The 144,179-nt window shown below is 45.1% G+C and overlaps 1 long non-coding RNA gene across 1 annotated transcript; it reads right to left on the bottom strand.

The window, feature by feature from the left end:
- Positions 1–20,102: 20,102 nt before the first annotated feature.
- LOC144823888 (uncharacterized) lies at positions 20,103–96,071 on the bottom strand. The gene is made up of 3 exons (XR_013608850.1): positions 95,898–96,071; positions 90,020–90,125; positions 20,103–21,037 (listed from the first exon to the last, which is right to left on the bottom strand). It is a non-coding gene; the product is annotated as an uncharacterized LOC144823888 (long non-coding RNA).
- Between the last annotated feature and the right edge of the window lie 48,108 nt (positions 96,072–144,179).

Raw genomic sequence — 144,179 nt, forward strand, 5'->3', positions numbered from 1 at the left:
ATATAGCCATGTCTGAACTGGGGTGGCAGAGTGGGCTAAAGAACGGTGATGGATTAAACCCAGATCTTTTGACTGGGTGTGATTGTTTGATTGATTCAAATAACCCGTCCATCACCACCCCCTTTTGTACCGGGAGTAGTGATACAGGCCTCCCACCCCCAAATTGTCCTCCAATACAAGATAGCTACCTACCTGTTAGGTGAGGGTGGACTGTGTAATGGCATGCTGGGAGTGGTAGTGATACAGGCCTCCCACCCCCAAACATGTTTCCCAGTGAGGATGGCTGCCTACCTGTTAGGTGAGGGTGAACCTTGCAATGGTGTTTGGGTTGTGCAAGGAAGTACTTACCAGTGTGCTGCTTGCCATTTGTTTGTACTTACCAGCCTCTGCTCCCCCAGCTACTCCTGTGAGACTCTCAGGATGCAGTATGGCAAGCACCTTCTCCTCCCATGGTGTGAATGTTTTCTGTGGGATGGGAGGGCCACTGCCAGTCACGTTCACCAGCTCCCAGTTCTTGCTCCTCTTCTGTTTGACAACCCTCTTGAGATCATGCCACCGCTTCATGATCTCCTTCTTGGATCACAGGGTGGTCCCTACTGCATTGACCCTTTGCACTATCCTTTCCCACATTTGTGTCCTTGTGGCTAATGGTGTCTGTTGGACCAGGCTACCAAACAGTTGTGGCTCTACTCTCACTAACTTATTGACCATGACTGTCAACTCACCCTCTGTGAATTTGGGCATTTTCTGTGATGTCATGTTGTGTGGTGGTTGAAGTGTTTGTGGGTGCAGGTGTGTGGGTGGCGGTTGTGGTGTTGGTGTGTGAGGTGTGTTGTGTGCTGTGGGAGTGTTGGTGCTGGTGTGATGGTGGTAGTGATGGTGGTGGTGGATGTGTGTGTGTGCTGTGCTCTTTTGCCTCTCCTCTCAGATGTGGTGTATGGCCTTCTCTTCTGGAGTGTTGCAAACGATTGTGGTCAGTGAAGGGGGTGGTTTTATACTCAGCTGTGTGGGTGTGTCCAAGTGGAATTTAGCAGTCAGGTGTGTTGTGGGAGTTCTCCTGTGCTTTTATATTTTATTTTGCATTATTTTATTTCATTTGTATGTGTTTTATGTATTTGGGGGGCATGGCTACTTTGATTTGTGCAATGTTTGGCATCACTGCGGTGTTTTTGCATCGTCCGCCATGTATTTCATGTACCGTCTGCTGCGGTGACTATGCCGCAGCTCTTCCGCTATCTCTCCCATTCACTCCTGTGTGCCACCGCGGCAGTCGGTAACAGCGGTTCCAACCGCGACACCCTCGGGGATATCCTAATTTCCCGTGCGGTGTCTCCGCTTTCCTTGCGGCGTGTTAATGCTTTTCCGCTGTTTTTCCCACTATCCTAATGGGGCCCTTAGTTTATTTCACTTTTTGTCCAAGTTAAACAATTGAATTATCCCAATTTTTCAACTTTTCTTTTTGTAATCCACAAGCATGATTTTTCTTGTGTTTTGAATGTTTCCCATATTCAAAATGTGCCCATCTGGGCCTCCTCAAGAATACGATCAGAACACAAGATTCTTGCAAAACAGCATTTCTTTATTAGCACCCAATGCATTTCGGGCTTCTGATAGTCCTTCGTCAGGGGTAACTGCAAGTGAATTATTTCAGACTAAACACATTATTACTATTTTATTCTTCGTAAAACATATACAATTCATTATATTTCCAATTCTTAAATTTGTGAAACATTGTGACCATGCAACACGTTCCCCATGCAAATCTCCAAAAAATAACAAAACAAAACCACCCTTAATGTAATTATTGACTGTTTCCTGAATGTGCCCAACAGCTTAACTTACCCCACACACTACCTTATATTTAAAACAATATCACCTCCTACCGAACATGTGTCCGCGAACGTAGTCGTCCCCATCACTCCCCTCTCTCTCCCCTCTACCTCCCTGCATCTAGCCCATGCTCACATTCCAAAACTAATTGATACATCAACCTAGCGTGTTTCCAAACACACACTCTCTGTCTCACCCTCTCACTCCCTGGCTAAACACTCTGTCGAACACATGCATTCACACTCACCCAATCCTTCACATCTCTAATTACACTTTCTACCTCTACTATCCTGCATTCACGCCTTCCTCATACTCCCTGGCTAAATGCTCTATCCGTCATATGCATTCATACCCACCCGATACTAACCAGCAGAAATTCACGCTCTCAATTATTCAACACGTACCTGTCAGGAAAAAAAAAAACACCCAGCCTTCACTTCCGTGCAAATTCAATCACTCCCTTGTTGCTATGTCATTTAAAGCAGACCCTCCTCCCCCGTGCAAAAAAACAATAAACAGCTGGTTCTAATCACCCCCTAAGCACATCTCTTCACTTCAAATCCCATAACACACTACAAAAACGACATCATGGGGCCGATTCTGATTAGGGAAACTAATCCGTACGACGATTTGAATCCGTGGCCGTTTCCGTACGAATTGTACAAATCCGTCCAAATCGCGTAGTACGATCCATAGGAAAAAAATACGTCTGAATCTTTGCGAACCGTACGAAAAGCAAGGGAAAATCCGTACAATACGGACCCTCACGGTGAATCGTAAACATGCTGTACGACCCGACAAGTACAATCCGGACCTGGGAATGAGAACGCGATTCATACGGATAACGTTGTTTGAGCAATTTCTAGGGAGAGCCACAAAATCACATACGCACCATACCCCTGCAATCATGGGGTGTACGCACCGTACCCCTATGCATCGTACCTCTACACACCGTACACCTATGCACCATTCCCCTATGCACCTTACCCCTATGCACCGAATGCCTATGCACCGTACCCCTACGCACCATACCCCTGCAATCATGGGGTGTACTCGCGTACCCGGGCGGGGGGGGGGGTCCAGTTTGTACGCGGTTCAAGTCGAAATCTGCTTTTACGGATGTTTTCAGCTCCCGTAGAAAAAGAGTCGTACGGAGTGTTGACGTGACAAATCTTACTTGCTGGGTTGGAAAAAGCGGCTTCAATCCGTACGGACGTCGCGTACTGCGTGTTCCGAATGCGATTCGTATGGATTTTTAAGTCGTTTGGTCTTTCGTACGATTCATATGGACATTTGCTTTGGGTTCGGATCGTACTTCATCGTACGTACGGGGACGTTTATGGGTACGATTCGTACGGGAAATATTCTCCGTACGGCTATTCGTAGGGGATTTTACCGAATCGGAATAGGCCCCCATGTGACACTGAAAATATATGAATATTTTACAAGTCTGAACAGTCTGCATGTGCCCAGGGCCTGTAAATTAAATGCTACTAATGGGCCTGCAGCACTGATTGTGCCACCCACTCAAGTAGCCTACCACAGCAGAGCCTCTGTGTAGTTTTAAACTCCCATTTCAACATACAAAAATAAACCTCACAGGCCCAAACCTTCTTTTATTAAACATATATCATCCCTAAGTTAGGCACTAGACAGCCCAGATGGCAGTGTGCAATGCATTTAAAAAGCAGGAGATACTTTTAAGTTTTAAATGTCCTGGTAGCGAAAAACTCTTACATTTGTTTTTAACTACTACAAGGCCCATATCTCCCATAGAATAACATTGGGATTACTATATTAAATGTTATAAATGCAATTTCCAAAAGGGAAGGTATAACTTAATTTAAATTCCTTCTAGACAGCTTATACACAATGTAAGCTTAGGTGTGACTAGATGGGCCATTACTAACAGCATCGGTGAGGGAAGCTGGGCCCAGATTCACTTGCACCTGAATAGGCTGTAACCTATCTCCACATAAAGAGCTGCATTCCGCCTGTAGGTATCCTGGAGCCAGGGCAGGAAGGCAGGGCATTTGTGCACTTCAAAGGCATGCCTCTAGAAGGTCCTCTTGACTTCTAAGGTGCACCTGTGTATGAAAGAAGGACTTCAAACACCACTTCTAGACCTGTGGAAACTCTTTCACGAGGACTAGTGTGCTACTCAAAGACTGCCACTCTGCTGATCTGAGTGCACAGTCTAAATATCGACTTTTATATATCGACCTACAAAAATATCGAGTTGGAAATATCGAAGGTATAGAATATCGAGGTCAAGAATATCGTTGGACAAATTATTGATATTGATTTCTTTTTAATATCGATCTAAGTAATATCGAAGTTACTAATATCGATATTTGTATTATTGTTATGTATTTTATTATGTGTGTGCAATATGTTTTTGTTAAGTATTTTAATATCTTTTAATTATATGTGTACTATTTTTATATATTAATAATATTATTTTTAAGTAAATGTTATGCTTTAGTACCGGAGCGGGTTGTGGGTTTACAGGGAAATAGGGTGGGAAGTATTTTTAAATATACTAAATTAATTATTAATTTTTAGAAATTATAAATTAATTTTAATAAATTTTTGTTTTTATTTCTGTAGCGGGTAGAGGGGTTATAGGGGAATTGGGTGGGAAGTACTTTAATTGTAATTAATTAATGATTTATATTTATTTATTGGTATGGATAATACTATTATTTATAATTATTTTTAATTGGCAATTAATTATTTTAATTGATAATTTCTTTTTTAAATTGGTAAATAATGTTTTTAATTGTTAATAACAAAATGTAATTGGTAATTAGTGTTTTAATTGTTAATTAATTATTTTAATTGGTAATTAATGTATGTACCGATGTATGTATCTAAGGTTTGTTAATTGTTATTATGACTTTAATGGTTTACTTGTTATAAAACCGAATAAAGTTTTATGAAATGAATGAAAAATTGGTAATTAATTTTTTAATTGGTAAACAATTTTGTTGATTGGCAATTAATATTTTAATTGGTAATTACATTTTATTAGTTGGAAATTATTTTTAATTAATTGGTAATCAATGTTTCATGAAAAGTATTATTTGGTATGAAAAATAATTGTATTGTTTAATGATTTTTTATTGTGAATTAATTTTATATAATTTTTTTGTAATTAAAAATATTTAACTGTTTAATATTTCTTATTTGTTGACTCATATTTATTAATTAATATTTATTGGTAATTTATTGTTAATTATTATTTTAATTGTAATTGCTTTTAATAATTATTAATTGTTTGTAAATGATGTAGATTTATTTAAAAATTAATTATTCATTATTTTAAATACAAAAATTATTTATAAGTATGTTATATTTAAATTCTGCGCTATTCAAAGTTTTCCTTACTGTTTCACTCCCTGGAGTTGGAATAGTAATTTTTACCCGTACGCTATCCAACGCTTTCCCTACTGTAGCCTACTCTGGATTTGGAATAGTAATTTTTACCACTACGCTATCCAACGCTTTCCCTACTGTTGCACCCTCTGAAGTTGGAATAGTAATGTTTACCCCTACGCTATCCAACGCTTTCCCTACTGTTCCACCCACTGGAGTTGGAATAGAAAGTTTTACCCCTACGCTATCCAACACTTTCTCTACTGTTACACCCTTTGGAGTTGGAATGGTAATTTTTACCCCTACGCTATCCAACGCTTTCCCTACTGTTGCCCCCTCTGGATTTGGAATAGTAATTTTTGACCTCTACGCTATTCAACGCTTTCCCTACTGTCACACCGTCTGGGGTTGAAATAGTAATTTTTACCCCTACGCTATCCAACGTTTTCTCTACTGTTACACCCTCTGGAGTTTGAATATTAATTTTTACCCCTACGCTATCCAACTCTTTCCCTACTGTTGCCCCCTTTGGAGTTGGAATAATACTTTTTAACTCTATGCTATCCAACGCTTTCCCTACTGTAGCACTCTTTGGAGTTAGAATAGTAATTTTTACCCCTACGCTATCCAACTTTTTCCCTACTGTACCACCCAATGTTATCATTACTGTAGTTTTTTGGGACTTTGAATAGTACTTTTATTTATTTAGCTATTTAATATTTTTATTGTTATTTTTGCTAATGTAGTATAATAATAATTTTTAAAATATTGAAAGTATATTTAATTTTTTTAATGTATTAGATGTATTTGTAATTAAAAAATTTATTAATTTATGAGTTATTAAAATAATTATTAAAACTTATTATTAAGTAAGTATATATTACATATTGTATGTATGTGTTTAATTAATGTTATATTATTGTATATGTATTATTTATTAATTTTAAACATTATTAAATATTTTTAACTATGTTTATTTGGTTTATAAGTATTATTTACTTTATTTTACACTTTTTTTAATTACCAAAAAAAACCGATATTTTTAATTACGATATTTTTAACATCGATTTTTTTTTCCAATATTTTTGTACTTACCATTTTGTAGACAGGATGTCAATATTCTTGCCTTCGATATTCCAGCGTCGATTTTTCTGTAGGTCGATATTTTGTCCGTCGATATTCTGTCAGTGATTCGCTGATCTGCTACTCTGCTGGACTCCTGCTTCGCTGACCTGTTGCCCTCTTGCCTAGGTGAGAAGGGCTGGACCTGCATCTCTTGAACCCAGAACCCAGATTGACTCCGAAGGCTAGTCAACAGGCCTCCTAATCTGAAGCCTCAGGGACATTACAGACTTCCAATAACCTGGACTTTGCCATGAGTCTAGTCTGGCTAGTGGAGCCACCCGAGTCCTGGACCCTTGCAAGTGGTTGACAGCAGAACAGATGCATCTCATCTGTTGAATAGTGCATTCTCAAATAGAACTAATGCACCAACACTGTTGCATGTATTGGACTCATTGCAAAGCCCCACATTGCCCCTTAGCCTTCAGAAAAGACACATCTCTGTTGGCATGGCACATCTCCAGCCCAGGTCCTCATATCTCTTTGTTAATGGTCTTAAGCAGGGTTGTTTGTTGGCCCCCATTCTCTTCTCTTTATATATTTCTAATCTTCCTTTGACACTTGCCTCCTGTGAAGGAATAGCTCCTATGTTAGGGGGCTCTGCGATTTCTAGTTTACTTTACGCCGATGATATCTTAATATTGGATCTAACCCCTAAGGGCTTAAATAACCGCTTACATGCCCTCCATTTATTTGCTGAATCTCATTTCCTTAAAATAAATATTTCTAAGACTAAAATAATGTGTATTGCTGGCAGGAAAAAAAAAACACCCAAAATTGGATGGACTGTTGGGGGACAAATGTTGGAAATTGTACATAGTTATGTATTTTTGGGGAAAATAATAACTAGTAATTCTAGTGAGAAACCCCATATTGATAATAATATGCGGAAGGCTGTGGCCCAAGGCAAAAGTTTACTATCCCTGTACACTGCCACTGGGAGGCGACATTTTTCCTACCTGCTGGAGGTATTTCGTGCAAAAATCCCGTCCTCCCTACTCTATGGACTGGAAACAGTGGATTTGGGGCAATGGGGTTTTTTGCAGCAGGCTGAGGGGAAGATTTTCCGATATCTAACTACTACTAATAACGCATGTACAGCAGCGGCCTTCAGACTTGAGTTTGGAGTACGTAGTAGTTGGGCCCAGGGCCTGGTGGGATTGGTGCGATGGGTTATCTGTTTGGCCAAGGGGGAAGTGGGGACCCTACGATGTCTTATGAAAAACGAATTATTGGGGTCTTTTAATGAATTCTCCCTTCTTGTAAAAAATTTTAGAAAGGCGGTGTCGCTTTTAAAATTAGATGAGACCACCCTTTTCTCACTATGCCAGGGCCAATTGAAATCAGTCCTGAAACGGGCCTCGTGGGAACTTAGTTTTTGTTTAGATAGGGAGTATATTGTGACAAGGAAAGGAGTCACTCCATTCATTTCATCTTGTGCAATCAAATACAGGCAACCCTATATATCATGGAACCTATCTCATGGTGTCCGGCGGTTCTGGTTCCTGCTAAGACAGGATCTCCTCCCTTTAAACATACTTTTGGCCAAATGGTACGGTACTTCCGCAACCTGTAATTTCTGCAATTTCTCTATGCAAGATTTGACACATGTATTATTTGTATGTCCCTCTCTGCTTCCTTCCCGACGTAAATGGTTGCGTCACATCTGTTTGAAATTGAGTATTTTAACCGTCAATGCTTTTGTACTTGCTCTTAATAACCCTCCCAATGAGATGTTCTGTTTTAACGTTTTCAACTTTTTAAAATGTTTTTTAGATATTTATTGACGGGTCTTTCTTTGCAATGTATGAATTAAGGTATTATGATTATGAAATCCGCATTGGTTTTTCTGCACAATTAAATGGTACTTTGTAATTATGTCCTTCTATTATATAACCTGTCATTTTGTGACTATGTACTTTCTTTTTGTGGATCTCTTCGGAGTTCCAAATCAAATAAAATAAACTTGATATCTCTTTGTCAAGGGTAGCCTTGCCTCTGCTAGACCACACATAGCAGCATCTAAGCTTCTCGGAACCTAAGCATTACCAGCTGCATGCCACATCCAAGATGACAGGACTTTGCAAGGCAGAACCCATCGATCGGATCCTTGGTGATGACACAACAGGACGTCGTGCCGTAGTCTTGCCACTTCACGAAACCGCTGCTTCACTTCGGCTGCATGCAACATCTTTGATGCAGTTCCATACAATGCTCCGCAACCAGGATTTAAGGTATTTTGTTCAGCAGGCCTAACTGGAACCATGAAGCCAGCCGATGCCCCGTTGCAGTCTGTCTAAACGTATGACTTTGTCCTGGTCTGGTGCGACCAGATGTTCCCAGACAGGACTTTGTGCTTTGTGGCTCTTTTTTTTTTACTTAAAACTTTAAAATGTATTATCTCCGGTTTTACTGATCAGATATTTTTTGTGGTTTTGGTCAGGTTTTATTTATTAAGGATTACTCTATCTTTCTAAACCTAGTGTGGGATCTTTTTGCGTTGTGTTCTCACAGTTTTACTGTTTGAAGTGTTGCACAAATACGTTACACATTGGGCATTATAACTTGGCAGTGCTGGAGCGGCACTGCCCCACTCTCTCACGGCCAAACCTATGGTTGAACCGCCCGCCCTATTTGGAGTTTTCTCCTGTCTGATGGGCAGTTCTTTGCCATTCCAACAGCCATGCCTATGGAAAAATAGCGATACAAAAGGGGATGATGGACGGAGCGTTTGAACAAATCAAACACTCACCCCCAGTCAACTGATCTGGGTTTAATCCATCACCATTCTTTAGTTCACTCAGCCACCCCAGTTCAGACATGGCCATCTGCAAATCAGTCTGACCCTGTGCCTTGTGGGAGCAGTCCAGCCCGAACTGCCAAACCATGTCTTCCCTGGACCAGAAACAAGCATCCTGGGACCAGTTTCGGATTCATAATCCTCATCAGCCAGGCTATCTTGAATCCAGTGGCCAAGTGAACAAAGGACTCACGTCTGAGCATACCCTGCCACACTTAGGGCGAACAAAGCGATACAAAAGGGGATGATGGACGGAGCGTTTGAACAAATCAAACACTCAGCCCCAGCCAACTGATCTGGGCTTAATCCATCACCATTCTTTAGTTCACTCAGCCACCCCAGTTCAGACATGGCCATATGCAAATCAGTCTGACCCTGTGCCTTGTGGGAACAGTCCAGCCCGAACTGCCAAGCCATGTCTTCCCTGGATCAGAAACAAGCATCCTGGGACCGGTTTCGGATTCATAATCCTCATCAGCCAGGCTATCTTGAATCCAGTGGCCAAGTGAACAAGAGACTCACGTCTGAGCATACCCTGCCACACTTAGGGCGAACAAAGTGATACAAAAGGGGATGATGGACGGAGCGTTTGAACAAATCAAACACTCACCCCCAGTCAACTGATCTGGGTTTAATCCATCACCATTCTTTAGTTCACTCAGCCACCCCAGTTCAGACATGGCCATATGCAAATCAGTCTGACCCTGTGCCTTGTGGGAACAGTCCAGCTCGAACTGCCAAGCCATGTCTTCCCTGAACCAGAAACAAGCATCCTGGGACCGGTTTCGGATTCATAATGCTGATCGGCCAGGCTATCTTGAATCCAGTGGCCAAGTGAACAAGGGACTCATGTCTGAGCATACCCTGCCACACTTAGGGCGAACAAAGCAATACAAAAGGGGATGATGGACGGAGCGTTTGAACAAATCAAACACTCACCCCCAGTCAACTGATCTGGGTTTAATCCATCACCATTCTTTAGTTCACTCAGCCACCCCAGTTCAGACATGGCCATATGCTAATCAGTCTGACCCAGTGCCTTGTGGGAACAGTCCAGCCCGGAAAAATAGGCACTTCAATTGGAACGTTAAAATCAGTACCTGCACAGCTGGGACTGCTGCAGTACATGCAGGGCAGTTACTGAGGTGCATGGGTCCGTCTTGTATGCCCCCCATGGCGCAGGGGCACAAGGAGGCTCTGTAGGGCCTCCTTTGTTTCCTCACTGCCACACTTGTCATGGCGGTCGCACCGCCATGAAAAGTGTAGCGGTGAGGAAACTGTAACATTCCTGGTGCGATAATGGCAGCGGCGGTTTTACCATTTGGGCGGTGGGGCGTTGCCCCACTAATAATTATAGGGCTATTTATTCGAGCGGCGCGTTAATAGAAGTTGTATAAATTAACGCGCCGCTCGAATAAATTAGCCGATAATTATTGCCCTGCACCTGCCTGAGGCCGTGGTGTCAAGCTGAAGCTTCACTCTGATGTTACATGCACTGTCTGACACTGGGTGGCGCTGGAGTGCTGGCACAGTGCCCACTGCGCATGTGGTGTTTGCCCGACTGCCTCCGTGCTGCGAGCAAACTAAATGGTTTTGAAAAAGCAAGCACTGCAGAGTACGGGGTTTGCTCATGCAACATACCCCAGTGCTTAAAAAATGAGCTGCGTTTTTTTCGTGCTCAGTCGAATCCTGATGCTGCTCTCTTTAGAGAGCAGTTCTCCTCTAAAGAGAGCAGCGTCAGGATTGGCTACTACTGTACTGTACTGTAGTGTCCTGTAACAGTAGTACTGTGTTCACGGTCTAGTGTCTCACCGCGGGGGTGGGAGCATCCAACACATGGTGGGCAAGCAATGCCCAATCACTGTAGTGGCTTAGTGTTAAGCCATTCAGTGATTGGGCATTTCTAGTTGCTGGGCAAATCGGGCCGGCCCACGGCCAGTCAGTGTCAGCCTAGACCTTCCCTTCCTCCTTGTGGTCTCCTCGTGTTCGACTCATGTGCATGAGGGACAGAGACAGTCTGGTCAGAGGCCTCGTCAATTGAACTTCACCTAGTCTCGCCGTCGAGTCTGTCTTTGGACTTCAGGTCAGGTGTGAAATTCTAATCCTACCAGACCTGTGTGCAGGTATGCACCTGAAAAATATTATATAAAAGTTAAACTTTTATATAATATTTAAGTTGACATCTATCACGCAGTTGAGTTCTGTCATAAAGACTGTGCGTGCGTTTTCCTTTAAGGCTATACAGAAATGTGTATTAGTAGACGATTCGGAAAGGGACAGGGGGGATTCACGGGCAAGCTAGTAAAACGGAAAGGCCATTAGTATTGGAAGACAGAGGTGAGGGCTGTAACTTCTTATCTGATGGCGATTCGGGATACACGTCAGAAGAGAGGTGGACTGGCCTTTGGAGAAATGGGGTGCAGCCAAGTCAGCCTCAGAGGCCATTAGGGGTGGAAGAGAGGGGTACATCGTATCTGACATTGGGACGGGAGTGTCTCACTAGTAAAGGTGACCTGGCCTCCCATGAAGGGGGTGGGTGGATGCTACAGCAGGGCACTGAGTGTGAAAGGCAGGTGTGGTGGAAGTCAGAGGTGGGATACAGCAACTTATCTGATCCTGGGCACATCTCCTCAATAGAGAAGGACTGGCCTAGAGGGGATGGCCTGTGTGTGTGTGCGATTGTGTGTGTGTGTTTGGGGGGTGGGGGTGGTTCTGTAGCAGCCTTTAAGCCTTAGAGGACGTAGGAGTGGAAGACAGACATAAGGGCGGCATGCGGCATCTTCTCTAGTTCAGGTGTATCTCCACTGCCATACAATGTGAAAGAGATTCTGTAATTGATCAGTGAGTTGTAGGTAGATGGGGCGGGAGACAGGCATCAGGTGCAGCGACCTCTCATCTGATCCTGGGCACTGTGACACTGCAAGAATCGACAGGCCTGCAGGGACAGGAGGGTGGGGGGGTCCGTGGATTCTTCAGCAGGCAGGTCCCACTGAGAGGCCGGTAGGGGTGAAGGTAGGTGTAAAGGGGGTCAGCATTGATCCCATCGCGGGAACAAGAAGGGGTGAACTGCAAAGACACAGGAGGATGTGTCAGTAGGACAGTTCAATACCGGAGTAACAGGGGGAGAGCCGGTTTCTCGCCAGGTGCGGGGATGTGACTCGCTCTGCCCCAACCCTGACTATGTTCATAGACACCTCCTCTTAACCCTCGGACTACATGTGTTGCATAAACATCAGGCAGAGGCAGGAACTAGTACTGGGGGTCCCTGGGGGGAAACGCCATGAAACCTGGGATTAGAAGGGGGCAGTACCAGCCGTGCCACCCGCTGTGCCTCCAACCAGGGGGCTAAGAGGCGAGGGGGTATTTAGACCCCACCCGCCCGGTATTAGTCACAGAACTACCTCAACCACCTCACATGTCACGGCCGGTCCCCGTCTGAGCAGGGTGCCCGCGCTCAGCTGGCAGCCCCTCGGGTCAAGAGTCCGAGGTGGAGGCAGCTAATGGAAAGCGCGCGTGCATAGCAGCAGCATAGCACTCAGTGAATGGCACAGGCAGCTCTCGCTCCATCAGTGCCCCTCGGCACATAGCGCATAAACCATCGCATGTATGAAAGCGCTTCTGCATTCTCTCACACTCTTTGGGGAGTGAGAGGGCGGTACCACTTTAAAACTGTATTTGATCACATTGACGTCAGAGACCCACCTATTTATAGCGCGCGTCTTCCAGGGCACAAAAGGAATGTTCATAACTGTAGTCCCTGGTTAAAAGGCAAGCATTGCAGTGTAATATTATTATTTTTTACCCAGTGATTTCACTTTTTTTAAAATTATTTGCGCATTCATGTTTCCTTATTATTTCACATAGTATTTCACAGTTCTCTTACAGTAGTAAACCCATTCCCGATACTAATTTTTAAAATAATGTTTGGCGCGAAAAAAAACAAGTTGAGAAGATGCATGGAACTGCAAAGAACATTCTGGAACACATGCACACAAGGATAACTTGGAGTTGAGAAGCAAAATGTGAAATGGCTACCTGCAGTGCAAAAGACAAGATACTTTTTTGGGCCAATTTTCGAAGGAAGCCCTCCATTGGGAGCATGGTGCTTGTAGTACAATACTAGTCGCCAGGGTTTTAACTTAAGAGAGCCACACTGAGCACATTTGATTGCAGAGGCATTACACTACAGGCGCTTCCCCATCACGCTCTCCGGTGCATGAGCATACTAAATGAGCTTCTTTCCATGTTGCTATATTTCACTTCCGCGAGGTTTAAGTTTACAAGCCTTGGCAGTTTTGCTGTGTAATATCCCTTAAGAAATTCCGCATGATCCAATTGATAGCTCCATATATTTAGCTTGCCTGGAATGAAATGAATAATATCCTGCCAAGCAGCCAAGGTGATCTTCAGACATCATGTGCCATGAACATGAAGCTTTACGGTACCAAATATCACAGGAAGTGATGTGATATAATATCCCTGGAAGTATTGTTTGTTTTTCAAGGTGAAAGCTATTTTTTGATTACATCAGACATTATCTTTATGTACCTTTTTCTTGACCCGATGTAAATTAGACAGTGACTCTCCGTGTCTTCTCACTGAAACAAATTCTGATTTTCGAGCTTAGTAAAAATGGTAGACCCAGATTTGTAGCTCACTTTAAATATTATCTGCCGATAATGGCCAGTGAAGTCTCAGTTGTCAGCAGGAAAGGCAAAGCATATGTGCAAAACACCCATGATTAGACGATAATAATTTTAATGATCGCATTCAAAAAGAGTAATATCATATACCTTCCCCCACCGTCATGCCAAGGAAAGCGTCTTCCCTCCTCCTCGGTAATGCCTTCTAATGTTTCACCCCCTCATTTCTCACGCTGCTCTTCTTTCCTTCCTGACTCTTTTGCCCTCTTGTTTAGTCCTTACCTCTCAGACCCCTTCTGTGACTTGTGGGACTGGCTGTTTTCACTGCTTACTCCATTCCTTTTCCACACTTGAAGTGTAAGACTAGCTTCTTCTAGAAATTGTAAAATAACCGTCACCAGGGCTTTATGTGGAAGCTTTTTCATTGTTTTATACAAGCCACAGTTGCTGCTTATTTTTCTTTTGCAACTAACAACCATCGACAAAGCCAGTAGTCCTGACTTCTTGTAAGTATGATGTTACTTGTTGTATCATATATCTGGATGCAATGACAAAAACAACAAAATACCAGTTTTCAGTCTTTCTTTGAATTTGTATTTGTTGCATATTTTCCATAGTGCATGTATTGTTTCAAAGGAAGAATAATTTTCACTGGAGAAGATTTTACCTCTATAATTTATAGATCAACCGCTAAATACGTGCTACAGGGGGGGCTCATTTTGCGTTACACCACTGTACATGCCTACCCATATTTTACAATTTGAATGCTTTTGTTAAAAGTCTGTGTGTTTGGTTGACACAACTACATTTTGTTGTATTTGCTTTTCAGCATTTGGTAAAGCCTCAGGCTGCCAAACAAATTTTTGGGCAAATCAAGCACAGAAGAAGAGACGCCAACCTCCTTTTCCACTACAACACAGCCAACAACCCCAGTGTTTAAGGTAAGGAAACTGCTGCTATATTTTACATTCTAGTAGTCAAGGGCTATGTAAGTTGTGTACATGGTGGGTGGCGTCAAATACCAGTTTTCAGTCTTCCTTTGAATTTGTATTTGTTGCATATTTTCAATAGTGCATGTATTGTTTCAAAGGAAGATTAATTTTCACTGGAGAAGATTTTACCTCTATAATTTATAGATCAACCGCTAACTACGTGCTACAGGGGGGGCTCATTTTGCGTTACACCACTGTACATGCCTACCCATATTTTACAATTTGAATGCTTTTGTTAAAAGTCTGTGTGTTTGGTTGACACAACTACATTTTGTTGTATTTGCTTTTCAGCATTTGGTAAAGCCTCAGGCTGCCGAACTAATTTTTGGGCAAATCAAGCAAAGAAGAAGAGACGCCAACCTCCTTTCCGCTACAACACAGCCAACAACCCCAGTGTTTAAGGTAAGGAAACTGCTGCTATATTTTACATTCTAGTAGTCAAGGGCTATGTAAGTTGTGTACATGGTGGGTGGCGTCAAATACCAGTTTTCAGTCTTCCTTTGAATTTGTATTTGTTGCATATTTTCAATAGTGCATGTATTGTTTCAAAGGAAGATTAATTTTCACTGGAGAAGATTTTACCTCTATAATTTATAGATCAACCGCTAACTACGTGCTACAGGGGGGGCTCATTATGCGTTACACCACTGTACATGCCTGCCCATATTTTACAGTTTGAATGCTTGTATTAAAAGTCTGTGTGTTTGGTTGACACAACTACATTTTGTTGTATTTGCTTTTCAGCATTTGGTAAAGCCTCAGGCTGCCAAACTAATTTTTGGGCAAATCAAGCAAAGAAGAAGAGACGCCAACCTCCTTTTCCGCTACAACACAGCCAACAACCCCAGTGTTTAAGGTAAGGAAACTGCTGCTATATTTAACATTCTAGTAGTCAAGGGCTATGTAAGTTGTGTACATGCTGGGTGGCGTCTAAATACATGCACCAAACCTCATACGTTGTTGTACTTTGATTATTGACAGGTAACACTAACATTGGTAACACCATGAATACAGTAGAACAACTACTTGCAAAGCCGTTCATTGGACTGAAACGTGAAGAGAAACTAATTGTAAAACAATTAGGACCTCACCGGCCAGACCTAAACCTACAACAAAGTTCCCTAGACAGAGGGAAGCTTTACACACGTGCTTTCACAAACACCTGGTACACAAAAGTTGATTGGCTTACAGGATGTGCTTCAACAAATACTCTGTTCTGCTTCCCCTGCCTGCTGTTTGGTGGTGAAACTCCTTGGACTAAAAAAGGAGTAAAAGACTTGAAGCATTTGTCAGATAAAGTAAAGAAGCATGCACACACGAAAATACATATGGAAAACCTGACAAGACTGGGAATGTTGGTAGATACACCGATTGAAGCCCACATAAGCGAGGCCTACCGAAAAACAATACGGAAGCGCAACGAAGCAGTTGATAGGAAAAGACACGTGCTATCAAAAATCATTGACTGCATTCGTTTCTGTGGTGATTTTGAAGTGGCTTTACGAGGGCATGATGAATCGGAAGGTTCTGCAAATCCTGGGATATTCAAAGGGCTTGTGGACTTAATAGCAAGCATAGACCATGTGATGGAAGCACATCTATCAAGTGCTACAGTCTTCAAGGGCACCTCTAAAATCATACAAAATGAACTGCTTGAGTGCATGCTAGAGATTGTAAGAAGCACTATCGTACAAGAGCTGAATAAAACAGAGTTTGTGGCCATTCAGGCTGATGACACCACTGATGTGGCCACGAAAACACAGTCAGTATTGGTCTTTCGATACATTGACAGTGACAACAAAGTTGTGGAACGATTCTATGGTTTCACCCATTTAAGAAACTCTTGTGCAGAAAGCATTTCTTCAGTTATTCTACAGGAACTAAACTTCATTTTTCCAGAGCAGCCTCAAAAACAAAAACTGATTGCACAAAGCTACGATGGTGCTGCAGTAATGAGTGGAACCTCCGGTGGAGTACAAAAAAAAATTAAAGATGTATACCCTAATGCCCATTAAGTGCACTGTTATGCCCACCAACTAAATCTGATTATGCAACAATCAGTAGGAAAGATCTCTGAGGCAAAGATATTCTTCTTGGATGTAGGAGGAATGGCAGCATTCTTCTCACGCTCCCCCAAAAGAACGGAGGTACTTCATACCATTGTTAACAGAAGGATTCCAAAGGGAGGCCCAACTCGTTGGAATTTTCACATCCGTACAATCTGCCTAATATACCAATATAGGCTTGATCTTGAGAAATGTTTCGACCATAGAAGCCAATCTAGAATTTGACTACAAAAGCCGGAATGAGGCCCGTGGCTTTGCTAGAACACTGCAAGACAGGGAGTTTCTGTTTTTGCTGTTTTTGTTTTTTAAAATAATGCCTCAAGTTGACACACTGTATGAAACGTTACAAAAACGTGAAATAGATACTATCCATGTGGAAACAGCTATCAACAATTTTGTCACAAGCATAACGGAAGTCAGAGAAGGGGTTGACAATTTAGACAGCACACTGCGAAATGATTATATTTTCTCTAACCGCAGAAAAGACATCAGCAGTCTAGTCCGAATTTCCAAAGAGATATGTGACACTATAATTATGCAGGCAAAGGAACGCTTTTCTTTTACAAAGCATTTGGTGAGTGCCACATTACTACGAAGTGATCTGTTTGCTAAACATGATATTTCCTTCCCTGAGCAAGCACTGAATACCGCTGTGGATGCTTACCCTATGCTCAACAAAGAGGATCTGAGAACAGAATTAACTGTACTGTATGGAATGCATGTATACCGGCAGGCCACTACTGCAATTTCTTTGCTTGTTTTAATTCTGAACCTTAACATGGAAAAGACACTAACAGAAACAGTGACTTTACTAAAAATACTCATCACCACACCGATGACAACAGCAGAGGCGGAACGTTGCTTTTCCTCTTTGAATAGAATTAAAACATTCCTGAGAAATACCATGATTCAGGAAAGGCTGAATGCCTTAGCGATCCTTTCAATAGAGAGTGACTTAGTTAAAAGAATACCAGACTTCAATGTTCAAGTCATTGAGAAGTTTGCTTCCATGAAAAACAGACATGCAGATTTTAATTGCAAAAAGTGAACACTCTATTTAAATGCTGCTAGTTTGCGTCCTGTTTATTTGTTTGTTATTAAAATACATCTGTGAGGTACTCAGCAATGCATTGTGTTTCAAAGTCTGTTATGAAGCTCTGTGGTTATGATGAAGATGAATAAGCAGCTACCTATGTTATATGACACCACTTTATTAATGTAATAACTGCACTTTCACAATTGCTTTATTAACCTTCCTGCTTTCACAAATTTGCTTGAAAATGCACCATTTGTCCACTCTTTTTTCTAAATTTTCTCGGGGGGAATTCCGCCCGAACCCTCCTTAGGGGGTTAGGGCTCGCTCGCTACGCTCGCTCGCTACGGTGCAGTGTGATTATCTTTTTAGGCACCACTTTCAAATGTCACCAGCCGCCACTGGATAACGGAAATCCCACCAAGCATATTGCGGACTCAAGACAGCTGCAGCACCACCAGGGATCTCTCATCTCTGGCGATTGCTGTGACCCCAAGGTGGCCCAACTGCACTGGTGGTAAAAGGACAGTAAGTAGACAGCCACCACTGGGCCACCCTCCCCCCAGTCTGGCAGTCAGTGGACCGCCAAAATCGTAATGAGGCCCATTGCCTTTAAATTAAGCCTGACTGTTCTGTGCCAAACTGCCAGTGGATTGAGCACAGGTTAATTTGGGGTTTACTTGTGCCTTATTCTGACTAGGATTTTGATTTCTGCCTGACCAGGGCTCAAACCCCAGTAAACTAGTAACCCAATTTCTAAAACGAATCAAAGAGTTTTCTGTGTCCATGGAAAGGCAACCAGGCATTTAGAGACACCTTCACTCTTATTATTATCATCAAATTGCTTCCATTGAATAATCTGTGACAAATCAACCCAATGTTGATTAAATATGGAAAGGGTTTATGAAAATTGTTCCTAAAGGAATGCAACACAATTTACATTTGTACAGAGGGTTCCTGTCCCTCTTCCATCTCTATAAAGATTCCACTATTTTTCCCATAGTTATGTGTCGCATAAGTACTATGGCTGCTATTTCTTGACTTTGTGAGTCTTTGTGGCTGTTGCAGAGGGTAACAGGTAATTTGTTTGCTGGAAAGGTAACAGAGAGTTGTTGATGATTGACTGCCTGTGAAATATTGGACTGTTTGCCCCCTTCCTTTGTTAGAAAGTGAGGAGTGTGATGTGCTGTGTATGCATGTACCTGTAATCTGGTTCTAGGACTGGTTAGAGTGAATGACGATGTAATAGAAGGTTGGTGGTGGTGCGTTGAATGAAATCCTATGGTTGCTCACAGTCAGAACGAGGATGTAGGCCTAACTAACCTACACATATGGCACTGTACCTGAGGGCATAAGATGGAAATTAAAAGATTCCATCTTCTACCTTATTGCCTCCTGTCCCCTCTGTGAAAAACCTTTGTCCTGGCTGAACATGATGACAACTATTGTATAATCATTTTGAAATCACCTTTACATGGCAGCAATCGTTGTCTAGGAAAATCAACACTGTCAACTCCAGTTCATCCTTAATAAAGCCAAAGAAGACCTAAAAACAGCAGTCACTGTGATCGGCTGGGCAGCCACGGCCGGTTGTAGGTGTAACTGCATTGCGGTGACGTGTGGAGGGGAGGAGCAGGTTGGGGGGTAGTAATGTATGGATTACGGACTTTAACAGGTAAGTAAACATATAAATAAATAAAACGAATTTCGTTGCGCGCACTGCATGGCATTTGGTGATGCAGTACACACAACGAAATTCGTTTTATTTATTTATATGTTTACTTACCTGTTAAAGTCCGTAATCCATACATTACTACCCCCCACCCTGCCCCTCCCCCTCCCCACGTCACCGCCCTGCAGTTACACCTACCACCGGACGTGGCAGCGGCTGGGAGCTATCAGCGTGGGCAGACGTAGTAGTTCAGTTCTGAATATAAAGTACCATAACAAAAGCAGTTGATGTATGAGAGAGGAAGATATTTGAGAAAAGAGACATCTGTTCAGATGGCCATAGTGGGAATCCACCCAAAATTAACTTGGGGGTTGACTCAGCAACAAAAGATCTAACCATATGATATCTAAAAAGAAACATATTTTATGGCGTGCTTGGAAGCACACTTAAGAATACATACTGCAATGGTGAGCATTTGACCCATGAACAGCTGCAGAAAATATATAAAATGTGATTAATCCATTAGATCCCATAACATTGCATGGACAGAAGACTGACAAAAAATATATTGACACTCAAGTTTATTACTTTGATACATTTTGTGTGACAAGTAAATTGCAACAAATGATTAACCATTCTCCTTCACCGATTATATTTCCACCATATTCATTAGCAAATAATATTATGTCTGGAATAAACAGCATTTGTTCCACATAGGCTTTAATACAAAAACACAGTATCTATGTCAGTTGCGCTGCTTTAGGCGGCAGTAAAATTTGACATTCCAAGTCCGGTGCATAACTTTTTTTTACTTGCAATTACATTACATAACATAATTGTCACCTTTTGAAGAAATTAGATTGAAACATATTGGGAGAGATGGTAAACATTCCAACGTTACAATTGGCCTTCTCAGTTTATGCATGATTTCTCAACCAGGATCCAATGCAGTTGTAACCAAAAACAGCCACCACGAGACTAGCCCTTAAGGGAATATTACGATTTTTCAAAAACTTGGTGGAAAGTGAAAGCTGAATTGCTAGTAGAGTCAGTCACATCATTACAAGAGCACCTGATTTCCCTTTATACTAGTTTTATTCTGGCACAAGCCCAAAGTTGCTGAAAATAATACATACAGAGTTTCATTTTGACAAAGATCTGAGAAATTTGAGACAAGTTTAACTGATTGCATTACATTTCCCCTTTATTGCTCGTCTATGTCTCTTCCTACTTGTCTATCTTGTCTTCTATGCAGCATTTTGTATTTGAGACTTAAACGGCTTCTGAGACTTCAGCAGTTTCCAGTGGAGGTAGTTCAGACAATTGGAAAATAGGAGCACTACATTTGGCGCTTACACAGTCGCATGCAGTAATAGTATAGTACTTATAAACAATGAATTTAAGTTTTGAACACCACAGTTTCGCCGCCTTCGCCGCCATTGTTGTTTCCGTGCAGCAAGGACAGCTGCGTGTCACTTTCAATAACGAATCAGCCGAGTACCTGTCAAGTCAAAACACAAGAACATATTTCAATATTATCAGTAGAAATTATTAATATAATAAAAATTCAAAGATAGTTCTTTTAGGTACAGTTTAAACTGAAACTTCACAATGGTGGAAGATTTTATTGAGGATATCTAACAGTGGTACACTTCTCTCTTTTCAAAATCAAACACACAAAAGGTGACAGGAGGAATGCTTGCAAATCATCTAAATCTCTGGCGGCCGTTCTCAGTAGCAGTTACCATGGTTTTTCACTCCCTGTGCCTCTACCTACAGAGGCCCCCCTTATGCAAATAAGTGCCGACCCTGCTCCCTGTGCAAAGAGTGCATTATTTGGGAGCTGCCAAGCGAGACTCCCTTCAGAAGAGAAGATGCATATCCGCAGTCCATTTTCGGCCTTGCTTAACACTTTGGCCTATCAGAACCCACCTGAACTAATGGCCATTTCCAAAAGAAAACTTTACCGTCCTTGAAATTCTTACATCTGGTATTGGTGACCAAAGAAGGTAAAAGGAATTACCCCTGACCTATTTCTCGTTGAGGGTGATTTCGAAAACCACCAGCTAGTTAGGGAGGCCTGCATTGTGTCCAACAATCCTTTCATGAGTTGGAGAAGCTGGTCAGGGACAGGGAACGACACTTCCAGGGATAGAAGACATGGAACATGCATTCTGTCTTCTGCACGCCCACTCAGATAATTAGTTCTTGCTGGGCTCTGCAGCTGGCGTACAGTATTACTTCGATAAGGTTTGCCCATGGGCTGTGCACGTTCATGCCCAGACTCTGAGCAGTTCAGTCCTTTTCTTAAAAGGCGCTGTATGACAGAGCGTAGCCTCCAGGGCATAGCACATTGTTTTCTTGATGATGTGGTTGTGGGCAAGAAATCATCACTAACTCAGTTAAGGAGAAATTGGTGTTGCTCATGGAGGAGGCGCTGAGTGCCATCATTTGAAAATCAATATGTCTAAAAGCAAGGTAATGTGCATTACAGGGAAGAAAAAAACGAAATCTGGAAATTTCAGTTGGTTTTTAGGTAGTGAGAAACTGGAAATTGTAAAATCTTATGGCTTTCTAGGGAAAATAGTATGTGGCAACTTGAGTGTCAAGGCTCACATAGATAGCAACATTAGGAAAGCCAAGACTCAGGGAAATGGTCTGAGTGCTCTCTATAAAGCCACCGGCAGAAGACCTTTTGTCCATCTGCTAGAGGCCTTTCGAGCAAAAATTCCAGCTTCCCTGCTTTACGGCATTGAGTTAATAGATTTGAGACAATGGGGTTTCCTAGATACTATCGAGGGTAGACTCTTGCGACATTTATTGTCGGTCAATAACGCCTGCACAGTGGAATCCCTTAGACTGGAATTGGGCATACGAAGTAGTTGGGTTCAGGCCCTGGCAGGGCCTGAACCCAACTACTCTCACTTAGCCAAGGGCAAATCGGCTACTTTAAGATTTCTGATTAAAAAAGAATTACTGGGTCCTATGAAAGAACATTCTTTACTTATAAAGAATTTCAGAAGGGCTGTTACGTTACTAGAATTGGAGGAATCAGCCCTTTTCTTATTATCTCCACATCAGCTAAAGTTGTTATTAAAACGGGCAACATGGGAGTTAAGTTTTAGGAGGGATAGAGATGTCCTCATTACAAAGAAAGGTGCTACTGAGGTTATCAATTCTTCCTTGTTTAAACATATACAACCCTATGCATCCTGGACCCTCCCCCACGGCCTACGCCGCTTTTGGTTCCTTCTGAGACATGATCTTCTCCCTTTAAATAAATTATTAGCTAGATGGCATGGTTGTTCCGATAAATGTAATCTATGTAGCAATGACAACTCAATTCAGGATATTACTCATATAATTTTCACATGCCCTGCCCTAATGGTCCATCGTCGAAAGTGGGTGAGACCAATATGTTTAAAGTTAAGCATTTCTTCTGCTATATATTTACTCGATGCCATTTTCAACCCTCCCAATGAAATGTTCTGTTACAGAATTTTTAACTTTTTTAAATGTTTCTTAGAATTATATTAATAGATATGATTCACACTTTTCAGTTTCTGTATAAATGGACTGTATTTTGAGGATTTTATGCTTTGTAATTTCTGTTGTTATTTATGTTTTGTTTATATGTGGATCTCAATCGAGTTCCAAATCATATTCAAATAAATTGAATTGAATTGGAGGAGGCGCTGGCATCTGCTAGGTGTTGCTGTTATGTAAATAGGTCGATGTCACATGGAGTACAGAAACATATGGTAATGCCAGTGTACTATCCAGGATTTCTTTAATTTGTTCTGGCCTTTATCGATTAGTATGCATAGAGTGTGTATCACACTGATTCAGCTGTGGAGCTGCAAGTCTTTGTTGAAGTTTCAGTTCTCGAAGGCTGCATCCTCATAAAATGCCAGATCATTGTGGCGGCGAAAAAGAGGACCTGTCACCCTTGGATCCTTCCAGGCTGCTTCTCCCTCTTCCCACACACCATCCCAGGGCTAACAAAGCCACCCTTCTTCTACAGGAACACCTGCCTGTGGAAACAAAAGAGGGGCCTTCACCCTTGGTTCCTTTCAGTATTCTTCTCTCACTGACTTCCCCTTTCCTTCTCTTCCTACCAGCCCTCACCTTCAAACCATATCTCCCTAACCGACTATACCAACCCCCTGCCTGCCTACCCCACTTACCTCCCATACTTCCCTACACACAATGCCTACCTACACTACTTATCATCCTTAGAATACCTTGCCTCATCCACAATGTCTTAACTGCTATACCTTACTTACAACAACTACCCAGATACCACACATACCATATCTACCACAACTATCTTAGCTGCATACCATACTTACTTGTAATACCTGTCCTCTCTATCTAGCATATCTAGCCTACTATATACACCGATTATCCATACCTAAGCTGCAGTATTGGACCTGGCTAGGTCTCCGCTTCTGCAATGCTTTCATCTTACACATGCCTTGGGCAGGGGTGGGTTGTGAAAAAGTGTAGGGCGGAGGATTTAAGAGACATGAGGTGGAATCAAAATTATTGATACCTGATATTTTGCAACCCCATAATTCGACAGTGCAGATGTCAAACTCATAAAGAAAACCTTTGGATACCTGCACCAATTTATACATACTTGAAATTAACTTTATTCCTAAACTAGAGCAAGTCAGAATAGTATTCTGCAGCTCCCCTCCCCATTACATTTCTCTCTGCCACTCTCTCTCCACATATCACTGTGTCACATTGGTATTTTCCCCCTCGGGGTCACATGTAGGACCTTCCCCATATTTTTCATCTCTGCCATTGCGTTGATCTTACAACAGAAGAAGGGCTTGCACTCGCCCATGATAGCAAGGCTTAGTTGGCCTGAACTCGTGGTGTAAACTGTAAGCCAGCTGCTACCGGATTCTGCAGAGGATACACTTTAGTTCAGGGGTGGCTTGTCCGCTTAGGCAAAAACAAGTTGCCCCACAACTATTTCAGCAGTGCAAATTGAATAATAAAATGATAATAACAGGAGGTTATTATCATTAGATTTTTCTACGCGGGAGTCGGGGCGAAGCTGGGCTTTGTGAAGACAGAGCAGGAGAGGAGTGATTTGTACTCCGCTAAGTGCAAATGACGGTTTGGCCGGCCCTCTAGGGCCGGTAAAACCGTCATGCGTACATGGCGTGCTCTCCATTGGGCTGTTTTACACATCCCCGTGGAGAACATGACCAGGCACTGCATGAGCATCCCATCAGGACACTCAGACCAATCACACCGCTGCTCCGGGCAGCATCTTGATTTGCTGGGAGACTCCAGAAGCCTGGGTGCCTCCAGCAGACTTAGGACAGAGGAGTGGTGTGCAGTGGCAACAAGGTCGAGGAGGGAAGTTTATTTATTTATTTTTTAATCCATACTCCCCCCACCCGCCACCCCCATTCCGAGGCAACCACCACTGCTTTTGTTAACTGTAGTAAGCAACGGCAGAGTTAAAATGGGCCAAAACCTCAGCCTAGCATTCCACTGCACCAAATGCGGCATTTGGACTGAGAGAGTGATGATTTTCTAAATCATTTAAAGAGGCATGCTTTAATAAATGAAATAGCAGTGATGAGGGCACATGATGCAGAGTTAACATTATCCCAGTAACCCGAAATTAAATGGATAGTGCACCCCACGTTTATTCATTGAATTAGTATCCCAGGATGGTTACCATACCTTCATGTGCTTAACCATGGCTAAATGTCTACCACAGTGAAAAGGTTGATGCTTCAAGGTAACCATGCAAACTGGCAACCCGGCAAACTGGTCTACATTGAAATTCAAGATTGAGGCTCCCAAAAGAAATGGCTCACAAGTTGAAGAATGTGCCCCTCTTCATCACAATGATCTCTTCTTCACTGCTGTTGGCTCTGAATGACAAAACCTCAGCCTATCCTCAGCAGTAATGATACCAGATTGGCATCCTATATAGTAAATCCTTCTAACAAGAACCAAGCTATAACATTGCCTCTGTGTAGAATCGAGAAAAAAGAAGAAACTCTTTTAATTTTCCTCCACCTTCAACTTCGTCAATTCTGGCTGCTAGAAAGGCAATACCTACCTCCGTTTGCACCTGTGATCTCAACTTTGCTCAGCAAAGATGTCTCTTAGCTATTTACACATCAGTCCATTTCCAACAATCGCCATAAAATGGCCTACCACTGTAGGTATAAAGACGTGATCTAGCTGCTACATCCATGCGGCCCACCCATCCTTCACCCCTATCCATCAACCTTTTACTGGCAAGGCACATTTGTTAACCACAATATGTGTCATCCAGCATTCATAAAGTAATGCATAAAACTCTTTCACTAGTTAGCATCTCAATGCCACATCCGCTGTCCAAAACTATTCCCAAGTTCATAATGTTTTTAATGAGCTCTCTTCCAATCTCCTGGCCCTTATGGAAATTGGGGTCTCAGAGGCAGACATGTAGTTTCTAATCACCATGGCACTCACCTGCAGGGAAATCAAAAGGCCAAAGTTTAACTCACTTGACTCGCTCCTCACAAATGCCTCCTTAGCTCAACTTCATCTGCTGCATGGACCTGACTATACCACTATTCAAAAGTAATATGACCTTCTTCCAAGGAGACCCCTACACATCCTTGTGACTGTAAGTGATCTTTTCTCCAGAATAAGCTCAACATTTTAACAGATGATTTTACTGATACCCTTAGTCAAGGATTAATCATGAGCAAGAGCAATCAATCTGAAAGTTCATGTTCTTACACACTCAAAAGGGGACACAGCCTCAAACTCATGTTCTTTTTACACCCCATCGGATCTGATTCAATCAAATACTAGTAAGCTTCACAAGAAGGATGGATTAGGATCATCCAAACTAAAACATGAATTTACAACAACCCCAAACCAATTACCGGGATTGTTTTTGCAAGTCTTGTGACCATTGAAGTTCAGTCATTAAAAATCTCCACAAAGATCTTCATTTCTGTGAAAAACAGGGTTGTCAGCCTCCAGTAAAATCTTACAAATCTACTATCAATAGCAAAAAGTAAAGCTTTTGGTAGAACGACTGCCCGGTAGTAGATTGTATGTTTTGAAACACTTGTATGAGGTACAAGTGGGGTGGTGTCAACAATCACTGAAGTTTCAAACTTAAAGTTACTTCAACGCTTTCACTGCATCCTGCTTCCACACCCTGAAGTACTGAGGAAGATTTTCAAAGGGCTTCCAAGTAACACCAAAAGACCACCACCCACACCCTGGTCTCCATAAATTGGACTACAGAAGCAACTGCTACTCTGGTATCATGAAGCAACTCAGCTGAAGGCTACAAACCATCCAGAACTCAGGAGCCAGACTCTTCCTCAACCTCCGACACATAAATCCCATCACACCGCACCACAACAAACTCCACTGGCTCCTGATACTAAAAATGTGCCCATTTAAAATTCCTCACACACAAGTTCAAGCTTAGAACCATAACATGCCCTATGTGGGTCTAGGCAGGCACACATTTCTGGTCCCAGAATACTGTTGCTGGTGATAGTGCACTTTATAACTGCTTATAACATAACAAGTAACATTATGACCCAATTCTATGCTTTTGCCTGTAGGCAGAGTTCTCTGCGGCAGAGGCAGAGATCTCCACCTCTTCTTTATAAGACTCTAAATGGAAGAGTGAAGTGAAACAGCATTCACCTGAGTTAATTTACATTCGAACTGACACAAATTAAACCTACACTTGTTTCCTCTTCCACTTGAACTTTGTGAATGTACAGATACTAGAAATAAGCTCTAGCCTCTAGTATACAACACCAAACATTCAAGAGGAAAAATAGCGTCACTGAGGAGGAGGCAAATTATAGTAACTTTATTGTAAATCACTACAGAGAACTACATGGTCGGCCTTCACACACCCTAGTGATAGAGAGTAGACAGCCATATGGAAGAAGGCTACCAGCTCTTTGAATGCATTGGGAGGTATACACTAATGGAACTAAAAAATGTCAGGATGAGAGGAAGTAGGCGAAGAAGAGGTTTTGTAGGATATTAGGTTATTTCTGGAAGCAGGCTACGATCTTTCCTTTGTCTCAACAGCACCCCCTTATATGAACGTATTATCTCTACCATGCACCCTGGCCTGCTGGATAAAAACAAAGCACCTCAATCTTTCTATTACATCAGTACTCCAAAATCATATTAAACTCTCCTAACAGCACACATCCCTCAGAGATAAGCACACACGGCAGAATATCAGGTACACAAATATCATGGCACAAATATTGTGTCAAAAATGTAAGTGACATAAAAATCGTTCTTCTATACGTATGAAAGTAAGTACAAAAATATTTAATAAAAACTATTTACACAATTATAGTTAGAAATATGACAAAAATATTGTTTTTGCATATGCAGTTTAAAATAGTAAAACTTAAACCTTTTAAAACATAACGGTACTGTTATGTGTATTATACAAAATTAAGTAACATTTAGGGGTCAATTCCGATTCGTGAAAAAGTGCTCCAAACAGCTGTACGGAGCGTTTTTCACGTGCAAAGCACAACCCTTCAACGTACCCATACGTACGAGCAAGTACGATCCAAACCCAAAGCACTCCTCCGTACGACCCGTACCAAACACCGTACTACAAAAAAATACATACAGATTGTATCCGGGTCATGCTGTACGCGCCGTCTGTACGTAAACAGGCAGCAGTTTCCGGACCAGGAAGTACGATCCGTCCCTGCGACACTCCGTACGACCCTTCTCCTATAGGACCCGAAAACAGCCGTAAAAGCAAAGTCCGGGCTGAACAGCCCCTCGGTACGCGACATACACGACATGAACCCCATCGTCCGTGTCATCCCAGTCCTGTACGCCTACGACCTGGTACATAGAAACCGACGACGGCGCAGACGGTGAGTACAATGTACCGCAACAACGGAAGTGTACCTGTACGGTGCGCCACACGCGCATATCTGCATTGCAATAGTGATACAAGCCTCACAAATGCCATCAATGTTGGGGTACGGTGCGCCACATGCTCGCATATATCACCATTGCAATAGTGATACGAGCTGCACAGACGCCATCAATGCTGTGGTACGGTGCACCACACGCTCGCGTATATCACCATTGCAATAGTGATACGGGGCGTACATACGCCATCAATGTTAGAGTACAGTGCGCCACACGCTCGCACATATCACCATTGCAATAGTGACACAGGCCGCACATACGCCATCAATGTTGGGGTATGGTGCTCCACACACTCGCACATATCACCATTGCAATAGTGATACAGGCCGCACATACGCCATCAATGTTGGGGTATGGTGCGCCACACTCTCGCGTATATCACCATTGCAATAGTGATACGAGCCGCACATAGGCCATAAATGTTGGGGTACGGTGCGCAACATCTGAGTGGTTGGTGGAAATGACTCCCAGCAGTGCCCAACAATATGGGGGTGGGTGCAGAGGACTCTCAGCAGTGCCTAACAGTATGGGGGTGGGTGGGTATGACTCCCAGCAGTGCTTAACAGTATGGGGGTGGGTGGCTAAGACTCCCAGCAGTGCCCAGACATAGGAGGGGTGGGTGGCTAAGACACCCAGCAGTGCCCAGACATAGGAGGGGTGGGTGGCTATGACTCCCAGCAGTGCCTAACAGTATGGGGGTGGGTGGATATGACACCCAGTAGTGCCCAGACAGTGTGAGGGGTGGGTGGATAGGACTCCCAGCAGTGCCCAGACAGTATGGCGGTGGGTGCAGAGGACTCCCAGCAGTGCCTAACAGTATGGGGGTAGGTGGCTAAGACTCCCAGCAGTGCCCAGACATAGGAGGGGTGGGTGGCTATGACTCCCAGCAGTGCCCAACAGTATGGGGGTGGGTGGATATGACACCCAGCAGTGCCCAGACATAGGAGGGGTGGGTGGCTAAGACTCCCAGCAGTGCCTAACAGTATGGGGGTGGGTGGATATGACACCCAGCAGTGCCCAGACATAGGAGGGGTGGGTAGCTATGACTCCCAGCAGTGCCTAACAGTATGGGGGTGGGTGGATATGACACCCAGCAGTGCCCAGACAGTATGGGGTGGGTGGATAGGACTCCCAGCAGTGCCCAGACAGTATGGGGGTGGGTGCAGAGGACTCCCAGCAGTGCCTAACAGTAAGAGGGTGGGTGGCTAAGACTCCCAGCAGTGCCCAGACATAGGAGGGGTGGGTGGCTAAGACTCCCAGCAGTGCCCAGACATAGCAGGGGTGGGTGGCTATGACTCCCAGCAGTGCCTAACAGTATGGGGTGGGTGGCTAAGACTCTCAGCAGTGCACAGACATAGGAGGAGTGGGTGGCTATGACTCCCAGCAGTGCCTAACAGTATGAGGGTGGTCGATATGACTCCCAGCAGCGCCCAGACATAGGAGGGGTGGGTGGCTATGACTCCCAGCAGTGCCTAACAGTATGGGGGTAGGTGGATATGACACCCAGCAGTGCCCAGACATAGGAGGGTGGGTGGCTAAGACTCCCAGCAGTGCCTAACAGTATGGGGTGGGAGGATATGACATCCAGCAGTGCCTAGACAGTAATGGGTGGGTGCAGAGGACTCCCAGCAGTGCCCAGACAGTATGGGGGTGGGTGCAGAGGACTCCCAGCAGTGCCTAACAGTATGGGGGTGGGTGGCTAAGACTCCCAGCAGTGCCCAGACATAGGAGGGGTGGGTGGCTAAGACTCCCAGCAGTGCCCAGACATAGGAGGGTGGGTGGCTATGACTCCCAGTAGTGCCTAATAGTATGGGGGTGGGTGGCTATGACTCCCAGCAGTGCCCAAACAGTATGGGATTGGTGGATATGACACCCAGCAGTCCCCAGACATAAGAGGGGTGTGTGGCTAAGACTCCCAGCAGTGCTCAGTCATAGGGTGTGCATTTCCACTATCATACAAGAACTACTTGCCTGTATGTGTACATCCCTAACCTGTAACACTCCTGCTATTTTCATATCAGCACATCACTCACAGCAGTGACCTAATCCACAGAGGATGGTATCTTGTCACACACTGTGTGACACACCACATGTGTGTGTTTTGTCAGATCCCACATGCATATCCACCCATGGAGGTTGCAGGCACCCACACACCCCTCCATCATGACTCAATAGGGTCTAGTCATGTAACAGCCCAACAAACAAATAAAGCACAAATGGACTAATGAAGTGTCATGTACATCCCAGCCATGATGTGAATGTCCAGGTGGTGAAACATGTACTCCCTCACGGAAGGAACAAGTTGGAAAACCCCTAGATACAAAGCACCGAAATGTGAGTCGTGGGCACAAATTCCCGGCATTACAATTAGAAACATAAGGTCAAGGCTGATAACATTTTCAAGCACAGTGAGTAGCATGGATGGCACAGACCAATGATCAGAACTCATTTGTGAGCAGGCATGCCATTGCTGAAGGGAATGTACAAATCAATAGGAAATCTACACAAAAGTCACCACAACAATTGTGCAACTGTCTATAGCGAAGATCTCATGTGTCACTGAGGAAGGGACACTCTTTGGGACTATGTCTGTATGCAAACTGAACACACACAAACAAAGAGTAATTGCTGCAACATTGTGATGGCACATAGATACCATGGTCCAACTCATCACCATCATGAAATAGACATCTTTCACAATCCCTAAACATTACCATGACAACTCCTAGACACCCAGCACCTACAGAAAGTACCTGAAATGCAAATGTTTGGAAAGAAAAATAAAATGCTTTATTCAGCTCCAAAGGAAAAAGATGATGGAAATTAGTCCAGGATATAACAAGGCTAATGGCCAGTCCACAAAATAAATCTTTTTTGGGGACAAAGTGGAGTATCACAACCCCAAACTTGTCCTCGGTCAGCACGGCTCTTCAGCCCTTCTTCTTTCTTCCTTGAATCTGAGGAGGCAAGGCTCAGGGTGGCCACTAAATACTAGATTTAGGGGAGTTAAAAGGGGTGTGTAGGCTGGGACCAATTACTTCATTCTTTGGGGTGGGGCCACCCCTTATCATTCTATCCTCCAGTGGGAGGAGGCATGAGCCTGGCTGGGACCCTCATCTCCAAGATGGCAGGCACTGAAGAGTGGGTTTCACCTCATCTCCCCACCTGAGAGGTGGGTTGTCAAAGGTGGGCATACCTCTCTTCCTAGCTTGCTGCTGGGGGTAGAAAAAGGCTGGCACAGCTTACAAAGGCGACAGGCCTTGGAAGCTTCCCCTTCGTTAACCCAACCCATACTAAGGGATGAGGCGTGACAACTCTGCCCAGGATAGGCTTTTGTTTCTGGACCCAGAGAGTGAAGGCTCTCCACCCAGGGGTCCGGAATCCTGTCTGGTGGTTGCAAATGATAGATAGCCATTTAGGAACCACACCAGGGCTGGTCATTTTTCAGGTGGCATCTCTAACTCCTTCCATGCTTATGACGAGCCCAGCTCGTCATGAGGCACAGTGGAGCTGTGTTCATGATGAGCTGGGCTCGTCATAACGGTCCCGGTCCGCCCACGTGTAATTGATTCCCTGCCTGTGCGGGAGAATCAATCAGTGGGCGGAGTCATGACGAGCTCATCATGAGCACATCTCCACTGTGCCTCATGACAAGCTGGGCTCGCCACGGGCACTGCGGCGCGGCGCCCCCCTCCCCCACGCCATAGGGGAATTACCCCCGCAGCGAAGGGGCTAAGATGCCCTCTGAGTGCTTCTTACATTAAATCCCATACAGGCATCAGAGTGGGTTTAGTTTACTAAAAGGTTTGCTACCAAATATCCCAGGTTTTAGTAAAGCCATGATGGAGCTGTTGAGTTTGTATTGACCAACTCCCAGACCATATACTCTTTATGGTGGTACTACCTTTAAAATGTCTAAGAATGGACTTAGACATTGTAGGGGTATGGGGCACATGCCACTGTACCCTCATCTGCTAGAGGGGTGACTTACCTAGACCTCAGGCAGTGTATTGTGGGCATGGCACACGGGGATGTGTGCCATGTCAATTCTTCACCAAAACATGCAGCCTGCAATGACAGTTTGTGGGTGTTAAGGTTCAGGATCTTTAAGGGTGGCACACTAGGTGATGCAACCCTTAGAGGGAGGCTTTCTCTGGTCATAGTGCCCCTGGTACCCATGGCACCTTTTACAAGGGGCTTACCTGTAGCCAGAGATGTGCCAATTGAGGGTACAAAGGTAGAGTTTTGGGGAAAGAACACAGGCCCTGGGAACCTGATTGGCAGGGACCCAGGGCACCTCAAGTCAGGTTCCATCAGATGTCAGGCAAAAAGTGGGAGGTAACCATGCAAAAAGGGGCATTTTCCTACAGACTGGTACACCAAATTATGTGGCAGGGTTGACTAAATTATGCAGTAGGAAGGGGAAATTATGCAGCATAGTGCAGCACACTTATTGATAGTATTACTTCATTATTTTGTCATTTTACGTATGGTAACCATGCCTGTGTAAAGATTTTGCCCTGTTAGGACCAGTTTAACAACCAACTACGGAAAGCTGCAACTGAAAGATGACCAGTTAATCTCAGTCAAACATATTACCACATTGTTACTAACTTTTGATCTCTCTGACCTAGCTAGTTAAAATCTGCAGATTATGCAGCAGATGACAGAATATGTGGCAAATTCAGGACTATGTGAAAAAAGACTCAGCTGCAGAATTGCATAATTCTAGTTGCCCTGGTTATAAGGCATTTCTGTGCTTAGATGTTTGGATATGCTATGCGGTGCCATTTCCAATGGATACAATACCATGAAAGGGGCAGCTGTCCTAAAGTGATTGTAAAGTCTGAATAAAGGCAAGAAAATCATGTTCACAAATATATCAGCCATCCTGAGAAGTGATGGTATTGTCTTTCTGATTCTCTTCCCAGCATTCTCTGTCTCTGGCGTTCCATGTATGTCCATGTCTTTCTCTTTGTCTCTCCTTTTGTCTTTGTATGTCCCTCCCTTTCTTTTTATTCTTTTCTGTCTCTCTCCTTCCCCCTGAATTTTCTCTCTGCCACTTGCTGTCTCTCTCTGCATCCCCTCTCTTTTTCTCTGACTTTGTATGTATCTCAATGTCTTTTTTCTCTTTCTGTTTCCCTCTCTCCATGTCTCTGTCTTTCTCTTTCACCCCATCTCTCCCTGCCATAGGCCGCTTCGTAATAGCTTGGATAAATTCCAAATGTTGCATACTCTGAAGGTTATTTTTGCAGCCTGCTTTGCAAATTGAAAGGTTCCAGCTGTGAAATTATTTGATAGGTTTGTCCGAATATTGTCTGCTGTGCAGGTGTCTTTTTTCATTACTGCCTGTTGACTTTGCATCCATGGGGACAGCAGACACTTCACCCTCTTAAATCTCTACTATGCTTTTCTCTGTGTGAAAATGTTGGGTGCAAGTCATTAAATTCCCTCCCATATCACCCTAGATTTCATCATTTCTACCTCATCGCATATTTCATATACCAGACCTCCAATTACCGTCAATGTGAGAATCCTTTGAAAACGCTACAAAATATGTGTTCGGATTTTGAAGGGATCTGAAAAATATTTGTCCCTTTTATTGGGTAAAAAACGCCTGAGACAACTGTAACCATAGGAGGTATTCCTTGTGAATTTACAACTAGAACTAGAAAACATGGATATCTTTACATATGCTATACACACTTTCAAATCGCACAGGTTGTCTTATTGCTTTTAATGTAAACTCGCTCAGAGGTGGGGGCTACGATCAGTGTGCCTCTTCCTGGACACCTTAACCCTGTGGTTCCCAAACTGTGCGCCGCGGCACCCCAGTGCGCCGTAATGAGGTGCCAGGGGCGCCATGCCGCGCACAGTCTAGGGTGACCAACCGTCCGTAAATTCCACGGACCATCCCTATGCCTTTTATCTGTAATTGTGGCCATCACAGGGAGCAGCGCTGCTCCCCTGTGAGAGGCCTCACCCCCACTGCTGGAGCCGCCTAGCACGACTCCAAGAGCACAAGAGCAGCCCCTCCCGCCCATTGAAATTCTGTATGGGGCTGATTGCCACATACTGAATGACAATGGGGCAGTCAGGGGTGTTCAAGCATGTGGTGGCGGCCTCCTGCCTCAGTGTACAGAAGGGCAATCTGTAAGAAAAAAAGGTACAACGCCCAGGCTGCAACGTTAGAGAACACTTCATTTAAAGAAGCCTGTGAAATAAGTTTAAAAGAACAGGTTATCGTTCTTTCACTGTCTCATCATTTTTTAATTGAAGTATTTTCAATATTATATTCAACAAAGCCATGGTTGCTGGTTTTTTATTTTAAGGAACTAGCAACCATTGACAAAGCCATTAGTCCTGGCTTGTTGTTGATGCAATGATGCTTGCTGTATTATATATCTGGATGCAATGACATAAACAACATAATACCAGTCGGGCGCAACACTATGCTAAGCGCAGATTTTTAGCCTAGGTGTTTTAAACTGTGCTCTTAATTACATCCAACACCCACTTTGAAGAGACCCCCCAGTTTTTTTTGGACCGCTTAAAGCCCTGGAAACAACACCATGTCACAGTCATCTCACATCCTGGCACTGTGCATCATGTGTGACTCATGACTTCTACGTTTTCAGTCTGGCTATGTGCAGGGGCATAGTGAACTCTCCCCCACCGCACCCCACCCCTTGCGGTAGTTCGTTCTTGATAGGACTCCTCTGCCTGCAACTCTGCAGACAAAGGCTCAGCTCATAATGTGGAAAGGTGGGTGAGTAAATAAGTGAAGGAATGTCTGAATGGCTGGATGGATTACTGAAAGGATGAATGCATGAATGAAAGGGGGAATGGATAGATAATGAAAGAAAGGATGGATGGATGAGTGAATGAGTGTAAGTATGGATGAGAGAAAAGGTAAATAGATGGATGTATAGGTGGAAAGGTAGATGGATGGGTAAAAGTGTGGATGGGTGTGTGAAAGGATGGATGGATGAGTGAAAGGGCAGCTGATGGGTGAGTGAATTTGTGGATGGGTGTGTGAAAGGATGGATGGATGGATGAATGAAAGGGTAGATGATGGGCAAGTGAATGGGTGGATGGATGAATTGATAAGTGAAATGGTGAATGGAAGGATGAGTGAAAGGGTGGATGTAAGGATTGATGAGTTAGTGAAAGGGGGTGATGGACAAAAGGATGGATAGATGAGTGAAGTGAAAGGTTGGATGGATGAGAGAACGGATGGCTGGATGAGTGAACGGATGGTTGGATGAGTGAAAGAATGCGTCCCAATTACTTTAAGTAAGATAATAGGAGGTACATACCACCCACCCACCGGGAAAAAAATGGTGGGGAGCCACGGCCAACTGCCGATTAGGTCAAGGGAGCCACAGGTCAAAAAAGTTTGGGAACCACTGCCTTAACCCCATCCTTGCTGCACTCAGGGTCTCAGATCTGAGGCACCTGATGCTCGTTTCTCAAAGGTGTTTTCAGGCTAAGGGGCCCATCCCCCAGTCTGCAGCGTAAACTGACTTCATGAGTTTCCGGCGGCGCACTGGTCTCTTGACATGCTAATGGCCCTTTTGTTATGCGCAGGTGGGTATTTGCACGTAGTTAGCTACCCATCCCAAGTCCTGCCTTCAGCTTCCTCTCAAGGCAGATAATCTTAACATCTCCAATAGTGGACTGTGGAACGGGCTTTGTCTATACTCTATGGAGCAAAAAACTAACAAAAAAGGCTTACATGCTTTAAAAGTAAATATTGTGAATTGCACAGGCCCCTAATCATCACGCATAACTTCTGAAGGAAGCACAAGTTTAAAACGCTCCTAGCATGCACGTTCATCAACATTTCATATATTTTTCGTCTAAATTAAAAAAAAAAAATCCATTCAGTCACTTGATGGTTTGGGTGTACCTTGACATGTGCATTATTTATCTATTGCTTACCCCTGATTTCTGATCTAGCCTTTATTTGACACGATCTATTTTCCAATATTAATACTTTCCCCCTTTCCTGAGGCCCACGTTTGTTTTATCTGTACATTTTTATGTGTTATCATTTAATGTTTTACCATTATTTTCATTCTACCTTTTTCAAAAGATTGGGATTCTAAGTGCCTTTTGTGCTGTATCCAACATTTCCAGACGATAGTTTTCATACTGAGAGGCAGATTTACAAGCCCCCTGCGCCACCACTACGTCACTTGTCGTGTGCCGTAGGGGGCTTCTCCATATTTACAAGGAGAGGAAAAGCCACCCTGCATGACTTTTCCTCTCCTTTTAAATATGGCCCCTTCACACGCAGCACAGTGCGTGGAAGGGGCGTTCCACAGGTGTTGCTGTGGGTGTTCCCACGCAACACCCATGGAACAAGACATATCTCCAGATTTATGAGAAATCGTAAATCTGGAGATGCGTGTGAATGCTACGCCACCCTAGAAGTGGCGTAGCGAGGCGCAATCAGGAGAAATGTTTTCATTTGTCCTCATTTTCTTCTCTTTCAATGTGTGCTGCATTCTACAGCACGCATTGAAAGAGGAACAAGCCTCTTTTGATTTTTTTTGTGCAGGAAGGTGCTCCTTCCTGCACAAAAACAATCTCCCCACGACGCAGGCATCCTTGCACCATGGTGCAAGGGTGCCTGCGCCGGCACATGGCTGCAGTTTATGCGCCAGTGCAGGGGAAAGCACAGAGATGCAACATATTCTTGTAAATATGTTGCATCTCTGTGCTTTCCAAACTTTTGCAGCAAAATGACTTGCTGCACCGTGCTGTGTTACTTTGTTGTAAATCTGCCCCTGAGTGCACATCTCCTGCAAAACAGAAGTTTCAAGCAATGCCATAGCAAACACCATAATGTGATTTCTGTGGATTGTTTGCATTTTTCAACTTATGGTATAAACTGTTGTGCTAAGATATGTCTTCCTCAAAATTACTGCATGTCGTCACTGTTAAAGACAGTTTTAACTATTACCTTTCTCTCCTCCGGAACATAGGTTTTGCTTCCATTGAACACACAATGTTTATTGTATTTAATAACCTGCCCTGGCTCCAAAGGTTCTGAGGTGACAATAGGCTAGTGTGAAGTTCTTTGTGAGTAGGATGAGGCAGCCCTTTTCATGTGCATTTGTGGTAGGTGACAACTCCATCTCCACCTATCCTGCCAGGATGATCCATCCTGCCCACAGCTAGTCCCCTCTTGTAATACTCTCTGGGAGGAATACATAAAGGCCAGCTACCAGCCAACTACACCTAGTCATGTGACAGCTGCAGGCATCATGGGGAGAGAACAAGAAAATGCCTTTCTAAAATTAGCATTTTCAAAATTGTGCCTTAAAATCTGACTTTACCATTAAAGAGGATTTTAAATTACAATTAGTTTGAGATGAAACATGACATTTCAATCTGTTCTCAATCAGAAATGAGCACTTATTAAAAGTAATAAGATATCCCAATGTAATCCTATGGGAGAGGTAGACCCTGAAGTAGTGAAAATGGAATTTAAGAGTTTTTCACAACCAGGACATGTAAAACCTAAAAGTACTTGTCCAGCTTTTTACATACACTGCACCCTGCCCAAAGGGCTGTTTGGGGCATACCTTTAAGGGTGACATATGTAATAAAATAAGGAACATTTAGATTTGGCAAGGGTCTATTTTTCCAAGTTGAATTGGCAGTTCAAAGCTGTTCACAGGCTGCAATGGCAAGCCCCCTGCGCCACCACTACGTCACTTTTCGTGTGACGTGGGGGGCTTCTCCATATTTACAAGGAGAGGAAAAGCCATCCTGCATGACTTTTCCTCTCCTTGTAAATATGGCCCCTTCACACGCAGCACAGTGCGTGGAAGGGGCGTTCCACGGGTGTTGCTGTGGGTGTTCCCACGCAACACCCATGGAACAAGACACATCTCCAGATTTATGAGAAATTGTGAATCTGGAGATGCGTGTGAATGCTACGCCACCCTAGAGGTGGCGTAGCCAGGCGCAATGAGGAGAAATGTTTTCATTTGTCCTCATTTTTGTCTCTTTCAATGCGTGCTGCATTCTACAGCACGCATTGAAAGAGGAACAAGACTCTTGTGATTTTTTTTGTGCAGGAAGGTGCTCCTTCCTGCACAAAAACAATCTCCCCGCGACGCAGGCATCCTTGTACCATGGTGCAAGGGTGACTGCGCCGGCACATGGCTGCAGTTTGTGCGCCAGTGCAGGGGAAAGCACAGAGATGCAACATATTCTTGTAAATATGTTGCATCTCTGTGCTTTCCAAACTTATGCAGCAAAATTACTTGCTGCACCGTACTGTGTTACTTTGTTGGAAATCTGCCCCTGAGTGCACATCTCCTGCAAAACAGAAGTTTCAAGCAATGCCATAGCAAACACCATAATGTGATTTCTGTGGATTGTTTTCAATTTTCAACTTATGGTATAAACTGTTGTGCAAAGATATGTCTTCCTCAAAATTAATGCATGTCGTCACTGTTAAAGACAGTTTTAACTATTACCTTTCTCTCCTCCGGAACATAGGTTTTGCTTCCATTGAACACACAATGTTTATTGTATTTAATAACCTGCCCTGGCTCCAAAGGTTCTGAGGTGACAATAGGCTAGTGTGAAGTTCTTTGTGAGTAGGATGAGGCAACCCTTTTCATGTGCATGTGTGGTAGATGACAATTCCATCTCCACCTATCCTGCCAGGATGATCCATCCTGCCCACAGCTAGTCCCCTCTTGTAATACTGTCTGGGAGGAATACATAAAGGCCAGCTACCAGCCAACTATACCCAGTCATGTGACAGCTGCAGGCATCATGTGGAGAGAACAAGATAATATCTTTCTAAAATTAGCATTTTCAAAAATGTGCCTTAAAATCTGACTTTACCATTAAAGAGGATTTTAAATTACAATTAGTTTGAGATGAAACGTGACATTTCAATTTGTTCTCAATCAAAAATGAGCACTTATTAAAAGTAATAAGATATCCCAATGTAATCCTATGGGAGAGGTAGGCCATGAAGTAGTGAAAATGGAATTTAAGAGTTTTTCACAACCAGGACATGTAAAACCTAAAAGTACTTGTCCAACTTTTTACATACACTGCACCCTGCCCCAAGGGCTGTTTGGGGCATACCTTTAAGGGTGACATATGTAATAAAATAAGGAACGTTTAGATTTGGCAAGGGGCTATTTTTCCAAGTTGAATGGGCAGTTCAAAGCTGTTCACAGGCTGCAATGACAAGCCTGACACATGTTTTAGGGGCTACCTAAGTGAGTGGAACAACAAATGCCGTAGGCCCATTAGTAGCATTTAGTTTACAGGCCCTGGGTACATCTATTACTACTTCACTAATGAATGGCAAGTAAAATAAATGTGCCAGTTGAGTGTAAGTCAATTTTACCATGTTTAAAGGAATGAGCACAGGCATTTTAGCCCTGGTTAGAAAGGGTAAAGTGCACAGAGTCCTAAAACCCCCAAAACACAGGTTCAGGAAACACAGGGAGATTCTCAGCAAGCTGGAATATTCTACGCTTGTAAAATGTAATTCAAACGTGCATCAGCAATTTTTATTTGTAAATAAACCATTATGCCTGCATCATCAATAAATATCGGAATGCTCCCTCCAAATCCCTAGTCGGGATATATTTTTGATCTTGTCTTTAACAAATTAAAATGTTTTAAACTTAGAACCAAATAAATACATTGTCATAGTTCCTCATCAGAAGCAAACAATCCACAATTCCAACCCAAACTCTGAACTTCAAATGCAGCGAATCCATCCACCATAATATAATTATTATAATCCTGTATTTGTAAAGCGCATAGCTACCCGTAGTAGGTTTCCCGGCGCTGGGGGCCGCCAGGAAGATTAAGCAAGCTATTGCCCAGAGTCACATGGTGCTGGGCAGACCCCTGCCGCCGGTGCCGGGGATCGAACCATGATCCCCAGTATTCGGTGTCAGTCGCCCTAGCCGCTGCGCCACACCTCTTCCAACATACAGATGAGTTCTCCCGAGTTATAGCGGACACAGCTGCGATGCTGCTCATTCTAAGAATCCTACCTGGAGTTGAGGCTCCGGTCAGACTCCCATTTCTCCAGAGGTCTGCATATTCCGCACTTCTCTCCTTAGCCGTAAATATTTACAGACTCATCAGAGCAATATTTGTTTTGCAGTATGCTTATATATCTAAACGCACTACATTTCTCCATTACTCAACATGTTGCCTAATCTTGTTCTTCACACTACATGCACCTCCCCTTAACCATATTATATCCTGACAGCCAGTACTCACTTTCAAAAGCTTCAGTTTACAGCCTGACAAACCTCACCACAGCTCCAGGTTGTTTTCAATACCTTCTTAACCATATCACCTTAACCCTCCACAGCTCTCTCATAACCTTCATAGATTTACAGCCCAACCATATTTCCATAGCTCATTTATGCTGTAATATCGTCACAGTTTTCCACAGGTATAGCATCTCTTAACAGACACCATCACTCAACTAAGGCAATACTTGAGAACATACTCTAACATCAAGAGAGTGGCCAGCGCTTGACGACAACAATCAGTCAATCAATCAATCAGTGAACTTGTAAAGCGGGCTACTTACCCGTGAGGGTCTCAAGGCACTGGGGGTGGGGAGGGGAGTGCTGCTACTGCTCGTAGGGCCAGGTCTTGAGGAGCCGTCTGAAGGTGGGAAGGTCTTGGGTCTGCCGCAGATGGGTGGGGAGGGTGTTCCAGGTCTTGGCGGCAAGGAAGGAGAAGGATCTGCCACCGGCGGTTGTTCATCGGATGCGCGGGATGGTGGCAAGTGCGAGGCTGGTAGAGCGGAGCTGGCGGGCAGGGGTGTAGAAATTGAGTCTGTTGTTCAGGTAGGCTGGTCCGGTGTTGTGGAGTGCTTTGTGTGCGTGGGTGAGGAGTTTGAAGGTGATCCTCTTGGTGATGGGGAGCCAGTGCAGGTCTCTCAGGTGGGAGGTGATGTGGCTGCAGCGGGGGACATTGAGGATCAGTTGGGCGGAGGCGTTTTGGATGCGTTGTAGTCGTCGCAAGTGTTTGGCCAGGATTCCTGCATAGAGTGCATTGCCGAAGTCCAGCCTGCTACTGACGAGGGCTTGGGTAACCGTTCTTCTGGTTTCGGTCGGATCCACTTGTAGATCCTGCGAAGCATGCGGAGGGTGTTGTAGCAGGAGGAGGAGATGGCGTTGACCTGCTTTGACATGGAGAGGGAGGAGTCGAGGATGAATCCTAGGTTGCGTGCATGGTCCGTGGGTGTTGGGGCTGTTCCCAGTGTGGTCATCCACCAGGAGTCATCCCACGCAGAGGGGGTGGGGCCGAGGATGAGGACAATCATTGACAAAGCCAGAATATCTCGTCTTTTGGGCCTACTGGCTTTGCCAATTGCTTTTAGCAGTGCTGTACACCATTGGGATGCTGTGCAGCATCATCAAAATAACAAATAAAGAAAGACACGATAGAGGTAACATCTTTTCACAGATGCATAAATGCATCATAAAGCATATGCTCACCAGTGGAAGGACACAGCTGACTTTTATTTTATGAGCAGATCCAAGATGAAAGATGTCATTTGGCTCAGAAAAGACAAAAATATGTTTTTTTAGTACAAAAGTGGCAATTAAAAAAGGACTGCAGGTTTTGGTGGTGGAGGTGCCTGGTAATGCAGGAGCGGGGGAAGGGGAAAATCAGTGCATGATAGCCGGGGAAGCCCAAGAGGCAGAGAACATCAAAGAAGTATACAGGGGATAAAGAGTGTGTGGAGTGGAAGGATGGAAGCATGCGGACGAGAGATGGCTGCATGGGGAGAGAAGCACACGAGGGAGACAGCTAGAAAACACATGCATGTGTGGAGTGCTTAAACAAAACAAAACAAAAGTTAGCAGTAAGGAGTGAGAAAAGTAGACAGGAGAGAAAGAAGAACAAGAAAAGGGAGTAGTAGAGACACACATAGACAAGACAGCTGGAACACACATGCACTCTTGTAGACTGCTTAAAGAAAACACGAAATGACTTCTCTTAAAGTGAGGAGTGTAAGGACACAACTAAAGAGGTTATTCTCCACAGGAGGGATACACATAAGATAAGACAAGCAATCTAAACAGAAGTAGAAAAATGAGAAAAAAAATAAAGCCCAAAAAATGCAAGCAATGGTTGGGCTTTTATCCCAATGTAAGATCTTGATAAGCTGATAATAGAGGCCCCCTTTACAAAGTTTTGGCACAGGGCAGAGTTGCAAGGCTTCGTGCTGCACTCATCTGCATCACAAGAAAAGGGCAGGAATGCACAGTATCTCTGAGATATGGTGCATTCTTGTCCTATTTCACAGCACTTGCACACAAATGGATTTCATGTGCCAATGCAGGCACCCTTACACCATGGTAGAAATCAGGTTGTTTTGTGGAGGAAGGGCAACCTTTCTTCACAGAAACAACCCTCATGCAACCCCTGGGGAGGTGCAGGACTTTTGATGCATTCCCAGATTTATGCTTTGTTGTAAATCTGGAAATGTGTCAAAAACCAGGGGCTTTGAGTCGGAACACCTACAGCAAAACACATGGCACGTCTCCCCGAGGAAGTGTGAGGCAACACCATATCTACGAGGCCATGAAAAGCCATGCAAGGTAGCTTTCTGTGGCCTTGTGGATATGATTAACAGGCCTGCGGCAACAGAGCATCAATAACATTGACGCAAGGCAGGCCTCTTGTAAATGGGGTGCTTGGTCTTATGCAAACAGGCAGCTTGCTCTGTCTGGGAGCTTCCATCTAAAATTGCTTGCTCACAACAAGAAAAACTGAAGTATACAGCAAAGTGAAGGAAGATAAACTCTAATTAATCTCAGCAGCTGGTAAACACTCAACGTCCCATCCTGGTCCATTGTTATTTTGTATACCATCTCACCTAAGTTTGGATCCAGATATTGCAAATCAGGCTGGACCCTGTTTCAATGGGAACAGCCCAGCCTGAACTGCAACAACAGGTCCACCATGAACTCGAACACAAGCAACCCAGGATGGGTGTTGCCCTAGTAGGACTCCTCAGCTGGGTATAACTTGGTTCCAGCGCCTCAGTGGGCAAGGAGCCACTTCTGAGCATATCCATGCCTTTTACAACATCACACTGAGGTATGCAAAAAAATTATGGCTAGAATGCTTGAACTAATACCATCCACTGGTAATTACACTGGCCACACTGTAGCCCATTGCTATTTTGCAAACCATGCTACCTCAATTTGGACCCAGACATTTGAAAATTTGTCTTGACCCTGCTCCAAGGGGAACAGTCCAGCCCGAACTGCCAAACCACGTCCTCGCTGAACCGGAATACAAGGAATCCAAGACTGGTTTTGAAAGTTTTAGGTCTCTTTAGTCTGGCATAGCTTGGTTTCAGTAAAACTAGGGAGGACCTGCCTTGGCAGTTCAGGCTGGACGTTTCCCACTGGAGCAGGGTCATGGTTTCACTCATTGGTAGTCCTACCTCACTTTTATGCTACTGCATGAAGTTTAGCCTCTGGCTAAAATGACTTTTTATCACAAATGCGTGAGGGCGTCAGTGTTTGACTCCTTCTACACATGGTACTGCATAATTTTTTGCCATTCATCAATGCAGTACTGTTGATTATTACACAGCTTTGCGATACATGACATTTTGTGAATCTGGTTCATACTACTCTTCTTAAGAAATAAGGTAGTACCCTTTCTTATTTTGTTTAAATATTACAAGAAAAAGAAAAAATCAACCAAAACTGCAAATGTAAAAACTGTACCTTCAAACTAGCAATTCAGCCTAAGCCTTATCTTTTCATTAGACGAGTAGCTCTTCATATATCACAAACCAACAGGCTGTGCTCATCATGGTTGTATGAGGATTCCACATGAATTCTAATGCACTTTTCATATGTTTGGTACCATTTCCAACATTGTGCATTACATTTCTAACATAGCATATTCTGCTGTTTTAGTTGTAGATGGCATAAAATCAAAATATTGGCGTATCAAGTAAGAGAGAGAGGACTAGAAAGCTAGTCCGTATCCCCAGGGATTTATATGTAATCAAACAGGACTAACTGTATGTGACCATATTTATAAAACTCTGAACTGTATTGTCAGCAGACACCCATTAGGTGTTTTCAGGAAGCCCTCACCCACCAACCTGGTTGGTGGCATGCTTCATCATCGGGCCCACCCAGTGACACCGAGTGTGTCCCGGTGTGCTTTGACGCCTGATTACAGCGGAGCAGGTATTTTACTGAGACACACTTTTCCCAGCAGCAGTGGCGTCACTAGGGGGGTGCGGGGGGTGCGGACCGCACCCGGTGTCACCCCATCATGGGGTGACACCAATCTGGTTATGCTGCTGGCTCGCTGTGTGTGTAACACAAACACAGCTCTGCACTGTAGCAGCCTCAAGTCTGCTCTGTTGCTTTACTATAGTGCAAGCGCACTGTGCGCAGCGCACGCACCTACTTACAAATTAAAATGCTGCAGTCAGTACAGTGCACGCCGCCACGCACGCAGGCACCTCCTACTATAGAAGTGGTGATGACAGTGCACGTCGCCACGCACGCAAGCACGCATCAGGGAGAAATGCATTTTGTGGCATGTCCTGGCTCGAAAGTTCAACATTTTCATTTAGAGTTTTATTTTTTCACTGTTATGATCCCTGTGCCATGCCATGTTAGAAAAGCGTCTAGCTCCTCAGCACATTAGAAAATACTGAAGTCCTCTCTGATCGCACTCGCAATCGCATTAGACTCCCAGTCCCCAAGCTTTAAAGACGTGTCAACTGCTTCCTAAGCAGCTCACAGCAGGATGCAGAAGTAGGCATACTTAACTCTGTTTAAGTAGTTTACCACCCTGCTATCATTGTTTTTTTTTTTTTACTCAATTATTGTTCTGCCTTCAAAAAAGGGAGAGGGGGTGGCCTAGGCCAGAGCCGTTGATCTTGGAACTAGGAATCCAAGTTCGAGTCTCGGCATCGGCTCGCCGCTCGACATCCTGTTATTCTGGGAAAATCACTTAATCCCCCTGTGCCTACAAAAACAAATTTGTCCTTCTGTAATGTAACTGCTGCTTGCCTTTGGTCGAGTTCGCTCTGTTTAAAAATGGCAAAAAAAGGCAATAACGCCTATTCTTGGTAACCCCTTTAAAAAAGCCTCATAAATCCAGATTCGGCCTGTGACTGCGGTAATACAGTGGATTGGACATTCAGAAATGCCCAATGCTTTTATGAGGCCATAATCAACAGTTAATATTTTTGGGAAATTCGGGATTCCTATGTAAATAGATGTGGTAACACAAATTCCCAAATGTTATTCCATATCCTGTTGCCAAAATTTACAGTTTATAGGAAATGGTGTGTGACCATTCCACAGCATTGGTAACACCAGGGGAGGTACTACTGAAGCAGGAGTACCGCAATTCTCATAAATGGGGCCTACAAATCTGACCACCCACTTTTGTGATTTCTCAAAATCCATCAGTTTCCGTTTCGATTGAACATCTCTGGATTTTCGCACACGGCACAGACCCTGCACCGAGTTAATAATCCTTGCTTTTTCCTGGTGCAGGACCTGTTCAACAGTGCACATTTGTGTTTTTTTTAGTAGTAAATACATTTATTTCGGCATACATGGCATAAAAGTTTTCAAATCTTCGTCAACAATACAAAAATAAAAGCACATGTAAATTGAAAAGGTAACAATGCATGACCTGATTAAGAGTTCTACAATTACACAACATTAAAAACATATCCTAAGGTACTGCTCTATGATTGCTTTGTTATAGCGCCTCAAACCTCATTGTGAAGCTCTTAAGCACATTTTTGAATGAGTATCATGCTACACTGTGCATAGTGCCTAGTTGGAAGGCTGTTGTACTTGCTGTGACTGTCTTGCGTGTTTTTTTTTATTTATAAACAGAGTTTTATATAGCGCTAACTGGAACCGAATCGGGTATCAGATCGCTTTACATAGCACCAGTTGCATTATATGAAGACACATTCATTTTTTGTTAGGCACAGGGAGTTTAAGTTATTTGCGTAGAATCACAGGATGTTCAGCGTCATTGCCGAGACTCAAGCCCATGCGGTAAGTCCTGAGGGGGTGACACCATGAGTTACCCACACCGGGTGACACCAACCCTAGTGACGCCACTGCCCAGCAGTCGAATGCCCTTGGCAAAGGTTCTCTGGTCTTCTTTTCTGTTGCATATTGCTGCATTTGGGGTTTAAACTGGTACTAATGAGATGAAACATTTGCCCAAACAGTGTTAACCTGTTTGAAAAGCATGACAAAATGAGGAAGTATACTATCACAAGTGTGCCCGCGTTATGCTGTTTAATTTGCCTTTTCTCATCAACCCTCCAACATTATATGATACAATGTGATAGAAATGATTTTGAAATGTTCAAAGAAAAATAAAATGGAGACGCCCAAAATGTAAATCTAAAAGTTTTTTTCTTTATCATCTGTAGGAAATGTTGCCATTAAACTTTCTACATTTGTGCAGGTGAATTTGGTGTGCAGCTAGAATAGATATCTATGCTTAGAGTGCATCGCACCATTAAATTCTGCGGATGCCTTGGCCTTTCTCTTTTTTCTTTACAATATTTGTCAGTAAAACATAGGAATAAATGTCCCACTGCATGGGTTTCTCTTGAAAGGCACTTTGTTACGTTGTGTTTTTTTTAATATTGGAAGTGCAAAAACAGATAAAAAGTGTCAGGTGCTCAGCCTCATTCTGAGTGGTGCTGCTGAAGTTTCAGGCCAAGCAAATCTAGTGCTTTTTGCTGGTGTCTCTGCTCTCTTAACATGGTGTTTGAAATCTTTTGCAACTGTGCCCATCCCCAGTCTGCAACAGTCACTGACATGAGGTGTTCTCAGCTCTGCTAGTTAACTGCCCCTTTGTTATGCACGAAAGTGCATTTGCACAACTTTGGCTGATCTTGGCAACGCCCTGGCTACCTCTACTCCTCTGCATGAAAACAAACCGCCTGCACATCTAAGAAATGAAATAGTAAATGTTTTATGAAAAAAACATAATCAATAAGTATAACGAACAACAAAGTTCATCTTATGGCCAAATGTACATGTTGGCATTAGATGATAAATGGTCAAATAAAGCTAGAACGGATGCAATTAGATTGTTTGCATTTTCAGAGGTCTGGCATTTCTTTTTTAAATATAAAATGAAATATTCTGCTTAAGGTTTATCTTCACTGAGTCAGGTACAAACAAAACATGGCTCAGTAAATATTTTTTCGAATTGAATAAAAAAAAGATCTATTCACTATAGATATGTATAATGTATGATATCTCTATGCTTCACAGTTGAAGTAATTATCTGGTTTCAGAGATTTACTTTTTATTTCTATACCATAGAATTGTACAAGTTCTCCCCTATTATTTAAATTTCACCCAGGCCTACTCGAAAGTTTACAGAAAGAATCCATATGCACTTTGCTTTAGGAAAGAAACAGTCCACATAAATCCCCTACCTGCTACAGTGTTTACTGATGCTATTTCCTGAAGGAACCCTTGTGTATGAAACACGTTAGGCATTTCTAATGTGCAGTACACGGCCTGCTAACTGGTTAAGGACAAACAATAAAATAACCCCAAGTGTTTCAGTTTGGAAGGCCTCGATTTCTGTAATTGAGCTCAAACTCAATAATCTGCAGACTGCTTACAAAGAATACATTGCATAATTATAAAGTAATTTTTCAAGGATGTGTGCTATATCATCTTGAACTCGAAAGTGATGCATTTTGCATTTTAATAGCAGGCTCGAAATTAGCAGCAGCTTTTGCTCGGGCACCTGACTCCCTTCTTGGCATTCCCATGCTGAACTACAGCTTTGTTTGAAGGTGCATGGGCAGCAGCGCCCGCCCCCAACTCGGACAGACTAATCAACTCGAAGAGCTTTCAACACCCTGATCTGCAGTCGTGGTAATGTGTTTTTTGTCAGGCACAAGTGTGCGTTTACATGTCTGTGGCTGCCCATTCGAAAGTACTGTTTTGAGTTTCCTCTTAAGGCAGATTCTGACATCTCCAACTGATGTAATGCAACAAGGGATTTTCTTTCCTTGCAGCAAAACACATTGCAGAAAATTCGAATGTGATTCAAACAGGGTGTTGCGTGATTTCATATTTTGGTACAACATTCTTTTATGTTAATGGGCTTTCATTTATATATCACATGCACTACCAGCAAAGCAGGGGCTGCTTAAAATATTGTGTTGGAAACGCAGTCATTATTTCAATAGGGTGCTTGGAATTTAGACGGATCCTAATGTCTAACATATACTTTTAAAAACTGATGAGTTTAATGCCAAAGTATATATTAAAGGGGAATTCTGGTTAAGGATTAAAGAAAATGACCATACTTTACCACTTTTTTGGACATTGATATGCCTTTTTAAAAAATAATATTTGTATTGTTGTCACATCCATGAGTACTGATAAGATGATGAAGTGCACCATTTCTTAAATAGGGACTCTGTCATGTGTTGGAAATGTAAAGCAATAGTATTCAATTAAATGTTCATTTCTTAGCTTTTCAAAGAAAATAGTTACTACAAAATAAAAGTGCAAAATCCGTAGCCTCATTTGATCAATGTTTTGCTTCTAAAAAAAGTTTCATAAAATTAAAAAAGCCATTGCATTCAGGTATTATGTTTTCTGATGGGTATGCTCCTTCAAAATCACTATCCTCTGTTGCTAGATGGGATTCAATCACTGAAGTGTGTTTAATATGCTAGGTGTGTTTAAGGCTGCAGTACCACCGCCTGTCTATGGGGGCAGAGCGAGCAAAAAAATAAACACATGGTAAAACACAGGTCCCCAAAAGGCAGTATTTTAAAAAGTTGTAACAATTGGCACAGATGTTTCTGAAGTCATTTCCAATCATTTAGAAGACTTTACCTTGTGGGGACTTGGGTTCAAGTCCCCAGAGTGCAATCAAGTCCCCACAGCGTGAGTGTGTTATCATACTCAAGTCCCCACAAGGATAGTAACACAAACCGACCCCCCCCCACACACACACACACCCACACACTCAGCCCCACACATACACACACACAATCCCCCCACATACACACACAACCCCACCCCCACACAACCCCACACACACCCCCACACACAACCCACACACACAACCCCCACACAAACAACCCCACACACAACCCCCACACACAACCCCCACACAAACAACCACACACACACACAACCCCACACACACACAACCCCACACACAGACAACCCCCCCACACACAACCCCCACACACAACCCCCACACAAACAACCACACACACACACAACCCCACACACACACAACCCCACACACAGACAACCCCCCCACACACAACCCCACACACACACAACCCCACACACACCCCCACACACATCCACCCCCAAAGAATGTACGTATGTTTCTGAAGAAAACCCACATGGTTCGTAACAGAGCATGAACAGGAGATTTGCACATTTGTGATATTATATATTTACAATCACGATACATTCCGCACATCTTTACAATTTTATGCACAGTGAGGTCAACTCATTTGCCCAGAATCACACATTTTAAAGTCAAGTGCCAGAGCTGGAATTAAAACCAAAAGTTCCAGATCACCAGGTTACCAGTTTCGGCACTAGACTAAATCTCTGTGGTCTAGAATCCTAGAATGTTGCATGTTCTTGGAAGAATTCTGTCTCGTAAAACTCTGCTCTTCATGGCCACACTTTTGATATAGTAGCCTGGCTTCAGCTGTGTTTGCTTTTCCACACAACACTCAAACCTATTCTTGCCACCCAATGGCCTAATGAGCTGTTGCATCTTGTGTTTCTGTACTTTGCCAAAAGTGGATACCTTTGGTTTTGCAACAGTTAATTTATAAGTGCTAGTTGACAGATACAAACGTTTGTTGTGACCCCTGAACTCGAATGGCATGGTGAGCAAAAAAACGATGGATTTAGGCCAAGATCTCTATACTGGGGTGAACGCATGACATTGTTCTACATTCTGTCCATCAACTGTTCTTTTTGCATTTGTCACCCCGAGTGGGCCGGGTATGCCCAGACGTGGGTCCCGTGCTATCCATGCCACTGGAGTCAAGCCATCCTGGCTGATGAGGGGTGATACCCCGAAACTGGTCCTAGGTTGCTTGGTTCCAGTCCAGGGAGGGCCTGACCTGGCAGTTGGGGCTAGACTGTTCCCATTGGGTGCAGGGTCAAGACTGATTTGCAAATGGCTGGGTTCAAACTGGAATGGCATGGTGAGCAAAAAGACCATGGATTTAGGCCAGAGCACATACATTTTCAAGTTAATATATTTCAAAATTGTAATACTTCATGTTTATAAGACAAAAGATTATATTGGCTGCGCTCTACACTTGTGATTATAATGCTCCCCTATGAATAAAATGTGATTTCCATACATCAATCATATAAAATAATGCAAACGTTTCAATGGGATGTACTTATCCTATGAAAATGTTCACTGCAAATGGTTTCAACTGCACCCACTTATCACACGTGCGTTTTTGGCCGAGCAGGAAAAAACAAGCAGAAGTCTCATAGATTTAGAGCAAAAATGCAAACTGTAACAAATTGACAATGTTAGACACGAGTAACCTTTTCGAAGACACAACCAGAATTAACTGGCGCTCTTTTCATAAAAGTTTCTAATGTGTCAAAAATCCACTGTAGCAACTGGGCCCAGCAGAATCCATCTGTAAGTGGGCGGCTTCGATTTTACGACCGTGTTAAAAAAAAGAATGTTGAGGATGACCTTCTGGTACATGTGAATTTATCTGCCAATGTAACTACAAATTGGTAAACAAGGCACTAGTGGCCAGATGTAGGTGGGAGATTTTGGCCATTTACCGTCCGGTAACGGCCAAATTCGGCCGTTACCGACCGGTAAATGGCCATGGAGATGTAGGGGGATAAAAAACATGCATTTTCGGTAATTTTACCGATTCGGTAATTTTACCGATTCGGTAAAATTACAGAATCAGTAAAATTACCGATTCTGTATATTTTACCGAATCGGTAAATATACCGGTCGGTAAAATTACCGAAAATGCATGTTTGGTATGTAGGTGCCAATTTTAACATTGACACAGGGCTTTGAAAATCGGTATTTTACCATGCAATACAATTGCATGGTAAAATACCGATTCAGGTGTACATGCACATTTGTGCATGTACACCTGTGCCATGTGGCACACATACATGCCCTAAAACAGGGGTGCCAGAGGGTGTCAAAGTGACACCACCTGCACCCTTGCAAAATTCGGTATTTACCGATTAGGTAAATACTGAATCGGTATTTGATATTGAATCCTATGGGCTTCAAGGCCCATAGGATTCAATAGCAAATACCGATTCGGTATTTACCGATTAAGTAAATACTGAATCGGTATTTGATATTGAATCCTATGGGCTTCAAGGCCCATAGGATTCAATAGCAAATACCGATTCGGTATTTACCTAATCGGTAAATACCGATTTTTACCGATTCGGTAAAATTTACCGAATTGGTACCTGCATTAGAAATACCTACTCTTAATTACCGAATCGGTAAAATTCGGTAATTAAGAGTCGGTATTTCTGATTTTGCTACATCTGGCCCTATATAATTTCTCTTTCTCCCCTTCTGACTGAAATATTGAATTTTATCACTGCATAGCCCTAAGATGATATAAACTGTTGATGGAACCATTGAACGGCATTTCGTTTTCAAGAGAAGTACAGTACACAAATAAAGACAGAACGCAAACACAAGATGCTAGTGGAGTCTATTGTTTGACATTCCAAGAACCCTGCCCCCTACAGCCTGCGATAAGGATTAGAACATTTTCCCCCAAATGGGTTTTTTAAGCTCCTCTTCTGTTTGTCCTGTCCAGGGCTCAAACAAGACAGATCGCCAGTGTTGCCGCAGACAGTGCCCCGCCACCCTCTCAGCTAAGTGAAATGTTTGTTCCCGAGATTACATTAATTCCAACCGCAGCGTGAGCTCCAAACACCCGCTACATGAAACATCAGCACGTCAATGGGCAGATAAATAGCGCATTCTTGCTTTAAGACAACCCCCCGGGCAGGCCTAACAAGCACGACACGCCAACGCATGGGGCGCAACACAGTAACGTGTCGCGCCACACAGTTTGGAAACCTGTGCCCTAATCCTTCCCTTTGCTTCATGTTAGACACCCCTATGGTAGGCCCAAGGGCAGGGTGCATTGTAAGTATAAGGTAGGACATGTTCTGGTGTGTGTAACATGGCCTAATAGTGAATTGCAGCCATTTTAGTTTTCACTATTGCAAGGCTACCTGTTCTCCATAGGCTAGAATGGGCAGTTAGATTATTACAATATTATAATCATTATAATTCAAATTTAGTATGCCTGAACTCAGAGTGGTGAAATACATCTTATAGTAAAGTTGGTTTTAGTATTCTGTGTTTTAAAATACCACTTTTAGAAAGTAGGTATTTTCTTGCCTAACTGTGCAGGTCTGCCTCTGTTAGGTTGTGTATTCATTGTCTGGGTTTGTGAGTGACAGGACTGGGGTATTCTAGGAGACAGGCTGGGGCAGCCCAGTGGTGAATAAAGAGATCTGCATCTAGATAGGAGGGAGGAGTTGCACCTGGGACCTGAATAGGGCTGGGACTTCCCTCTACAATGCTGGCTCCACCTCCTATGGCTTGTATGATGTCTCTGCCCTGCCCTGTGAAAGTAGAGAAGGAATCATGTCAACAAAGTGCTCCAGAGCTGTGCCTTCCCTCCCCTGTGCTGGCTCCACCTCCTGTGGGGCGGCTGATGTCTCTGCCCTGCACAGTGAAAGGAAGGAGAGAGTCATGTAAACAAAGTGCTCAGGAACTGGTTTGGACTAGGCAGAGGCCTCTCTGCCTTCAGAGAACAAAGGATGTTGGGGTATAAATATTGGGACCCTGATCCCAAGAAATTAGATCACTTCTGGAACAAGAAACCTTTTGCCAAGGAGAAGCACCACGGAAGCTGCAGGAATTTTACTGCCCCTCTGCCAGTGTGCTGTTTGCTGGGTTGGTCTGCAGTGGTTGCTTCATTACCAAGGAAAGGAGAAGGAACTTTTAAGGACTTTCATCATTTACAGAATATTCTCCAAGTGTTTGAACTGTGCTTGCCTCCTGCTGAAGTCTCAGGGACAAAATACTTCATCTCCAGCTCCCCTCTGAATTTCCTTGCTGGGAATTCTGACTCCAGGCATTTGCGTGTCACTGGGAGCTGGAAGCGTGAAGCATAGGGAGGAAGTGTGTCCCCGCCGCAGCTGAAACCGTCGCATCTCTCTGGAAGTGTGTGTTCATCGAGGCTGCCTGCTGTCGCATCACCGGAGAAGTGTGACGCCATCGAGAGAGTCGCCATCGCATCACCGGGAAGTGTGTAGCAGGGCCTGTCGCAGCTCTAAAGTACATAGTCATCGCAAAGCTGCCACGGCTTCTAAACATCGTCATTGCATCGCTGCGTCAAGGGCGCCATCTTCTCGCATCGCAACTAGATCATCACATCGCATCAAGGCGCCATGTTGCACATCACAACGGGCCCGTAGGCTGAGAATCTACGCATCACCTCTGCACCGGTAAGGATCACAACGCATCTCCTACTCTGCACAAGCATCGAGCCACATTCATCATTTCCCCCGGATCACGGAACCGATGCATGTCTCCTTTTGTGAGCCTTTTGTTTATTTGCGTTACGCATCCAGGTACTTTGTTGAGAACTTTGTTGCATTGATCATCAACTTGAACTAAGCAACGCTTTATCATTTTTAAGTAATCTTAAGTGTAGTATTGTGGATTGTTGTCGTTTGTGGTCTTCTGTTAAGTCTATATAAAGAATACTTATTTTTATAAAAGCTGTGTTGTTTTCACTGTATTACTGTGTATATTCACAAATGCTTAACACACTGCTTCTGAGATAAGCCTGTCTGTTCGTGGCAAGCTACCAAGGGGGTGAGCAGGGGTTATTATGGAGTGCAATCCCATTATCCTGACTTTGAAGTAAGGGTCCCTATTTGGACAAAGGTGAATACCATTGCCAACTAGAGACCCCCAGCTCTAACGCTCGTGTAAAGTGGGGGATAATAAAATTAAACATGTTGACAGTATTTGAGTTGTACTTTTTCATAACCTTAAAGCTAAAATGATGACAGGGTTAACGCCTGATAACGTTACAAGAGTAATTTAAGTAATTGCATGAAACAAAAGTGCGCACTTACGTTTGGCCTGGAATCTTTGACAAAAAATACTTACGGCCTTATGTACAAGTCCCTTGCGCCACCGGTGTGCCACTTTTAAAATGGGGAAAAGTGGCGTACTTGTGGCGCAAGGGGCGTCTAAATAAGTCCCTCAGTCCCTAGCATCCACGACAATTCTAGCTTTGGTAGAATTATCAAAAGCAGGAAAAGATGTATGAAACTGAATAATTTAAGAACAAGTAAATTATGGGGTTTACTGTCAAGTGAAAGGGCGAGATTTTGATCGATACCTTATATCTATTGATCCAAACCTCGATCTGGTCGACTGAACCTTTGTTGTCTGTCTGTGAGGAAAGAAAGTGCACCTATTTCCAAGTTAGTTCACCCAATAAAGGACTCTGCTCCCAAAGATCACAGACAACTTCTAGCTTTCAAAAGTTTATTGTAAAGATATGATAAGCTGCAAATACAAGCATCTCAGAATGAGATTAACGAGATACACAGGTCCAATTACATACATGTGCTCTCGGAAAGCCCTCAGACGAGCAACAGAAATCACTAACACAAGTTCTAAGAATAATAAAGCTATTAGCATCGACGCATATCTCTCCTTCATTTAAGTTGGAGGAAAACGCAAAGGTTAGGCTGTCCCTACCCTGCTCTAGATGGTATCCCTACTTAATCAAATCCCAACCTAACAAAGGTGTCAGCAGTGAATGACCCCCAAGGGAAGTCACCCACTCTAAGTCTCTTGGTGAAAACCTATAGTTCTCCAGTCATGACCCCTCACTGCCTACCCATCCGCTCTCTAAAGGGTCCTCAGGTATCTGCTCTAACTCCACCCAGGGGTGCTGTCCCTAATACAAAACAGTCAACAACATTTGAGACGCCCCTTTCGAGACGCCCCTCACGTGGTGTAGCTTCTGGCTTTTTCCATGATGCTTTGTATTGGGCCTCATACGTTAGAGTTGACCTTGCTTCTCAGACTCTTCTCCGGCCCGCTGATACCCCTTAAACATTCCGGAACCCTCCTCCATGTCTGGGCCGTCTACTGAACAGACCTCTATTCATTCATTTATAATTGGATCCCCCCTTTCCTCTTGCAGACAGATATCTGCAGCCAAGAACCCAACTCTCATAGACTTCCAAAATACAGGCTTGCAACATTTCTCAGCCCAGACATGTACGCGTAAATCAATGCTAAAACATTTCAGGCCTACAATATTTCTCATAATGATTATAGCATTTCAACTTCTTCATTAATTAAAGCATGTTAATACTCTTATTCTATTATTCAGTAAACATCTCTATAAATCCTGGCCCATTAATGCAATGACCAAAACATTAATACAATCTGTGTCGTGAAAAGAAACATCTTCCCTTTCCCTCCAGCTCTGGCCCTGAGGCCTACCACATTCTGCGTTTAACCACCTACCATCTTATATTTTAACAGCTACACGACATGGATTCAGAAATAATCACATCTACTAAAATCATATAATGTCACACATTTCTGTATTAGTTCCACTTCTACTTAAATCTCTATATTAGCTATACGTTTAGAATATAATTGCAGATACTATTAGCACTCATGGCATTTCTCCTCATGATTTGTGCTTACTACAGGTAAGTGTGATGCACTCATACATTTAGGTCAGTTTGCGCTCTCTCAGTTCCCCCCTTTGATGACCTCTCGGGGTCATCACTAACATTTAGACTGCAGTTATTGCTGGCATTCTCTGCGCTTCCAGAGCCCTCAGACTCCTGTACTGATTATCTTGTATGGCAGCCAATCTCTGCAGCTGTTCTCTTTGGGCCCTTTCTGACCTTCTTGCTCTGTACCATTTGAATACTCTCACCAATCCCCACAATATAATCCCACAGATCAATATTATGATGATAGGTTTTAGAATGTACCAAACAAAGCTTTTGCCTAAGGTGGAAAACCACCCACCAACTGCACTCATTCCGTGGCCCACCTTTTCCCAGACATTTTCTCTACTCAAGTCTTCGATCTCCTTGTGAATACTAGTTATGTTCCTAATAACCTTCTCAAGGGGTTTCGAATTGTCTGGAATGTAAGTGCAGCATTCCTGGACCTTCAAAGCCTTACAGACTCCGCCCTCTTTTGCTAGTAGGACATCTAATGCAAGACGGTTCTGAAGAACCATAGCCCTTATCGATTGCATCTCTCCTTCTACCAGCATTAAGGACTGAGCAGTGCTGGCAGACAACCTGTCGACAACTGTTGCCAGTCGTCTAATTTTAACATCATTAAGGATTACTCCCAAAAGAGGGAACATAGCTCCAAAGACATCTCCAACCATTTCTGCATCGCCTATATCTCTCCTTCCCCTCGAAGATGTCTTGCCCTCAATGATCACTAAGTCTTGTGCATGATATATTTTGGGGAAGACAATTGCTAGGTAACATGATCCATACCAGTTGTCAGGTAGTCTCACGTAAGCATTTCTTCCACATACAAAATACACATTTGGAATCACTTGCATTCCCTTCAGGAAATCCTTAGTGTAGTACTCTAAATTAAAAGCATGCTCACAGTCAACTTCACCCACGTATACATTTTCATAATACGTTTTGGCTCGGTGAAGACATAGCTTTCCTCTCTGCGTTTTATCTAAAGCTATTAGACCACTACTACCCTTTCTCTTGTGTGCCTTCTCTTCCTCGGTCCAATCTGTTTTCCATTGTCCTGATTTTTTCAAAATCTTTTGTCTCCTGTAACGATCATCCACCTGCCCTATGAACTTCTTCTCGACTTCTGACACCTTGCATGTCAGGTTATTTCTACGGGCATGTGAAGTATCTAAGGTAATCCAAGGAATGAAGAACTTGGCCAATCTGTCTTCACTCTTCCAGTAATCCCATTTGTTCATCTGCTTATAATTTGGGACTTCTGGCAGCACTGAATCATAATTGGAGAAATAGTATTCAAAACTATCTCTTTCATAAAATATACTAAGCAATAAGCTACATGTAATGCCATATGTCAGCGGGAGGTGATGATATCGGATTCCTTCATCTACAGACGCAGGCAACTGCATGCAGACATAACAATCCTTAACCTCCATGGCATCCACGTATTCATATAAAAGTTTAGCATAAGCATTAGACCTAAAGTCTCCTTGGGACTCGTCTACGTGTAACCTGCGGGCTTCTGCAGCCAATAACGCTTTCTCTTGAGTGTTTTCCCCTTTTTCACCAGCAACAGTGGGTGTAAGCGTTTCTGCAGAATTCACATCAGTTACCTTTGCCTCTTCCTCATGTCCCTTTACATAAGAAATTGTTACCACTAAAGCTATTAATATTATCACTCCTACTATTAGTGTACCTATTATACATTTTGCTCTGCGGTTCGGTGTGCCGGCCTCCATTTCGTCAGACAATATAGCTCTCTCTTATCTTAGAAAAAAGTTCTTTTCCTCTCGTTCCTTTACAGTCTCTTTTCAATCCTTTTGTCTTTAGAATCCACACAACTGGAGGCTGACAACCTTCTTCGCAAAAGTCCTTTCACAGTTCAAAAAAGACAACCCTAGCCCTTCTCCATCCACTCAAGGGAAGTTCCCTATTATTCTCTGCTTCCTGGGCGCTAGGTAATCTTCTTTTTCTGCTTGCTTTATTTACAAAGTTCTTTAACAGTCTACTATCAGGTTTGTGGTTGCAGCTTCAATAGCATAGTTCAGTATTTCCAAACGAAGATTGTGCTCTTCATGTGCTGTTATCGTTGTACCAAAGTCGGGGAATTGCAATTCTGAAAGGAACATGTGTTTTAACTTGCTGAGGCGGGGAGGTCTGGGGAGCATGAATGTTAGTGACCCTTCTTGTTCGACACCGGGTACCAACAGTCTTATTTCCACGGTGATAATGGGCTCAGAACTGGACACCACCACCGCTCGGATCCTCCCTGTCTCCGGTTTCACAGACATTTGTCGCCAGATATGTCCACTCAGGTGTGGAGTATCTTCTGTTAGGCACACGCACTCTTCTTGACCTTCTTCGGTCGGGTGCTTCGGCGCCCTGAGCACCTTCTTCTGGGTCTGAGTCTTCTGATATCGGAGGAAGGGTTAACTCTGGAGTTGACCTCAGGCTAGAGCTCCTTCTTTGCGGCCAATTAGCTTCTCCACGTGCCCTTCTACTCCTTCTCCTTCTTGTCTGTTCTCGCTCTCTTTCAGACCTGTCAGGGTCAGACTCGTACTCCCAGCTGCTTTCTCCTTCTGTAGCGTCTTCTGTTTCGCTGTTGTACTGACCGTCCTCAGCTTGGTCAGACTCGTTCCCTGCTTCCGCTGGCACCTCTACAGCTTGGCTAGCCCCCTCTATGGCTTCTCGGTCCTCTGCTGGACGTCTATCCGAGAGAGGGGCTGTTTCCAGAGGTGCTGGAACCCTTCGCGTATGTGACGCGTGGATCCAATTGGGCAGGCCTCCCACCTTCACAGCTGTGTTCGTGATCAGGATGATCTGGAAGGGCCCACGCCAACGAATATCCAAGCAGCTTCTTCTCACATGTTTTTTCACCAGGACCCAGTCCCCAGGATACAGGTCATGGCACGGGCCCTGGCACGCTGGAACCTCGGCAGCCTGCACCTGAAGGGACACAGAACGAATGGCGTCAGACAGCCCCTTACAATAGTCCAGGATCATATCATCTGTGATATTTAACAGTGCAGTAGCTGGGACAGATGGCAGCCTCATTGCTCTCCCCATTAACACCTCATGTGGTGATAACCCCGTTCTTCTGTCTGGGGTACTACGAAGGCTCATGAGAACCAATGGCAGGGCATCAGGCCAACTCAGGGTCGTTGAGGAACAAACTTTGGCTATTCTGGACTTGATCGTGCCATTGATCTGCTCCACAATTCCTGAGGCTTCTGGTCGGTAACTGCAATGCAACTTTTGGTCGATATTTAACGCTACACAGACCATCTTCACAAGCTCGCTGTTAAAATGTGTTCCCCTATCTGATTCCAAAAAGGCCGGCACCCCGAAGCGAGGAATGATTTCCCTGAGCAGTAACTTGGCCACTGTGAGGGTGTCGCACCTACGTGTAGGGTATGCCTCAACCCATCTGGAGAACACACAAACAATCACCAGGACATAGCGGAGGCGGTTGCACCTTGGCATTTCAATGAAATCTATCTGCATTCGATTGAATGGACCTCCAGACCTTCCTATGTGACTTAGTGCAACTGGTGTTCTTTTCCCTACGTTCAGCTGCTGGCAGGTCACACAACGCTGGCACACTGCTTCTGCTGCTATTCTAAACTTAGGATTGTACCAAGTTTGTCTAAACACTCTCAGCATAGCATCTCTCCCTAAGTGTACGGGACCATGTATGAGTCTAGCCATTGGACTCACCATCTCATTGGGCAACACTGCTCTGCCGTCTGCTGAGACCCAAAAATGGGTCTCACCCATTACACATCCTGCCTTCTCCCATGTTTCTTTTTCAGAATCAGGAGCATTTTCTTGCATGGTTGACAGTTCATCCCAAGTATCAACAGTTTCCAGTATCATGGCTAATTCAGTTCTTACATTTATTCCACCCACTTCCACCTCTGTGAAAGAGTAACCTTGTTCCGCGCAATACCGCGCAACTTCATCAGCATATCTATTGCCTTTCGAAACAAAGTCCTCATTTCTGGTATGTGCGGTGCACTTTACAACTGCGATACTTGCTGGGCATTGCAAAGCCTCTAACAACAGGCGCACAAACTTTCCATTGCGAATGGGAGAGCCTGAAGAGGTCATGAAACCTCTTTGAGACCATAACTGCCCGTAATCATGAACTACCCCATACCCATACTGGCTGTCGGTGTATATGGTGACTCGAATTTGATTGCTTGCTAAGCAAGCACGTGTCAGGGCAATAATCTCGGCTACCTGAGCGGAGTGTACTCCTTCCAGGCACCCAGCTTCCACAACTCCCGTAATTGTACAAACAGCATAAGCTGCTCTCAACTGCCCAACTTCGTCTCTTACACATGAGCCATCGACAAAGAAAATTTCATCTGGGTCAGTCAGTGGCTCATCTACGATGTCGGGTCTGGGTTTGGTGCATAGTTCAGTCACATCAAGACAGTCATGGTCTGTATATTCATCATCATCCTCGATATCATTAGGAAGTGGCATCAAGGTAGCAGGGTTCAAAACAGAGCATCTCTTGAGGGTCACATTCTCTGCAGCAAGAATAACTTGCTCATAGCGCGTGAGCCTGCTGTTGGTCAGATGCTGTGTTTTGGTCCTGGTCATCAACAGTTCAACAGAATGTGGCACGCACACCTCTAACGGGTGCCCCATGACGATATTTTCACATCTCTCAATGCTGACACCCGTTGCAGCAACGGATTTGAGACATCCGGGCAACGCTGCGGCTACTGGGTCTAAAGTAGCCGAGAAATAAGCAACTGGTCTACGGGCATTCCCATGGATTTGGACCAACACAGACAACGCGCAACCTTCTCTCTCACAACAGTAAAGAAAAAATTGTTTATTGTAATCAGGCATTCCCAATGCCGGAGCACGACACAGGTCCTCTCGCAGCTGTAGGAACGCCATCAAACAGTCTTTGTCCCATGGTACCGGATCACTCACCTCTTTGTGCGTCAGTTTTTGCAAGGGCTTTGCTTTCAGTGAAAAGTTCACGATCCACTGTCGGCAATAACCCACCATCCCTAGGAACATCCTGACCTCTCTCTGTGTCTTAGGCGCATTCATTTTCATGATCGCCTCTATCCTGTCTGGTGACACCTTTCGTTTGCCTTTCTCTATTCTGTGTCCCAAATACTGCACTTCTGTCAGGCAGTACTGCAATTTTCCCGGGGACACCTTGTGCCCATTGACAGCTAGGTGATTTAACAAAGCAATGGAGTCTTCCCTGCAAGCTTCTTCTGTTTCTGACGCCACAAGGAGGTCGTCTATGTACTGGACCAGAACTGACTTCTGGGGCAGCACTAGACTTTCAAGATTTTTCTTCAAAAGCTGGTTAAAGATCGATGGACTCTCTGTATACCCCTGAGGGATACGACACCATGTTAGGACGCGATTTTCCAGCTTAAATGCGAAAAGAAAATGGCTTTCTTCGTCCAGAGGGATCGAAAAGAAGGCCTGACAAAGATCGATCACAGTGAACCACTCAGCTTGGAATGGAATCTGAAACAGTATCACGGATGGATTCGGTACCACTGGACAACACGAAACGACTATGTTATTAATCTTTCGAAGGTCCTGCACTATCCGAAATTTCCCATTTGGTTTCTGCAGACCCATAATCGGGGAGTTGCATGGACTACCCACGATTTCTTTCAGTATTCCCTGTTTAATCATGGACTCGATCACGGGTTTTATGCCTGCAATCGTTTCTGGAGTCAATTTATATTGGGGTGTTCTTGGGAACTCAGCATGCGGTTTCACTACAATTTTCACTGGGTCCACCCCTTTGACCAATCCAATCTCTTCCCCAGTGAAATCCCATACTTCTAGTGCCACTGTCTCTCTCAAGTCCCAGGGGAGCTCATCTACTGTCAAAGTAGGGTACAGCTCCACGCATATTCTTGAGTTTGCAACTTTGAAATCTGCATCATCATCATTGGTCAATACCTCCACTCCCTGAGGTGTACAATATATAGTACAATTCAATTTACACAACAGGTCTCTTCCTAGCAGACACACAGGACTTGAATCGCAAACCACAAACTGGTGCTCATCGCTGTACTTCCCTATTTTCACCTGTACCGGTTCTGTCAATTGGCTGGTTATTCTCCTGTTTGCGACCCCTACCACCTGTATGGTCTCTCCAGACATGGGCAGGTCTGGAACTGCAGCTGATCTTATCGTGGATCTAGTGGCTCCTGTGTCCACCAGAAATGTCGTAGGGCACCCTGCTACTTCTGCTTCCACATAGGGTCCCCTTTGGTCTACCTCCAAGGCTGCCCCGAGGGTGCAGTCTTCTCTTTCCACTCTCTGTCCGGTTAATGGGTCCACATAATAGCACTCTTCCCCTTCCACAAACAGGGGCATTTGTCTATAGGTCTTACCCATACTCCCTACTCGAGGAGGTTGCGGGAACTGGGCTCGGGGAGGAGCCCCCCCCCCTTTGAGCACCTTTCCTTGGTATGGCATTACCCCTCTTGTAGGCGCGCTCTGGACCTCTTCCTCCTCTATCTCTTGTTCTCCTATCTCTACATTGTAGGGGCACTCGCGTTTCCAATGCCCCACCTCGTTACACTGGTGGCACCTTGTCGTTTTCTTCAAGGCAGCTATATCTATTCTGGGTCTAAAGGTGGAACTCTCCTCATTGCCCTTGTTCTGGCTGTACTGCTTCTTTCCTCCTGTACCTGTCCCTTGCTGCTGTTGCTGTTGTCCCCCCTTTCCTGCTGCCTGCATCTGTACCACCATCAACTTTTCTTTTAGTTTCTTAGCCTTAGAGTCTATCTCATCACAGCAGTACCTGGCATATCTCAGTATTTCGTCTAGAGGTTTAGTTTGCCAACAAATCGAGTGTTGCTGAATCATTAAACTAATATCCGGTCTCAGTCCCAGGACGAACTTGGACACAAATTGCCCTATGTCTTTTGGATCCATTACATCCAAGCCGCTATACTGTTTAAACGCCTTCAGCAATCTCTCGTAATACTCGTGGACTGTCTCTTTGGGTTCCTGTCTTGTTCGGTCTATTCTGACCCAATCTATGTCTTGCATTGGCACTTTCTCTTTCAGCCAATTCATCACTCTCTCGAATTTTGCCATCACAATCTCGGACGGCCCATTAGTCTTGGCATCTCTCTCTGGCTCCGTTGTGGGCCATTCAGCGCTAACCTTGCATGCTGTCCACAGATCGCCTGGTACTACAATGTCAAACAGCGTGTTCAGATCTATCCAAAGGACCTTTGAGATTTTTACAAATCTCTCCACTTGCTTGTACCACTCCACTGGGTTTTCACGTAATTTGGGGAAAGAGGTGGTAAAAGCAGCTAAATCTCCCCTACTCCAAGGGACATGTACATAGTTCCCATTTGCCACTTCCCGCAAAGGGTAAGCTTCTATTCCCTGCTGTCCTGGTGTCATACCAATCATGCTTCTCCTGCCGGTCCCTTTCTTGGACCACCTCTCTTCCCACTTATCCAGTGCCCTCCATGTCCTTATTCCAGCAATCAGTTCCCTTATGTGCGTTTTCAGCCCAATCGTTCTCCTCTCATCTAGGTCTCGATCTGTATAATGTAGCCTGTGGTTACCCTGTAATGCTTTGGTTCTTGACAAGTCCACCATATATTTGCCTGCTAGTTCGACTAACTTCTCATGGACTGCTCTCGCTTTTCGAGTAATGTCTTTTGCCATATACAGTATTTCATCCTGTTCATACATTTCCATTCTTTCTAAAGGCAGGGTACCATCTACCATGTCATCCAGGTCTGACCTTAAACTGGAGACATCGAGTCTCTTGGCTTTTATCTCAGCTCGCAATATGTCTTTCGAAGGGGGCTCACTGGTCTCCCTACCATCCCAACTTCGAGCTCTACGTTTGGGCTCGGGAGAGTTAATGGGTGGTCTCCCTCGCTCCCATCTCTCCAGGTCCCATGCTCGGCCATCCGATCTAGGAAGGTGATGGAACACGGGCCTGTTACCCCCACTCTTGCTCTGCCCACTCTCTTCTTCTTCTCTCCTCTCCCCGCACACCTCTCTGTTATTCTCCCTCTGCTCTCTACTCTCTCTTTGCCTAGTATCGCTCAGTATCTGATACGATCCTTCCTGGTTCCCCATATTCCCTGGGCTGCGCTCATTTCCGTCATCACAGGGACTATGGTGCGACCTCTCACAACTCCCATTCAGTTCTCTGGTGCCAGGTACACAGTGTGGACACTTAAAGCTGTTCCTGTACTCTTGCGCTCTCCTCTCCCCTTCACTGAGTATTGGGCGCGCCACCCCTCCACTCCGGGCCCAATGGGTGACTCCCCTACTCCCTCTACAGTCCCACTCCGGGCTACTCTCCCCAGCCCCGCAGTGAGTCCGTGCTCTGCTGTCCTGACTTTCTCTTTCAGCTTCCGCAGCTATGATGCACTTTTGAGCCTTCACTGCCTCATCCCACTGCTTCATGTACTCATTTAGCTCTTGAAAGGATTTTCGTCCAGATCCCCTCAGATCCATTGGCCATCTAGGACCCCCAGGATCTCCTCCTGGGTCCCCTTCTGTATGCATCGGGGTACTCCACTCTCTGGGTATCGGCATCTGACTTGGGGAATTAATCGTATCGTTCCTCCTTGCCATCTCTGCTCTTTCTCTGTCTTTCCGTACCCGTTCTTCCCCTCTTGCTCTCTCTTGGTCATATATCGATATTATAGGACCTATGGTAACAGGTACCTGTAGTGCATCTGGTAATGGGTAGGATGTGGCGCTTTCCGTTTCCGGCGCTCTTTGTACCACAAACCTCCCGACTACCTGTTGCACCTGACTAGGCTGGGACAGCTCTTTCTTTGGCTCAGGATCCCACTCTGAACTGGGAAGCGGTCTGTGCTCTCCTGCATTGCCCCCCTTTTCTCCTTCAGTATTCTCGACCTCCCCCCCTGCTCTATTATACGGGGGTGGCCTGTCTGTCAATAATCTGTTTATCAGGCTATCCTCTGTTTCGCTCTCCTCATCTTCTTCTAGGGGGCTTTTATTTACTGGCGCCTCTAACACTGGGTACAGTTTATTTACTTCCATGTTATGCACTCTCCATCTTTTAGCATCCGCATCCCACCTGGCATCCTGTACTGCCCTTACCGATCGTTTCACCCTTTCCTGTCGTCTGTTCATATTCTTTTCATGCGCTGCCCTAATCCATGCATCAAGAGCTTCAAACTGGGTTGGTCTAGGCAAGGGTCTCATTGAGGTCATGACTGATTTTAATCGATGTAACACCTCTAATCTGAACGTCCCGTACTTCGGGAACGTCAGTTCCTCATTTCCTTCAGTAATCTTACTCCACTCTGATATCCAAAGGATCGTATGCAGCCCAACATTCACTGCCATATAACGAGCTGGCGTACCCTCCGGCGGGGCTTCTTCCCCTTCATACGATCCCCGCTTCTCTTTTTTAAACACTGCTTTCAGCCATTTAAAACACTTCATAATTATGCGCACAAAATCCAGCCTCGCTATTCTGTTTACTTCCTGATGACAATCCACCAATCCTGTCGCGGCTTTGCTAGCTTGGCCTATCGCAGCACGGTCTTTCTCCAGTCGGCCAATCACGTCGCGACCCTGTCTGACGTCTTCGCTAGCTGGCCTATCACAGCGCGGTCTTTCTCCGGTCGGCCAATCACTGCGCGACACCACCTGACGTCACTTTTCTCCGCTTCGCAGCAGCACCCCTCCTTTCTCAACTCGTCTCCCGGTTATGCATGCGTCCCATTCATACACCGAAAAATGACTACTTCCGACCAAGCGGTCACTTCTCTTGACTGTACGTCCACAGTCTATCTGTAATTGTCAACACAACTGACGAGATGTCTATCGTCTCTCTGATAGGTTGCTTACACACACAGTAACTTCCGACCAGCGTCCGTTACTCACGCACTCACTCTTACGTTCCCCCTATCTCGGTCTCTCGGGTGATCAATGGTACCTCATGACCCCCTTCACTCTAGTTGACAATTACTCTGGGTGTCCGATACACCCGAACCACTTAAGCTCTCCTTGAACTTAAGATTTCCACCGGTTGCGCGCGCTCACAACCTGTTCCACAGTCACTCTACAGACATTCAACTCCGCCAGACATTACAACATAGATACAATACAAAACACCGCAATCTAACACGCATAACCCTTTATACTCACTCTCGACCGATACTGCTGCTTTTTCTGTCTCACGTCATCCGGATCTTCTTCAGCGGGCTGTTCTTCCGATCATCGATCTCTAGGGGCCTTGGGGTAAGCTAACCTGGCCTAGGTCACCGTCCTCAAGAAGGCAACCATCCTCTATAGCTACCAACTGAAAGGGCGAGATTTTGATCGATACCTTATATCTATTGATCCAAACCTCGATCTGGTCGACTGAACCTTTGTTGCCTGTCTGTGAGGAAAGAAAGTGCACCTATTTCCAAGTTAGTTCACCCAATAAAGGACTCTGCTCCCAAAGATCACAGACAACTTCTAGCTTTCAAAAGTTTATTGTAAAGATATGATAAGCTGCAAATACAAGCATCTCAGAATGAGATTAACGAGATACACAGGTCCAATTACATACATGTGCTCTCGGAAAGCCCTCAGACGAGCAACAGAAATCACTAACACAAGTTCTAAGAATAATAAAGCTATTAGCATCGACGCATATCTCTCCTTCATTTAAGTTGGAGGAAAACGCAAAGGTTAGGCTGTCCCTACCCTGCTCTAGATGGTATCCCTACTTAATCAAATCCCAACCTAACAAAGGTGTCAGCAGTGAATGACCCCCAAGGGAAGTCACCCACTCTAAGTCTCTTGGTGAAAACCTATAGTTCTCCAGTCATGACCCCTCACTGCCTACCCATCCGCTCTCTAAAGGGTCCTCAGGTATCTGCTCTAACTCCACCCAGGGGTGCTGTCCCTAATACAAAACAGTCAACAACATTTGAGACGCCCCTTTCGAGACGCCCCTCACGTGGTGTAGCTTCTGGCTTTTTCCATGATGCTTTGTATTGGGCCTCATACGTTAGAGTTGACCTTGCTTCTCAGACTCTTCTCCGGCCCGCTGATACCCCTTAAACATTCCGGAACCCTCCTCCATGTCTGGGCCGTCTACTGAACAGACCTCTATTCATTCATTTATAATTGGATCCCCCCTTTCCTCTTGCAGACAGATATCTGCAGCCAAGAACCCAACTCTCATAGACTTCCAAAATACAGGCTTGCAACATTTCTCAGCCCAGACATGTACGCGTAAATCAATGCTAAAACATTTCAGGCCTACAATATTTCTCATAATGATTATAGCATTTCAACTTCTTCATTAATTAAAGCATGTTAATACTCTTATTCTATTATTCAGTAAACATCTCTATAAATCCTGGCCCATTAATGCAATGACCAAAACATTAATACAATCTGTGTCGTGAAAAGAAACATCTTCCCTTTCCCTCCAGCTCTGGCCCTGAGGCCTACCACATTCTGCGTTTAACCACCTACCATCTTATATTTTAACAGCTACACGACATGGATTCAGAAATAATCACATCTACTAAAATCATATAATGTCACACATTTCTGTATTAGTTCCACTTCTACTTAAATCTCTATATTAGCTATACGTTTAGAATATAATTGCAGATACTATTAGCACTCATGGCATTTCTCCTCATGATTTGTGCTTACTACAGGTAAGTGTGATGCACTCATACATTTAGGTCAGTTTGCGCTCTCTCACAAGTGTACCAGTCAACACATAATCACGTATCTCACGTCTCATCCAGGTTTGGCTCCTCCTAAGGCATTTAACAGGATATGTCTCATCTTACAAATTAGTATGCATCTGTGTCGTTTCAAAACAAGTGACCATGATCTGATGCAGCTCATCTATTGACTAGACTTATTCTTGTTTCTGGCAACAGTAAGCAACAGGGACCTTTGCGAAAGAACTGCAGAATATAAAGGTTGAGAAATACTCTGCATTGAACAATTCTTTCCAGAAACGTACAGCAGCTGAGTAATGAAGAGGACCATGCCAGTGTTTACTCCTGCCTCTATATACTGCAAAAAAAACTTTACACTGGTCCAAGGCAAAATGTAAACTGCCTAGTGTAACTCTATGATAGTCGGAGGGCAGGGCCGGGGCCGTCACGGAGCTCAGGCAGCTCGGCTGATTGTTTTCTGGTGTGCGGCGAGTGGCCCTGCTGAATCTGCGGTTTTTGAGGATGTGCGGCCGAGCTGGGGGCCATGCAGCGAGTGAAGCAGCAAATGAAGCAGAGCAGAGTCTTCGGCGGTGGAGCTTCTCCTGTTTTAACTTCGGAGTGCTTTTGCTGACGGGCGTGTTTACGACCCCTGTCCGGGAGCCTGTTGAGATAAGGAGAGGTGAGAGAGGCCACGGCAGCGGCAGACGTGCTTTAATGTGCCGAGGTTTGGTCATAAGTCGTGAGCTCTTGCGGACATACAGCTTGGCTGTTTACCTGAAAGCTGAAGTTGGTTAGGGGTCCACGAACTTTAACAACGACTTTTGCAACCTGCACAGCTCACTATAACCGGTTATCAGGATAGATTCTGGCCCCACATTGTCTCTCAAACACAAGGGGTGCTTTCCGCTCCTTTGCTGTTTGGCATACTTCGGGCTACATTGCGAGGAAAGGAAGGAGGGCGACGGACTCCATTTACCAGGTGCCCCGGACACGCTCACCTGGGACTCAGTTGTCCCTCCCATCAGGCTACTTAATTACGTACCCCGGAGGAGACCACACTGGGCCACCCTGCTAACGTCTGCTTCTAAACAGTAGGACCATTTTCTTCGTGTAAATTTCTGCACCAATTGTCATATTTATACTAGTGCAATGGCGGGGCGTGAAAGCAGGAGTAAAAAGTTACAACGGGAAGTCATGCTGTGGGGACTTTGGATAACTTCATTTTTAGGGCAAATTCATTATTGGACCATGAGATAACCCTGTTTGAACATCGGATTTCCCAAGACATTGCCCTCGCTAAAAGATCGTCATTGGGTTATATAGCGAAAGCTCGTACACCGGAACGCTGCCTCCCATTATCTGTGGGGGATGAGCTGGATTCCAGTTCAAACAGTGAGATTATCAAAGGTCCGGAAAGACTCACCCCAAACATCGAAATGCAGCCTCTGCTAGCACCTAAGGCCAATACTCCAATAACCCTTGAATCTAATCAGGGAGTAGGTGGCCTGGACGATCCTACCATTCGACAGTTAAGAGGGAGAACAGAAGGGGCCATACCCAAGAGAAAGCGTGGTGGCACGGTCACTTGTGGTAGAAAGCCCAAAATTGCCAAATGCTCTGAGAATGCTGCATCAGGGATACCTGTCCGGGCATCGAAGACCGCAAAGGCTAAAGGGAGTGGGATAGTTCCAACCTCACTCCCCCCACCCTCAGGTCCCACAGTTCCAACTCAAGAGGGGACAATTATAGCAACAATATCGCCCTCAATGGAGGACACGCTCCTGGCAAAATTGGGCACTTTACTTCAAACCTCCTTGCAGCCGTTTCAACTTAGACTTTCCGGGATAGAGCACCAACTGACAAGTATCGAAAAAGCCACAACAAAGGTTATGGACTATGTTAAATCGCATAATGTGAGTACTGACCAAGTGCCAATCGCAAAGGGATGCGCAACGCTGCAAAATCTGGCAACACCTCCTGACCCAGGCTTGGTACAAGTGACAGGCCCAGAACATGCGGTTCCTGACGTTCCACCGTCCACCCTGCTCTCTGTGGCTACTGCTGAGAACACAAGGAACATTCCAAGTACATCAATTAGAATTAATTTCCCCCGGAATCGAGTCCGTAAGTTGTGGTCTTAGCTGGGGTACCTGAACACATTGACACCAGAGAGGAATCCCATCAGTCTTTAAAGAACAAAGCTATAGACTGGTTGAGCAGAAATAGACCGCTCCCGCCCCATACCAGTAGTGAGATTCTGCTAGTTCGTAGGGTAGCCTGGGTAGGGCATAGAGAAAAGAATATCAGGGGAGACTGTGTGCTGGTTAATTTTAAAGATCCGCGTACGGTATCTCATATCTGTGGGGGGATGCAGTCAAATTTTGGGTCTGTAATACAATCCCTCCCACTGTCGTATTTCTATCCCCCAGGCCCCTTCCGTCTAAGGCCAGACACTCAACGGATCTGGAAGACGGTGGGGTCCCGTGTAGGAGTGGGTTACAAAAGGGAAAGGCATGGAGTTCCACCATGACCCTTTGAAATCTGTACCCAAAATAGATATAGTTGCTTGGACATGGTTGACTGACTGGAGCGTGGGGAAATAGATCCTGGTGGGTGTTTGGGAGGGAATGTGTGGGTTGTAGGAGGTATGGGACAAGAGGGATTTGCTTAAGCACCTCCAGCATCAAAGGAAAAGGGCTAGGCTTTTCAAAGATAGTTCCCCTTGTTCCACGTACCATCCACCAAATTCCAACGGTAAGCATCCCCGAATATGTACCGAACATACCACCCAAGCACCCTCGGTCCATATTGGTTGAAGGCAGCCCGCAGGGACCCATGCTCTCCGGTGCAGCACCTTTTCCAGGTGGCCAGAACGAATTAACTCTGAGCACTGACCCGGTAAGGAAGCCAGGCATTATTAAGGTATTGTCGTGGAATGTGGCCGGCCTGCCAAACAAACTGGCTTGCCCTGACTGGGGATCTTTCGTGGACAATAACGATGTGTGTCTCTTTCAAGAGACTTGGGCCAGCCAAGAGCAGCACCGGGAGGGGTTTGCCTCATTCCACGTGCCAGCACTCTAGGGTGGGAAAGGCAGACCATCGGGAGGCCTCACTGTGTGGGTTGGTTCCCATCTGTGATGTACCGCATCGGCATTAGTAACCTATTCAGGTGATGTCCAATGCGTAGTTCTCACCTGGGCCAACCACTTGAAGCTTGCCCTTATTAATGTTTATTCCCGTCCTGTGAGTATAGCCAGTGAGTCCAGGACTATTGAAGAACTTTCCAATTTCTTACATACCCTCCCGAGTGACATCCACCGGCTGGTAGGGGGAGATTTGAACTGTCACTTTGAGCCACTAGAGGGGTTGAAGGACGATGTTCTAGTGGCAGAAGATGATTACTGGTCCATTCCCGCGATTCAGGCCCCATCCCCTAGAGCATGGTCGCCTTTAGCCATACAGATTATGGCTCTAACATTAAATCACTCTCTACGAGCCTGCAACGGGCGCACCCCTTCTGATAGCCCAGCTAAATGTACTTTTATTAAACCTGGTCAGTCGTCAAGATTGGATTATATTCTGGTAGAAACACAATTATGGCCACTAGTTATAGATCTCAATGTACCTGCGCGAGCAGAGAGGGACCATAATCCCTTGATCCTTGAGTTGGGCCCGCTGGGCATTGGCGGGAGCAGTAGCTCAGCCCCTGGGGATCCGGCTGATAGACTCATTCTCACTAACGACAGGCGCAGAGTCAGCTGGAACAAACTTGTTGATCATCCAAAAGAACTCTGTAAACTCTATAGCAGGATTGTCCCTATATTTACCGAGGTAGAGGTGCTAATCATGCAACCAGTACCCCAAGTCCATTATGCCAAATTGCAGGCGCTTCACTTAGACCTTGTTTCCAACCTGGAAGAGGTATTCAACCCGCTGAGTACAAAGAAGAGCGTGAGGGCTAGGCAGCATTCTTGGTTCAATGAAGCTTGTAGGAGGGCTAAGTCTGAACTAGTACAGGCTCTAAAAGACAATACTGATGAGACTAAAATCAAAGCCAGGAGAACACACTATAAGTATATGATAAAATGCGTAAAGGAGGAGTGGGATTATGATAAGTGGGGTAACTTATCTAATGCCCTAAGAAATAAAGATGCACGGGAATTTTGGGCAATAGTAAATAATGGTTCGGGAGATCAAAAACCAGCAATTGAACCGAATATAGCTCCTGAAGCCTGGGAAAATCATTTTCGGGCTTTATATCAAACAGAGGACCAGTTAGAAGTACATGATTCTATAACGTCACATCCTGCTTTCAAACAACAACGAGAGGTGGAGGCTGATTTCACACTTACCGAAGTCTGTGATGCATTTCTAAATTGGCCGTGGGTAAAGCCCCAGGTTTAGACAAACTCCCGGGTGTCCACTTTAGGCACGAACCAGGGATTTGGAGGCCGTAGTGCCTGATCCTTTTCAACGCAATCCTGGGAGGCATGGTGGTGCCCTGCACTTGGCTGGGTGCAGACATAGTACCTATTTTCAAAAGGGGTTCCCCTCTGCTCCCAGCCAACTACAGGCCCATCAGCCTCATAGACGTGCCCCAGAAGATCTTTGCCAGGCTAATCCTGGAACGACTCCAGGATTGGATGGAGGACAACTCAATCCTTGACTGGAAAGGGTTTCAACTTTTGACTATCTGGGGGTAATCCTTAATGAGAACCTGACGTGGGGCCCTCAGCTAGTCAAGTCGCAACTAAAATTGTCCCAAGTAGCTGGTGGAATTATGAAACTATCTAATACCTCCACGTATAAACTGGTTGCCCCACACCTGGAGGTCTATAAAATGCAAGCAAGGGGTGCGATTGTCTATGGCGGGGAACTATGGGGATACTCATGCAGGCCCAAAATGATCAGGACTGAAAATAAATTTATAAGACAGCTTTTGGCTCTACCTTCTAGCACTCCTCTCCTGCCTCTTAGGTCTTAGGCTTGATTTAGGACTCAGGCCTATTGATGAGGTGTTGGCACTTAAACCGCTAAGATTTTGGTGCAGGCTATGGGTAACCCCGGAGGAACTAGCAGAACTATTGACCCTGCCTGGGGTAGGGAAAATGCTCTGGCTTAGATTTAAAAAAAAATGAATGTCGAAGGCTGGGACTACACGCTTTGTGGTCTGACCCAGAGAAGGTTCTAAAATGATCACCCGAGAGAACCTCACGAAGACATACTATGAACACAAACACGCTGCTGTTCTGTCTAACTCTGAAAACGGCACCTTAACTGCTTCCTTTTTAATTGTTAAAGATTTTTATTACTTCAAATGATTCATGGATGTAATATATCCTATTTTAGCTAGGAAATTATACATACAGTGGCGATATGGTGTTTTACCCCTCCGAGCTTTGACTAATAGGTGGTTCCCATCTACGAATGAAAAATGCCCTGGTTGTAACTGTGACAGGGAAAATGATCTGCACGTTCTCTTCTTCTGTCCACCTTACAGTAAGCCCAGGAAGTACTGGCTCGTACCCCTCTGTAAAAATGTGGGTTTTAATCACTGTATGCATGCTTTTAGAGTTTTTAAAACAGACACAACCAGAACAATTGTTTTTTCTGTTTCGCAATTTTTGCTAGCAATGTGGCACAAGCGAAGGTTTTTAATTAATGTAAACCACACATGATGTGATAGGACGGATTTTTATATTTGTAATAATTACTGCCTTTTACACTGTATCCCTTGCTATTTTGAAGATTGTCTGTTTCTTTTTCCTTGGTTTGTATGAATTTGTCATCCAAGAATTGCTGCTTTTATATGTTATGTATCTTTTATGGCGTACAGCCGAAATAAAGATTTTATGAATGAATGAATGTAACTCAAATTATTTTGGTAATTTCACGTTACACTTCCTAAATAAAATTCCTACAATTATGCCATTATGCCACTTCATGTATTTATGCTCCATTCAAAATAAAAAAATTGGCACAAGCTAATGAGAAGAATATTGAGAGTGGCTGTGCATTTGTTTCTTTGCACTGTTATTTTAGCACGAAATGCATCCTTGCATCAAAAAATTATCCACAGATGCATTGTGCACTAAAATTTAGCGTAAATGACAGATTTGAATTTTGCATAATCGTACCGACTTTTGCCAAGTATTTGCATTACTATAAAGTAAACTATGTGATTATCACGTAACCCTACATTTCACTTTCGTGAATATGGTAGCTTAAATGGAAACATTGAAAATTGGAAATCGAATCCCTTTCTTTTAAAGATCATATTCACAAAGTATTGAAGCTACCACCTACAAAACTCTACATACAAGCCTGAAACATAAGCCTAGTTCCTCTTGGGCATTGTTAGACCAATTTTCCTCAGGGTGGTCTTTACCCAATTTTTTTGCCTGTTTACCTCCACTTTTTGATGTATCTTTTTGTTGGCCATAAACATGGTGGTATTATTGTAAAGCTGATTGGCTTAATTTAGTTTACCTGTAAGTCCCTTGTAAAGTGGTATACAATATACCCAGGGCCTGTAATCCAAATGCTACTAGTGGACCTGCAACACTGGTTGCACCACCCACTCAAGTAGCTTTTCAAACTTGTCTCAGGCCTGCCATTGCTGAACTTGTTTTCACAGTTCACTGCCACGTCGACTTGGCATTTAAAACAACTTGCCAAGCTTTAAACCCCCGTTTTACTACACATCTGTCATCCCTAAGGCAGGCCCTAAGTAACCCTAAATGCAGGGTGCGCTTAACTAAAAGACAGGACATGCACTTTTATGCTTTACATGTCCTGGTAGTTACAAAGAGCAAATTTAGTTTTTCACTAATGTGAGGCCTATTCATCCAATAGACTAGCATTGTGGAATGCTTAAAACACACTTAAGCTTTAAATTCTGATTGGAGATAGCTACTTCATATTTCATATCTTTGGAATGGTGGTGATAAGTCCTCTTCAGTGGCATAGTTGTATTTGACATTACAATTTTAGAGATGCCACTTTGGAAAAGAAGGCATTTCTCTGTTCTTAACTTTGCTCTGTGTTCCTACATCAGGTCTCCAGTACACGTCTGGGCTGGGTGACAGGTACACTTTGTGCACTCCCTCTGGACAGCTCCAAACACAGTAAGGAGGATTTATCTGCATTCATCCGCATTCTGATAGTCTTCTAAGGCAGGAAGGAGGAGAGGTAGCTCACATTTACATCTGAATGGGTTGTGTCTGGTCCTCACAGAAAGGACTTATTACAACCCACATATAGCCTTGCAGACAGGGTTGGGTTGAAGGGTATCCTTGTGCACTTCAGAGAGCTGTTTTGAAGTCACCACCCCCGCCCCCACATCAAAGGCACTTTTGGGAATAAGTACTAGGGCTCTAACCCTACCAAATCAGTATACTACTGGACTTGAGAAGAACTCTGCTGGAGTAAAGACTATTGTGTTGTAAGGATTGCCACTATGTCTGGACTGACTGTTTTGAGGAACTGCTTCTCTGATTTGCTGAGCTGTCCTGCTGCCTGCCTCCTGATCTCTGCCCTTCTAAGGACAAGAACTCGACCCATCTCAGTTAAGCCCAGAGTGGCTCCAAGGGCTTGCCTCCTCTTTTCTGAAGTCTCAGGGACACAAAATCCTTCCTGTAATCCTGCTGATGCTGCTGGACTCTGTCATCTCTTAGTCCTTCCCTTACCTTAGATGCCCTTTCTAGTCCTGTGCCTCAGATGTGGGTTCTGAAGCTGATTTCTGAAAAAACCATTACATTGCTCTGACACCATAAGAAATTCTGCTGCATCGATCTTTGACATTGATACAGAGGCTGTTGCTCAAAATGGACACATTGTATTCAATTCTACCAAGCTCAATGACGACGCAGCACCCCCTTTGCATGGCTCGGCAATGACACAGCAGGCTCTCAATGTCAACACTTGCTCTATCCAATATATTTGTTCAGCTGAACCTGCCTGGGTCATGTAGCTAGCCTGCCCATCATCGCGGGAGACCGGAACTTTGAATTTTCACTGGTCCCTCATAACCTCAAGTAGCCTTTTAACTTCTAAGCATTGTTTTTATGTTTATTCTTCAGAAATGCATAATTTGAATTCTACTGACTGGATTTTTGTTGTTTTGGTCTTGTTTTACTCAGATAAATATTCTCTTTTTTCTAAACCTTATGCATTCTTATTGGGGTGTATTCATTGTGTTACTGTGTGTAGGTGTCTGTGTGTGTGTCTGTGTGTGTGTGCGTGTGCATGTGTGTGTGTTACACAAATTCTTTACACATTTCCTCTTAAGTTAAGCCTCACTGCTCTGTGCCAAGCTATCAGAGAGCGAGCACAGGTTCGTTAAGGTTGTAAAGCTGACTTACCGTGACTAGAGTGGTGGTCCTTACTTGGGCAAGGTGCTAACCTCTGCCAACTAAAGACGTAATTTCTAACAGGCATACATAAACATAGCACCTTAGCATGAATACTTGCCCTTCAGGTTTCAAGTTGGAAACTTTAACAACTGGGACACAATTGGCGCTTGAGTAAACCTCATCCGCTCTCATTCAATGTCCCAAGAACCGTTTTAAAAGGAGGTCTGATCATCCAGCTGCATTTGTCAGTGAACACACTCGGAATAGCTGCCCTACCAAAAGTCTTGAAAACGTCAGCAAAGAAGACGAAAAAAATCTAGAACAATTAAATCTCCCATAAACGTACATAATGATTATGAATCAAGAAGCTAAGGATTAAGACGTACTGGGGTTTGAATCCCAGAAAAGCAGTGCTACAAAGACAAGATCATACTTCTTTGAGCTATCCTGTCGGCCACTAGTGAAATGTTAAAATGTTACTTTTGTTTTCTTGCTACCTGTATTGACCAGTGTAAATACTAAGGTAACTAACAGAAATAAAGTCTGACTTCATAAATTGCAACTGTGTACGAAAATAAAAACATTTCAAACTAACATTTATCCCGTTACGAAAAAGTACTATATGCCCTCCAATTATAAAGTAATTACCAAGGCTGGTGATATTCTGGTACCTTTCTAACCAGGATGCAGTCAAGTCTATACGGATACAGGAGCGAACAGAGGGCATGCCTCACCCTAAAGTGATGCAGTGATCAGAGTACCCTTTTCACATAAACAAAGATAACACGAGGGTGAATGGAAGGATAGCAAAGCAGGCAAAAAGAGAAACAGGGCCAAAACACCCTGAAAGCGTCAGTCAGCTGCTGTTGCCCATCACTATGGACACCAGTCATGCACGAATTGCTTGTAAAGAATTAACTTTATGTCAGAGTGAAACAACAAACTAGAGCTCACCTCACACAAAGGAGACCCGAAGAAAACAACAAGAGGGTCTTCTCCAACTCGCCCCAGAAATGCCAATAAGAGAGCGCAATGCTAATGCAATGTGCCCAATACCAAGGATGTGTTTGTGGGATGGGCAGAGAGAGTGAAAGGAGCAGGAAAATAACTTCCATCGAGAGATAAATCTCAAATTTTACTAAAACATCGAGTAAGAAAAGACCTCCTTCACATCAGCAATTGAAGAATACAACTCATCAAATCAGTACAGTATGCAAATGAAATGCTGCTGGTGTGAGAAAAAAACGAGAAAATGAGTAAATCCATTAAATCACGTGCAGGGAATTAAAATGGTAAAGACACCATTCAGTCATGAGCAAGTGGATGGCCAATCTAAGTATTCATTAAAGATTGGTTATAATGATGTCTGTGACTGACAGCAAAAGCTGTCTGTAGCGAGACCACACAAATAAAATGTTTGAAAGCCGCAAAGTAAAGTTTCATTCCAATGCTAAGTTTAAAAAAACAATATCAAATAAAGCCAGACCCCCAACTCAAACTTTGCATCCTCGATGCTGTTCTGGGTTGACGGCAACCGTTCATGGCAATCTCCCAGGTCTAACATAGAATCACTTATGGTCTGATCTATTATGCCACCGTTTGGGGGCCGTAGGGCAGGATAGGCAACATCCTGGGGTGGAATACACTCAGGTAGGTTAATGTGCAGAGAGGAAGACAAAATGGAAAGCACAATATCAATGGGTAGGGAAGGATGCATATCTTGACAAGAAGAAGGAGCTGTTGTGCAAAAAGTGATAAGGGTAGATGGTATCCTTAATCTGGTCAGTATGTGCCTCTTGCTGGGCATAGACTACTGACATCACCACTTGAAGCCCTCTAGAGTGTGCCTGCAGACCAGCAATCACCCTCTAAAGTGTACCAGCAGACCAGCAATCATCTTTCTTAACCCCTTCGCTGCGGGGGTTATTCCCCCGCTGTGCTGGGGGGGAGGGGTCGCGCACAGCGCCCCCATGCTCATGACGAGCTCAGCTCGTCATGAGCTACGGCGCTCCGGTGCTCATGACGAGCTCAGCTCGTCACAAGTGCATTGCCTCCCGAGGAACGCTCAGCACAGCGGGGGAATTCTCCCCGCACCTGAGCGTTACACGGGCCATGATGAGCTGAGCTCGTCATGAGCACCGGAGCGCCGTGGCTCATGACGAGCTCAGCTCATCATGAGCGTCGAAGGAGTTAAGGTCCCCAGAAATTCAGTCATGGTGACATACCAAAGGATTAAGGGGCAGATTTACAATAACTGGCGCATCCCTGCACATCAGCAGGAATGCGCCAGTTATTGTGCGCCGCAGCTCCGCCACCCTGGATGCGCCGCATTTATAATGCGGTGCACCAGGGGGCAAAAACTGCACAGATGTGTCACGCATCTGTGCCATAAAATTGGCGCATTGCTGGAGTTGCATCGCAAGCGCCCCGCGCCCCGCCGCCGTTCATGCGGCCACGCCCCCTTTTGTTCTGTGTCCTCTCGCTCCCGCCTCCCAGCTGCTCCTCCCTCCCACTTGTCCTTAAATGGCGACCGCGTGGCGTAGGTGAGTGTGACCTGTTCTCAGGACACCCCCGCGCCGCAGGGCCACCAGCTGTGTGTGTGCCCCTCGCTGCTGCTCGCAGCCTCGTTGTGCCGTCTGCCTTGCCGCCCTAGCTGCCTTCCTCGCTGTTCCTTGCCCCAGCAGTTCCGACGTATTTTTGTGGTAAATTGTTGTATTTGTATTGCCTTATTGTATAATCCTTGTTGATTTCCCCCTGTGCCTTGCCCGCCCCGCTCCCCGCTTCCCGCCGCCGTTCACGCGGCCACGCCCCCTTTTGTTCTGTGTCCTCCCCGCTCCCGCCTCCCAGCTGCTCCTCCCTCCCACTTGTCCTTAAATGGCGACCGCGCGGCGCAGGTGAGTGTGACCTGTTCTCAGGACACCCCCGTGCCGCACGGCCACCAGCTGTGTGTGTCCCCCTCGGCCCTCGCTGCTGCTTGCAGCCTCGTTGAGCCGTCTGCCTTGCCGCCCTAGCTGCCTGCCTCGCTGTTCCTTGCCTCAGCAGGCACGCCGTGGAACTCTGGGACCTGCTCGACGCGACAACACCGGACGTCGTCTTCCTCACCGAAACCTGGATGAACGCCTCCTCAGCGCCCGACATCGCCATAGCCATCCTGGACGGATACAAGATCACCCGGAAGGACCGCGTCAACCAGACGGGAGAAGGCATCGCCATCGTACACAAGAACACCATCCGCATCTCGACTAACGCCGACGAAACCTTCACCGCCGCCGAACATCTACACTTCCAGATACACACTGACCCCAAGACCACCCTCCGAGGCACCCTCATCTACAGACCACCGGGACCCCACACACAATTCAGCAAAGACATCGCAGACTTCATCAGCCCGCACGCCCTGCCCTCCGCCGACTACATCCTCCTAGGGGACCTCAACTTCCACCTGGAAAACAACAACGACAGAAACACCCTGCTGGAAAACCTCGCCAACCTCGGACTCAAGCAACTGGTGAACACTCCCACCCACTACGCCGACCACACGCTTGAACCCGTCTTCTCATCCAGCAAGCACATCTCCTTCAGCCACACCACCGGACTCCACTGGACAGACCACAGCTGCGTCCACTTCAGCTTCATGAAAACTGCGACCCACCACCACCCGCAACAGGTTCCCCGCCGCAGCTGGACAAGATCACCACCGAGCAGCTCACCGCCTCCCTCAGCCAGAACACACCCACCAACACAGCGGACCCAAACGAAGCAGCCAGCAACCTCGCCAAGTGGCTGACCGCCTGTGCCGATGACCTCGCACCACTAAAGAACACTCCCAGCAGAACCGGCAACAAGAAAACCCCCTGGTTCACCAACGACCTCAAGGAATCCAGGAAGAACTGCCGCACCCTCGAAAAAGCCTGGCGGCTCGACCAGACCACAGACAACAGGACCGCCCTCAAGCACGCCACCCGCAAACACCACCAGCTGATCCGCGCCACCAAGAAGTCGGCACTCAAAGAACGACTGAACAACAACGCCCATGACAGCAAGGAACTCTTCAGCATCGTCAAAGAGTTCTCCAACCCCAGCGCCGGAAACAACGACATCACCCCCTCACAAGACCTCTGCGACTCACTCGCCTCGTTCTTCCACCGCAAGATCGCAGACATACACAACAGCTTCGACGCACAGACCACACAACCGACCACCGAACCAACGCCTGCCACCACCACCCTCTGCAACTGGACCCCGATCAACACCGAAGACACCACCCGCACGATGAACTCCATCCACTCCGGATCGCCGACCGATCCCTGCCCACACCACATCTTTAACAAAGCCGACGCCATCATCGCACCCCATCTCCGGGACATCATCAACTCCTCCTTCCACACCGCCACCTTCCCGGAGAGCTGGAAGCACGCCGAGCTTACCGCCCTCCTGAAGAAACCAACAGCGGACCCCACTGACCTCAAGAACTACCATCCAATCTCGCTCCTTCCCTTTCCGGCCAAAGTCATCGAGAAGACCGCCAACAGACAGCTAGCCGCCTTCCTCGAGACGAATGGATCCCTCGACCCCTCACAGTCTGGGTTTCGGGCCAACGACAGCACCAAGACCGCCCTAATCGCAGTCACCGATGACATCAGAACTCTGATCGACAACGGGGAAACAGCGGCCCTCATCCTCTTGGACCTCTCTGCAGCGTTCGACACAGCCTGCCACCGCACCCTAGTGAAGCGCCTCAGCCACGTCGGAATCCAAGAGAAAGCACTGGAGTGGATCATCTCGTTCCTCGCTGGAAGAACCCAGAGAGTCCGCCTCCCCCCGTTCAGATTCGAGGCCACCGAAGTCATCTGCGGCGTACCACAAGGATCTTCACTCAGTCCAACCCTCTTCAACGTCTACATGAGCCCCCTTGCAGCCATTGCACGCCAACACGACCTCAACATCATCTCCTACGCCGGCGACACCCAGCTGATCCTCTCTCTTACCAACGACCCCACCACCGCCAGAGCCAACCTACACGAAGGGATGAAAGACGTCGCCGACTGGATGAGGAGCAGCCGCCTTAAACTGAACTCAGAGAAGACAGAAGTCCTCATCCTGGGATCATCACCCTCCGCCTGGGACGACTCCTGGTGGCCCCCGGCCCTGGGCACCGCTCCCAAACCAACGGACCACGCACGCAACCTGGGCTTCATCCTGGATTCCTCCCTGTCGATGACCAGACAAGTCAACGCCATCTCATCTTCGTGCTACAACACCCTGCGCATGCTCCGCAAGATCTTCAGATGGATCCCCACCGAAACCAGGAAGACCATCACCCAGGCACTCGTCACCAGCTGACTGGACTACGGGAACACCCTCTACGCCGGAACCACAGCCAAATTTAAAAAAAGACTCCAACGCATCCAGAACGCCTCCGCACGACACATCCTGGACATCCCCAGACACAGCCACATCACCAGACACCTGAGAGACCTGCACTGGCTCCCTGTCAGCAAGAGAATCACGTTCAGACTCCTGACCCACACACACAAGGCTCTCCACGACCTGGGCCCCGTGTACCTCAACGACCGCATGACCTTCTACACGCCCACCCGCCAGCTACGATCAACCAGCCACGCCCTCGCCACCGTACCACGCATCCGCAGAGCCACCGCCGGAGGAAGATCCTTCTCCTACCTGTCAGCCAAGACCTGGAACTCCCTCCCCACCCACCTTCGGCGAACCCAGGACCATCTCTCCTTCAGGAAACAGCTCAAGACCTGGCTGTTCGATCAGTAACATCCCCCCCCAGCGCCTTGAGACCCTCCCAGGTGAGTAGCGTGCTTTATAAATGTTGTGATTGATTGATTGATTGAGCGCGACGCAGCTCCAGCAATGCTCTGGGAGGCTCTAGCTCCACAATGCTGCGTCAATCCTTACGCTTGCTTCAAGCAGGCACAGGGTTTTGACGCAGCATGGACCCAAAAGTGACTGAGTGAAATCTTGTAGATTTCACTCAGCCACTTTTGGGAGGTGTTCCTGCACCAGAACGCCCCCCCCCCCTTGCGATGGAACGCCTCCTTCTGGCGCAGGGCTTTACAACGTGACGCATCTGGGAGATGCGTCACATTATAAATACCCCGCATCATGGCGCACCTTTTGCGCTGCCTCTGCGTCACAAAACTTACGCAACTGCGGCATAAAAGAGGCGCAAGGGGCTTGTAAATCTCTCCCGGAGTGCTTAACAAATGAGGTCTCAGTGGTTTCTGGGGTCAATGTGACCCTTAGCCGCTGCGTTGTGGGTGGGCACATGGAATCTGAGGAAGTTAACATAGGACGCAGTTGGAATCACCGCTAATGTGGAGGCTTCTTGAGTGGTGAAGAGGCAGGCATCAGGCCCCATTTTTGGATGGGCCCGGTCCTACAACACCAAATAGATTTCTTCTTTAAGGACAGACAGAGACCTTTCCTAGACTTCTCCTGGCATGTGGTTTCCAGCTCTACCACCCCCCACAGTAGTTTCCACAACCTCCATCAGGAGTCATTTTGATCGGGATTGTGCTATGCTCTGATTGTTCTCCTGTCAGCCCTGCTGCGCATCTGAAGCCCTTGTTAGTCTTTACACTTGGTTCTGTTGTTCCCTACTTCTAACTTGAATCTCCGATTTTAAAAAAATGAAAGAAAAAAGACTCATGAATGTAAGCAACTTCATGTGCATAAAGTTTCGTATTTCATTATTTCGATAGCCACTGTGACAAAGGCTCACGTCCGAAACCACATGATTAAATGGGTCGGGAGCATCAAACTTCACGAAGAAATTCACTTTTCATTAGGGATAGGTTACGAGCTAGAATTCGGTTCTCTTTCGTTGATGTGACAGGTTCTATGATTTTTAACACCTTTTTAGTTAGTATGCACAAACCATTTTTCACCACATTCACTTAATACCGGCATCCATCGCCATGTTCACTAACGGCCATATTATCAAGGACCGGTGTTAAAATTATTGCCGATTTATCGGCAGGAAACTGCCGATAAAACGGCGATAATGGGCTTGATAATACGCTCTTGTTAATTCCCATAGAAGCCCACTCTAACAATATTCACCTTCGCATTCCCTCATGATGACAGGCAAGAATAAATACATGATTCTGAATTTAACAGGTGCTGACTGATGGTTATAACAAGAATAGCTATTAGATGCGCATGCGAGAGTGTGCATTGCATGTATATGATAATAACCATTTTTTCCATGTCAGTTTATTTGGGTCTTATCCTTCACAATATCTATTATCAGTCTGACATAATAGAATTAGACATGGATATAGTTGTTACATGTGTTGATCACTATAAAGTCAATCTGCATGTACCTTCTTCATAAAGCTACACATGATTTACAACGACCAAGCTTCTGTGTGCTAATGTATATTGTAAACCTATTTAATTAATTTACATACGGCATGCTCTCAAGTATGACGCTAAAAATAAGATGGACGTAATAACTCACATCAAACATGAGACATAAAACTACCAGTGCACAGATGTAAGAATACATTTTAATTTTGTATAAAGTACCGCTTTCCTGCTCATGAGCATCAAGTGGGAGGGAAGTGATGCCTGGATGTTACAAGGACCCCCAGACGATTGGGAAGAGTCTGAGTTACCCTGAATGGGGCTAGGAGGATACAACCAGTATATCTTGTGACTTTCAGTCATGTCCACCACTTAAGTTCTCCATAGCACTTGTGCCACTACTTGGCTCTAAGGGTGGGAATACCTGCTGCACTGTAGTGCCAAATGTTGTTGTGCCAAATTTTCTTTGGTGCTGTATTGGTCAGCTGAATGTCTGAGGCCCATACAGTTGAGGAAATATGTGAAGGACACCTCTTCCTGATGACCTCTAACTCCTCCTAGGAGAAAATTGTACCTCTTTGCTTTCTTCTCAGCCATATTGATGGTTCTCTGATGGAAAAGGAGCAGCAAATGATCAAGGAGTATTCTGTTGTGGTCCTCAGATGGGCCAGTAGGTACCTAATTCCTGTTCATGTAACTTCCTGTTTTTCAAACTTGGTGGAAAATGTAACTTCTGCTACGTTGTTCTCTACATTCGCTACATGGTTCTCCAACTTGTTAGCGGAGGAGGAGATCTGGCACTTAGGCGTACTAACCATTGAAAGAGCAAGAGTGAAGGTGTTGAACGAAGCAGATTTTCCCCAGATATCCTCAAGCACTACTTGACGTTAGCCGCCTCTAGTTCAATCGTAGTTATCAAATAAAGAGGCGGGCGCTGGATATTGGAAAGCAGGAAACTGATTTATTCTTCGAAGGAAAGCGTGTCGGATCAGACAAGCAGGGTGTGGTCTCGAGGTGCTCTAACTGCATCTCTGTGGCCTGGCATTTTATACATAATTTTATCTCTTTATTGCAGTGTAATACATTCCTGACATTACTTTGATGCATTATAAACCATCTTTGGAATCCCCGCTTCAGGCCCGTTCCCACACATATCAACAGTACTGTACCCCACCCCCGGTCTCAGTAGGTGATTGCTATCGCGCAGCTGGGCATTTCGTCAGGAGCTGAAATACGTGCAATCGGTCGGATCTCCTGGGGTTGTGGCATTGATTTATTCTGGCTCCTTTGATGAGAGGCGGAATCCTACTGTATGGGGCAATAAACTGTATCCGCAGGGGTTGGTTATGGCCTGGGATCGGATCAAACAGCCAGGTGCAGGGGAGGAGAATATCCAAGGGCCTGTTTGTGCGCAAGGGATGAAAGGGTATGTGGGTTCGGCACGAGAAGTGACTCCGGGGCAGGGTCATGCTGAGGATGCTTTATGACTCTAGTATGTGTGCTTGGGGGCTGCCAGCGCGTGGGGGATGATTGCGAGGTCGGGGAGACGTGCAGGCAATCTGCAATGTTACGAACTGGCCACAGTGTCTAAAATGTCTGCCGCTTACGCGCTCGCAAAAGGCCTAAGTTGGACAAGATGGCGCCGGTAATGTTCACATCGCAATCTAATATTTAACAAAGGGAACATCCTACCCAGGGTTCTGAATGACGTCCTAGTGTTACGAGACAACATTTTGTAAATTGATATATGTGCATGAACTCTAACATGAAATATGTGCTGTTCTCCACATACTACATGTGGGGTGTCCTGATCTGAGATGAGATTTCAATTGTGGGTGAATGATGTATTTGAAATGTATGACTGATTATGTTGCTGCATAAGTGAGTTATGTTGAGGAGCACTGGAATTCTATCGAAGTAAAGGACAAATTATGTTGCAAGGTAGATTAAATTATGCATCAAGAAAAGGCAAATTATGTGGAATTATAAAGCACAGTTTTTCCACTTTGCGGCAAGAAGTGTAACTGCTTTTTTAGACATTTTTTAAACCCGTTAGCTAGAAACACAATTTTTGCCTTAAAGTCTAGAGATTATGCACCAGATGATGGATTAGGTCGCAAATGCACCAAATTCTTAATTATGTAATAAATGATTGGGTTGCAAATCACATACTTCCAGGAGGTCCTGTGGCCCTTGTTCTGTGTATGTGAAAACATATTACATTTAGAATTGCAGGCTTGGATGTGGTATCATGGTGCTAAAGCATTGGTGTCTCAGGATGGTGTATCTAGTCAATGTCATATCACGCACTTCTACATACATTCAAAGCTCTATAATCACTGTCATGGAGCAAACAAACTAGCAGCTCAAGTATCAATATGTGAGGCCAATAGTCAGTCATGCACCTGCAACCTTGGCCTCTAGTCAGGGTCCCAATCCCAGACAGGGCCGGACTGGGAACCAAAACCAGCCCTGGCAAACAGCTCAGCCGCCCCCCCTCCCCTTGGAGGGAGGGGGGGTGCAGCCGAGCTGTTTGCCAGGGTTGGTTTTGGCCAATTTTGTTACAGGGGGCGATATTGCTGAACCACGGTAACAAAATAGCCCTTCAGGGGCCCAAAGCCGGCCTCAACACCTGCAGCCCACCGGGGTAATGCCTGGTGCCTGCCAAGTCCAGTCCGGCCCTGATCCTGGAACTTGGATGGGACCATAGTTCATGGGTGGGTATGTATGTATGTATGTATGTATATATATATCTGTGGTATTTCGTTAGCACAAACCTACCCAAAAGGAACAAAGCTGTGTACATTGTCAAAGCCAAACTTAAAGTCAGCTATTATTATGAGAGATGTCTGAGTTGTGGATAGTTAATACATTGTAATGTAGTGTACTTTAAAGAGATGAGTCTTCAACTCTTTCCTAAATTGGAGCAGCATTGGGGCAGGCTCGATAGATACAGAGATATTGTTCTAGAGCATAGGTGCATACATGGAAATAACCATTGTCTAATAAGGTCTACATGTAAGCCCTTTTGCATGGTGATGTTGTGGAACACACAACATATTACAATGATCTTGCACAATACTTCCTGGGAGTACTGGGGCACAGCCACATGTATGATCAAGACATTTACAGCATGGGCTAAGGATACCAAAAGTGTACTCAATGATGACTCACATATCTGAGCGTGCTCTGTTAGAAGTCAGTTCAGCCATGGTAGTCTGTCATTATATAAAGTGAAGAGATAAGTAAAGATAGTATTTATTATAAAATGGTTACCTTGAAAATATTGCATACTTTCCATTCCGGCATTCAGTAAATATTAGTCTCAAGTTTTGTATTGGGTTGGGGTGCGGTTACAACTGACTGCATTTGTGGTGCCATTTCCCAGGTGCACAAGCAGTTGCAGCATGATTAAGGTACATTTACCTAATAGTAGCATGTCACTGAAATCTCCAGAAACAACCTGATGTGCAAGCTCAGAGTGTCAGAACATGTAGCTGACAGGTGTACACCCAGGAAAGGCACAATTTATGTTACGGAAGCAACCCAATACATTGAAGAATATTGCCTCTTGACAGAGTGCCAGAAGTATCTGTAGGAGAAATTATATTTTCTTTGAGTGGATGGTCGACATGCCATGTTATTGCAAATGATGGCATTTGATAATTAACAGAAGTAATAAACTGAACAGAATTCCCTTTCCACTCATTGCCTTTTTGACCAGTGGCTAGTGTGTGGTGATAAAATTGTGTGTTCTGATGTTGATGCATCTCAGTAACTAGTGTAGGGACTAGGATTGGCTTTCCTCTGAGATATTCACCATTCCCCCAGGGACCCTCTGGAGGGATATGTCGGTCAGAAAGTGGATTGCAGTCAGTAATTTGACATGGGCAGGATTGGCCTAGGAGTGTGATATAGGTCAATGAGCTCGTAATCCTAGTCTGCACCCTTGTCAAGGCTCATGTCTGAAGAGAAGCAGTGTCACAACATTATTAATTCCCTGGACATGTCAAACTTGTTGATCATCTCCATTTATATTCTGTCCCTCCTCCTCAAGTAGTTGTTCCTCAAAATGAGAGGCAAGGGAACAGAGACATTCCCATCATAGAGGACAAATTGGTTTGTCTGTGGCTTTGGTTCATAGGCAGGCATGCTGTGCGACAGGTTGATGGTGCTCTGAGTTTCACCTGTTAATTGGTGTGGTGTAATCATGACTGCTTAATGTCTCACCCTCTTCCTTTAGCAGTCGTGTAAAATGTGAAGGAAGTCTTGTTCGGATATAAGTTATCAACTATAGTTATGTTTCGTGTTAAATTAAAAAAATATATTTTTTTTAAATATAAAAAGTAGGAATTCGATGCATATTTCTTCCAAGTTTGCCCTATTTTTCCCAGTGATCAATGCCTCAACTGATTTTCACGAGGCTGCCTTGCAGTACCTGTGAGTGGCATGTGTGGTGAGTGGTCTATTCCATGGGGAGTATAGAAATGATTTGAACCTGTTTGGTGTTTAGTACTACTAAGGTGGATGTCGGCTACTTCAAGGATTGTAACTTAGTTAATTTTTTGCAGGTGTGTTTTTGTATTTGCCAGTATTTTTGAGTGCCCCTCCTTTAATGCCCCTATATTTCTTCTATTGTTTAGTAGATATTCCCCACTTAACTGCCATTCCCCAGTGCCTCGCCCACATTCACACTAGCAACATGTACCTCTGTATGTGGAGTGCTCTATACCTGTGATTAGAACTTCACACACAGGAGAAATGAGAGGTGTTGGTGTATCTGTTTCAAGATCTTAGCGAATAGCATGTGTGGGTATGTAAAGCACTATTAAAAATGCATTAGTAAATAGGCCCCACTATGAGCAATTATTGCATTACTAGGTCTCCTCTGACTGCGAGGGACTCTATTTTTTATGCTATAGCAGTTCTAAAGCAAGAGAAGTTTGAACTACGATAAATCATTTTTTGTACTTATGACTATAGCTTTTTCCAACTTTCAGATCAGGATAACTGTGTGGGATGCCTTGAATATGAATCCTTTTGACCGTTTCCCGTGTAGTGAAGCATGCCCCAGCACTGTATCTGATACCCGAACAATAATGCATGTTTCTGTTTCATGTACTTCCCCTTATTATCAGAAGTGCACCCAAGATCAAATAAATGTTATGTGGTAAAGGTGTCTCTGCTGTGTCCATGTCTGTCTGGTCATTTTCCAGCTTAGCATGGATCTTGTTTATTTCATGCACGTGCTATTTTGTAGTGCTGGAATATTTACCAGCATGTACATGTTCCCTATGTGTACTGTGTTCTGTATGACAAATCGTGATGTTTTATCGAGGCTTTGTCAACAGTTTATATTCCATTGTTTAATCGGAATGTATGCTTAATTAATATAGATCCAATGCATCCTACTAACCTTTGATACTACATATTATCATTTCGATTGGATTATGTTGCACCAGTTTGATAAGTTGGGTAATATCGACCTCGGCATTCTTTTTATTTTGATTTGTAATAATGGTTTTTGAGGCCTGAGAAATACAGCCAAAATAACATAGCATCAATTGTTTGCAACCTTATGGTCTTTTGAAGGTAGTCCGTTTCTTTTCTCTGCTCTTCGCCCACAGAGATAACATTAGTTCGATTAAATGAGCCAAGGAGTGTTTTGTTTTGTCATTAGACTTTCCTCTATACTTTAATACATGTGCATACATTACTGCCGAGTGACATTTCACGGACTCTGACAGATTAATCAGATTTGCCCTTTCTTGACTAGTAGATTTCTGCCTAAGCCTGCCATAGAAAAGCATTGCCTGTTGCATTCCCCGCTCATATCCGCCACAGAATGCTATGGACGTGCCTTCGGATGGATTGAATTCTAGGTGCAATTGGGGCAGCAGGGACTGTGTGAAAGGGCTAAGCGTTTCTCCCACCCATCGGTACTTGATAAGTAGGAAGGAACCACTTTTTAAAACATTCTGAATTGTGAAACCGTAGCAATTAATAAAAACTACAAAAACAAAAAAATGTACACATTTGATCTCAACTCGACTTTACCATTGATGCATTGCTAATAACCCTTCATATACCTGCAGGTGTTTGAGCAAATGAAAGATTCTAAATAAAATGTGTATATATATGTTGCCTATCCATTTGTATATTTTATCCCAACACCCATTTACTTCCGGGAAACAAACATAAAATCACTTACGAGACAGTGCTTTCGCAGCATCCAGAACAGTATCCGACAGTAACTTTACCGGAGCAAGAGCCTTGTGTGATCAAGACAGTTTTCTGCAGAAGTGCACAAGTGGGACCTAACGAAAAAACACAGAGGTATAACAAATAAGTCCCCACGCCAAAACAGAAAAAAGCCTTGATTGAAAAGGTAAAGTAGCAACTTTGGAATCACCACCAAGTTCTGTGTATCTAGCTGGTACAGAGCCATCAGACGTCAAAGTCACCTTGTGAGGCGGCTATTTCGAGTAACCTGTCTTGAATCATAGTAACAGCTATTATTTATTTTGAGCCGTGTAACGTTACATTTATGCACAGTAAAATATAGCGGTACGTAATGTGCCACACATACTGCTGTCAGCCCAGTCAAATTACGCCCAGCCTCAACGGTCAGCATTTGAGTAGGTTTATCAGTTACATTTAAGAACATGTTCGCTCTGTCCCAAAGCTCAGCAGTTCGTAACAGAACTTGTGACTTTTATAAGCCTGCCTTAGCTTTGAAGGAGAGTGACTTTTTTGTTAGGTTTTGCCTGCACATCGCTTGCACTGTGCCTGAGAAATCTATTGTTTTAATATACACTGTATATTAAAGTGGCGGTTTTACCATTTGGGCGGTGGGGCGTTGCCCCATTAATAATTATCGGGCAATTTATTTGAGCGGCGCGTTAATAAAAAAATTTATTAATTAACGCGCCGCTCGAATAAATTGCCCGATAATTATTAAAACTGCGGGCGGCGTCATGTCTTAAATCACGTGACGTACGTGACATGGTTGGGACGGAGTCTGTGCTGCTGCTGCAGGTGAGCACTGCGCATGTGGTGTTTGCCCGGCTGCCTTTTTTAAGCTAAGAACCCAGTGGGCTTTGAAAAGCAAGCACCGCTGAGTACGAAGTTTGCCTAATGCCACATTCCCCAGTGGTCCCAAAATGAGCGGCGTTTTTTTGATGCTCACTCCAATCCTGATGCTGCTCTCTTTAGAGAGCAGCTCTCCTTTGAAGAGAGCAGCGTCAGGATTGGCTACTACTGGGCCGTTGTCGGGTTGTTGCAGTCTAGTCTGCACCGCGGGGGTGGGAGCATCCAACGTGGGGCAATGGCAATGCCAAATCACTGTAATGGCTTAGTGTTAAGCCATTCAGTGATTGGACAACATTCTGCACTCTGTAGTTGCTGGGAAAATCGGGCCGGCCCATGGCCAGTCACCCTTCCTCCTCCTCTCCAGCACAAGAGCACATGCAGCACTGCAGTCGACTCGTGGTGGAGATCTTGGAATTTGGAGATTTAGAAGATCATCCCCCGACATTCAGTGAGTGACTGTGTGGTGGTGGTACCGTGCGTGTCAGTGCTGGGCAATTATTGACGACAAGACTGTTGTGATATTTCATTTGGTAGTCAGAATGGTGTAATACTAACAAAATATAAATGGTACTACTTAATGTGTGTGTGCTATGAAAAGGGCCACGGGAACTCTGACATTCTGCGGCTGCAGCATTTTCCACAGACATAATTATAGATTTGCTCCACTTGCCACAGTATTTTGCATGATTTTTAGATTTCAGCAAAGAAAATTGTTTAGAGCTCAAACGGATCAAAAGTTACTGAAAAAGAAAAACTACGCGAGTGTTACCGCGCAGTGGCACTGGCAGGCCTTGTATTGTGCATAGGCAGGTCCAAGTTGATCATTGCTGTATTTAACCGTCAAACTCAAATTATTGAGGTGAAACAGTGAAGTAATACTGCTTCAAAACAAACCCTATAATTTGCCTTTTCTTGCCCTATAATTCAGTTAACATTGCCACATAATTTGGTCCTCCGCTGATACATAATTCCAGTGGCCCAAACTATGAGTTACAGGCCCATCAACCCAAAAGAAAACTATTTCTGGATTGGTGACAACCCCATTCATAGCAGGAAACCACGCAGGTCTATTCGGAGACACTACTTTTCAATGAAATATTTTCAAAATAACTTGTCCCGCTTCCTAATTTTAATACATTTCAACATTTGTCATGATATGGTTGGAGTATTGTAATAGATTTGCGTAACTTACAAATAACTTCTATGTGTTAAACATTTTAATTGTATTTCGTCCTATTTTCTTTGCTGTTAAGGGGTTCTGTTTAGCATCGCTTGAATATTAATTCAGGGATTTTACCAGGCTGACGGTCCTGGGAAAAGAGATTGGGCAATGTAACGCTAGGGGGTCGACCTCAAATCTGAGGAACCCGGTTCGAGTCTCGGCAACCACGCTCAGCAACATCCTGTGATTCTGGGCAAATCTCCCCATGCATAACAAAAATGAACGTGCCCTTGTGAACACAACGGGTGCTCATGCAAAGCGCTCTTATACCTGATTTCTTTGGGTCAAGTTCGCGCTAAAATTAGAAAAATATATATATATACATATTAATTCGATACCTGTTTAGAACCACACTATAGACAAAGCCTACCTTTAGAGCGTAAGTTATGTCAAAATGGATGCCTATTTATTATACTGTCCTATTGTGTCTAGTGTATTATGGGGTATTTTAAGACAGTTATATTTTTAGCAAGATTTCCTGATTGAAGCTGTATGTATTTTTGGCGATTTTATAATGCTAATGCATCCCCATAGAGAGCACGGCTATAACTTGGCACACCTGACTCTTTGCACAAACAAGTTCCCAGGCACCTTTGACCTTTAATTCCGCATCACCATTGTTGTTTTAAGTAACGTACAGACGTATGACGTGTTATAATTGTGGTGACCCTTTGGCACCCTTCCTGGTTACTGCTGCTTTGATCTCTAGTGATAATGATATAACTGCGCATCCAGATGGCGGGGACCTGGGGCAGTCTGATTGTCTTTTCTGCACCACATGCCAGTGCCACCAATGCAACGTCTAAAACATCACAGACTACCATGCTTACCCAGATATGGCGCTCTCCTAAAAAAAATAATTCATACATTGACAATCAGTTTGAAAAATCTCTGCACCGAGGCTCTCACGAGGTAGAGACAGGCCATTAGTATGACCATTTCCTGCACCTACTGTCCTCTCAGTGCTGCACTAGGGACTAGGGAGAACATTTTCACTCACTGTCAGAGTGAGGGTCTCACACCCTGAAGACCAGTCTCAGCAGCTGAGGTGAATTTGTTTCACATCTCAAGAGCGCTGTGCAGTACTGGTGCTGTGTCACTCAGCATGTCTCATTTAAGGGTATGTCTAATTCCCCACCATCTGTTTGAGTACACTGTGTGTTGGATGATCTTCGATGTGTGTTTCCGTATGGTGGACACCTTGTCTGGGGTACTAAGCGCTATATAAATGCAATGCTGTGTAATAAAAACTCCAGTAAACCCACATTCCCAGCACGTGCACTTTCAGTGTGATGCATGTGGTTTAACATCACACACCCTCACACATTGAGGGCCTAATTATGAGTTTTGGAGGTATTATTTCCCTTTTTCGCATAAGAGCACACACACAGCGTCTGGTATCACATATCCTTTCCTGATGCCTACGCACAATAATACTGCTCTAAACTGCGCATCACTGCATGGCAGGTTCAATGATTTCCTTAACTCCTGGGTTTTTCAAAGCCCAGAGTTGTTTGTTTCTTTCACTCAATCCAGGGCCATCCAGATCCTGTGTAGACTGCAGGCGCGCGCACTTAGAAACCTGTAGGCCTTGAAACACAACAGTGAGGGCATCTGTGAGGTACTCAGCGATGCTTTGTGTTTCAAAGTTTGTTATGAAGCTCTGTGGTTATGCTGAATAAGCAGCTACCTATGTTATAGGACACCACTTTATTAATGTAATAACTGCACTTTCACTATTGCTTTATTAACCTTCCTGCCTTCTCAAATTTGCTTGAAAATGCACCAGTTGTCCACTCTTTTTTCAAAATTTCCTCCTTGGGGGTTCGGGCTCGCTCGCTACGCTCGCTCGCTACACTGCAGTATGATTATCATTTTACGCCTCACCACTTTCAAATGTCACCAGCCGCCACTGATATACAGTTCAAAGGGACTTACATCCAGCCTCCTCTCTTTCCTGGATTCTCATTGGTTCCTGTGGTTGCCGCTTACCTTTCCTCCTTTTCCATTAGATGTAGCTTTTTTTCCTGCATTTAACAATGCTTGTTCATCATCTCCTTCTCTTATCTGTTTCCCGCTGCTAAAATACTGTTAACATCTTATTTGGTGGAATTATATTTTCATACAGTTTTGCCTTTTACTCTTGCAGCATATTTATATAACAATGTATCACCCGAGAGATTAGGTGATGCTGTGCGCAGCGCCACTGAGACTCAAACCGGATCCTAGCTCTGGAGTAGGCCGCTCTTGACGCTGTGCCACATCATGCTATATGTCAGGGAGCTCTTTCCTTCTCCTGGAAGATGATTGATGAAAACATCTCTTTATTCATAACATAAGCGACACCGACACATTTACCAATGGTTGTTTAAAAAGGTACAGCTCAATCGTGCTATGAAGCACATATACACAGCAGCAATGTAAAGGGTTGGTCATCATTTTCCTGTCAGTCTTCCTTATCCCGATTAGTTGGGTCGTCTGTAGGATAGTTAATTGCACCTATTTTTAAAATGAGGGCTATCACACCATTCTGATTTCAATGAAGACTATTGGCTTCCTTTGATAGTGCAATCCAGAGTGTGTTTAAAAAAACCATCAACTTCACAGTCTCCTCAACCCATTTAGAGGAGAGGACATTGAAGGATTTCTGATGGCAGAGCCTCTGCTAGATCCACCATCTGCAAATCTAGACCTGCTGCCCCCTAGCCCCTGGGCTGACAGGGCTCATAGACAGCTGTCCACCCTATGTAATGTGAAGCAGCCCACACTCATTTATTCCCAGATTCTGGGCAGTGAAAATGTACAATTCCCCCTCATATCCAGACTGAAAACTCCCTGGTGTCAGGGAGGCAGATTTACAAGCTCCTTGCAACACTTTTGTGCCACCACTGCGTCGGCGGCGTACACAATGCGTCTAATTACAACATGATGTATCTAGGGTGATGCATCATGTTGTAAAGCCCTGCTTCACATTTATACATGCGTTGGGTACAATGTATGCAGGGTGGGCGTTCCCACGCAGGAAAGCCTTGTAGAAGTGACGCAGTGAAATCTACAAGATTTACTACGCCACTTATAGGACGCCACTGTGTCAAAACCTTATGCCTGCTTGAAACAGGCGTAAAGAGTGACATAGTACATTAAGTATATGCCTCAACATGCATTGCTGGAGTTGCTTGCAACACGACTCCAGCAATGCGTGGGATTTGGGCCAACAGATGTGCCAGAATTAGATGCGTCAGAATTTCTGACGCACCTGTCAATCCTTGCACCATGGTGCGCCGTATTGTAAATATGGCACATCCATGGTGACGCAAGGGTATCGCAGGCCAGCGCAGGGAAACTGACACATCTCTACACATGTGTCAGTTTCTTGTAAATCTGCCCCAGGGTATTTACGTTTTCATCCACACAAGGAGACTCATGCTTTGGGATTTTGGTTATGTAAAACACAAATGAATGCTGCGTAGGTGAAAAAAACACAGGGCCCCCTTGGCATTCAGCCCTGCCTGAAATGCATCCCTCAAACCATCAGATACACTGGACACATCCTCTGAGTATGCAATGATCTGTATTTACGGCGGGGAGTCTCCTGACCTGCAGCCACCGTTGCCTAGATGGCACTGGTATTATTTACAACTGTTCCCTTAAAAGCAGACTCCAGTAACCCCTCATCTTCTCCCTGTAGGAATCACTTGCTAATTTTACACCTTTCACTCTCACAAATGCATAAGATAAAGCGTCTCAAGGGAAAACGAAAGTCTTGTGAACTTACATCCTAGTGGTTTGATTGGTAGGGCCAAGTCTGGCAAGGCTGCGTCGGCTGGCATAACGGTTAGACTTTCGACATGTGCCACGAACAGCAGGGCCGTCAGCACAGCAGCCTTCATCTTGTCTGCTTCCCTTGGTTATTGGTGTCAGGCAAAGACGTCTTGATGGGTGTCCGTTCCTCCTCGTAGGTGTCCATTTATAGCCAGGATTCCGGGATGGGCTGAGACCACGCCCACAATAAGGGCGGAACAGAAGTCGATCATATTCTGTTGCTCTCACTATTGTTCCTTCACTATAATAACTTAATAACTTTGCATAAAAGGAAATGTGGAGCAATATGTACAAGTATTGCAGTTTGGGAAATTCCCACTTCAAGCCCTGGGCTGAAACAGGATCGGCTGAGAAACCTGCTCAGTAGTTGAAGTGCCTTTCAAACATTTCAATAATTTTTTGCATGAATAGTTGAAGGGCCTTCTCTTCCTGCTCGTCCTAGTAATGCTAATACTTGAGACATAAGAGCAGGTCGCTCTTATTTTAATTGAACTGAATAGGAGCTGGTTGAAGCTTCCATTCTTGTTCAGCCAGCACGTGCTTCGCCCAGTGAGTGGCGCGCGGGCCTGGGGCTGTTGCGAGGCCCTTCAGACTCATGCGCCCATTTGACACACGTGTGAAGTCAAGGTGGTAACAGGAATATTCGTGGACAAGGGGCACCGGACCGGAAGTTCCATTGGAGTTTGAGTTTATCACTCCATTATTCTACTTCTGGCCCCTGTTATAATAGGCAGCGGGAGTCTTAGTAAGTCGATTCGGTACCGGGAGTGACAATGTTCTAAGACTGCTCGAGCCTAAAACGCATCACGTCAGGTGACAGATCAGGGAGGAAAGTCTTTACAGATCTTCTGGGCAAAGTCTACGCCTCGTGCAGCCTAGAACCCCCTACAATGTTATTGGCTCCTAGCTGGTCGATATGTACCTGTAGTGATCCAGAATCACAGTCAGCGGTCTAGTGTTTGTATGCCTGCACACTGAACACCCACCCACCACTGATGTCACCGGGTCAGGTGACACAGCTAATAAAAGGGGCCGAGCCATGTGCTCTGGGCCAGTTCACCCACTACTAATCTGGTGTCCGTGTCACATTCATTTAGCAATGTGGGCCTAGCGCCCACCATCATTACATTGGCGACGAGGCGGTAACGAGATGCCATGCGTGCCAGCAGCTAAAAGAAAAACCCCGGAAAGAAGAAGGGAAGTGCCCATGTGCAGGGCACCCCTCTGGGGAAGCGGCGCCGGCCGCCGAGAGGCCCGAGGGGCGTGTGCAGTGCCCCGGGCCGAGAACATGAAGCAGAGGTGACCGGGAGCTCACCCCGCACCTCCGTGCCCAGCTGGAGCCTCCCGGCGTGAGAGGAAAAGGAGCGGACCGACCGGAGCCCACCCGCGTCGGCCGCGACTGAGCCCCTGCCTGGGGTGAAGAGAGAGCCGTGCAGAGCCCACCTGCATCGGCCGCCACCGCTCGGTGAACCCTCCGCGGAGCCCACCCGCGTGGAGGAAGAAGGCCCGTCGGCCAGAGGTGAGGCCGGACGCTAAAGATTGCCTAGGGGGCCGCGCAAGCGAGAAGCGACCCCCCTCATGACTGCATAATGGTGGCTGCCAGCCGGCACCGCCGAAAAACACAAAGCGGAGCCTACCCGCGTTATATATGGTGCCCCTAGTATAGCGAGGCCAGCGGAGCCCACCCACGGCCTGCCTGCAGTGACGCGGCATCGGCCGCTATTGCCCCGTTAATTGAGACAAGACTCACGGAGCCCACCCGCGGCCTGCCTGCCGTGTCCCCCGCCGTGTGTGTGAAGAGCCTACGGCGGGGGTGAATGAACTGGAGTGCCCGCAGCACATAGTGAGCTGCCGGGCGAGAGAACGACTGAGCGAAGCTCACTCACTGAGTCAGCCACAGCACCCCCAAGTAGGACAAGCCGTGCGGAGCCCAACCGTGGCTGGTCAGAACAGTGCCGACGACGCTATGCCCTAGCCCCCGCCTGGCCAGACATCAGGAGCTGCAGCGGAGCCCACCCGCGCAGCAACAGAGGCCGACGGATGAGAGTGCCCACCTCGCACCTAGAGGAGCAGTGCTAGCCATTCCCCCCACCGCGCAGCGTGTGAATGAAAGGCTGCTGCGGGCGGGGGTAACGAGGAGAGAGACTTGCTTCCCCCCCTCCTCCTTCAGAACAGTGAAACACAGACAGAAAGAAGACACCTACCTGGCAGTGAAAGACCCGGGGGTAAAATAACGTGGACCAGCCGAGGTTGGAAAGGCCTGCACCGGCATTTCCCCACAGGAAGTGTGACGGCATCGGAAGACTCGGGAAGGAACAAGCCTGGATAGGCCCGGTACACGGCATCATGTAGGAACGTGCACCACTGCCACTTAGTGGCGAAATCTCAGCACTGCACCCGCTGAATAAAATACATCACACACAGTGTCTGCACCCTGTGATGTCCCCAACACGAGACTCTGCCTCTAACCATAGACAGGGTCACAAGGGAAGCCCTTTGACCAAGCCTGAGTACCAGCAGTCACCCCAGGACGGTCGCTATGCACAAGGTCAAGTGCCACCAGTATCCTGCCACAGGAGCAAGTAGCTGCTTGACAAATGAGGAAACCAAGCATTCTGCCACAGAAGCAAGTAGCTGCTTGAGAAATGAGGAACAAAAACAAGCCTATGACAATCCAAAAGCGTACTGCAGCTCTGCCCTAGCAGGCACCTAAGGAGACTGACCAATCGCAGGCACACCCCAGGAAGCGCAAGAAGTGTTCAGGAGTCAGCGCAGGAACGCTCCAGAACATCCAGGAACACGCAAGGAGACGGCGCCGGGATGCACCAGAAGCGCAATGGACACTTCAAGAGACGGCGCAGGAATGCGCTAGAAGCAAAGCATTGCGCAGGACCGCGCAAGGAGTGGAGGAACTCCACACATCAGGACAGCACAGCATTGCGCAGGACCGCGCAAGGAGTGAAGGAACTCCACACATCAGGACAACACAGCATTGCGCAGGACCGCGCAAGGAGTGAAGGAACTCCACGCCACCACGACTGAGCAGCGCAGGGATCGCGTCCTCGGAGACCTGTCAGTAGGTCACAGCGAAGATGACTTGCCAGGAAGTCACCGCCAGATGCGGACCAGTCAGTTGGTCGCCCGAAAGAAAAGGAGAAGAAATGGAGAAGATGACCAGGCAGTTGGTCACCGGGAAAGAAAAGGAGAAGATGACCGGGCAGTTGGTCGCCCGGAAAGAAAAGGAGAAGATGACCAGGCAGTTGGTCGCCCGGAAAAGAAAAGGAGAAGATGACCAGGCAGTTGGTCACCCGGAAAGGAAAGGAGAAGATGACCAGGCAGTTGGTCACCCGGAAAAAAAAAAAGGAGAAGATGACCAGGCAGTTGGTCACCCGGAAAAGAAAAGGAGAAGATGACCAGGCAGTTGGTCACCCGGAAAGAAAAGGAGAAGCGGACAGTCAGAAGATCATGACTGCAAAGACATGCCAGAAGATCAAAGGCATAGTAAGTGAATAGATCAAGAAGAGGTCCATGGACGGGACCCAGAAGAGGTTTGATGACACCGACCCGAACTAAAGAAGGAGCGACAGGAAGAAAAGTGCGATGCCTGGTTTGGCCACCGGAAGAAGAGAAGGCGTGTCCTAAGGGTAGGACGCAACCAGGGAGATTCGTGTGGAGTGCACGCCACACGGAGATGGCCTGGGTGGTTGAAGAAAAGAAATAGGACCAACCACGTCGTGAAAGGAATGGAGGAGAAGAAGGGTAGTGAGTGCCACTAGAAGATCACAAGAAGTGAAGAGGTGTGATCAGTCAACTCACACACCCATCAGAAGAAGATGGTGACATGCACCAGAACACCGGAGTGCAGCGGAGAACAAGGCATGGCATGAACACCGGCGGCACAAGTCAAAGATATCCACCTACAAGCCATCCATCCATGTGGCGATCGTAGAAGAGAGCAAGTTTGGACTGTTGACAACAATTCTACCTTTGGGGTTGAGCGGAAGATTGAATGGCGAGAGTGCTCACACATCCGGCTGAGGAACTGACCACTCCACATCAACCCGTGGCAGCCCAAGAATCAAAGGCCTCAAGGGACTCTGGTGGCAGCAAGTCCCGCAAGAGAGACAGATCCACGACGGTGCGTCTGCACGACCCACTGAGAGGGAAGCTTCGCGTGCAAGAAAAGAGTCAACAGCGTAACCTTCAGGTGGAACTAGGACACAACGGTGAAGATCGCGGAGCGCCCCGCTCACGGCCCGAAGGCTATGGTGGAGCAACATGACCGACAACACCAGTCCAGTGGAAGCCTGGCAAAGAGGTCCTCCCGGACATCCTGTGAGAGAGGAATACCGGCAAAGAGGGGCATCCTAGTGAGAGGGATGTATGCACCTACTCCTTTCATCTGCCCAGAAACACTTTGAAGCCTGCCCAGAGACATCACCAAGGACCAGGACTGAAGAGGAGAACCGAGAAGACAAGCAATACTCGGATCACGTCACCCTTCTATCTAACCACCAACTGTCACCAGTGGTGCCAAGCAAAGGCAAGACCGAGAACAATGTCCAAGCGGCGCAGATAGAAGATAGGACCCGCTGAACAATGGCAAACCATGCCACAGTGACTCATGAATCCTGGATGCAGCAACTACACCATCTGCGACCTGCAATCCACCAAAGAGACTCACCCCAAACTACAGAGTCCAGGGTTACATTTGTAGATACATTTTTCTATCCCACAGGTTGAACTTTGTTGTGGGGTTTGCGAACTGCATTCTTCTTCCACAGGTTGGACTTTCATTTGTTTTCATTTTCCCCGAAGTTTGGGAGGGATGTAGTGATCCAGAATCACAGTCAGCGGTCTAGTGTTTGTATGCCTGCACACTGAACACCCACCCACCCCTGATGTCACCGGGTCAGGTGACACAGCTAATAAAAGGGGCCGAGCCATGTGCTCTGGGCCAGTTCACCCACTACTAATCTGGTGTCCGTGTCACATTCATTTAGCAATGTGGGCCTAGCGCCCACCATCATTACAGTACCCACGGGATTCATGCCTGCTGCCCGAGACGAGCCTTATAAAAGTATGCACTCCCACATAATGATGAATTCTCAACCCAGCAGCTGCCAGTGGAGATGAATGAGTTCTGATAAGGCACTAGAGTTTAAAGCTAGGTCACCAAATGTGCATGCACTGGGAGACCAGCTTATCGGTGAGACAGTGTTGGAATCATTCACGTGACTGAGCAGGAGCCTGAATATTTACGCGCCAATAGATCTCATCTCTGCTGCTATAGGTTCCAGCAATGAGTCTCCCAAAACATCCCTTCCCATGCAATAGTATATGACATATGTGGTTCCACCCAGAAAAATCAGCGTAAATCATGAAAGATTTCACTTTTCTTTTAAAACAATTTCCTCCTTGTTCTGCTGAATTACAATGTTATCTATTCACAATTTGATTTCATTAAAAACCCAACAGCGACCCTCACCAGAGATGTAATACCAGATTGCCTTAAATGTGAAAAGGGTAGGGACATACCCTGGCTTGCCGCTGTATTGGAGAGCCTAAGCAGCATGAATTTAGAGCACATCTTTTTAAATCCAACTGATGTAGAGCATATAAATAAAAAAGCCCTTCAGGAGGCTTTATACGCACAGTACAACAATGCAAGGTATGAAAAAGAGGCCAGTAAAACCTCAGTTGCCAGAAATATTTCCCTAGTGGATGCATCCCACCCGTCCTCATACACACCATCTAGTTACCTTTTAAAAACTATAGGCCGCTGGGAGAGAGGGTTGCTTTTCCTCCTAAGAGCACGTACTTTGACATTTTTACTTTGCTTCCCTCTAGGATTTAATGCTAACCTCGATTAATTGCCATGTCCCTGCAATGACCATAGTAAACAATCTATGTTGCACTTTTTATTTGTCTGTAACTTTTATCAAAAACACACTAAATGGTTTTTGATTCCGTTTTTTAAGAAAACTGTCACAATCCATTATAAGGCAGCATATATGAAAATCCTTGAGCTGGAAGAGGATGTTTTAATTTTTCGCGTGGGATCTTTTTTAAAGGTGGCAGTTCGCATGCGTGCCTCAATGAGTATTCACTAAAAGCTGTTTCTATTGAGTGCACTGATCTGTAATCCATGTTCATGGTTAAAACACTTGGACTGTGGTGCCAAATTGTCTATTATTACAATTGTTGAGATAGTTTGTATGTATATTTTACAATTCTATGTCTGTCATTGTTTCTTGAAGTTGGACTTGTATCTACTTGGTTGCTTTTTCATAGCCCTATATTTTATGGTGCTACTTGACCTGTGTCTACAGGACCCTATTGTGAACCTTCCCTCCTTTTATGATGCTGCTGTCTTTTATCTCAAATGTATTTTATAGACCAATGTATTTGTTTGCTGTTTTTGACTTGTGCTTTTATGGATATATTTATATCCAAATAAAGATCTAATTGATTGATCGAATTAATTTCCTTTGTGTTTAGTTGTTTAAAAAGCACACAGAGACATTTTTGTGACAACAACTATATATTCTTTTGTACCATTCTTTTTATTGACGTTTGCCTAAGAACGCAAACAAAACATGCTGATATTAGCCTGGGCATCCTTGAATCCCATTACTCGACATGGAGTCGTCAATTTCACCCCAGCAGCCCACCTCAGTTGGTCACCTGTCGACTGAAGAGTATATTACTTCTATTACGATTCCTTTACTACGAGGACAGAAAGGCTAATCCGTGGGATCCGTAGACAACTCTAAACACAGCTCATGACCAAATGTTGGGCGCAAATATACCATGCACGGGAAGTTGATAAAACGAGATGTGTTCCTAAATATCAAGGTGCCCACAGAACGGCAGCCTTCTCCAGGGCAGGTACAATCAACTGCCAAGGAGAGCCGTTTGACTGGAACGTCATACGAAAGAATGTTCCAGAATGCTTATCACAGCAAAACACAGCTAATGCAAATAGGTAAACCACAGGGTAGAAATACATATTAATCATACTAACCACAATGTGTACACTCCAAGTAAGGGTAATACTAACTGTACATACCACTAAAACAAATGTATATGTATTTTACAATGCGTTTTTGTTTTACTTCAAGGCCATTTAAATCGCATGCATTTACAATACATGTTTGCGCTGTAACTGTATACGGCATTAATTAGGCGCACACAGTAGGTGGCAGTGTTGACTAAAGAAACGCTCCCGCCAGCCTGCTCTCACCGACCGAGCCAGAGTGCTCCGTGCCTAACATAATGGCTGTGTTAGGGGATCTCTGGTTTCAAGGTGACCCATGATACATCTGAAATGCTCACCATAGGCCTACCCCTGGAAATAGTGACTGCCTCCCGATGGGCCACTCAGGTCCCACTAGGCCGGTGGCGGCATCTGAACTGCACCCACACAGGCCATATCTGACACCACGCTCGCCAAAAAAGTGCCCCATAGCTGGATCTCGGATAGCGGCCCATTGCCCGAGTGCCCGCCTTACCAATCCGACCCTACACCTCATGATGTATTCTTTCCCAAGCAGCTGCCAGTGAAGATGAAGGAGTTCTAAAAAGGTTCTGGGGTGTTCAGCTAAGTCACAAAATGTGCCTGCACTGGGAGACCAGCTTATGGATGAGACAGTCAAAAGAATCCATCACTGGATTGAGCAGAAGCCTGAATATGTACGCGCCATTGGTTCTCATGTCTGCTGCTATAGGTTCCAGCAATGAGTCTCCCAAAACATCCCTTCCCATGCGATTGTATATGATATATAATGTAATCAGATCCAGTAAAAACTGTGTAATTTATAATAGATTTCACTTTTCTTTTAAAATAGTTTTCTCTTTGTTCTGCAGAAATAACAATGTTATATATTTACAATATAATAAATAACGATGCATTTTTTTTACCTTTAAGACCATTTACATCGCATGCACTTACAATACTTTTGCGTTATAAGTGTATAGAATATACATTAGGAGCACACAGTGTTGACTGGTCTCTGGTTTCAAGGTGAACCATGATAAATACGAAGGGCAGATCTACGAGGAAGTGCCGCAGCGTGGCACCGCAAGCTCTTTGCCTGGGCCACGCTGCAGCATTTCCGAAGCACAGGGATGCAACATATTTACAACAATATGTCGCATCTCTGTGCTTCCCACTGCACTGGCGAAGAAACTGCAGCCATGAGCTCGTGCAGGCACCCTTGCACCATGGTTCAAGGATGCCTGCGTCGTGCGGAGATTGTTTTTGTGCTGGAAGGAGGACCTTTCTGCACAAAAACAATCACTACAGGAATTTTCCTCTTTCAATGTGTGCACGCATTGAAAGAAGAAAAAAGGAGGAGAAATGAAAACATTTCTCCTCGTTGAGCCTTGCTACGCCACCTCTAGGGTGTTGTAGCATTCACATGCATCTCCAGATTTACAAGAAATCGTAAATCTGGAAATGCATATGTCCTGTTTCATGGGTGTTGAGTGGGAACACCAACAACAACACCCATGAAACGCCCCTTCAACGCAAAGTGCTGCGTGGAAGGGGCTGTGTTCACAAGGAGAGGAAAAGTCAGAGTGGCTTTTCCTCTCCTTGTAAATATGGAGGAGCCCCCTGTGCCACCAGTACGTCACGAAAAGTGACATACTGGTGGCGCAGGGGGCTTGTAAATCTGCCCTGAAATGCTCAACAGAGGCATACCCCTTGAAATAGTAACTTGCCTTGCAGAAACTGCATCCTTTCACTGGGTCGCAAATGTATGATGTTACAATGCATACATTCACAATGCATGCCTTTACAATGCAGTTTTTACATTGCAACATCCTTTACAACGCATTATTTTACATTACAATGCATACCATTACACCACATTTAAAGTAAGTGTTGGATAGTATAGGGGTAACTATTCTAACTCCTGAGGTTCTTTAATTTTGACTCCATCTTACATTTGCCGTCATTTTGTGTTGCCTTGACACAGGCTGCTAGATTCACGAAGTGTCTCTGCCCTTTGGACTGCAACGTGTTGAAAACCCCCTCTGTCCTTGTTTTGAAACCAATCTCAGACACCAGCTGGCCTAACTAATTCTTGTCTGGACTATCTAATCCCTGTATCAACTATCTGTTAGCCTTTAGTATTCTTCTCTTGTCGTATCTTACCATTTGGATTTCGCTATTCTCTCCCTTTGTTTTCCTATTACACAACCTTTCTTTTGAAGCATACAGACATGTCCTGCTATTACTGATTGACCTATAGGTGGTGTAATTGATTGACTTATCGGGTTGGGCAAAAGCACGACTCAAGGGGGATGTTCTGGTTACATGATGCCTTGTTTTGAATGTTTTCCTATTCGCTAATATTTGGCAGATCTTGTATGTCCATATTAGGCATTTTGCATGCTTGCAAAAGCTAGGACTGCCCCTTACTTTTATGCTGAGTTTGTAACCCTAAGCATATAAAAGGCCTCTGTGTTCTGTACTCTTTAGACTGCCTCATTCAGTTGCTAAGGCTTCTGTGTGACATAGTCTCACTTATTTAAGTTTAATAAAGATGTCTTTTCATATTTCAGCTACTGTGCCAACTTCTTTATTATCAAGTACCCCTGAGAATGAAGATTTGATTTCTTCTATTGGCGCGGCCAACGTGGGCTTCATCAGAGAAGTGACTTTCTGAAGGAGTGATCTTGTCAGGAGACTGAAATCTACTGAGGAGGACATGACAGGATTCTACTAAGAAAGTATTCTGTGCACGGAGATTCTGGGGATTCTCTGTCTCTGCAGCACTGTATATTTCTGATCTTCCTGATTTTGATCCTCCACATGATGTCACTCCTGACTGAGAACCTTTTTTTGGCGGGAGTATTCTAAAAAAGACCGTTAGGTCATTCAGAACTTGGCAGTTAGAAATTGGACAACCTTTTGATTGGTAAGAGTAAGGTAGTTTAGTAACGCTTACTTTAGCTTTGGAATTTTGGAATTTGTGTTGGCCAACTTTGTATATGTATGGATTTGATATGCAAATTGCAATTTGTGTAGGCAGGTAATGAGGAGATTTTTCTCTATCTGATTTTGTTGAACGGTGCACGTACGTAGAGTACTTTAAGCACTACTTTTATTATATTACTTGCATATTCTGCAGTATTTTTGGCATGCCTGTTTCAAGCTCACATTGAAGAATGTGTTGTTTTTATGTGAAGTAAATTAGCCGGCTCCCCTAGAGGGAATACTTAAATAGGTTTAAGTATACAAACATATTTCTTCCTTGGTGATTCTGTATCCCCAGGGAATTAAAATATGGACATAATACATACAAGGATCCTTTGTTCTGTGCAATTTTTTTTTGAATGAAGATATGCAGAACGATTTTTTGGTGTTCTGCCAGCCAAAGCTAGAGAATTGAGTGTATTTTCGCTTCTTAGATATACATCAGTCTGTTGGGCTGTTTTTGCAGTCTTTTGGAACACTTTTGAGAAGCGTTTCTTGTAAATATGACTTACAACTAGTATTTACAAATGGTTTGGTTTAAGTACAGTCTATGGGCTGTCCTCTGTTTTTGTCCTGAGTATTGATTTGTGGCTTAAATGTGTGTTTAAACGTCTATGTGGTTTTCCCATTAGTGAAACTTCTGTAAGTGAATAGCGATGGCGCTATTCACGAAATAAATGGCTAAAGCGCGCTGTATTGTGTGTCCTGAGTGTTTGACCCCTTTCTGTTTATGTCCGAAATGAGCTCAATGTGTGGTTGTGGTTTTCCTTGATGTTTTCAGTCTATTAAGCAAAATGTCTAAATGCTTAAAAACTAAAATTAAAAATTCACATTCACTAGGAATAAAAAAAGCCTCAAAAACTAAATTTTGTGTTTTGTAGAAAAATAAACTTATAGCATTTTTTACTTACATACATTGTATTAGATATTAACAGGCAAACACTTCAGCTGAAGTAAGTTTTTGCTGAACTCAAACGCATATTATAGAACACGCATTGATGTGTCTTAGTTTGAAAAAGACTGCCACCGTGATCATGTTCAACACTGAGAGACAAGCTAAATAAACAGGAATATTTACTCAGCCAGGACTTCGCCCTCAGTTGCACGGGTGAATATTGGCATTTCAGAATGTTGTTTTAAAAAGGTTCCAAAACTAAGGTACATTATTTTGTATTACAGGAAGACATTTCAATTAAGGGTTTTCCGCTCTTTAAGCATTTCTGTAAGCATATTCTTGGTTCTGTTGCTAAATAATAATTGTCCTTTTTAACAGAAAAAAAAGTGGCGCAAAAATGTGTTATGTTTAGAGTTAGGCTTCTGTGCTTAGGCTTATGAATAAATGCATCTAAAATGATAGGCAAGGGATGCAGCTTGCTTTTATATGTGGAAATATCAAAAATGATTGGGTTTATTAAAAATAATTATTAATTATGCAAATTAATTATTAAAAATAAGTGCTACAAAATTTGTTTTTTACTATTCATGAAGCTTAATACTCATACTGTGACCTCCTAGCATTATAATTTAATTCAAGTTATGTTGTAACTGCATAATGAGGACATTAGCATATGGAATTTCACTTGGCGCAGGCGCAAAAAACTCATTTTTCCAAGGATTTACATGAGATATGTCTAATGTCCAATCTCTGCAATTTGTAAAGAACATTCTGAGGATTATTATTATGTATCACAATTATAGGATATTTATTTTTAAGTGCCCCAAATATCAAAGTCGAATTTGGGTAAAATAGACCATTCAAACAGCATTCTTGCCATTTACAATAGCTTTAAAGTGCTTTAGGCTTCAGTAAATGCATACATTTAGGTATAATACAAATTTGCAGGTTGTTCCCATTTGGGGTTGCTTTTAATGGCTCAGTGAACCAATGTGCCCGGTGCAGAGGTTTGAGTTTAAGATCAGGGTGGACGGTTTTAACTTTAGCTGGACCTACTGAGACGTTCATCCATTTAAGATTGATGAAATAAGTACCATTGCAAAAAGCATTTGTTCTAAAAACTGGTATGTGTGTTATTAGGTTCTGTGAATTATTCACATTAAATGTTGTTTATTAATCTGAGAACAGAGATAATTTATTAGCCCCTAAAAAGGAGAAAATATTTTTCAAAATAGAGTGACTTATTGCAGGTTAGGAGGAATTAGGAAGGCCTTTTGTCTTTGACAGCTTCAGAGTGAGCAGAAGCTGGGGGCTAGGAGAGCTGCAGAGGCTGGCTCAAGTCACGCTAAGGTGCTATCTTTAGTTTCCCTGTAAACAATGGAAGGAGGCTGTCATGTTGACATCTGTGACCTCGTAAATTAGCCTTGTCTCTGTGAAGTGCAGAATGACCTTGCTAAACGGGGCTCTAAAAAGGGGGGTTTCTGGTTTCTCCATAAGAACATCAATACATTAAAGAACTTAATTCCAAAGGGAAAATATGAAAAAAAGGGTTTCTTTGAAAGTCCCAACATCATGCTAAATGCTCTGCAGAAATGATACATTTGTATCTCTGCTCTGGAAAAATAATGTCCGCTTGTTACTTTTATTTGACAGAAAATGAGGTATTGCATTAAGTCTTAGACAGAAAATAAGACGACGCTCTTTATTAAAATTTTGAAGGCTACATGCCTAAGTGAGAACGATTTGCCAATTAAGAATTATTTTTCACAGTGGAAATTGTGGGGCAAAGATAACATGGAGTGTCAGTGAAACAATTTTACTTTTAGAAAGTTAAAATGAAGGTGGCTTAATGTTGCAAGCTGACTGACAAGATGGTAACAGTTAAGTAATGGAAATTTATTTTTGTGTCTGTTAATGTGTATCATGTTTTGTTTTCTGATTAAAAGTTATAATTGATATTTGTTTGTTATGGGAAATGTCTCTCTTTTGTGTGTTGTGTATTTTCTTTGCTTCTGCCCACAGATCATTCATGGATTGTTCTGGGTGATTTTAAGGCTGACAAGACACGTGAGTTTGGTTGGTTGAAAAGAGATGTGTTTTTGCGTAACTCCTTTGGAAAGGAATGTTCATGTGTTTTTCATGTTTGTGTATTTGGTCCTATCATGAATTGTTCTTGTTGGTCCTGTATGTCAGAAGTGACACAGTAGATTGTATTGACAGCCGATCACCACTGACTGGTGACCAGCTGTCAAAAAGAGGGTGAGGAAAGTAAAAGAAAGTGTAATTTTGATTTTAAACCTGACAAATTAAGCAGGCCTGAATATTGGGTTTTGGGCTGCAGGTTCACAGTGCATAAAGTACATGACATCAAGTGTGTGCGTCACCACTCATTCACATATGCTATTGTTTTGTCTATGCTTTTTGTGCTTGATATACAGCAAGTATATCTGATGGCGTGACATGTGCGTTTTGTGCGTTTTTTTATTTAATGCATGTTTTTGTTTTATGTTGTTGCTTCTGATACTATTACAAGTTCCCCTGTATTGAGAAGGGATTTTCATGATGATGCATATCTCTGCACAACAGTTGGGTGGATTTGCTCTGATACTAAATTTCACAGATATGATATTTTCATGCTGTGAGCAAGACAGACAACACTTCACCAGTGCATGTCTATTTTGGCTATAATGGTATTGAAGAAAAATAAAAGAGATATACAGGATCAAAGTGTGTCACCTGCAGGTAGTCACGTTACTGCCCCCTTCCCTTAAGGAACAGGCAGCCCTAGATTTATGTATCCTGATTGGACGTAAGGATACATTATAAATCTGTGACTCTTGTACATGGTGACCTAATTTCTATATTACATTAGTCAGTTTTGTTCTGCTTCCTAAAATAGTCTATGGCTTTATTCCTTAAAAGGAAACAAGGTTTCATTTTTCCCTGAAAAATGAACTGGAACATTAGCTGAGATTACCGTATATGGTATAGCGGCCAGCGGTAGAGCTAACATTTGTGAACTATTTTGATTTTTGTGTATCACCCATACTCTTGGTGTTGTGTCACATGCCTGACTATCACCCAAGTAATTCTTGTTCTTCCTATAGATTTTTCTTTTGTCACTTCTCCCCTGACCGTTGTCGCATCGTGCCTAGTTATTGGGGATTATAGCTGTGTCCTAGTCCCATTTCCCTTTTCCATATTCCTTTCACCAGTTAGCCCTTTTATTATTATTGTTGTATTCTTCAGGTTCACACTTCCAGATTGCAATAATGTACCAGGGACCCCCATATTATGTATAATTCCCTTTTGTATGACCAGACTGGTTTTTAAGAATTTTCCCTAGGCCTACTTCGATTTTTTCCAGTCTGACCGTCATGGTAGTGATGGACTGGTTAACTGACTCAATACTATAGTAAGAAAAGTTTTCCACCTCAATAGGAGATACCTTACATTTATTTTTTTGAACATGACAAATTTTCAATGACTATTTTATTTTGGATTTTTTTTTACCCTTTTTGTTCCTGCTTCTTTAATTTTGGGTGGGATCAGATGTGTTCTAAATCATGGAAATACCAGGACTCTCTAGTTCTTGTCTTTTGTTTCCACATTTTGATCATTAGCCTGTGTATTGCATAGTGCACCTGATGCACAATTATTAAAGGGAGGTATCTACATGTCCCTGGTAATCTTTATAATGTGATTTCTCTTTTGAGGTGTTCTAGATAAGGAATTTTGGAACACCTAGACGTAATCATTGAGGGAAAAATAAATGTTTTCCCCATTAGACAATGCCACCATGTGTGAGGACATCTATTCAGATAGAATTCCCATGTAACTATCTACCCTTAGATGGCAGATGAAGGATACCCAATTGAAGAGATTAGAAGTATTGCCTTTGAGAATGACAGTGTGTTCTAGACCAGAATTGTCCCATGGCGTATGGCCACTCCCTCGCAGATTGCAGGCCACCTGCTTGCAATCCCCTTGTTAAAAACAGTAAACTGTTGTTGTACTGAATTGAAGGAAACTAACAACTGTGTCCCATTTCCTACGTCACTAGGTTCTCCGGGATTGTCATAATAACCAGCTGAACAATGATGTAAGCCTAATTCCCATCTGTGACAGCTATGGATGAAAGGCAGACGTCTTGACCCTACAGTCCCAGCACCCAGAAAGCAGCAAGGCTGGACAGCGATCGCCAGCGCGCCATCAATGGTATCTCCAAAGCATCGTACTTGCTCCATCAGACGGCATTAGATATCACAGAACCAGAGTTTCAGTGCAAAAGAGCAAAAGAGAAGGATCCCTGTTGTTTTGAGGCTTCAGTTTTTCACCTGTCATGTGCTGGTAACCTCTGACAGTGTGCAGTCCCTTTAGCCCCTTGACCTGAGTTTTGGCCACACACACCCTTTTCTTTGCTCCAACGGGAAGGCAGTGCACCGGAGGAGCCAAGATTGGCAAAAGGCACTACATTGTGGTACCCATGATGAAAAGAAAATTAAATGAAAGAGCAGCCCGAGCATCCTCTGACACTGAATAGCGAGTGTTGGAGCCTGAAAGTGTTGCTGAGTGTGAAAGTCTGTTGCTCTTTCCCGATTAATAGTACTTGGGTCTGCATGAGATGATCTGTGCCCTTGACTAACGAAGACCACAATATCTGTAGTGCCTGCAGCACAGGAAATATATTGGTGCACTGCATTGAGACATTGAGACTTTCAAGTGAGCTGTGAGTGTTTGCCAGGAGGGCACTCCAATGGATGCTGAGAAGCACTATGTTCATGAAAGGCCTGAATCAGGAGGCCCAATGTGGAGGAAAACAACATAAGCAGATTTGATGGACAATAGAAGCCTGCCAGAGAGGCTTGGATGGACTTTGGGTATAGTTAGGGTTGCACAAGCGGTTCCCGTGCGATTGCATAGAATGGGTGTTAGGAGACTGATTCTTATTGTTTTACTGGCATTGTCAATAGTCACTGAAATACATAGGAGCCCTGAAGATGTTTGCTAAATAATTTTAGGATTTGCTTTTGCCTAGGGTTGTGAAAAAAATGATAATCCTGTTTGTAAAAGTGGTCATTACTTTCTTCTGCTATCTGAATGTTAAATGCTTTGTACTCTTTGTATTCCTGCTGATAGCTTACATATACCTGCTTTTATGAAATGAGTAAAATGCTCACCTAGCAATGAATTAGGATTTGCCTGTGTAATGGCAAAAGGAGGGTGTGAGGTTCTTTAATTTTGACTCCATCTTACATTTGCCGTCATTTTGTGTTGCCTTTACACAGGCTGCTAGATTCACGAAGTGTCTCTGCCCTTTGGACTGCAACATGTTGAAAACCCCCTCTGTCCTTGTTTTGAAACTAATCTCAGACACCAGCTGGTCTAACTAATTCTTGTCTGGACTATCTAATCCCTGTATGAACGATCTGTTAGCCTTTAGTATTCTTCTCTTGTTGTATCTTATCATTTGGCCTTCGCTATTCTCTCCCTGTGTTTTCCTATTACACAACCTTTCTTGTGAATCATACAGACATGTCCTGCCATTACTGATTGACCTTTAGGTGGTGTAATTGATTGACTTATCGGGTTCGGCAAAAGCACGACTCAAGGGGGATGTTCTGGTTACACGATGCCTTGTTTTGAATGTTTTCCTATTCGCTAATATTTGGCAGATCTTGTATGTCCATATTAGGCATTTTGCATGCTTGCAAAAGCTAGGATTGCCCCTTACTTTTATGCTGAGTTTGTAACCCTAAGCATATAAAAGGCCTCTGTGTTCTGTACTCTTTAGACTGCCTCATTCAGTTGCTAAGGCTTCTGTGTGACGTAGTCTCACTTATTTAAGTTTAATAAAGATGTCTTTTCATATTTCAGCTTCTGTGCCAACTTCTTTATTATCAAGTACCCCTGAGAATGAAGATTTGATTTCTGCACTCCAGTGAGTGCAACAGTAGGGTAAGTGTTGGATAGTGTAGGTGTAAAAAATTGTATTTTAACTCCAGTGAGTGCAACAGTAGGGTAAGTGTTGGATAGTGTAAGGGTACTAAGCTTTGAAATGGTATGCATAATGCATTGTAATGACTTGCGATGTAATGCCTGCGTTGTAGTGACATGCGTTGTAATCACATGCGTTGTAGTGACACCCAATGCATTGGCTGCGTGTAATGACATGCTATGTAAAGAATGTTGCAATGCAATGACGGCTGAGTAAAGGTAGTGTGATGTAATGACTGTGTTGTAAAGGTTTTTTCCCTTGTAAAGGTTGTTTTCCTTGGGCCGCTATCAATCCTAAATGCCTGGGAATGTTTATCAGTCCTAAACTGCAACAGTAACACGAGGCAAATGACCCCAGACTACCTAGTGGTCTCTCCCAGAATATGCACAGATGGCATACCCTCTGTCTGTCATTGTTGGGCAGAGTTGAAGCGATCAGGCAGAATATACTGCCCAGAAGACCAGTCATATTCCAAGGAATTCCAATAAGACTGCTCAACAATGGCATGCGAGCCTTGCAAGCAGCCATTAATACATCCACATGGGGTTTAAGGGGGTAGGGGAACACCTATATCAGGGACACTCCTCATAACGCAGACCATCTGATGGGTTGGGTCTTTTAGACAATAGAAAATACTTCCAAGCTGCACAGTTCAGAATGTTCTCTGAGCGGTCACTTTACGAACCTGAAACCCACTGGGCTTACATGTGCAGGCCCAATGGGTTATTCCATGGCTACCCAAATGCACCAGACCACAACTTTGTTACCACACAGATTTTAGAACCACCTTCGAGCTAAGGGATTCATCTACGAAAGGAACCACACTCACCAGCTTCCCTTTTCCATTAACACACCTTATAGGTAACTTATCATTCATACCAGACCTGGCTGCCAGTTTTTTCAGAAAATGGACGGAGGGAGAGTGCAGGATGGTGGGTGACCTTTTTCAAGGGAAGGGAATTGATGGGCATATTTATCAGTATGTAACACAGCGTAGCACAGCAAGCCACCTTGCTGCGCTGCATGACAGGGAAAGGGCAGCAATATGCCGCATTAAACATAGTCCGGCACATCCTGCCTTTCCCCAGTGCTGGCACACAATGTGCTGCCTAGCGCCAACGCCGGCACTCTTGCACCATGCCTGTGTTGTGAGCAGGACTGTTTTTGTGCAGGAAGGGGCACTTTTCTGCACAAAAACAATTCCTTGAGGCAATTTTTCTCTTTCTATTTGTAATGCAGAATACTGCACACAGAAAGAGAAAACAAAGCAGAGAAATAAAAGATATTTTTCATAGTTGTGCTTCTCCTAGGGATGTCTAGCAGTTTTGAAACATCTCCAAGTCTAACACTTATAGTAAATCTGAAAAGGTGACAAAATCCATGGGAGTTGCATGGGAACACCCCCATATCAGCCATGAAATGCCTGTTTGGGGCAGAGTAATGCAACACAGCGGTTTGACTGCATTTTGTTACTCCAGATTTATCATGACACTCAGGGCCATGCAAGGTGGCCTTGCATGGCTTGGTTTATCACAGTTAGCAGGTGCCTCACATATGCACCCCATTACCTTGTGCAAGAAAGATGCAACTACTTGATATATATGGACCTATGTCTTTTTACCAGTGCGAGCAGGATTATGAGTAAGTGAGAATTATCGCTTACACTATTTCTGACTCCCGCACTGGGTTCCACACTCTGATATTAAAGAAACTGCCATTAGAACTCTAACTATCTATACTAGTCCTAAAGGTCTCACCTCTAGCATTAACTCTGAACTCTGAACTTCCAGTGTCGCTTCCAGAACTGGATTGGACAATCACGAGATAATGGCACCTTTTGTGAGGTAAACAATATTCCCTGCCCCAGTGGCCAAAGTTGTGGTGAAATAGCTGCTCAATCTATAAAAGTGTGCAGAATAGAGAGTTGATGCACAAAATAATGATAGTGTGGCATGTTACTTCGAGGAAGCTAAAACAAATATTAGGACTGGTTAAGGTCCTTGTCAGAGGGGCTGCTTGCAGGAGGGGTATATATTGCAAATGTGTTGGACATGCCACAAGTTGAAGATGTTCTGCAAGTTCTTAGTCATATTAAAGGGGTGATGGGCTATCCCTTTCAATGAGATCAGGCAACTATCATACTTGGCCTAGGACCTGCTAACTTCAGAGAGCATTGAGGTGCAGGTTTTATATTACTCATTCTCACTCTCGTTGTGTTAAACGTGAAGAAAATCAATAAAATGTCAGGGGAACCAAAAAAAAGACCGCACATAGCTAAGCCTGGTGTTTCCGAAAGCAACGACAAAACTTTCAAGTTAAATTAGGATAAACCATTCTATAACTGGTTTTAAGCCGAAGATAAATACTATTTGAGCTTCTGAAAAAGATTGTTATAAATATTCCTCAGACGTTGGTCAGAGGACGGCACTCCCCACACAACGCAGCGGTGCTCTGTGCCGCCTCTAGTCCGTCTAGCCCCCGCTGTTGGGTTCGAATCACCTGTTCCCCTTTTCCACCGCAGGTCATGCCCCCTTATTATTCCTGATACTGTCCTTTCATTGTACCGCCTGCATTTTTTGCCCTTATATTGCTCCCCTCACTGCACTGTTTTATTTTTGCTTGACATTGTTATCGTGTCCTTTTCTTCTGTTACCCCCCTTTTTCTTCTGTTACCCCTCGGTGTTGTTTCTTCCCCCCTCCGTTTTCCCCCGTTGCTCGCAGCTATCCACGGACCTCTCCCCTTCTGCCCCGCTCCCGCCTCCCAGCTGCTCGTCCCTCCAACCTCCTCTTTTTAAGCAAGCTGCTGTGGGGAGCGCCCGTGAGTCCTCAGACCTTGGTCAGAGTACGTCACCCCCCACACAGCGCAGCGGTGCTCTATGCCGCCTCTAGTCCGTCTAGCTCATGCTGCAGGGTTCGAGCCACCTGTTCCCCTTTTCCACCGCAGGTCCCGCCCTGGTATTTTTGCTGATACTGTCCCTTCAGTGTACTGCCTGCATTTTGTGCCCTTATATTGCTCCCCTCACTGTACTGTCTTATTTTTGCCTGACATTGTTATTGTGTCCTTTTCTTCTGTTACCCCTTGCTGTTGTTTTTTCTTCCCCTGTTTTCCCTCCATTGCTCGCCGCTATCCCCGTACCACTCCCCTTCTGCCCCGCTCCAGCCTCCCAGTTGCTCGTCCCACACAACTCCCCTTAGATGGAGGCCGCACAGCGGGCACGCAGTGGCCGAGCACAGCAGGCGCACCAGAACTCCTGGCCCCTACGAACGCCACAATGCCCGTCTCCGCTACGACTCCAGCACCCTCCAGGCCCTCAACACCGCCGATCACGCACCTGCTGCCTGGACACCCCCAAGCCCACCCAAGGACCCTTCTCCTGCCGGAACTGCAGCTTGACCAGCATCCGGCACGCCAACCCACCTAACAAAGAACCCAACCACCTCAGATGCATCCTCCTCAACACCCGCTCCGCCCGCAAACACGCCGTTGAATTCTGGGACCTACTCGACACCAACACCCCTGCCGTTGCCTTCCTGATGGAGACCTGGCTGAATCCCTCCTCGGCACCCGACTTCGCCATAGCCATCCCGGAAGGCTACAAGATCACCCGCAAGAACCGCACCCATGGAGTAGGAGGAGGAATTGCCATTGTCCACATGAACACTCTCAAAATCTCGACAAACACCGATGACACCCTCAGCACCGCAAAACACCTGCACTTCCATATCCACACCGACCCCAACACACCCTCAGAGGAACCCTTGTCTACAGACCCCCCGGACCTCGACCACAGTTCAGCAACTCCATCACCAACTTTGTCAGCACACACGCCCTCTCCTCCACGGACTACATCCTCCTCGGGGAATTGAACTTCCACCTTGAGAACAACAACGACTCCAACTCCTCCACCCTGATCGATAACCTCGCCAACCTCGGACTCAGACAACTCGTCTCAACACCAACCCACTATGCTGGCCACACACTTGACCCCATCTTCTCAGCAAGCTCCCACGTCTTCTTCAACCACACCACCGAACTCCACTAGACTGACCACCGTTGAATCCACTTCACCTTCCGGAAACCCACCACACACCACCGCACCCAACAGATGCCTCGCCGCAGCTGGAGTAAAGTCACCGAAGACCAGCTAAGCACCACCGTCGCCCTAAGCCCTCCCACAGACCCAACCAACGCAGACACCGCAGCCCGCAACCTCAGAAAGTGGATTGACGACTGCACCAACACCCTTGCCCCGCTCAAGAAACCCTCCAACAGCCACACCAGAAAGAAGGCGAGATGGTTCTCCGAAGACCTCCAAGCCTCCAAGCAAACCTAGTGAAAGCTGGAGAGGAACTGGATCCGTGAACGAACACCAGAAAGCTACGCAGCCCACAAGAACGCCACCCGCTGACACCATCACCTCATCAGATCCGTCAAAAGGGCCTCCTTCAAAGACCGCCTAGACAATAATGCACACAACAGCAAAAAGCTCTACAACATCGTGAAGGAACTCTCCAACACCAACGACATCCCACCTTCGCAAGACCTGTGCGACTCGCTGGCCACCTTCTTCCACCGTAAGATCCCAGACATCAATGACAGCTTTAACACTGCGACCACCCCGGCAACCACCGAGACCTCCACCCACACCAGTAGCCTGATCTCCTGGCCCAACATCAACGACGATCACACCATCAAGATCATGAACTCCGTCCACTCCGGATCCCCTTCAGACCCATGCCCACACCACATCTTCAACAAAGCCAGCACCACCATCACACCTCATCTCCAGAAAGCCATCAACATCTCCTTCATAACCGCAACCTTCTCGGAGAGCTGGAAGCATGCCAAGATCAACGTCTTACTCAAGAAACCCAAGGGGGACTTTAAGGACCTCAAGAACTTCCGACCCATCTCCCTACTCCAGTTCCCGGCAAAGGTCATCGAGAAGACCCTCAACAAACAACTGACCAGATCCCTCGAGGAGAACAGCCTCCTGGACTCGTCCCAGACTGGGTTCCGCAGCAACCACAGCACCGAAACTGTCCTCATCGCCGCCACCGACAACATCAGGACCCTGCTAGACAACAGAGAAAACGTTCTCCCTCATCCTCCTGGACCTGTCAGCCGCCTTCGACACGGTCTGCCACCGCACACTACGAACACGCCTCCATAATGCCGGAATCCAAGAGAGGGCCCTGGACTGGTCCACCTCCTTCCTCTCTGGCAGAACACATAGCATCTGCCTCCCCCTCTTCTGCTCCGAAGCCACCGAGATCATCTGCGGTGTACCCCAGGGCTTATCCCTCAGCCCAACGCTGTTCAACATCTACATGGCACCGCTCGCCCACGTCGCACGACTGCACGACCACAACATCATCTCTTACGCCGATGACACCTAGCTGATCCTCCCCCTCGCCAAAGACCCCCACACCGCCAAAACTAACCTCTACCAGGGAATGAAGGCCGTTGCCGACTGGATGAGAAACAGCCGACTGAAGCTGAATTCGGACAAGACGAAGGTCCTCATCCTCGGATCCACCCCCTCGGCAACCTAGGGGTCATCCTCGACTCCACCCTCTCCATGACGAAGCAGGTCAACGCCGTCTCTTCCTCCTGCTTCAACACCCTCCGCATGCTCCGCAGGATCTACAAGTGGATCCCCACCGAAACAAGAAGGACGGTCACCCAGGCCCTTGTCAGCAGCAGAATGGCCTACGGAAACGCCCTCTATGCAGGAGCCTCGGCGAAAGTCCTGAAATGGCTCCAACGCATCCAGAACGCCTCCGCATACCTGATCCTTGACATCCCTTGCCGCAGCCACATCACACCCCACCTGAGAGACCTGCACTGGCTCCCATCAACAAAAGGATAACCTTCAAGCTCCTCACCCACGCACACAAAGCACTCCATAACACCGGACCAGCGTACCTCAACAGCTGACCCAGCTTCTACACTCCCACTTGACAGCTCCGCTCTGTTAACCACACCCTCGTCACTGTTCCTCGCATCAGAAGAGTGACCGCCGGCAGCAGATCATTCTCTCACCTCGCCGCCAAGACATGGAACACCCTCCCCATCCACCTAAGATAGACCCAGGACCTACTGACCTTCAGAAAACTCCTCTAGACCTGGCTTTTCGAACAGTAGCAGCACTCCCCCTCCCCTCAGCGCCTTGAAACCCTCACGGGTGAGTAGTGTGCTTTACAAATGCTTGATTGATTGATTGATAAAAAAGATAGATATTTATTATGTAATGAAATGTCATTTTGGAAAGGGTAACATCCATTTAAATATACGCCTAACAAATTAATGAACTTTTTCATATAAAATTATTTGTTTAAAAAAAGTTAATTTATGCAAAATATAAAAAAAAACATAACTTGTGTTTTTTTAAATTGAAACCCTATTTTAGAAATGGGAAATTTAATTTAATCTGACTCTAAAAATGTTTTTTCAAATCAAAAATATTCCCAACAAAAAAGGCATGAATAATATATATAAACGTGTGATTTTAGAAAAAATACAAGTTAAAAAAATATTCATATAGTATCTAATACTGCTTTGGATACAGGAGAAGGCAGTGTGTAATTAAAGTAAAAACTGTACGATGCTCAGCTCGCCGCTTCTGCTTCGAGTGTCCATATAGAATGTTCGCAGTGACGAGGACGTGGCTCGTGTGCTACTATTTTAAGACATAACTAATAATGAAAAAGCCTTATAACAGTATACTTTGCAAATGAAACTTAAATGTGTTTACTTTAACGTGTTTCAAATGAATGAGTTGTAAACAAGGCGTAGTAAATTAATACGTTGTAAATGAATGCGTTGCTTACGTTTTCTAAGTAATTACTGATATCCCCATTGAAGTAGCTCCTCAAAGGTCCCCAGATTTTCAAGTATTGTTGTGGACATCCTCTGCTCACATATACTACTCCGTCAGCCGATGCACATATGTCCATTCCCTTCAGCCACTCAGTTATATGATGGACAGCGAGAGATATATCCAGTGATCGGTAATGTGGTGTTTTGTGATTAACAATCCTCCCAGTCCCACCAGTGTCCTGGCGCTCCATGGAAGCCCTAGTGATCCATCAATCCAAGAATAGTGAACTAACTGTGCCAAATCTGCCTAGTACCTTGTAGACCTGGACCTAAAAGGTCTTTATGATTAGGCATTCCCAATTCATGTGCATATGTGTATGTTTCTCCATTCTACATCTGGAGCCCAATTCATGTGAATATGTGTGCCTATCTCCATTCCCAGGCCTCCCTGCAATGTGTTCACCCTATATGGGGTGCAATACTCTCAGAGTCTCATTTATGAAAACTGATGCATCGCTGCCGTAAGGCAGCGATGATGCAGAAAAATCTGTGCTGCTGTGTGACATTTTCCAACGCCTTGGATGCGTCGTATTTATAGTACAACACACTATGGCATAAGGATCTGTGATGCATAAAAAAAAATTATGCTTCCGTGGGCCGGATGTAGTAGAGTAAACTGACGCATGTGCAACAAAAGTGACGCTACGTTGTTTTGCGGCACACAATCACCATAGCGTCACACTGGAGTGCCTAAAGTAGCACAAACCGTTTGAAAAGTGACGCATTTGGGTTAAATAACATTTTCCCACACCTCGAAACAGAAAAATGGATGGAGCAGGCATCAGCAGCCATGGCAACAACTCTAACAACCCCAGCCCCAGCCAGGAGGTCCAGATAGACTCCCAGGGGAAGAGGAAGAGTCATTATATTGAGGAGGAGATTTAAATGCTTGTAACGGAGGTGACAAAGTATGAACATCAACTCTTTGTCACCTCAAAATTCCCATTAGGGAATAAAGCAGCTATTTGGCAGCCTATAGTGGACAATGTTAACAATGTTGGGCAAGCTAAAAGGGCAGTGCCAGAGTGGAAGAAGCGCTGGCATGATTATTAGCAAAGGCCCAAGAATGAACTGGAAAACAATCTGAAGCCAGCCATGCGTACCAGAGGAAGAGGACCTGAGGATCAAGAGGAGCTGATCCCCTTGGAGGAGCAGGTGGCAGCAGTCATCATAGCAGAGATGGTGGCAGGAATAGAAGAACAGGACAGTGTTGGTTTTGGGGACTAGCAAGACCTACAGGGTAAGTGGCAACAAGGGGCAATATGGACAATAAGGCCATGCTATGCAGGGCAGCCAAGCATGTCCCTGCAATGCCCTGCACTGCGTGCAAGGGATAAGGGTACGAATCTTTCTCATGTACAGTCGCACATCACATAAATGTAAGTCATACTGCCCAGTTACATGTAGTTCAGCTCAGTCCAGCTCCATCAAGTTTGTCCATTCTATGTGTGATGTGCAGCACCAGTCCAGGGTCACCAATATATACTGGAACTTGTAGTGGGATTTATCATATGAGTCAGCATAACTACAAGCACCACAATACATAGCAAAAAACACGGACAGGAAGACCATATCATGCATGGATACTTGAACCTCGCCCAACCAGATGCTGATAATTCAGGACCCCTTGCATCATGAGGCTAGCGTGTCTTGATTGTGCCCATGCAGCCAAATCAAAATTGTAAAGCAATGTAATGGGGTTGTCAGAGTATAAGCTCTTCACATGAGAGGAGTGAGGCGTGGCCCATGTGATGTAGCACCACATAGGAATATGTGAAGAGCCAGGTGTATAGTCACTAGCAGGAAACTACATTGCACACATCTGTTCCTATTTGCGGTCTGAGAGCACACATGTGTTGCCTACCATGGTAGAGACCACCCTAACTCCTGGAGGTGGGAATTAATGCAAGTGAAACACACCAGAGGACCATGACCTTCATTTTTGTGATTTTGGCATATGCCAACAATGCAAATTACCATCATGCTCTGCCCTATGCCAAAGTAAAAGAGCAGGAATGCCCTGTATTCATGCAATATGTTGCATACCTGTCCTTTCTCCCTGCACTGGTGCAGTTTTGGCTCCCTACTGTCACTGTAGGCACCCTTTCACTGCGGTGCAAGAGTGACTCCTTTGAATGCAAAATTATTATTGTGAAGGAAGGAGCACCTTCCTGTAAAGAAACCTTCCCAAGGGGTGTTTTCCTCAGTCTAAATGTGCTGCAGAATTCAACACACAGAGAAAGAGGAAAAAACAAGGAGAAATTAAGATATTTATCCTCGTTATGCTTCACCTCAGGAGGTGTAAGGATTTTGTGCATCTCCAGGTTAATACAATTATGTTGATTTAGGGCAGAGGTAAAATCCGGGAAACATCTTTTACCACGCAGTGCCTTTACGACGCAACTTTTACAACGCAAATCATTACAACGCATTGCGCTGGGGGGCGCTCTAGGATAGGGAATACGTTTAATTTACTGTCCAACACCTTCCCTAGTGTCCACGGGGACTGGAGTTGGAATAGTAAATTAAACTATTCACTATCCAGCACCCCAACGCGCTATGCGTTGTAAAGGTATGCGATGTAAAAACTGCGTTGTAAAGGCATGCGATGTAAAAGTATGCGTTGTAACGTCATACATCCGTAAAATCCATTGGGGCTAATGGAACACCCACTGCAATGCCCATGGAATACCTTCTGAATGCAGAGTAAGGTGATGCTGCGATTGGAGTGCTACATGTGATGTGGACCTGGGGAATATGTAGCACGTGTTCGGAGGGAGCTTTAAAAAGAAATGTGTTACCATGCCACATATGTCAAAGGATGAGGATGTGAAACAGGGAATTCTGAAGTGACAGGATGACCAGGTTGCCACAACTATGAGCAGGATTCAGGAATGGTTGGGAGGTGAGGTGTATGGGCCTAGTTGTGCGGCAAACTTTGGTAGGTATATGTCAAAGATTATCATCACTACTAGCATGTGGGGTACAGCTTGACCCATAGCCCTCACATTCAGACAGGCATGCTGTTCAATTGGATATGGTAATTGACATTGTTGGTGTTGGTGTTATATGAGAGTCCATGTATGGTCTGGCTGCCATCAATGTGTGACAGCAAGTGGAGTTGCTGGGCCTAAAGGAGGGTAGCCAGAGGAGTCATGTACATTTACAAGTGAGTGGGGCTGAGTCAAATGATGTGTGATACTCTACAGATAACCAACTCTGGCAATGAGGAGATGTGGTGAGCATCAGTGCTAGCAATCTACTTAGTTTGATTGGGCCTATGCCCTCAGAGTTGGAACCCTGTGGGCACTGTTCTGAACTATGGAGCCAACTGTGTGGGTTTTAAAATAACATGAGTGTACACAAATAGGAAAACCATGCTACTTACATGCCCTTACACTACCCTGCAGTGTAGCAAAGTTGCTAGGTGTGTAGAGTAGTGTGCATGCGTGGGAAATATGAGCCCTTGGTCACAATAATGCACAATGTCCATACAAGACAACACAACAAGGCCATGGTGTACTGCATGAAAGGCATATTGCAGGATCTAATCAAAAACATTACCAAACCCATAACATTTTTCCTGGAGCTGCGGACTGAGCAGTGGCCAGAGGGAATGCAGGCAACCTGATGATTTCTTACAATGTGCACAGCAGTGTTGATACCACATTTAGAATAGCCATCATGAAAAAAAAGACTAATCACCAAGGCAGATGTCAACCATACATCAACTTACCCACACAGGCAGGGCAGGCCAGCAAGCTGGGTTACTGTGTTGCAATTTGTGGTATAAAATGAAAAGTCACCCTTGTCACACAGTTGGTGGGTGAACTAAGCAGAGATACTAACATCTGAAAGGCAACTACAGTGCAACTTGGCCACATCTTGATTCTTAGGTCACAAATGTCCTAAGAATCAATGCTGAACTTAAAGTTAATGAGAATAAAGCCTGCATGTCAGTCAGATTACTCATGTCAACATCTAGCATAGATCGCCATTAACATATCTCTATTTCATTGCAGAGGGAGACACAACACCTCCTGAACTGCTGCCAGTCCTGGATGAACAACCTGCTGGTGATAACATCCTGCCCCCCATGGCACCTTTCAGCAACTCCTGGACCCCATGGGAACACCGTCTCCGGTTGCAGAAGGGGATGACAGCATCAAAGATTCTTTAGAAGGAGCCTCCTACCATGGGCACACCCCATCTGCCTGTCCAAGCCCAGCCCAGGACTCCAAGGACCCCAAAGTTGTCTTCCAACAGCAGGCGGTAGAAGTCGAGCAGCAGCTGGCAGATGAGGGTCGGGCAGGGATGGAGACCTTTATGGCCACCCTAGAGGGAGTTCTTACTTGCCTCAGTCCCAATAAGGATACCCGTGAGGCTATGAGAGGCACCTACCCTTTGCTACATGGATTGTGACCTTTCTTGGCTGACATTGCTGGTGTCATAATGCAGAGGCAAGAATAACAGCCGTGCCAATGTAACACGAGTGAGATTGCCACCCAGCTGTGGGCCATCTGCACCATCCTTACATCTATGGAACGGAAGCAGGACTCCTATATTTCAACAATGGGTGCCTCCCACTGCAAAGTTACTGCTGTGCTGACTAGCCAGCAGGTCCTTTTCTGTGCTGTGCTGCCTTCCTTGGTGGTGCAGGGAAAAGCTGCTGGGTACAGGGGAGCCACATGTTCTTCCCCTGATGTGTGTGTGTCTTAGAGGCCTCCTGCACCAACAATGCCACAACCCTCAGGGGAGGCAACACACACATCAGAGGACGAAGGTGTGGACCACAACATTCTCCAGTGGACAAATCTCCACTAACATTTGTCTGTGCCACTTGACCAGTGTCTCACTGGACCTGTTTTTATGATCATATCCCTGCACTAGTCACCTGGCACTGTCCTCCTTTTGCACATCCACCTGTTGACCGGATTCATTTGTGGGCTGTTGATGTGGCCTACCTTCCCTAATGGCAATGTGGACCTCCTAATCACTGGAATACTCATCTACTAAGCATGTCACATGACATGTATCAACCATGGGCTCTGTCTGTACATTATTTGGCTCTTAAAACTTTTGGGAGTTTTTGCTGCAATAACTTCTACTGTGAATTAACCTATCAACACAAGCTAAATAAATACACTACCTTGAGCCTGTTTGTTGTATGTCTGTTGTAAATAGGACTAATTAGCCCATGGTGGATGTGCAAATCCAAAAGGCACTTCCTACCATCTCTAGGAAATTGACCTACAGTCCCTATCATGTTCTCTTGTTGAACAAGGTCAAGCATAATGGGACACTATGTTGCTAACTATTGAACATGCTGGTGTGACAATAAGCATCAGTACCTTTAGTGCCACACAATGAAATAGGCTAACTAATCACACAGTTGCAGTATGTAATAAATTGGGTCAGTGACACAGGTGAGCCACTAATACATGCTCACACATCCACAGATATCTAGCTCAGTTATCATGACTATGGCATCATGCACATATATCAGCCCCAATGATTTAACTGGAGATCTCCTATGAGTAGTATCATAATGCATGCACTGACAATAATCAGATATTAGAACATTGGAATGTGGAGCACTCTATTGAATACAATGGAGTGCTCTGTGCTGCTACTGGCCGGTAAAAGCCCACAGAGCAACATTCCACGTAGTGTTTGTTCATAAAGGCCTCTCAGAGCCCAAGGGAATTTAAACCCCCTCGGGCTCCGAGAGGCCTTTGTTTTTATTTTTTTAGAACATTCTGCGCTCTAGTGGCAGAATATTCTAATAACCTTATTGCCCAGTGTAGCTGAGCTATATGGCCATTTGTAGCTGGGCTATACTGGCCATTAAAATCCAGCTTCCTTGTTAAAGGCCATCGCCTTTGGCCTGGGCTTTTAACCCTCGTAGCGGGCCTTTAATGGCCAGTATAGCCCGCTAAGGCAGGCTATAAGGCTATATTCGAGCACTGGATGTTGAGAGCTCCACTGAAGACAATGCAGCTCCAGAGATCTGGATTCACTGGTAAAGACCTTCTCAACTGATTGTTCTAAACTCCAGAAGCTGCCAAGAACAATGCATTCTGTTGTTTAAAATCACAGTTAGCTCAACAGTCATACCAAGGTGAAGAGCAGAGCAATGGCAAATCCTCCATGATATGTACAGTTTTGTGAAAAGCCTCAACAAATTACTTTCAATTTATTTGGTCATTTTCCATTGATGAATGGGTACATAAATCTACTGGAGTACAAAGGAAGATGTCTGGAAAACGTCACCAACATTTTGCTGCATGTGAACTGGATATACTTGAAGAGCAGAGGGTTGAAACTAAAACTAGAACAGCAACACAATGGTCTACTCAAATATTCAGAGACTGGTTGGTAGAAAATGTGTGTGTACCAGACTTTGAGATGAAACCACTGTAGCCTTCTGAGACATTTTTATGCAGAGGTAAGAAATGCTAAGGGGAATGTTATAGCAATCAAAACCTTATACCAGCAAGGGCTGGACTAAATAGACACATTAATAATTATCCTTTTTAGCAGAGCTGTTAATATCATGCATGATGCTGTATTTGCACCCGCTAACAATGTGTTAGGAGCAATTTTAAAAAACAATGTAGAGAAGGCAAAGATATCAGTATAAGAAAAGAGTTTATATCAGAACAGGACATGTCATTGATAAAACACTGTGGTATCTTGAGCTGTGATGAACCTATTTCACTGCAGTACAACGTTTTTTTTGATACCCAACTGTAACTTGAGGGATGTGGTAGGAAAGGATTATGGGAGTTGCCTAAAAATGCTTTCCCCTTCCAAGTAGATGAAAACAACCAAGAGTGTGCAACCTTAACTTATAATGAACAAACAAAAGACCACAAAGAAGTACATGAGAAACTAAGACACCAAAACAGAGGTCGCTTCTATGCCCAGCCAGGCAATGATATGTGTCCTCTGACAACTTTGACATTTTATATTTCCCAATTTCCCAGAGTTTGCATGTGCTTCTAAGTTCAACCAATAAAACTTACTGTTGAGGATGCTGTCAGTGCCTCTGTTTGGTATTTCAAGAAGCCTCTCTGGAAAAACACAGTTTCGGGAATAATGAAAGAAATCAGCAGAAAAGCAGGATTAAGTCACATTTACACAAACCATTGTCTGTGTACTACAGCTGTGCAGTTGCTTGCAGATAATGGTCTTGAAGCTCGACAGATTGTGGCAGTTCCTGTCCACAAAAGCGAAACCAGTGTACAGAGTCATTGGAAATCTTCATCTTAAGATCGAAATATATAGTCTACTGTACTAGCAAATGCAGGTGACAGTGCCAAGAAAAATACATATAACAAATACATAAATGGGGCAGAAACCTGTGTAGAAATAGAAGGCAAACCTTTGTTGAAGATACCAGGGAGCAGTGCAGATCACAATATGAAAAATGTTATTTCTGATGTTTTCTCACACTGTAACATCCATTCCATTCAATAACTTAATTTCAGCCACCTCGGGCCATAAAAGTACATTAATACAATCATAAAAACAACAAGCAAGTTAATAAATGGCATAAAAAATACAATACAATCATGTATTCTACATTTTTTCCAAATTAAAAATGTGATTAAACCATCCCTGGATAAAAACACCTTCAAAATTCCTTGAAAGTTGTTGATATTAAAAACTAAGTTAATAAGTAATCCAAATAACCACATTATATATGCCTTCTTGAATTTCTTTTAACAGACAGGCAAACATACCGCTCCACACATGATTATTTTAAAAAACTCCTACGCTTATGCCACATCCCACTCAGAAAGCGTGAGACAGCAAAAACAATAGGGGGATGGGTATCGTACTTTTCAAAACAGTGTCTAAATCCTAGGTTTCTACAAATTGGAATTACCCATCGTCAACATCACATTTAATGGCAATGTACAATTTTTAATGAAATGAAAGCTCATGAATGAAAGGTTATAAATGAAAGCTTGGGGGGGCGCTAGAGGGCGCACAGCAAGATGGCCGCACCCATGTGAGGCTCTGCCCGGCTGGGCTGATATCCGCCAATTATCCACCATACATCCTTGCCATCAATAGCCCTGAGGGGGTGCAGTGTGTAGGAAACTGCCTTCTGCATCGATTGTTGAGCTTACCTGGACACTGTTTGCCCGCTGTTGCAGAGGAACCGGCGCTAACATTCCTGACTATGAAATGGCAGCGTCCGCGAGGCCGTAGGATCAGAGGCCTTCCCGGCACTGCGCAGAAGTCGTCGGCGGCACAGTCGGTGCTAGCGACTTCGCCGATGCCCCAGACCTGGTTGCGGCTGACTGCCACTTTGGGGTGGCGCGGTGGCAGGCTCTGCACCGTCCTTGGGGCCCTGATGGTGCTTTGCTGCGGACAGCCCCCGGAGGTTGGACGTGGCCGTACAAAGGCTGCTGATGTCCAGCGGTGCTCCGGTCCCTGGTGCTTTTGGCAGTGAGTGGGGACGTGGCGAGTGCCGGGCCTGCGTCCGTGGAGGCGGGGGCAGGCCTGGTGCGGTCTGCGGTCCAGGCTCTGCTGCCGGGTGCTGGGGGATGGGAGCTGCTGGGCAGCAGTGCGGTTGGGCCAAGCCGCTGATTGCTGGGGATCCACATGGTGAGCTGCCGGTGTTGTCTCTCCCGCCTGCCCTGCTGATTAATGTCTGCCTTGTGTCGAGCCGCGGCTGCCCCCAGATATTGCCTGCTAATTGAACTCAGGTGCAAACGGACGCAGGGAAGTCCGTAATCTGTGATCTTGGCCTGGAATATCCCTACTGCGAGCTGCAAGGTCCTGAACGCATTGCTCGGGGGATAGTGGGAGGCGCATTAAGGAGGCTTTCTGGGACTAGACATTGCAGCTCAATCCCCCTTTTTCACACTGTGTACTAGTTTTTGGTGATACCTTTCCACTGAGCTCTGAGGACCTATATGACATCTGTGGAAGAGGCACTGGACCATCCCCATGTGCTGGCTGACATGCGTGACCAGGGCGGCGACTACATATAATTTCTGCTGCTGTGTGAGACGGAGGAACCTGATTATATATCTTGCTGCAGCCTAAGGCCTGTTTTGTGGAACTGCCTTGTGCCTAGGGGGTCTTGCCCCTTCTTTGTGTACTGGGGAGGTTCCCTATTGGCGCTATCATGGGCCGGACAGATAAATCACAGTCACGCCTCACGTTCGAGACGCGCAAAACTCCTACACCCAACCAGGGGGCAGCCTCAGTCTCAGAGGCTGATGACCCTGAGGCGGGGAAAACCTCTCTGGAGGCCACACAGCTTGCCATGCAATGCAGCATCTAGGCTATAGAAGGCACTATGGCAGCCGTCAATCACTGCCTTGATCATCTGTCCTCCCAATTAGAGAAGCAGAATATTCGCATGGGGAGGTTGAGCACCGGGTGTCTAGCACGGAGGATGGGCTCAGCGAGGTCTCAGACAGAGCTCTGAATATGGAGAAGGTCCCTCATTCAAGCTAAGAATGAGGATTTGGAGGCCTGTTCCCGGAGAAACAACATTTGCATTACTAGGCTGCCGGAGTCCACAAATGTGGGAAGGATGGAGACATTTATTGAAACACTGATCACTGATATTTTTGGTACTACTCACCTGTCCCCTATGTTTATTACTGAATGCGCCCATCGTTCCCTTGCAGCTAAACCAGTCCCAGGTGCTCCGTCGCGCCCTATTATAGCTCGGGTGCTTAACTACAGGGATCGAGATGCTATCTTACGCATGGCCAGAGAGAAAGAGACCATTGCACATCAGGGGAACACTTTGGCATTTTTCTCTTTCTTTACAGTGGCTGTGCAAGCAACACACAGGGAATTTGGCGCTGCTAAGAAATTCTTGCAAACTGAGGGGGTCCCATATGCAATGTTGTACCTGTCCCGCCTGAAAATAGGCCCGGACAGCGCTGACAACATTTTCACCACTCCTAACGCCGCAATGGAACACGCTAAACAACTAAAAAAGACACAACGAGAATCTCAGGTGACCTCTGAAGACTGACGTGGGCATGGGGTCGGTCCGCTATACACTGTTTGCTGCACAATGTGTAAGATTGGGAGAGTTAGTCCTCTTTGCTGCACATTTAAACTGCCTACAGATCAGGAGTATTGCATTTTTTTATTGAAGGGTGGTAAATCTCTGATAAGCTGAATGCTATTACTTTCTGGGGCAACAGCTCTGTTTTGTATAAATTGGGTTTTATTCATGGCACAATGATTGTGATGCTCGGCCACCTCCTATCAGATAGGAGGACAGTAGTTCTCAAGCGCCCCCCAATGGGTGTACCCCGCATATTCATTTTACTTTTTGTTCTTAGTTGGGGTGGGGAGGGTCAGGGATGGGATGACTTTGGCATGTTGGGGGAGCTGAAGTGGGAGGGAGGTTGGGGGGTGGTAGATAGGAGTTTAGGTGTTGGGGAGGGGGGTGGGACGGAAGGTGCTGGCATATTTTGGATGCTTCAGTGGGAGAGGGAACTTCTGAGGGGGAATGTTTCATGTTTCATAGATACTAGCAGGTATACTATGTCCAGGTATAATAACTCATCAGTTGAGCGGTGTTGGACTTGGCCCTTCTGGCAGGTTCACCCCTGAACTTTTTGCATTGAACTCTGAGATAAGTATAGTGATTTCTGGTCTTTGCGCACTTTAGCACTGTGGCGCAGTGTAAAGTGCGTGCCCTCTCTGAGTGCGTGTGTGAGATTGGCCTGCCCTCCCATAGGAATGCATGGGGGATATGTGTGTCCATATTAGTTCCTGATGTGTGGGGAGTGAAGGGTCGAGTTTGGTATGTGCGGACTCGTGTGATTAAATGCTGCGAGATGATGTGTGTGGCGTTCATGTGTATAGTGTGGAAGTGCCACTTCTGGAAGTTGGCATGTCTGTGCAGTTAATGTGATTTGACTGTCTGGCTTGTGATTGGCTGGAGCTGGCTGGTGTGCCTGGCTCCATGAGTCAGGATGAGTCTGCCCCGGAGGTGAATGGGGAGATCTGCATGTTGATTGCAGGGAGGGGCTGCACCTGGGACCTGAATAGGGCTGGGCTTTCCCTCCACAAGGCTGGCTCCGCCCCCAGTGGTGCGACTGTTGTCCCTAGCCTGCCAGTGAAGGGCAGAGGGGCTGAGCACAACAGAGTGCTCCAAAACCAGATGCGTCTGGTTTTCCCCCACCCTGCACCCTAGAGACAAAGGGATCCTGTGTATAAAAAGAGGCTGTGACCTCATGTTAAATGTTCTTGTGTCCTGATACTTGAATCTACCAGGGGCGTGCTCCTGCTGGGGCCCAGGGAACGGCTTGCCTCCCTGGTCCCTGCCCAGCCCCTGGATTGCTGATGGACTTGGATGCTGGAGGACTTTTGTTTTTCTCTTGGGAGCTGCTTGCTCCATCTTTTGATGTCCAGGACTTTGTGGGACCCTCTTGCCCTCTTCACCTATGGGTGCTGTGTTCCTGGGAGCCTCCTTGTTGTAGGGGTCATTTCTGGGGCCTTTGTTGCTTTCTACGCCCCCCTAGCGCCTGGGATCGCTGTGCTCCTTTTCCTCATGGCCCCCTTCGTAGCAGGAGCCCACCCTGCTTTATCGTCCCATTCGGAGGGAGCCTACCTCTCATTTGCGCTCTTTAAACGTATTTATTTACAGAACAGGTGCCCAAGCCGTGTTTGTGTGCCTTAGCGGGTACCCACCCCGCTTCTACATTTTATTTGCCTACCGAGGGTGCACACCCCTCATTTGCTGATATGAAAATCACCGCCGCGGCCCTGTTAGGCTGAAAAACTGGAAGTCAGGCACCGTAGTGCCTGACGGTGGGCGGGACTTCCGTTCTGGGAGGTAAGTCCCGCCCGCCGCCGCGCTGTGATTGGCCGGCACCCGGCCGGAAGAGGGGACTGCTGCCCCGGAGCCAGGAAGGCTCCACATCAAGTCCCGGTCCCGAGATGGAGGACCGGGTGAAGAGGGGGTGAAGTGGGCTCATAGTGAAGGTGGGCCTCCCCATGAGGAGAGAGAGCCCCGCCGAGCGCTACCGCCGCCCAAGGAAGAAGCCTTCCCCCGCCGAGAGCCGGTAGCTGGGACAGCTGGAGCGAAGGGGAGGCCACATGTGCACCGTGGTCCTGCAGTGGCTGGCCGGCCCTAGCGATGGGCGAATCCAAGTGAAGGGGCCTCAGTGGTGCCCCTTGCCCTTTTCAGAGCGGCCCCGGATGTCAGCGGGCCGCTCCTACCTTTTGGGGGCATGTGTGTTTAAGGAGCTGAGGTTGCTCCCCTGCCCCATTAGTTCTCTGAGCCAGATGGCTCCAACGTCAGGCCAAACCAGTTTACCTAGGCCCAGAGTGGCCCATGCTTGATATTTAAGGAGCCAGTGCGCTCCAGGGCACCTGATTACTTCTAGAGCCTAGAGGGCTTCAACGTTTTTGCGCAATATGTATTTCCAGAGCCTAGAGGGCTCCCCCAGTTGGCGCAGTTTTGCTCCAGGGCCCCTAGGTGTTTTTGAGCCTAGAGGGCTCCAACCCTTTGCACAGTTTTGCTCCTAAGGGCCAGTGAGGGCCCCTGTCGCAGTTTGCTTTCCAGCTGCCCAGCAAGTAGTGGGCAGCTGCACCGTTTAGGTTTCCTTCCTAGGGACATGTCTTTGGACTCAAGAGTGAGTCGCACACTTCGTCCCTACCTTGCCTCCACAGCTGCGCAGCACTTAGTGCCAGCTGAAGTGTTTATGCCCTGTTCTTGTCCTCAGCTGCCCAACAAGTAGTGGGCAGCTGCTACGTTTACGTTTTGGTGCAGTTGCGCAACCTGGAATCTAATGTGATTTATGTGCTATGCTGATGAATGTGCTGATGCAGGGGATTATATACATAGGACAGGGCCACATGGACCACTGTCAGGAATAAGGACTTGGTAGAGCTAACACTTAGAACTTAGATCATTTGTAGCACCAAATAGCAAATGTAGCACACAACCAGTAACTACTGGTAAAAGGTAAATACACCCTACGCAATCCTAAACATCGTAGGCATATATCACGCAGGGAACCATGAACTCACTAGCATAACTATACTAGGTAAAACAACCTCCTAGGCATAAACCATATCTAGAGGCATCAAGACAGGGTGCGCAAAACATACTACACACAGTACATTTCCTAACACCCAAAAGCATCAGCACATAAATCAGCATAGCACATAAATCATATAAGGGTGCGGGTTGTGCCACTGCGCCAAAACCTAAACGTAGCAGCTGCCCACTACTTGCTAGGCAGCTGAGGACAAGAACAGGGCCTAAACGCTGCAGCTGGCACTAAGTGCTGCGCAGCTGTGGAGGCAAGGTAGGGATGAAGGAGTGCGACTCACTCCTAAATCCAAAGACATGTCCCTAGGAAGGAAACCTAAACAGTGCAGCTGCCCCCTACTTGCTGGGCAGCTGGAAAGCAAAATGTGACAGGGGCCCTCACTGGCCCTTAGGAGCAAAACTGTGCAAAGGGTTGGAGCCCTCTAGGCTCTAAAAACACATAGGGGCCCTGGAGCAAAACTGTGCCAACTGGGGGAGCCATCTAGGCTCTGGAAATACATATTGTGCAAAAACGTTGGAGCCCTCTAGGCTCTAGAAGTAATCAGGTGCCCTGGAGCGCACTGGCTCCTTAAATACCAAGCGTGGGCCACTCTGGGCCTAGGTAAACCGGTTTGACCTGACGTTGGAGCCACCAGGCTCAGAGAACTAATGGGGCGGGGAAGCAACCTCGGCTCCTTAAACACACATGCCCCCAAAACATAGGAGCGGCACGCTGACATCTGGGGCCACTCTGAAAAAGGCAAGGGGCAACACTCGGGTGCCTGAGGGACCCCCACTGGGGCCCCTTTACTTGGATTCAACCATCGCTAGGGCCAGCCCGCCACTGCGGGTCCGCGGTGCAAACGTGGCCTCCCCCCGCTCCAGCTGTCCCAGCCTACCGGCTCTCGGCGGGGGAAGGCTTCTTCCTTGGGCGGCGGTAGTGCTCAGCGGGGCTTTCTCTCCTCATGAGTAGCCCCACCTTCACCATGCGCCCACTTCGCCCGCTCTTCACCCGGTCCCCCATCTCGGGACCGGGACTTGATGTGGAGGCTTCCTGGCTCCGGGGCAGCAGTCCCTTCCTCCGGCCGGGCGCCGGCCAATCACAGCCGGTGGCGGGTGGGACTTCCCTTCCACAACGGAAGTCCCGCCCACCGTTAGGCACTACGGTGCCTGACTTCCGTTTTTTCGGCCTAACAGGGCTGCGGCGGTGATTTTCATATCGGCAAATGAGGGGTGGGCACCCTCGTTCGGCAAATAAAATGTAGAAGCGGGGTGGGCACCTACTAAGGCACACAAACACGGGGTGGGCACCTGTTCTGTAAATAAATACGTTTAAAGAGCGCAAATGAGGGGTAGGCTCCCTCCGAATGAGACGATAAAGAAGGGTGGGCTCCTGCTACGAAGGGGGCCACAAGGAAAAGGAGCACAGCGCTCCCGGTCACTAGGGGGGTATAGAAAGCACCAAAGGCCCTAGAAATGACCCCTACAACAAGGAGGGTCCCAGGAACACAGCCCCCATAGGTGAAGAGGGCAGGAGGGTCCCACAAAGTCCTGGACATCAACAGATGGAGCAAGCAGCTCCCAAGAAAAAAAGGAAAGTCCTCCAGCATCCAAGTCCATCAGCAATCCAGGGGCTGGACAGGGCCCAGGGAGGCAAGCCTTCCCCTGGGCCCCAGCAGCAGCATGCCCCTGGTAGATTCAAGTATCAGGACACAAGAACATTTAACATGAGGTCACAGCCTCTTTTTATACACAGGATCCCTTTGTCTCTAGGGTGCAGGTTGGTGGAAAACCAGACGCAGCTGGTTTTGGAGCACTCTGTTGTGCTCAGCCCCTATGCCCATTCACTGGCCAGGCTAGGGACATCAGTTGCTCCACAGGGGGCGGAGCCAGCATTGTGGAGGGAAAGCCCAGCCCTATTCAGGTCCCAGGTGCAGCCCCTCCCTGCCATAAACATGCAGATCTCCCCATTCACCACCGGGGCAGACCCATCCTGACTCATGGAGCCAGGCACACCAGCCAGCTCCAGCCAATCACAAGCCAGACAGTCAAATCATATTAACTGCACAGACATGCCAACTTCTAGAAGTGGCACTTCCACACTAGACACATGAACGTCGCACACATCATTGCGCAGCGTTTAATCACCGAGTCCGCACATACCAAACTCAACCCTGCACTCCCCACACATCAGGAACTAATATGGACACACATATTCCCCATGCATTCCTATGGGAGGGCAGGCCAATCTCACACACATACTCAGAGAGCGCCACAGTGCTAAAGTGCGCAAAGACCAGAAATCACTGTACTTATCTCAGAGTTCAATGCAAAAAGTTCAGGGGTGAACCTGCCAGAAGGGCCAAGTCCAACAAGCGGTTGACTTACATTGTCGTATTTCTATCACATACATCATATTGGACAGATCGATGTGATGACTGCGGGTGAGGAATGTACATTGAAGATATTATCGTGGAATGTCAGGGGGCTAGGGGATCCTAGAAACATCGACAAATTCTGGCATATCTAGATAGACAGCAAATACAGGTAGCAATGCTACAGGAGACACACATTAACCCAAGATCCCCAAACACATTTGCCAGTAAATGGGCAAGCATAAGGCTGTTCGCTTCCTATTCCACTTACGCTCGGGGTGTAGCCATCCTGATCAAAAGCGGACTCCATTTGAGTTGGCGGGAGTGATAGAAGACTCTCAAGGGAGATATATAATAGCATGGGGGCAACTCGGGAATGAGTCACTTACACTGGCAAACTGCTATGGCCCTAATGTCGATACCCCAGAATTTTTCACTATAATTTGGGGGAAGATACTCAACGTGGGGTCCACTCACTTAATTTGGGGTGAGGATTTTAATGTTGCCTTGAATCCGTCCCACGATAGATCTAACCCAACAATGCATCACTATACTAAATCCCAAGAGGTGATGCAGGGACTTCTGGAGGAAGGTGACTTAATTGATAGCTGGCGCTATACCCACCCACAGATGAAAGAGGGTACCCATTCCGCGACGTATACGAGGACTTGGGCACGTATCGATTACTGTTTATTATCAACAGGATTGGGACCCAACATTTATAATGTAGTTCACCCGGCCAGAACTTTCTCGGACCACTGTCCTGTGAAACTGACACGTACACTGCCCGGATATGATAGGCCACGACCATGCTGGAGATTACAACCATGTGCCCTGCTGGACACGCTTTTCCAAGCTGAACTAGAAGAGGAAATCAAAGACTTCATTGTCAGTGGACAGTGTGGAAGTAATATAGGAGGCGTTTAAGACCCAATTAGAGTGTACTGTATATCCAAGAGCTTTGGAGTACTTAGGGACATACAAAGAACAATTCAGAAATTGGAACGGGAATTGAAGGAATTGGATAGGAGGATGAAGGGAGGGGAGTCAGGACAGGTACAACAAGAGTTCCGGGAAAAGTTATCGGACTATGAGGAGACTGCGGCAAGAGAGACAAAACTTAAAGGACAACACTGGGTGGCCCGTAGATATGGAGAAGGGGAAAGTTGGGGAAGGGCATTAGTGGAAGTGACACAAGGGCCACGATTTGCGGCACCTATACTGGAAATAGAGGGGCCCGGAGAGGTCATACATCGAGACACAGCCGGTATACTAGAAGTGTTCACCATGCATTATAAAACACTATATACCTCACAACGGCAAGGAACATTAGAGTTAAATCCCCTTTTCACGTTTTCCACTTTTGTTTTCCGCTCTCTTCTGTCTCGGACACAAAATGGCGGCCAACACTTCCTGATTTTGACCAATTGGAATGTTGGCAGACGTCTAACAGCAAATCAGAATTCCGCTCGCGCACACCCGATTCGCGCACCGTGCGCGTATGGTGCACGCTTATAGATATATATATATTTTTTTCTTATGATTTTCTCAGGAACTACTGGAGGGATTTACACCATTTGAACAAAGGTGTGATCTGCGAATCAGACTCTACCATTTTGCCAAATTTCTTGTAATTCCGTTCAGCCGTTCGGGCTGTAGCCGTGTCTAAACATCCTATGAAAAATAACATGGGGAGAACACGTTTTGGGACCCCCGTTTTTCCTCAGCCCCCACTTGATGAATCCCCCCCAAACTTTCAGGGAAGGAACGGAGCGGGCCATCTTCTTTGAGAAATTCGCGAAGATTCGTCCACCGGCGCCAAAGTTATTCCCAATAGAATGTTGCGGATTTCCTATGGAAACTAGGTCCTAACTATATCTACCTACTGGCGACCGCCAGTAGGTTATATATATATATATTTCAACAAGCAGATAGTCCTGCACTTCCAGTACTCCATCTGGCGAACAAAGACCACTCGAATCCCAAAGTAAGGCAATAGATGTTTATTAGACCAAGTCTAACAGCGTAGCGGACTGATGCGTTTCGGGCGGATGCCCTTGCTCACAGTTGGTCATTAGAAAAAAGTGCCGTATTTTTTAATGCTATGGTGCACACCATGTGATAATAGACATAAACAACATACTTCATTACTTGTTTCTGTGATCTGGAAATTGGACAAAGGGTGAGTAAAATATTGCCATCAAAACATAATTCATCTTCTGAATAAATTCATAACAGTCAGAAAGGACCCTGCATAAATACATAAAAACAGATTTTCATATATATACCATAGTCTATACAGTACTTGTGCAAATATACGCAGATGTAAACTGAGATAACTGTGCAAAGAATCGCAGATGAAAACATTGAAATGTGTGCAAATGTTTCGCAAGTTAAAAGTAATAATTTGTATACTTAAAACCTTTTCACTAACATGGAACAATTCCAAATTACAACTCCATGAGAAGAATGTGCAAATATCTGCAAATGTAAACATAACGACCGTGCAAAATACGCAAATATTGTATGTACTAAGTGCATAAAAGTCCTATAATTCAGTGTGATTTCCTGATGCAGCGAGATTTCATAATCAATACTTGCATCCTCTAAATACTTAATGTGATAAAAAAGGAAATGTAAGCAAACAATAATACATATTTTTGAGGCACTGAAAAAAACGGTATGAACAGAATTACAGGTGGGAGACAGCCTCTGAAAGGTCATATATTTATTCTCACCAACAGTATGGAGAAGCAGATTTTAATTTTAGACGGAGATGGACATTATAAAAAATAATATAGGTCCTCCGTTGTATTAAGACCATTGGGTACCTTACTATCCAGTTCGAGAATCATTTTTGATTCTAGTTGCCTGAGCATTTTCTCTCTGTCCCCTCCTCTACGTGGTTTGGGGACCGCAGTCAGCACAAAGTACTTGAGACATTGTAGATTGTTTTTATGTACTGTCTTAAAATGTCTCGCGACCGGAAATGAGCTGTCATTGTTTACAATTGCGCGGAGATGCAGCAGGATTCTGCCATTCACCTGTAGCTTGGAACTACCAACGTACCTCAAGCCACAGGTGCACGACAGAACATAAACTGCAAACTCTGTCTTGCAATCGTAACATCCTTTGATGGGCAACGGGACTGGACAGAAGGGAGTAGTGTATGTAGTGGTATTGATACCAAAATTACACGCCCTACAACTAGAGCATTTTACAAACCCCGGCCGGGGTTGTAGCCAGGATTGGCTTTTCATGAGTTCAGGAAATGGATTGGACACATGTGTATGCATAGAGGGGGGTCTTCGATAAGCAATTTTGGGACCCTTAGGAAGTTGGGATGCCAAGACTCCATCTGTTAGTAAAATAGGCCAACTTTTGTTCAGAATTGCCCTAATTTTCCTCTCTTGGCAATTGAATGAAGTGATAAGCCTGAGATTAGACTTCTCAGTATTGTCTAGAGTCTCAGAAGTAGAAGCTACTGAAGGAATTAAAAGAGACTGTCTTGATCTTTCATTCATCTTGCGTACCGCCTGTTTGAGTATCCTATCACTGTACCCTCTGTTCTTAAATCTAATGAGGGCCTCAGTGGTACAGGCTGTTAGTTCTTGTTCCGTGCTACAAATCCTCTTTAGACGCAGTAATTCCCCATAGGGGATATTGTCAATTACATGACGTGGGTGAGCGCTATTGGCATGGAGAATAGAATTCCCCGCAGTGCTTTTTCTATGTAAGGTGGTAAAAATCTTTCCTTCCTTTATGAACACTTTGACATCAAGAAAATCTACAGTGTGTCTACTGATATTGTAAGTAAACCTCAAGTTCTCTTGATTGATGTTAAGTTGGGCAATAAAATTCTTAGCACTGCTTTCATCCCTCTTCCAAATTACGAACACGTCGTCAATGTAACGTACCCATTGTACAATATGCTTGGCAAAAGTCTCATGGTGCTTACCCATGAGGACCTGCTTCTCCCACCAGCCTACGTGCAAGCACGCATAGCTGGGGGAAAAGCAGGCCCCCATAGACACACCCCTTTTCTGCAAGTAAACATCCTTACTGAAGACAAAATAGTTGTTATGTAAACACCAAGACACAAACTCCATGATCATCTTATTATGGGTATAGCATTGCAGGGATCTTGTACCTAAGAAAAATTCTAATGCTTTCAGTCCCGTGGAATGTTCAATGCTCGTATAGAGAGATTCAATGTCCAAAGTAATGAACAATGAAACTGCAGACCATGGAAAATGTCTGATCTTATGTAAAAAGTCTCCGGTGTCTTTCAGGTGGGTAGGCTAGTCACCAAATTTTGCAAAAAATAGTCTATGTTTTGTGCCAAATGTTCCGCTACGCTGTTGATAGCGGAAATTATAGGTCTTCCTGGGGTAGGTAGAGTTTCTTTGTGCACTTTTGGTATTAGGTACAACCTGGGCATTATATATGTATATCTATATATATATATATATATATATATATATTCAGCTCCAAAACTCCACAAGGCTTCCACCTGTATAGAAAAGCGGCACTCGCGGGGATGGGTTTTTCAATTTTATTCAAAAACCTCTAGCACATCATTCAGAGCAAGAGGATATAGTAAGAGTATACTATCACAAGCGTTGAGAAAGGTGAACGGCATAGATAGGAACGAACTACTCAAAATCAAAAACAAAAAATCAGATAATGGCGCGTTCAGATTGATCACCACATTCTCTGAGAACGCAGGTGACCTTAAAAGGATCCTGCGTAAGAATTGGAATATTCTGCTATCTGATAGTATCCTGAGAGAAGAATTACCATCTAACCCCTTAGTCACTTTCAGAAAAGCGAGAGCGCTTAAAGATCATTTGGTCCATAGTCACCATGAAAGCCTTAGTATGCAACCCAAATTTAAATAACTCAATGGCTTCTACCCGTGTGGCCGCTGTAAGGCTTGTAAATATAGCAAACGTACATTGTCTTATAAAATTCCAGGCCTTATGATACCCAAAAAAATACAAAAATTCCTGACTTGCACTACGCCGTATGCCATATATTGTTTAACATGCCCCTGTGGGATGAGATACATAGGGAGTACCATCCATCAAGTTAAGGTCCGCATATTGGAACATATGCGAGCGATTAATAATGCGGATCCAGCTTACCCCGTCGCTAGACATTATGAGAAAGTACATGGAGGCAACAGGGATCTGTTGTCGTATATATGTCTAGACAGTGTCCCAGTAAGTGTTAGGGGGGGGCGATCGCCTACAGAAATTAAGACGTCTAGAGTCGCGTTACATCATAGACTTACAAAGTAAAATGCCGAATGGCCTCAATGTCCATGAAGAATTGGCGGTACATTTGGGTTAGAAATGTCTAGAAGTGGCTCATGATGAATCTTATTATCAGGTATTTTCTTCCGTGTTGTATATAAATGAAATATTGAAATAGCTTTTTAGAATTACTGAACTAGCATAAAATTAATACTATGCTTACCATGCAGGAACGTTAGCCCATTCAGGGCAGGAGTGTGAAGGGTCTGAGAACTCGGGCCCCTGTGTGTGTTAAGCCCATCTATGGGCGAGATTATGAAATGGATAAATGCATATATAAATCCAAATGAATTGTCATTTGACAAAGCTTTTTAATAATAATGTGTTATATTGGCATAATGCGTATAAATAACATAGTTGCACACAGTAAGATGGAGTGGAGTTGAGAAGGGACAATATGTCCGCTTTCTATGTTCTTGATGGTAGAGCATGTGATGTGTATTTAAATTCGAATCAATATGGCGCCGACTGTTGAATGAATTGACAAAGGCTAAACGCCGAAACGCGTCTTTTGTTCGATGTGCTAGAGGTTTTTGAATAAAATTGAAAAACCCATCCCCGCGAGTGCCGCTTTTCTATACAGGTGGAAGCCTTGTGGAGTTTTGGAGCTGAGTGTATGTGACGGGTACACCCCCGTCATGCGTGCACCCGTTTGCGAGTGCGGCAGGCTGGTGGTTTTGGAGCTTCAGAATATATATATATATATATATATATATATATTACCTACTGGCGGTCGCCAGTAGGTATATATAGTTAGGATTTTTTCTCTATGGGTTTTTTGAAAATTCTATGTCTAATAACTTTGGCGTTTGTGGACGGAATCGGCTGAAATTTTCAGGAAAATGGCACATTTTGTTTCTGAGCAGCCCTTGAAAATTTGGGGGGGGTTCGTCCAGTGGGGGCCGAGAAAAAAGGGGGGTCCCAAAACGTGTTTTTAACATTGAGTTTTCCATAGGGCGGTTGGCCTCACTTTTAGCCCGAACGGCTGAATGGATTTGCACGAAACTTGGCAAAATTGTAGGGACTGGTAGCCCGATGTGCCTTTTGTAGGTCTCAATATATGTGCTCCAGTGGATTTTGAGAAATTAACGTTTAAAAAAAGATATATATCTGTAACAGCGGACCGGTTAGCGCTCTGGTTCGCGGACTTTTCGCGCAACGGAGCTTTGTGAAGCGAAGCTGATTGGTTCTCCGGCGTCTGTCAACATTCCAAACAGTCCGTAGCGGCCGCCATCTTGTCTCTCGGTAGGATCGAGAGACAAGAGGAGGTCAAAACAAAGGGGGAAATAACTATAAGGGGGCATAGTAGATCCTCGCTGACCCCCTAGGTTTGATGTGGAGGTTTTAAAAGGGCCCCGCGGGGCAAAAAAAAATAATAAAAATAATAATTGAACGGCTGAATGGATTTGCACGAAACTTGGCAAAATATTAGGGACTGGTAGCCCGATGTGCCTTTGCTAGGTCTCAATATATGTGCTCCAGTGGATTTTGAGAAATTAACGTTCAAAAAAAGATATATATCTGTAACAGCGCTCTGCTTCGCGTAACGGAGGTTTGCGAAGCTGATTGGTCATTCTGTCACTGGGCTATAGTTGGGCTACATCTGGCTGATATTTGGGCTACATTTGTTTTTTTGTGTGTCTGGCGGCCATCTTTGGGCTACATTGGGCTACATTGGGCTTCATTGGGCTACATTCGGCTAATTAGCAAATAGCTCATCGCAAACTAGGAATGGTAAAGAATCGCTATTTATTCCTTAAAGTTCGCTATTTAGGAAATGCAAATAACTTTGATGATACATATGGCGGTTCATCTCTAACAAGATAAGAAGCATAGGGATAGATTTATGATGACTGGCGCATCACCAGGGATGTGTTAGTCATTCTGTGCCGCTGTTCCGTCACCTATGGTGTGCTGCATTTACAATGTGGCGCATCACGGGGCAAAAACAGCACAGATGCGTGATGTATCTGTGCCGTAAAGGTGGCGCATTGCTGGAGTTGTATCGCAAGTGTGATGAAGCTCCAGCAAGGGTCGGGGGTGCCCCTGTCGCAGGGTTTCTGTTCTCACACAGAACTGTGGACAGAGGATTGGAACCTCGGCGAATTAGGGTGTCCCAAAACTCACGTTAGTAATCAAAAACTATTTAGCAAGCTAGGTACAGTGTCACATTGGATATAACAAACTCTCAATGTTTAGACAATCCAGAATATGAACTTATAGTACCTCAGGATACGTGGAACTCATGAACAGTCGGTCGTTATATATTTCTTAGAAACCAGAACATGGAGTTAAGAAGAACACATGTGTATTTGAAATGTTTATTTACTAATGCCGTCTTCTCAGGCGTAGTACCTTAGATAATAAAAGTACACATATTATCAGTAGCAAAATTACCAGCATAGTTACTAGTACATAAAAAGTGAATGGTGATAGTATGTTAACATGCTGTAAATGAATAAGAGTTAGCAACACTTATAAGCAGCCGCGGGCCGTGGAGGGAGTTACGGTGAGGCAGGGAGGCGGGGAGGGGGAGAAGCAGGGTGGAGAATACAAGTACACATATTATCAGTAGCAAAATTACCAGCATAGTTACTAGTACATAAAAAGCGAATGGTGACAGTATGTTAACATGCTGTAAATGAATAAGAGTTAGCAACACTTATAAGCAGCCGCGGGCCGTGGAGGGAGTTACGGTGGGGCAGGGAGGCGGGGAGGGGGAGGGGCAAGGTAGAGAGGGCTCCACCCTGCTTCTCCCCCTCCCCGCCTCCCTGCCTCACCGTAACTCCCTCCACGGCCCGCGGCTGCTTATATCTCACCCTCCCTAATACACATATTATATTATTTGCTAAGAAGGTCTCTTTGTGTTGGTTTAGGGCGTGCCCATACTTTAGTGTCTTAGATTTGAAGGAATCACATCAGCATACACCAGCTCTCTCTTCATGTGAACCGCATCAACTGTTGTGTATGTGTGTTCGGCAAAGCAATATAAAACCCGCCTCATGCCCAGAATTGGCAGAAGTTGCACTTATGTTATGAGTATGAAGTCGTGGAGATCAGACCTCATAACAATTCTGTATCGTGTTGTTCTTGAAACTTTAGCACTCGCTGTACAGATATAGTTTAACAAGTAAAGCAGATAGTAGACCAATAACATATTATTCTCATGTAAACCACGATGAACTACTAGGTGGAAAGCTAAAGCAACAACTAAATGTCGTGTGCAGAAGTTGCAAAAAAGGAAAAATGGCGTTTAAACCGGTAATGAGCCCATGCTAACTTAACACGGTGTAAAGATATCCAGGACCTAGATGACACCTCCCCATGATCCGGAAACGAACTGAATAAGATAATAGAAGTGCCATCTCATGAGAGCAGATTGCAAGTTTATATGTGGACGGTCCGCAAGGTAAAGCATTAAAAACTAGGAAAATTCAATGCTAAAGAAAAATAAAACAGCCAAGTACTTTATCGAGTCTTAAGCCAATAGGCAAGGTAAATAATAAAAACTTGACAATTAAGTCAATGAATTGTCAATGAAATGCTAGTACTCAGCATATGAAACATGAAAAAGGTCTATGACATAACTGTGTATGCAAAATAAGCTGCAACAGCCTCCAACAGGAAGTCACCGTCTTCATCCGAAAACAGTTCAGCCATCCAATTTAAAAGCGGAAAAGAACATACGTGCTCTCCCAGCACCGGATCCTCTATCACCATCAGAGGACAGCTCGGTGGGTTT

The sequence above is a fragment of the Lissotriton helveticus genome, chromosome 3_1, assembly GCF_964261635.1.
Source record: "Lissotriton helveticus chromosome 3_1, aLisHel1.1, whole genome shotgun sequence".
Taxonomy (NCBI): Eukaryota; Metazoa; Chordata; class Amphibia; order Caudata; family Salamandridae; genus Lissotriton; species Lissotriton helveticus.